The sequence below is a fragment of the Rhamphochromis longiceps genome, linkage group LG5, assembly GCF_057381845.1.
Source record: "Rhamphochromis longiceps isolate RC_006_pf linkage group LG5, R_longiceps_female_GT1.1, whole genome shotgun sequence".
In the NCBI taxonomy this organism is placed as follows: Eukaryota; Metazoa; Chordata; class Actinopteri; order Cichliformes; family Cichlidae; genus Rhamphochromis; species Rhamphochromis longiceps.
In genome coordinates this window covers 9279291-9423469 of record NC_140561.1, presented here as the reverse complement: position 1 = coordinate 9423469, position 144179 = coordinate 9279291, and the positions used below count along the sequence as shown (strand labels likewise).

The 144179-nt window shown below is 41.1% G+C and overlaps 1 protein-coding gene across 11 annotated transcripts; it reads left to right on the top strand.

Annotated features, from left to right (window-relative positions):
• The first annotated feature begins 65258 nt into the window (after nucleotides 1–65258).
• Nucleotides 65259–142624, top strand: chl1b (cell adhesion molecule L1-like b). 11 transcript variants are annotated; one of them, XM_085405664.1, is made up of 31 exons: nucleotides 65259–65657; nucleotides 110493–110674; nucleotides 113293–113310; nucleotides 114877–114985; nucleotides 115164–115354; nucleotides 115974–116096; nucleotides 117165–117335; nucleotides 117659–117682; nucleotides 117787–117898; nucleotides 118242–118423; nucleotides 119209–119340; nucleotides 121009–121149; nucleotides 122057–122168; nucleotides 122416–122582; nucleotides 122668–122833; nucleotides 122945–123069; nucleotides 123416–123517; nucleotides 123844–124041; nucleotides 124266–124336; nucleotides 125111–125333; nucleotides 126487–126602; nucleotides 126867–127071; nucleotides 127268–127390; nucleotides 131681–131860; nucleotides 133065–133094; nucleotides 133883–133954; nucleotides 136241–136348; nucleotides 136508–136669; nucleotides 137050–137181; nucleotides 138287–138359; nucleotides 140771–142624. In XM_085405664.1, exons 2-31 carry the CDS (start codon nucleotides 110575–110577, stop codon nucleotides 140973–140975), a joined length of 3873 nt encoding a protein of 1290 aa, XP_085261790.1. In that variant the 5' UTR covers nucleotides 65259–65657; nucleotides 110493–110574; the 3' UTR covers nucleotides 140976–142624. The 11 variants fall into 11 exon arrangements, with proteins under 11 accessions (XP_085261790.1, XP_085261784.1, XP_085261785.1 ...); XM_085405653.1 differs by lacking the exon at nucleotides 136241–136348 and having other exon boundaries at nucleotides 65260–65657; XM_085405654.1 differs by lacking the exons at nucleotides 65259–65657; nucleotides 136241–136348 and adding an exon at nucleotides 101299–101525.
• The last annotated feature ends 1555 nt before the right edge of the window (nucleotides 142625–144179 follow it).

The following is a 144179-nucleotide window of genomic DNA, read 5'->3' as shown; positions in this document are numbered from 1 at the left end:
GCCTTTGGAATTACCCCCACACAGTTCTAATAAAGTAGTTTATGGTGTTTTTAAGTGTTCGACTCTTGACACAGTAAATATAACCCGACATATCCCCCCTTACCTTTAACTTACTGTTGCTTACTTGGGCTTAAATATTTAATGTTACTGAGAAAAGCCAAACTTTAAAACCAAGTTTTCAGTGGATTTGAGATCTATATTGAGGGCATATTTGGAGGGTTTTCTGCTTAAAGTAACAGCGTCATTATAATCATCTGTTGCACCTGCTCCCTGCCTGAGCTTCACCCACAGTTCGAGCCACTACACATTATTGTATTTCTCGATTCAGCAACTGACAAGATCCTGGCGAGTAGAAACCCAGCTGCAGACTTTAAACATTCCCTCGTGCGCTCATTTTTTCCTGCTTCACATTGATGGTTCATTGGTGTATGGACTAAACAACTGCAAAAATGTCAGAATACAATAGGTTACTGCATTCTAATAAAGCTGATTTATGATTCACTGGTTCATTCCTATGTTTCTCTTTGCATGATTTTCCAGTGTTACTGGAGGTTATTCTATTAAAATGTAATCAACATTCACTTTTTTGTTGGAAGTGTGGCCACAGGTTCCCATGCGATAGGCACTTTGGCAGGGAACTGATGCAAATGTGCAAAAATTGAGTTCTCAGTGTGCCAATAGACTGAGGCTGGATGCAAAAGGATATGAAGACAGAGCCAGACGTATTGACTTCACAGTGTTGTAGTCCACAGCCCTCTGTCCAAAAAACAGATAAAGTCTCACTCATTGCTGTAACACATGACAGATGATGAGATACTTACGATAATTTACTGGCGTTTTGTTATCAGATCATTCTCCCACTCAGTGTATTACTAATCTCAGTGATGGACGACAACATGCTGCAAAAATGCCTAAAAAACAACAGAGAAAAGATAGAATAGCGCAGGCTGTTTCACAAAAGGTAGGATTATATCTGGTCTTTCATTGTACTTGAAATCGCCTATGTAAGTGTGCATGTAAGTGCTCCATGTTGGACAACAGTGTGTAGGAGGTGCTGTGATCTTGTCTTGAGTCATCACATTTTTGGGACACAATTCAACATTTGCCCACTACCTGCTATTCTTCAATTATTTCTGCTGTCTCTTATATTCATATGCTGGTTGGAGAAGGAGCAATTAATTATTATAAAATAAATGCAACAGTCAAGGATGTAACTTAAAACCCCTCTGACAAAAGGCATGAGAGGGAACAAATGGCAATTATCAGGCCCAATGATTTGTAGCAGACTTTGAACATTTTCAGAACTGAAAAGGAGAGATCAGGCAATATTACAACTCCAAGGTGAAGCAACACTGAAATAATCCCCTCCCCTGTCAGCACAAAGTTCAATTACATCCAAAATTAACATATTTATGTTGTCCTGCTGCTGTCAGTATAAGTCATGTTAAGATGGGTTGAGAGCAACCGAGCAAACCTCATGCTATAAACCACTATAACCTTATCTTATCATCAATGAATGACTATCCTATAATTAATTAACATCTAAATTTGAATTCATTGGACTCCCTCCCATTAGTCCCATTAATCATTGCACTCAGTGTACCAATCACTCTCCTGGCAGTGTTAATTGTTGAACAGTAATGAAGCTACAGTAGTCTTATGAGAATAACAGTGAGATGTGATTGATTAACAGTTAAAGGATCATTGATTTACTGGTCTCCGGGTGCTGAATAAGCACCATCGATAAGCACTGTGAGACAGCATTTCCTGTCTCCAGCTCTGAGGCCTTGAACACAGCGGCGCTATAGAATTTAGCCTCCTCCTGGAATTTAAATATATATTTATAGACGTAGAATCCGGCTTCCATGCACTGGCTTTCTAATCTGTGTCTGCGTTTACAGTGTAAGTATGCTATATATTCTACAGTACGTGTGTGTGTGTGTACATGTGTCTAAATACTGAAAGCTTGAATTCTAATATGCAACAGAAATCTAATCCAATAAACATTTTCCATGGTCAGAAGGAGTTAATCTCATACTAGACAGTTTTTAATAGCTTTAATCGAAGGAGACATTTGCACCCTTACATTTATTTCATTCATTTAGAATCTTCTTTTTGCCAAATCTACGTGCAATATTAACTCTTCTTTTGACAGATTTATGTGATTATTCAATACGGTGTTTCTTTACATAATAGTCACAGTCACTTAAATGCCCTTTCAACATTACTTACTCGTTAGTAATGTTTCCTTTTTTTTCTTTCCCATTACCTGTTTGAATCCATCTCTTACATTACTGCCAACTTTATGCCAAATTTAGCCAGCTGCTTTTGTAACACAACACCAGATTTTTGTTAATTATTTCTGTTAATTAAATTGTATTTTTTGTTATTATATTAATATATTATAATATCCTTTTTAAAATTAAGTTGTAGGCCTTTGTTTGTAACCTCAAAACCTTTTTACTTTGACACATGGACAGGAGAACAAATTCTACCACACACTCTAGCACCTGAGCTACAGCCGGGTTAGTAGTGAGGTGTTTTCATAGTGTGTTGTTCGAAAAACTGTCAATCAGCAACAAAGGAGCGCAGAAAGGTCAAGACGTCCATGCAGAGTGACGCATATATAAGAGAATAAAAGCACAAAATCACAAAACGGTATGATTTAATAAGGTTCAGTTAATCTTGTTACTTTTTTCTTCTTTTTTGAATCTCCGCTTGCCTTTCTGTGAAAGTGCCCACACACTGTTATAAATGAATTTGAATGACACCTTCTGTGGCTTGTGTTAAATCATCTTAATTTTTAAATCCAGATGTCTCAGCACTTGACAAATTAATTATTTAGTCACTGGGATTGATCCGCAATCCTGCAGAGTCAACACTGAAAGGAACAGTGCAGGCGATGGAGCAGTCTAAATGTATTATTCCAGCCTTGTGGCGAAAAGATCAAATGAATGCTTCGAGAATACAACAGCTGCTATATTGTCTTTGGCATTTTATGGTGTTTAACTATAAATATGCCACATATTGCCAAAAACAAACGAAATGTTAAAAGGTGACACAGCATGGATTGCTGGATTTAACTGTACTCCCAGAATCGAATCTTCTGGGCTCAACTCCAAGTTTTCACTGGCTGCATGCTGGGAGAGACCCATGCATCACGCAACACTGTAGTGGAAAATGGACTGGAGAGTATACTGGATGTTACACTTGCATTGCTAATAGCAAATTTGTCTCCAAATATGTGAATCGACCAACTGAGGAGGTCATTGACGAGAAAATATGATACAGTGCCGCAGCTCAATAGCTCCATCTGATGCAGATACACCGCCTTTTCAGAGATGTAAATGGATGTTTGGGTTCAGTTTTGCAAAGCAGTTTATTTTAGAGTTGTTGCAGGTTTGCGTTTGTCGAATTTGTTGTCTCGATGGGTTGCTGTTCTTTTGACAGAAGAAGCCCTCAACTATTCAGCCCTATGGCATACTGTCAGGTGAACACAACCACAGTATCAATCAATATCATATTTCACTTTGAGACATAAAGTGTTTTGTTGTACACTGTCACGCAATGCTTCTGTGGAACCTTTTGTATAATAAATTAGCCTTGCCTGACAACAGAAACCGAGCGCAAAACCAGCAAAATAAATATTTTACCTGTTATATGACAGTGTGCAATGCAACAAATTCTCCTATGCACCCAAAGGATAATAAGTCAGGAGAGAATTCTTAACAAGCGATGGGGTGGAGGAAGCAAGAGGGGGCTGGGAGTGCTGGGTAATGTTCATCTGGCATCACAGTCAGTGGCCACATGAGTTGGGGCACTAGCCAAATCTCCAAGCACAAACGTGGGATGTCTGGGACATTAAGCTCTCTGCATGTGCAAACCTAATTGATGAGCATAATAGGCTTTTCTCACAGCAGACATTTTGACTTGTCAAAGGAAAAGCACAGGTAATGTTATAAAATATTACCCACCTCCTTTAAGTGTCCCAGTAAGCCAGAGTAGCCAGAATGAACGACACAGTGCATCTGAAGTCAGGTCCCTTGTTCACTAATTTCTAGTCTATGAATGCTCCACACAGGTTGTACATAAAAGATGGGCATAGCCTGTTGGTTAGTGAAGACTCCATATCTTGGTGTTTTGAAATTGGATGTCACAAGTGAGTGGGGACACTACGAAGGAACCGAGAGACTCGGCTTGCTGTCAATCCCAAGCTTAGACCTCGTTTTACTCACTTTTTTTTTTTATTCTAATGGATGTTATACTCAAAAGGACTTGGAAGATACGATTAAGACCATAAAGTCATCAAACAAGTGCTAAGTGGACAAGTGGATCAAAAAAGATGGTGCTGTTTTTCGAAGACTTACTTCGATACTTTTGTGCAGTTAGATGAATTGCAGCCTGATGGCCCTTACAATTAATGTACATTTCAGTTTCCTCTTGTCTCATTGCTATGTGGGATTGCTAGAAGAAAGTAGTGTCCATGCCACTGACATGGACCTTTTATAGCTCCACTGTGACATCTGTGAATACTAAATGTGGTTAGTTTGCACAGATGCAGTATTTATCCTTCCCTCCACCCTTGTCAACAAACAAATAAAAGGAAAAAATTCCAGTTGATCAAAACTCACTTACCTTTCAAAATAATCCGCAATCTTCCTCTTCTGTTCTCCCTTTCTTAAATCTGAATTTTATCACAATCTTTTTTGAACCTGCAAAAAGTAAGCTGATGTAACTTTGTGTCAAAAACTGTACAAAACCTGCTCGTTGAGATCTTTGAAATGTTACATTCAGAATGACCTTTTATTATTACATAACAGTGTTCACAGATTTAATTCATTTAAATTAAGATCAACAATTCACATTGTTACAGTCTAATATAATTCTAGGAAATTACAGTAAAAACACAGACAAATCTAACACTTAAAAATTGTACTTTTTTGTATTCTACTGTACTACATTTTCCTGTATTGTACCTTTTCGTACTGTACTTTTAAAAAATATTATCTGCCTAGAGTTTAGCAGACTGTTAAAAAAATAACTAGTATTAGCTATTTAAGTTTCTTAGCTAGTTCCAGCTTAATGAAATGACTAGGTTTTAATTCTGAGAACATTTAAAATTAGAAGTCTGCAAAATAAATTATTATGCACTCGATTGCTGCTTCCATCCATCCACACCTCGTACTTATCCAGGTCAGGGTTGCAGGGGGCTTGAGCCTTTCCCAGCTACCACAGGGTGAAAGGCTGATGACTACTTCTGCGATATTTCCCACCCAGCTACTGAAAGAAAGCAGCTGTCACATTCTTTCCAGACAAGCAAGGCAAGCAGTGTTTGACCAGTGAAATCTAAAAGTAGATATCAGTTAAACGCAAACAGCATTTGTCACAAAACTTGTAAACCATCTGCAGCCATACTTTACATTATTGCCATCTTGTTGTCACAATTAGCCACAGGAACCATGCTGCTCAAAGCTTAACCTGCTGCTTTGCTAATATGTCATTTTTTTATTCATATTTTTAATCCCCCTGTAGATCAATACAGTTCAAAGCTTTAATTTCAGGTGTGATTTATCTATTATTGTTATTATTATTATCATTAACTCATTCACTGCCAGCCATTTTCAAATGGCTGGCAGTGAAACACAACAAGACTTGCACCACATTTTTGTCTCACTGCGCAATCCCTTACGTGCGCAAACCCTGCACCTCCTTGCAGGTCTACTTTTACTGCTGGTGGGCTTCAGTTCAACTTACGTTGACTGCCATTGACGTCTATAGACGTCAATGGCAGTGAATGAGTTAAAAATGTAATTATTAGTGATTGTTGTTGTTGTTGTTGTTATTGTTGGTTGTGCTCAGTTATTAACTAAGAGTGACAGGCAAGGATAAAATCAGCAGATTTTAAAATAAATAAATCCTGACAGTTACCCGACATTGCGCAAATCAAAACAAAGCGATGTCACTTAAAAAAAAAAAATGTAATTATTAAATGATCAATTAGTTGGTCCTGACAGGACAGCCACAGTACAAACACATGATTTGACAGAATATGATGCATTACCGAGTACTGAGCAGAATATAAAGTAAATGAGATCAAGCTTAACCATTATACAGTAATGACATTTCTATTTTTTCAGCAGAATAAGTACTTTTACTTTTGTTACTTTGCATGCAATTTTCCAGTTGTATATGCAGTGAGGTGTTTTCATAGTTTTTATTGTTTGAAAATGACTCCACCACCCCTCAATTTCAGGAAGAAAATGGAAGGATGGCATTATAGTAAATATTTATTTAACCACTGAAGTAATAATATGTTAGAATTCTTCAGGAAGGAAGGAGCGTAGAATGGTGAAGGCATCCAGAAAGTCTGCTGCAAGCTGCAGGGGGCTGTCAGCATATATAAAAGGAATGAAAGACAGGCAGCGTAAAATAGTATGTTTTTGATCTGATCCAATTTATCTTGGTAAACAGTGGACAAAGTGGAGGTGTGGGACTGGGGAGTGTCATCATCTGCTTGTCTTTCTATGAACATCACCACACACCACAGCAGCAGTATACTACTAACTAGCAGTGTTATTTTAAAAAAGCTGTATGTACACTGATAGTTAATAATGCTCCCTTTAGCAAATCAGTCTGTCACTATTGTAGGCTTGGCGTTAATTGGGGAGTGTAGTATTTTGAGCATACATTAGAGTTGATAAATACACTGTTTAATCAATTTCTTACCTTGATTCTTGCATATGTTAAAAAAATGAATTATATAACCTGAAATAAACCTGTGTTATGAAGGTTATGAAGGTTTTTAATTAGAACTGGGACTGATGTTAACCTTACTGATAAAGGGCGAGTTGAAACTCCAACAGAACTGCCTTTAAAATGCAAATGTAAATTTTTGTTTTGTGTCTTTGCTCCTTCTATCACACATATTTCACAAGTCCTGAGGCCCAGAGTCTATGTATAAATGGTATCATTTATCACAGTCTGTAATTGTGTGTGTATGTGTGTGCAGGTTGGGAGGGTGGGGGTTAATTAAGGAGAACTCCGTGTGTTGCAATCTGTGCATTGAGATGACCTGCTGCTCATTTTCACATCACACCCTGAATCAAGCTGTCACTAATCTTGATTTAGCCTCCAGGCACAGGTGCAGTTGCTGTAAGAGCTGGGAGCGTGTGGTTATTAACGCACAAAATCTCGCACAGTCTCACCTTATAAAAGTTGTGAAGTTCATGCATACTCATTTATTTATTCACACCCAGTTGCCCAGATGGTTTGCCTCAGATTTCAATTGCATCAAAGTTAAAGGATTGTTACTAACAACAACAAAAAAAACCTTAATCATGACTTAATGGTGTTCTCTGATGAAGGAATGAGGCGCTCTCAAAATATTACACTTCACCTTCTGCACAGCTTATTGAGCAGAAGGTTATTTATGAATCATATTTGCACATACACATTTGTCAGAGAATGTGGGGGTGGTTTCAAAAACACAATATCAAAATGGCGTGCAAACAAAAATATATTTTATTGAGAAAGGAAGTTTCATATATTTCAATTAAAACTGCAAACTTGGGTTGGGGGGCTTAACAACTGCAGCCATGTTTTAGACAGTAAGGCCAGCTTTGCACAGTAAGTTTACCAGTTTTTCAAATTTTACTGCAGAAACAAACCTTATGTTAGCTAACTAATTACCTTATTAACTACTTGTTATAACTGACCAGTTTGCCTAGTAAAATACACTGCTCAAAAAAAATCAGAAACACTTTTTAATCAGAAAATAAATCAAAGTCAAATTAAACTTCTAAAATATTTGGTCAGTTAACTAGCTGAAGGGGTTTTTAATCAGTTTTAGCTGCTTTTGGTGTTAATGACATCAACAATAGGTCTACTAGCAACAGTGTTGGGAAGGTTACTTTTAAAATGTATTCCATTACAGAATACAGAATACATGCCCCAAAATGTATTCTGTAACGTATTCCGTTACGTTACTCAATGACAGTAACGTATTCTGAATACTTTGGATTACTTAATATATTATCATGCTTTTTACAACAACGTGAATGTACTATTGCTGTGATTTATTACTAATGTAAATGACCTCTGACTAATACGGCGGGGTCCCTGTCGGCTCGTAGCCAAAAAATAGCTTTGCTTTGTTGTGTGGGTCAACTTTTCTTGCGAGAGACAGAGAGAGGCGTTGAAAGGCTGCTCCAACGGAACTTATTGTTTTCGGAGGAAAACACGAACACGGTGTACAGTCGAGTCTTAATAGCTTACTTACAACTGGGCTCGTCAGGCACTCTTCTTGGCTGAAGTGGTTATTATTATGTTTACATGCTTCCAGCTCCCGTTTTTCCTCGATGACAACTCGTACCTTTCCACTCCCCTTTTTCTCCCTCCTCGCTCACAGACCCATAAGGTGTATGGCAGTCCATTCTCCCTGCAGCACGGACTACACTGCCCATGATGCTACATTCTTTAGAGCTATGCTTGTAGCATTCTGCCTGTTAGCTTAGCACAACAACAACAACAACGAAAAGGCGCTTTCTCACCCAGGAAACACACAGTCGCAGAAAGAGAGAGAGAGAGCGTCACCCTGTAACCATGGCAACCGTAACGCTGCCGCCTGGAACAACAGAACGTAGCTGTCAAACAAAACCCAAACAGTCCTGACCCGCGACTATATGAAACAGGAAAGTACCGCAGTGTAATCCATTTATTTCAACAAAGTAACTGTATTCTAAATACCACCTTTTTAAACGGTAACTGTAACGGAATACAGTTACTCATATTTTGTATTTTAAATACGTAACGGCGGTACATGTATTCCGTTACTCCCCAACACTGACTAGCAACCATAGCAACAATGAGACAACCCCCAAAACGGGAACAGACATTTTTTTTCCTTCTCATCTTTTCTGACTTATTTGGCTGGAGTCAGTGTCACTACTGGTACTCTGAGGTGATACCTGGACCCTACAGAGGTTTCACAAGTATTCTTTTTCTGTCTCCCAGCAAAGTCTCGAGAGCATGTAAGAGAGGAGACAAACAGCTGTTCTATGACAGCTGGACCAGGATGTAGAATATCCTTAACCCATCAGCAGGACCGGTATCTGCTCCTTTGTGTAAGGAGGAACAGGATGAGCACTGCCAGAGTTACAAAATGACCTCCAGCATGCAACTAGTCTGAATGTCTCTGACCAAGCAATCAGAAACAGACTTCATGAGGGCCTGATTGGCATTTGGCATAGAATACTAGAACTGGCTCCCTGTGCTTTTCACAGATTAAAGCAGGTTCACCCTGAACAAAAACAACAGATATGAGAGAGTCTAGAGAAGCCGTGGCGAACATGATGCTACCTGTATCATTCAGCATGATTGGTTTGGTTGTGAGCCAGTAATGGTCTATGTAAGTAAATCCATAGAGGGATGCCCAGACCTCTAAAGGCAACGGCACCTTGATTGTTGTTGGGTATCAGGATGAAACTCTTGGATCTAGTGTTTGATAATCAACCCAAAGCAAATGACTTTGGGTTGATTATCATTTGTCCATAATGGAGAAAAACACTATTAGAAATATGTTCAGGACCAAAAACAAGAACTTCAGTTTTATGTATTAAGGTCATGAAGTTATCCATTACCTCTTTGAGTGACAGGTAGGCAATTAGCTGAGTATTTAGCACTTACCCGTCTTGGCTGATTACTATGATTCCTGGCTGCAGATAGCACCAATTCTGAGGCCATTAAGCTAAAATAAAGGCCTCAGAATGGGACTTCACAAACAACACATTTGCTACCTATATTTTGAATATACAGACTATGCTACACACCTGTAACAACATTATAGTGTTGATAAAATCTCCCTACAGACATCCGGGCTGACAGCCAGACAGTTGTTCCTGCTATGGTAGGTGAGTCCCTCCAGGACCCCATTTTGTCATTAAGACATGTGCACACACTCACAAGGTGAAAACAATATATGTGTCTGCTTTAATCATTGCAGTATTTTCACTGTTTCTTTGCTAGGAGCTGAGACTTCCTTCTGGAACAAACATTATTGATGCACTTGCTCGCACAAGCCACACAGCATGCTCGCAGTCTGCATCTACACGCAGCCTGACACTAACCAACGCCACCCACCTGATGCTTCACCGTGACAAGTCATTCTCAAGAAGGTTTCATGACTCCTGTAGAGGTGTTTTTTGTTGATACAGTAGGACTTTAATTAACACACCCTTCTGTGTTATTTACTGCTTGAACAATGAAGATGTTGGTTTAAAATACATGTGATATAGATCATACATTATGCAGTAGTAACTGGATCCCTACAGCTGTTTGACTTCACCCTGGACACTGACACTGTCACCAAATTAATATGAAATCTTCCCTCCATTATGAATGAGGGCCAGGTGTGCCTCATTAAATCTGGGCCCTCTGTTGCCAACACACACACACACCGAGCATGTTGGACACAGTGTGAAGTGTGTGCTGCCCTTGACTGGTTGGTGACAGGTACTGAGAGCAGCAGGGAGAGGACTCGCTGGAATTCCTAACATCAGGACTGTCACTCTACTCTCTCACTATTAAAACGTCAAGATGAAGTTTCATTTAGGGACATTAATTATTGCTGTTCTCTAACTGCACACTTTAAGAGGCCAGTTTGGTCCCGGCGAGGCTGCAGTGAGGAAACATTGTCAAATAAATTATGCTGTTCAGCTGACACCTTACAGTAAAGTAATTACAGTGCATTAGATGCCAAGAAAGTTAAGGGACAACGCTCACCACACCACACTCCTCCTGCCTCATTTTATGGCAGGCTCCAGTCTGTCACGTGGAGTGCAATGGGACATATTGTGCATTGTCTGTCGCTCCATCTGGAAGAGCAAGTTTTGATTTCACTGGTGGGACCGGCAGCGACAGAAGCCAGATGATTTGGGATGAATCAAAGCCCAGTTGGTTGATTCCACTGGAGCGACTGACTGAGTCGGGGGAACACGGCTGCCGCCTGCATAGCCCTCCATCTGCCGTCCTGGAGGGACCACTTCAGAGAGCTGGCTTAGGCCCAGTGCCCTGCCCGGTCCGTCCCTCGCGCCCCAGGGCCTCATCTGAAGTTGTAAGGCCGACCTCTCCGTGGCATGACGCCAGCCCTGCTTCTGGGATCAGAGCTGAAAATAGCCCACCAATTCATCACAGTTGCTTGCCAGCAGTGCTTTTGCTGCATAGGCACTTCTCTTAATTTTGAAATCTGTTTCAGAGTGACCCAAAGAGACCACTGACAGCTTCAGTAATGCCGTTATTCGAGGCCACGCTTAAAAGCAGCAGCATCAGTAGATGCTGGTGGTTGTAATTAACAGATAAATCACTGCAGCCTCGGTGATGGGTTGTACCTGAGCGGGGTCAGAGCTTAAGTTCAAGGTCTGGCTCTAAGAATTGCTCAGCCAGAAACAAAACAGCCCAACTTTTCAGACCTCTCAGACTGCAGCTTGACCCCAGTCTGCAGCTGTTGCTCCTTCTGCTCCACTTAGTCTGAGACTGCCTGCATCATCAGTAACTCATCAGGATTTTTTGGTACTCTGATTAGGGCCCTTCCGAGACCTCACTTCACAAAGCTCCCATTGTAGCACAGAGATAATCAGGCTCACAGAGACGGTGCCTGTTGTTCTGTTTCTTTTTTCACCCTGAGAATAAATAAGTCAGGAGTTGTGACAAACAACAGTAATACAGAAAAAAGACAGAAATAACTTTTTTTTATGTCATTCAAGTTGATGATTCACATAGCCTAAAACGATGTTTGTCATACAGCCAGCTGTTGCGAATAAAAAAAAGTAGTTCTAAGGAAGCTCTGGAGAAACAGGTCAATGATTTCAAATTTTCAAGAAATAAAGTTCTGATTAAAGCGATTTAATGAGAGACAAACTCATGGATGTAATATTTTAGCGCTCAGTCACTCTACTCAGAACAGATTGGAACGGGGGGCGGGGGGGTTGACCTCTGCTTTTTCACCCATTTCCCAATCCTTTCCCAATACGGTCACAACACTGGCACATCTTGTCCAGTAATCTTATTGGTAGCAAAGTGCTTGTTAATCCTTTTTCCCTGGAAATAACTAAAGCAATTGAGTCATTTAAGAGATAATTTTGGAAAGATAAACATGTCAAATCTAGTAGCTGACATGTAATGGTATAGCTGCTTCTTTTATTTATGCATGTACTTGTCATGGATTTCTATACATATTTAAGTATATGTTATTAATTGACTACTCTATTACACATGATTAACACTGAGTAAGATATTGTATTTTTCTTGCAATTGATATGGATTATTTTTTTAGTACCATTCATTTTTCAGTGCATGGGTTTGTATATATTCAAGTGAACTGTTTTTCCCCCTCAGGCATAAAAGCCTGATGGGCTATCGTTGTTGATCCGTCAAGCTGAGCGGGCGGTGTAGACACCCAGGATTGTGTATATGATAACTCGACAATGAGGCGACGTAGGAGTTTTCAAATTTATACCATAGGTGCATCTACTAGGACGCTCAGGGGTAGCACTGGCATCCATCAGTATTTTTGATTCTGATATGATATTTCACTGGTGCTGATTATCAGTGAAAGTCATACCTAACCTGATTAATTAATGATTGTCATCATTACATCCACATTTACATTAGAATAATGCTGAGGGAAGCCTCAGGCAGCAACATGTTCTTTCTGCCACAGTGTAATATTTGATACATAAGGATTATATACACTCAACAAAAATATAAACGCAACACCTTTGTTACTGCTCCCATTCCCCATGGGATGGACATAGAGACCTAAAATTCATTCCAGATACACAATATAACCATCCCTCCCAAACAGTGGTCACAAATCAGTCCAAATGTGTGGTAGTGGGCACATCTGCTATATTGAGATAATCCATCCCACCTCACAGGTGTGCCACATCAGGATGCTGATCTGACATCATGAGTAGTGCACAGGTGTACCTTATACTGCCCACAACAAAAGGCCACCCTGGAATGTGCAGTTTTGTCTCACAGCAAAATGCCACAGATGCCACAAGCAATGAGGGAGCGTGCAATTGGCATGCTGACAGCAGGAATGTCAACCAGATCTGTCGCCCGTGCATTGAATGTTCATTTCTCAACCATAAGCCGTCTCCACAGGCGTTTCAGAGAATATGGCAGAACATACAACCGGCCTCACAACCGCAGACCTCGTGTAACCACACCAGCCCAGGACCTCCACATCCAGCAGGTTCACCTCCAAGATCGTCTGAGACCAGCCACCCAGACAGCTGCTGGAACAATTGGTTTGCACAACCAAACAATTTCTGCACAAACTGTCAGAAACCGTCTCAGGGACGCTCAACTGCATGCCCGTCGTCCTCATCGGGGTCTTGACCTGACTCCAGCTCGTCGCCGTAACAGACTTGTGTGGGCAAGTGCTCACATTCGATGGCGTCTAGCACGTTGGAGAGGTGTGCGCTTCACGGATGAATCATGGTTCACATTGTTCAGGGTAGATGGCAGCTGAGAATGTCCCAGTTCTTGCATGGCCAGCATACTCACCGGACATGTCACCCATTGAGCATGTTCGGGATGTGCTTGACCGGCGTATACGACAGCGTGTACCAGTTCCCACGAATATCCAACAACCTCGCACAGCCATTGAAGTGGAGTGGACCAACATTCCACAGGCCACAATTGACAATCTGATAGACTCCATGCGACGATGTGTTGCACTGCATGAGGCAAATGGTGGTCACACCAGATACTGACCGGTTCTGGGTCCCCAGACCCCCAATAGCGCAAAAAACTGCACATTCCAGGGTGGCCTTTTGTTGTGGGCAGTCTGAGGTACACCTGTGCACTACTCATGATGTCAGATCAGCATCCTGATGTGGCACACCTGTGAGGTGGGATGGATTATCTCAATATAGCAGATGTGCCCACTACCACACATTTGGACTGATTTGTGACCACTGTTTGGGAGGGATGGTTATATTGTGTATCTGGAATGAATTTTAGGTCTCTACGTCCATCCCATGGGGAATGGGAGCAGTAACAAAGGTGTTGCATTTATATTTTTGTTGAGTGTACATAACTTTCAGTACTGACAGTCTCTGTTACACCACCTCGCGAGCAGGACAGGGTAACACAACAACTCCAGGCAGCCTGCAGACACGTAACAGTCGCCTTAATACATTTTGGAGTTTCCAGTGTGTCTATACCCATTAGATCGTTGAAGCCTTTTTGAGTGAAGCATGACTGCTATTTTGTTTAAATGGCAAATAGAAAACAGAGAAATATCAGAGACAAATGACCCCTGATGTTGCAGCTGAATGTAGCACAATTTGTAACGGTTACGTTTCATTAATATGTGCTTATTTGTATAAACACATATTCAATTATGTATTTAAGAAGCTGTTGCAGTTAAACATTTTCCAGAGCTTCCACTAAACCCAAGTTTTTCATTATCACAGTTCTGTCAAGTGCATTCAGTTTTAATAAAGGTCGAGTACAAAGCAAGCATGGACAGTTTGTTGGAATTTGATGGTTACTGAAAAATTACTACTTGCAAAAAACAGCAAAGGTTCATAGCCTTCATAAAGTTCATATGTACACACACACATTTTTTTTTTAAATAGCGGGTTTGATTTTGTTTGACGAGACACTTACGACTCATCGAGTAATGCCATTGACCAGCCAAACGTGTGTGCAGTCTGATAACGTCACATTTTAGTACTTGCTCGGGTTGCTTGGAACCCCAGCCAAGCAGGTACTATGGCACCAGGTACTATGACCTAATGGAAAACTCTGAAAACCATGGTGAACCGTGGCAAACCATGGCGACTCGATCCAAGCAGGTACTAATGGAAAAGGGGCTTTAGGTCCAGTGAAAGTAGTTCTTAATGCTACTGCATACCAAGAGAGTTTGGACAATTTTATTCTGTTAACTTTGTGAGAACAGTTTGCAGATGACCTCTTCCGGTTTCTGCATGACTTTACCAGTGCACAACGCAAGATGTGTAAAGATGTGTATGAGCGAGTTTGGTGTGGAAGAAGCTGACTGGCCTGCACAGAGTCCTGGATTCCACCTGAGAGAGCATCTTTGGGATGAATTAGAGTAGGGATGAGAACCAGGCTTTCTCATCCAACTTCAGTGTCTAGCCTCACAAATGCACTTTTGGAAGAATGATCAAAATTCCCGTAAACACTCTCCTAAACCTTGTGGAAAGTCTTCCCAGCTGTTATAGCTGCAAAGGGTGGGCCGACATAGTAAACCCTAGGGATTAAGAATGGGATGCCAATCAAGTTCATATCCGTGTGAATATTTTTTGTAATATAGTGTATGTTGACTGATATTTGTTGTGTCACATTAATTCTGTGCTGGCTATAAATATGCAAAGATAGTCTGATGAAAAGCTGAAAGACTTCAAAACAAGTCAGTTATTTTTAATGAAGGTCTGTTATTTTTATTTATTTGTTTGTTTCAGTGGAATAGAAGAAGTCCTGCAACCTGTCCTGGGTCTTACCCTGTTTTTCACCGTAGGACAGCTGTGATAGGCTACAGCCACACACATCCCTGAATAGTGATTCAGACAAATGGATCGACAAATGGATCAATCGATGGTTGTGTTGATAGGTCGATCGTCAGAGGGATCAAGGGGTATTAAATAACAAAAACTTAATAAAGACATTGAAAAAAGTTTCAGCTATCAACCCTTTTTTTAAAGACATAAGCACTCACCAAGAATTCTGCAATCAGTACATTTTTACTCTATACATTGCATTTCCTGATACTAGCACTACTACAGTACCTTTTATTTGAGACAGGTGTTGTGCTGTTATCCTCCGTCAGTCCTGTGAACAGACAGGATCCTGCCCCGACACTTCACTCATCTTGATGAGCTGTCTCTCTTGAAACAGCAGCTGTTCTACTGAGGTAACCTGTATCTGCAAAGGGGAAGCAGATGATAGAGAACAGCTCCTTGCTCTCTCAGTCCAGTGCTGTATTCCTGTGTTCGTGCACTTGTGTTGAGGCAGCTTTAAAACTGCACTATTCATAATATTCATAAGTGACAATCCTAGTAAATGATACACAGAAAAATGTTCCCAAATTCAGTGAAAAGCCTGAGACTGATGCACAGAGTGTCTTCATTATTTGTACTGCAGTTTGATGTTACATGACTTTTAAAATCTTTATTTTAAATTAGACCCTCCTTATGCTTAATTAGATCAATTTAGATTGTGATTAAAGGCAACATGCTCATAAATTCTTACTTAAAAGATGAGCATGATGGAAAATTAAGGCGTGGGAATAAAAAGAAATCCTGCATTATGTGAATCATATGATAAAAATCAGTGTGTGCCCATCCTTTCATTTTACTTGTGCATGCAGGCAAAATGATTATTTAAAACAATAAAAATTCTGGTAGCCAGCATTTCTGCTTCATTATACAGCTGACATTGTACTAAGACACTGAGTTAAACGCAGTAAAAGATAAGAATAGTCGTTGCAGTCACAAAGAAAATCCATTCATTTAATGAGAACAAAGCATAATTCTCCACTTTCTGTTTGCAAAATAAAATAATCACAATTATTGTTCTTGTTTTCTGATAAGAATTAGTTAGAATGTATATTTTTGATTTGTTTTAACTTAACAAGCCACATTGCTACAATCTACCTTGCAGTTCTCATAAATCCCATTTGCCCCGTGTTTTGCCTGCTCGTACACATAACTACTGCTAATTACATAATATTAGCAAATCAGTGCAATGCATGCACAAGTGTTATGGTCATCGTTTTTTTATATTTGCTGTTGCCATTAAATGTAGAATAAGGAGTGCAGTAACTCTCAAAGAAATTATGCTTGTTCCTGTTTGATATATACATCGGGTCTTAGGTATTGGAGAGTATTTTATATGCATGTGTCTAAGGAAATCTGTCCCAGAGTGCATTAATGATGCATAGAATGGCCTAAAGCTTTTGGTTATGACTGAATGTTGTTTGATGTGTTAATACATCCTACACATTTTAATTAAGCAGTGCATGACTATTTCACTACACATTAATGTTGCCTGCACTTGCTAATCGGTTAAAACTATTATTTGCATTTTATTAATGTGCACTATGAGTTACTGATCCAAAGATGTTACAATACCACTGACAGAGAGCTGTACCCTCATCCTCTCGTCCTCTGTGAATGGAAATTGTAAACGAGTGGGGAGTAAACAGCTGACAGCCGAGCAAACTAGCACTGTTGTGCAGCACTTCTATATTTAAACAAGACAGATAGAGAATGAGAGCAGCTGAATCTTGACTTTGTCAGAAAAGGCTGGATTATAATGGAGCAACCAAAGCTAGCTGTAGTGTTCCGCACTAGTGTGTGGATGCTAGCATGGAAACAATGCTACTGCTGCTGTCACTGCTAAGGTTAGCCAAATTCTGCTAAACTAAGCTAATCCCACATTGTTTGTGTTTGCAATGTTTTATGCAGTCTAAATTTCACTGACATTTAAAAAATGATTTGACCAGCGAGGAATGTGACAAAAAAGTTTCACATCGCTAATTAATAATACATTAAATATTTGTTTGGCTACAATGCTTAGCTTCACCCATTTATAGTGTGCTCAGTTTTAAATGATTTCTGAGGGGTTTCCGTCTTTTAGTTTAGTCAGCTAGTTTAAGGCTTTGCTTCTATTAAAAAGGCAAATGAGTCACCAACAGCATCTCCCATTTGAATTTGGCCTTTTTAAACAAGGCCATGCAGTGTTGATTGTCCAACATATCCACAGACTAAATTGAAATATGGAGCCAGTCAGGGGCGATTCTAGGATCAGAGCTTTGGGGGTGCTGAGCACCCAGAGAGCTGCCCAGCCAGGCAAGATAAACTTTACTCGTCACGATGAGACTTCTTCCCTGTCTCTGTCAGTCCAGGCATCCTTAAATGTCTCCAGTTGTCCTGAGTGCTCTCTGACTGTCTCCTTGGTGCATTTAAACCCCTGTTCCTCTCTGTCCTCGTCTTCTGTTGTCTTCATCTCCGTTATCAGTCATCATAATTTTACCATCTCTGTGCAAGTCTGTAAATTTCTTTATTAAATGATAAGATTCTTAAATTCATCAAGTCTCTCTGTGCCTGGGTCCTCGTCACAAAACATGACATCACTGTTTTCTACATTTTAACACAATTGAATCCCCACATTTGTAAAAGAAAAGCAAAACGTTTTTTTAAAGTCTTTAACAAAACCATCAAATCAGATAAAGGTTATTTAAATGCTGAAAATGAAGAATGGATTGGAATAAAAAAAAATACATACCCTAACCTTAATTACTGGGGGAAAATGATGCTCGTAGTAAATGAGAAGTAAACTGAGTGCATTTTTTGGACAGAGGTTCACTTTTAATGTGTATGTATAATACAATACAGATATATAAAAATACACTCCAAAAATAGAGTCCTTGAAATGTACAAATGTACAAAATATTGATAAAAAAATTATAAAAATGGAGGCAACTTTGCCTATGGTACAATGTATACAATATATGAAAAGATCTTTACTGCAGATACTACTATGGCTCTGCAGATTTTTTTCTTTTATTTTAACTTATGTGGCCTCACCTTGAGGTTGGCAAATCTGTCTATCACTTTTGGTGGTCAACTCTCTCAAGCAGTTTAACCGTTTCTGTTGTGCCTGTCACTGTTCCCTGTCTGTTTTCTTACCTGGTTCTTCCTGACCTTGTACTTTCTCCTCACGTCCCCCTCTTTCCTCTCTCTCCCTCTTTGGACTGACAATCATACACAAATAGATTGTATTCAATTAGATTAAAAAAATTACATTAATATGAAAAAAATATATTATTAAGATCACTAATAAAAAAGTCCTCTCTCAGTGTACTTTCAACCAAAAGGCAAATAACCAAACCACATGTACATCTAATAAAATATATAAATACTGAAACACTGATCCAACATTATTCTTGATTGACGGATCATTTGTTCTTACACTTTTACCTGAATGTGGCTCCTGGTTTTAATATCGGCACATATGACAAAATAAGCAGCTTCTCTCATTCCATTTCAAACAGGACAGGCAACAACAGTAGGCTAAAACAATTTTAAGTTTTAGATTTTAAATAGGCTGTATAAATTTCAATGGGAGCAACAGGCCGGTCAGATGTCGCTGATTTTACTACAGAGCAGGATGGATTATAGGGTAGCAAATATCGTCGGAAAACACATGTTTAACACTGCAGGTTACCTGGTGTAATGCTTTTCAGTTAAATAGAAACATGGTCTGACTCCTACCTAACTATATAAAGAGTAACTGAAGGTTAAATGCAGCTAATATGTCCTGTTTTAAGCAGAGCACTTACACCTCCGCTCGGCTGAGCCACCATCGCTCTGGCAGCAAGAGCGCTAGAGCCAGAGTAGGGGAGAGCCGAGCTGGAACAAACCATTTTGGGAGGGGGGGATATCTATACTTTTGTTGTTAAAATGTTACGTCTCAACCAAGTACTGTGTGCTTTTTATATTTTTAGTAGTGTGTCACACAAACAGCAAATATTGTCAGAAAAGTAAGAAATCTTTGGGGGTGCTTTGATTCATTTTGGGGGTGCTGAAGCAAAATGGATCAAAACGCCCCTGGAGCCAGTGTAGTCAACTGAGAACTCCAAGAAAGTTTTTTTCAGAGAAGAGAGTTAGCTCTGCTAATCAGGAAGCTCTGTGAAAGATGATATTTCCTTGTTACCCCGTAGCAAACATTTTTATATACATAACTGAAAATTTGAGTTATGGATAGCTCACCTTTGCCTCACATTTGCTCCTCCAACATAACTGTGTTTAGTGTAACCAAGAAACAAAATGTTTGTCTCGTCTGACGTGCATTTTTTGAAGAGGTCAACTGCCAATTTTAGTCAAGCTCAAAGACTTCTTAGCAAACTTATCTTTCTCATGTTGGCCACCTTTTGAGAGTAGTCAGTGACACCAATGTTACAGCAGCTTCCAGTTCATAGCAGGTCTGTGTCTGGGTGGTTTCTTTGTTGTTTTTGGCCATCTGAACATCATCTGTCTTTCATCTGCTGGTGACAGCTTGGGTATTTTTGAAAAGGCGACTTCACTCTGCAATAACTTACACAGTTGTTTGAGCTGATTATATTGAAATATGCATTTCTCTAGAAATACTCCGAGATTGAGTCTTGTGTAAATCTGTGATCTCATTCTCAAATCTCTCCTTAGCCCTCTGGACACTTTTCATTTTACTGTGTGCTGGTCATGTTGGCTCAGAGAAGCTATCAGCTGTAGTCATTCATGATCACTAAATGAAGGTGAAGAGGTCCTACAGTACCTTAAATGTAAAATTCAAACATTCAGCTCCACCAGATTATTAATCTATTAGTCTACATTAATATTAATTTATATAGTCAGGGGTAAAAACACAGTACACCCTGTTTGATTTTTAAAGTTTTACATATGAGGACATCATAAAAATTCACCAGCTTTAAAATTACTTAAATAGAATCACAAATGAGTGTGCAAAAGAAGATGTTTCAAAGGTTTGTAAAACCACGTTTAGCAGCAATAACTTAAAGTAATTGTTTTTTGTATGACTCAGGAAAAATCTGGTCTACTCTTCTTTACAACATTTATTCACAGACCTCTTTAAGGTCCTGCCACAGCATTTCAATCAGGTTGAGGTCCGGACTTTGATTGAGCTATTTCAGATTTCCTGCTGTACTTTGGATCACTAGCTTGTTGCATGATGGTAGAGCTTCAGCTGTCTGACAGATGGCCTCACAATTTACTCTAGAATACCTTAGTATACAAAGGATTTCATGGTCAAGTCAACAACAGCAAGATGCCTAAATCCTATGGCTGAGAGACAAGTTCCACACAGTGCTTGGTGATTTTTATGAGGTGTTTGGCTCCACCTTTGACAAAAACCAAAGACACCATATCATCAAGATATGTCCACTTTGGTCTCATCTATCCAAAGGATATTATTACAGAAGTCTCGTATGTTGTTCAGCTCCAACTTTGCAAACTAAAGTCAGGCTACCATGTTCTTCTTCAAGAGAAGATACTTTCTTCCTGGGAATCATTCCAAACAAGCTATTTATTATTCAGTTTTTCTTTTCTAATAACATGAACTTTAATATTTAACATGCTAACAAAGGCCTGTAGAGTCATGTTTACACTTTCTCTGAGCATTGCATGGTCGGACTTTGGGGTGAATTTGTCATGCTCCTGGGCCGTTGTTGGCCCAGCATTCTTAGTTTTCTTGTATTTTTGTATTTTGTTCCTTATTTATGCTGTGGTTCCTGTTAGGGATGTTCCTTATTTGGTTACCCTCTGTGTGCCCCTCTGTATCTGTGAACCCTCGTCTCCCCTCCTTGTGTTTTATTCCATCTTTCCCCAGCCCGCTATGCCTGTGCTCTCCCCGTGCTCTCCTGTCTCTCTCTCTCCTCCTGTCTGCACCTCTGTACTTCCTGTTTTACTTTGACAGTCTCCCGTCAGTGTCGTGTTTCTCCTGCCGTGTCTCGTTACAATTACCTGTGTCAGCTGTGTTCCCCGTGTGCTCCCACTTCCCTCGTTAACCCTCTGTGTATTTATGTGCATGTCTCCCTCAGTTCAGTGTCACGTCGTCAATGTTGCCTCCCCGAACCTGTGTGTCTTTCTGTGCTCCCTCGGTCTTCTGTTAGTATTCCCAGTTTAGTTGTGTTTCGTTGTAAGGCGTGCAATAAAGCAGTGATTTTGAGTTCAGTTCCTGTCTCCGTGAGTTTTGCGTTTAGGTCCTCATCTGCCTCCACACAGCCAGTTCATGACAGAATTTGTTTCCACTTCTGGCTACTGTCTTCAATGTTTTCCACTTACGAATAGTCATTCTCACTGCAGAATGAAGGACTTCAGAATGTTTAGAAATTGCTTTAAAATGCTCCCCACATTGATGATTAGCAGCAGTTGTGCTACTTTTAGGAATTTCTTTCAGCTACTAACTTATTTACAAGAACCACTTCACCATAGAACCACTTTTTAGTTATTTAATAAAATAAATATTGTGCATTCAGTCCATGAAAAAAGACTCTGACTGTATGTAAACTTTTAACCGAACTATCTTTTTTCAAGCAAAGATTTCTGGAATTGAAACTTTGGAGAAATGCTTAGTCTGGAAAAAATAATCAACTGCAATCTCCACAAACACTTTCAAATATAATAATTATTGCCATTTATGCATGTTTGGCGTGACGGGTGTTGATCCTGCAGATGCTATACTGGTAGGGGAGCGAATCATTTTAAACCTGACCAGTTTGGTTAATTGCCTGGCCTTTGTTCATCTGAAAAAGGCGAGACAGTGATGCTGTTGTTCACTTGTACATTAAAACGGGAAATTAATAAATCGTTTTAGAAATGATAAGCAGGGTTGTTTTGTTACTGCGCTTTGTCAGACAACAATAATATCGGGCTGTATATTGCCTGATTGCGCTGGACCTTTCAACATGAATTTGAGTGCGGGCAATTTTCATGACAAAAGAAATAAAAGTAACAGCTCCAATAATAAAAGCAAGAATAGTTTTTGTCCTTTTAATTACGGTGGATAATATACAAACAACAAATGAGGCAGTGGTACGAATTCAACAATTCCATCACTGAAACTTTAACAATAACCTCACGCCAGTCTGAATCTGAACTTGATTTTACAAATGTTTAATCATGTGTGAATGTAAATGGTATTTATCCATTACAATTAGATCTTCTACATCATATGGCTTTTCTTTGCATTCAAAACTTGGGTTTTTAGTGATTCAAAAGGTGAATATTTACCATGTTACTTTATTAAGTCTATTAGTCATGATGTAAAAAAAAAAAGAAAGAAAGAAAATAAGAAAAAACAGCAGAACAGATTCAAAACAGTATGCACTGAGTGTTAAATAGCTTTTGCTTTTCATGATTTGTATAAAGATGTGGCACATTCACTGTCTGGTTGTTTTGCATTGACTTCTAGCTGCTGTGTTGACCTCAGTAAGTACTGATTGTAACTTTTATTTGAGAAAAAAAATTGACAATGTCACAGCAAAGAGCATTTGCTTTAAAAATTAGACATCAAAAATGTAAAGCAAATGTCAAGCCTTTTGTTGACTAATAAAGAGACATTTAAAATGTAAATTTGCTCCAAGGTCCATTAAGTGTATGGCCAGAAGAGTTCAAAATTAAGTGTAAAAGCTTGTAGCTTTTTTTTCTTTCCAAGGTTAAGAATGAGCTTTCAACTTTACTCCAGTGATAAAAGCACACAGAAGAAAATGAATTCTGTTATGAAATTACTAACAAAAACAAATATTTTAGACTAAACTAAATGTTCTAAGTCTTTAAATTAACAGTTTTAAAATTTTGGTTTCTACTTGCACATTTCAGCAGCAGCATTTCGCTTTTTGAAATAGACATAACAGCAAAACCCTGCTCATCCTTTTTGCCTCTAATCGGGACCCTTATTTTTTTAAATGATCATAAAAGGTTAGATTAGTTAAGACTTGAAACCAATAATAAGATTAAAAAAAATGTCAGGGAATTGTTTCTGTGGTCCTAGATCAGGTAAGCTAAAGGGTTGTTTCATCATGGACTTCTATGCACTCCGGTGTCTCTCTACAACGAGAAAATTGTCCACCAATAGGCATTAGACTGGTTGCAGGAAGTTGTTGATTGGAATTAGTGAAAGTTTGCCTTCTAAATAAGTTGTGTTGATGGTGAATAGTGTTTGTTTCTGGTTTGCATCAAACTCTTTCATGATCACTCAGTTGCCAAGTGTTTGCAGACAAGTCTCTAGTTTCCATAGAAGATTATGGGCAACCACCACAATCTGCTAGTAAGCAAACATTTAAAAGAAGGTTTTTGGTGCAGCAATCTGTTTGTGACCGATTTTACCTAGTTGACACTCAGCAACCTCCCGCAATCACTCACCAACACATTTTTGCCTAGCAACCAGTGGTTACCATGGAGTCGCTTGACTGCTCTCAAGGCCTTCAAGACTGGGTATTAGGACTGGATTTCACCTCCACTGGATCCACTCACAACTGGTTGGGGTATACCCATTTTCATAATGGGGCTTCACTCTTGAGATCTACAAATACAAAGTGTATGAATAAACCACATCCATATTTTAACAGAAGCTTCACATTTAAACACACACAGACATATGCACCTAACCAGATTACAGAAAACTCCCTTTGATCTTGGGCGTGGCAGATACTAATCATAGAAGGAATTGTAATTTTATATATCTATTCGTTCTGTATGCCTATGTCAAAACAGTCCAATTGTTTTCCTGCCTAGAGACAGAAACACCTTGCACATTATGACATAGGCACTGGACCAAAGCACTGTGTGGTCAGGTGTGTGGAGCCCAGATGATACATTCTGCACTGCCAGGGAAAGGTCATCCAGCCTTTATTAAGATGTCATCCAGACTTTATCAGGATAGAGAGCACTGAAGGCAGGCACATAGAAAAGATTGAGTTCATTGGTGGGGAGGCCATCAGTGGGCGAGCTGAGTGAAAAATTGCACAATAGATTCATCTTGTGAAAAGAATAGGTCTAGGGAAACCTGTTCTAAGGACCTTCCATTTGATGTTGGTAATAAAAATGAGACAATAATCAGGGCTAGATTATGACATAACATTCATTTATGGAACATTTGCCTGACTTCACAGCATACATGGTAGCCTTACATAGGACATTTAATGCATCTCAGTATCCTTGGAGCCTCAATCTAGGACAGACACTGTCTCAAGATGCGGAGCTGAAATAGTTCTGCTGAAAAGGATGGCAGCTGTTATTATTCTCTGTAAACGTGACACATTACAAAAGTTAATAGGTAGCAGAGAATTTTTCATCTATAATATGAAGCCTTGATTTGAGAATAAATAGGGAGAAAGTGACAGAACTGTTTGTTCTGGCAGTAAAACAAACAAAAGCGAAACTTAACAACCTCTCATGAGCTTTGCCAGAAACTTACGTATTTCATTACATCATAGTAAGTCAGCATGAGAGCCTAATTACAGTAGCTTTAGTTGTGGAGCCAACAGGATTCATATCAGTGCACTATGACTGTGGATGCCTCTTTGTTGTTCCTTAGGAATGGCTCAAGCCCCTACGGTGACCACAGATTTATTAATCTTCTAGGACACTTTGTAATGCAATGTTTAAAACTCTGTAGATGTAAACACAGAATATGCCTTTTGTGATAACAGAAGACACAGCAGTGACACTCCCTTTTAATCCCTGTCATTTTCTTCTAAAAGATATTGTCATAAAACCTCAAAAAAAAAAAGAAGAAGAAGGAAATCTTTTCAGATCAGGATCTTTCCCCTAATCATGAAAAAGAGAGTACAGTACTTTCATGTTATTGTATTCTCATTACTAAGACAAAAGTATTTCATCATCAAAGAAATATGTCGTGTTTAAAAATCACAACTTTTGATGGCTTTCTCTTGATAACAGCATGTTGTTGTCAAAGCAAGAAAGTTAAATATATGTTTTATGCATAAAGGTGACAGTAAAGTTGTCATTTGAAAAATAAAATCTGGGTTTAAACTTTGGTGTAGGTTGTAGAAATGTTTAAATATAAATTTTTCAGCCATTTCTGATATGTGTAAAAATGATATTTAATACTTTTTTGAGTACTTTTGCGCTATAAACCACCAACCTGCATGTCAGATAGATAGATAGGTAGGTAGATAGACGAAAATAAAAAGAATAGTTAAAAAGAACTAAATTAATGGCCTAATGACAAATAAAGTTGCCAGTTTTAATAAAATGTATATTGTTATTGTTTTTAATGTTTTTTGATTTAAAAAAAGATCATTTTTGTCATAATAAATGGATATTCCACTGCTGTAGTCTACAATGTGATCACAGGGCTCAACCAGGAGAAACCTTTTTATATCACATATGTAACACATGCTCTCTGGAGCTTTCACGCTTTAAAATCAAGCATGTGCTCAGACATGAGGGAAATATAGCAATCAGACATGTTCCTTTTTATTTAAAAAGTGCACTACTTGTAATGGAGCCTAGTACACATTCTTAATGATAGAAAACAAGGTCTGAGCTTTTATTCTGTGCATTAAAGTTGTAATATTTAGCGTGAATCACATTAAATCTGTAAGCTCTTTGCCCAAATCTTGAAGCAGCTGTGGCTGCGGCACCAGAACACCGAGGATACATGATAGATAATGTCTTTTGCAACCTTTACATGATTACAGTATGCATTACCCATAACAGCCTGTTAACCCTCATAAACCACAGTTTCTACAAACGCTGGTTTTATAAATGCCATTTACTGATAGTGTGTAGGCTGTACGCTGAAACACTATCTATTCAAGCTTAGTTAGGGAGGCACTAAGCTACCAAGCACAAAGCTCTAAAAGAGAAATGATGTGACCTTATGGCTCGGCATTGATCTGCGGTAAAAGGATTTTTATGGTGATCTCAAATTTGACTGAGTCAGGCATCAGCGCTGTCAGGATCATATTTTCAAAATGACATTGCTGTGCTTCGTGTTAATACATATTCTGTTGCTGGTTTATATCATTATTTCAACACTATATTGACTGGCTGATATTTAAAGCTTGTGAGTAGCTGAGCCATCGGCATATCCCAAGAAAGGACTCAATCACAGATTTCAGGGGAATATCAGGTTTGTCTCCAGTCGTTTTCCTTCTCGTCTATAATGTCATCAGACTGTCTGTGTCAAAATGTCCCCTTTTACTTGTTTTCAGTTTGAACAATGGCAGAAGGTTGCAATAATTCACTGAATCGACTAAAAAAAGGATAAGACAAGTTTTTTTTTTTCACTGCTGGATTTTCTCATATCAAGCCAGAAATTCATTGCACCACAAAGTAAACATGTGACATGTTGATGCTCTCTGTATCACACTCAGGCAGGTCTTGGGAGTATTTTATAACCATGCTAAAGGAATGTAGCTTTACCATAAATCAAATGTGCTGGCCCGTAATTATTGCCTCTGCTCTCTCAGGGATCGAGGGATTTCACTTGTGCACTTCCTTTCATTGCACATTGGAGCACTAGCCCTTGTGTGTTGTGAAAGACAAGTGAGCAGAAAAGCGAATGTCAGTATAATTGGTGCGTTTGCAGCTCCCGCCGCACACCCCTCACCAACTGCAAATTACTTCCATGTTGCAACTCAAGGACAAAGGGCTTGACACATTGATATGTGCACACAACCATGATAAGTTGCTGTGTGAGCAAAGTCTGAGGAACGTCGAGTGCTGCTGTTAAAGGGAATCGCTGGCTGATGATATTCTGTTGGGATAATACACTTCTAATGATCCTGAGGTGCATGTGTTTTCCATTTCAGTGTGACTTTGCTATATGTGCATTGTTCATTATAGCTCTCCTTTTACCCTGTGGGTTTGTAACATAGGAGGCTAATAATTCTGTTTACATCAAAAGGAAATTAGGAGACCCACGGCAAGGGCACGGTAAGATGCTTATATTGCTCCAGAGCAACATCTCTGCAGTAAGTCTCATACCTCAGTCTCTTTGTTCATGCTAGTGCAGTGCCATGATGTAGGTGCACTTTCACACTCAAAACTTTCCTTCTACAGAAATGGCTGAAAAACTTGGTTCAAACATCAATGGGCAGCATCAAGTCTCCAGGAACCCTCCTATCTTTGCCTATTCTCTTTGGGTTTCCTGGGCCGGTGAAACACAGGAAGGGGCTGCCGGACAAGGACAGACTGTGAAACCAAGAGCACACTTCCACTAGACTTCTAAAAGAAATCCTCTTTCACCAAATGTGTCAGGATGCATTGTGATTCTGCAGACACAAATCTTTCTTCTTCTTCTTTTTTTAACTTCTTTTCTCATTAATTTATGGTTATTCCTATTACAAGTGCATATATATTCTTTAACTGCTGTACCAGCATAAAGTAGGAACACACCAGAGGTTCAAGTGTTGTGGCTTTCAAGAATATGTGAGACGCGCCAGAATATCAGCTAACATGGCAACGAGGACTGCAGCGAGTACCTAAGGTTTCAACGAGGGTCAGTTTCCTGATGTATAGTAAATGTTTTTTCCAACACTGGATGGGAAGTCCTCTCTCTCACATGACTTTAAATCCCTCACATGCTCAGTGTGTATGGTTTTCGTATGTTAAAATACAACTGGCGTGTTAATTTGATTTGTCTAGGAACTTGAACCTGAAAGCTAGATGCCCTTATCATATCAGTCATATCATATATCCTAACATGTTTTCTATTAAATTAGCACAAAGAAATGTGGTAAATCTAATAGAAGATGGTAATCTAGCTTTGATACAGCCCATGTCACAATTTCCTGTACCTCTGACTTTCAGTGTACAGTATTAGCCAAAACATGCTTCATAGGTAAGTGGGGCACCTCCACACGCTAAATCTAATTTTCTAACCCTTAAACATGCTTCACAATAAATAAATATTTATATATATTACAGACTTCCACATGGCCACCAAGGTAGTCATCACTCAGCTGGGGTTGTTTGTTTTGTTTTTATTATTATTATTATGAACAAAACAGGACAGCAGCTGAATGAGATATAATCAGGTCAAGGACATGGAAGACTTAAATAACAACGCAGACAGGAAAACAGTCATTAGAATAGGGGGATAGTAGGGATATAAGAATTGATGTAGTGAGCATAATGTGCAAAGAACTGCCACATAAGTAGTTTCAAGCATATTCCCTCAATGATCCAATAAAGGATGGGACAAAATAAATGCTAATAGTAACGATAGTCAATAAACTTGATGCAATAATTCTGAGTAAAATGCAGTTGAAATGTACAACTTCAAACTAGTGCTGTCAGCGTTAATCTCGTTAAAATTAGGTTAGCGCCATAACCACATTAACGCAGCAAATCTCCGTTAGCAAGGTAACGCGGATCGGCCCGTGCGAGGGCTGCACGGTTAAACGCGGTTATCTCGTTAACGTGTTAACGCCATCCAGCCCCACACACAGGGCAAGCCGCGTTAACTTGCTATTGGAGATTTGCTGCGTTAATGTGGTTATGGCGCTGCCCTAATTTTAATGAGATTAACGCTGACAGCACTACTTCAAACATTTTATTTAAACAAGTAATCATAAAGGTAATTTGATTAGTATAAATTTAATGTATAGTAACCAAGTAAAATTAATTTGAACAGGTTTCATTAAATGTAACATTTCAAATTGTTCTATGTAACAAAGGTACACTGAAGTTTGCATTGTGGGCAGATTTATTTTGAGTGCATGTATTCAGGTTTCTTTTGATATAGTCTGCTTTACTTTGGTTTTTTGGATTTGGTGATTCCCCAGAGTCTGTCCAGTCGCACCCAGGGAAACGTTGCTCTGTTTTCCCTGGATATCAGAAATGAAGTCTGGACTAATATGCATTTTATGGCAATGCTGATGAACATGTTGTGGAATCAAAAGTAGTTCTCATAGATTACCTCACATTACTGACATAAGTTTTAATCAAGTGTTTGAAATTTTGTCTCAGTGCCAACTGAAGAGTAAATTACTGAAAGTCACAGTCAATACTTAAAGACGTGGAAGTGGAACCGAAAGGCTAAACAGTATAGACATTCATAAAACTTTACTGTAGTACATTTACTTATATTCCACGTCTTAAAGCCTGCAGAAAGCTCCTACTTTGATTTAAATGACAGTGAAATGACAATATCACTTCAGATATATTTAATCCATTGCTTTATGCTGTCAAAGAGGCCACTTTCAGGAGTAAATTGCAGAGTGGGACTAATACGTTTTCAAAGACAGAGAGTTCATATGTAGCAAACATTTACTATCCATTTGATTTCAATAAAAGCAAAAGTTGCTGCAAATTTAGACGATGAATTTCTGTTGGCTTTTATTTTTTAGTAGAAGCGACTGCTTTCACATTACATAGCCATTTCATCCATTTTAAATGAAAAGAAATATTGATTAGCACAACTTTACAGATATTTATATGTTCTGACAAATTTAGCTGTCCGCAGCTCTAATGCATTAGCACAAAGACCCATAACTCAAAGTCTATTACATGAACCACTTAGCCGAAAACACACCACACATCGCCCCCTTCCTATTTCCATCTTCATTCATGGGGAACTTGATCCATATAAATACGCCTTTTTACTGTTTCTTGAATATCTTTTTTATTTCATAAGCCTGGTTTACATGGCGTTATGGACAACACAACGACAGCATTCATCAAGTAAGCCGCGGAGCCTCTGCGAGGTTTATAGTCATGTTTATGCCGTGCTATACTTCATCTGGAGTTTTGTGAACACCACTACATCACTGCCTGTGGAGCTGCGAGGAGGCCGTGGAAAGCAGTTTGCAGTAACTGCCACGCTGCCTGCGCCTGTTGCCCTGTGCTGATAATTGCACTTTGCATTGCATTTACTTTGGCCCCAGTTCCCATCGGCAAGTGACACGAGCTGTTTTTCAGGCTGCTTCTCGGGACCGAGCAGGGCTGTAAATAGTGCAATGTTTCTTTCTCCAGGGACTGCTGAAGCATTGTAGTATTCACTCTTACAATCTGGGAGCATCACAACACTATTTGTCACATGTAGTATTAAAAAAAAAGGAAAAAGAAATTCCTGGTTTTTGTTGCTTCACAGTGCTTTTATCTTGCAACAGGTTATTCACTGGCGATGTGTCTTCTCTCAGGTAGAGCTGCATTCATTTGTTTTCCTGCAGTTAAACTGAGGATATTAGGAAGGCATGGCTGATTCCAACCCATTTTATTGCGATAAATAAGTACCCAGGTGCTGCTTTCACCACCCCGTCTGCTCCTCTGGATATGCCCTACTCCCATCGCAGCCGTTCGGGGACAGCCGAAATGTTATTGCTCTGTCAGTTTTATTTGACATTACCTGAGTTGCAGGATGTCACCAGTGGTGCAGATTCTCAACCCAGTTCAGGGACACTGGAACCAGGCCAGAGTGTTACAGAACAGATGCTAACTGCTCCTTTGTTCAGACACATTCACTTCTTTCTTTTTTTCTTTTCGTTTGTTTCAGTCTGCATTGCAGAACGAATAAATACTTGCGGGATCTGCACTATGCAGTGGAAAAGACAGGCTTTGACGAATATAAAAAAGCGTTCTTCGAGCCAAAGACAGAGGGGTGTTTGAGCAATAAAAAAAAAGAGGTTAGGATGTGAAAATTTTATATGGACACAAATGCTAATGCATGTGAATCTGTGCCAAAGAGCATTTTAAGACTAACATCAGATATTAGACACCACTACAGAGCGAGTTCTCGATGGCCGGACCATGAGCTCCAGCCTGCAGGCTGTGGGAGGATAATTAATGTCAAAACAGTGCTTTGGTACAAATATACCCTCGGCCTGACATGACTACAACGCACCAGCAGGCTTCAGAGCCCTTCCAGTGTTTTGATGGAAGCACATTCCAGCAGACTGCACTGCAACACGCCGCCTCTGACTAGTCCTCTAATGAGGTTGGGGACTGTCAACAGCCTTCCTCGGTGCTTCTTCAGCCTGCCGGGGTGCTTGCTCCCAACCCACGGCCCTGCTCCCTGTGGGTCTGCCACACACTTTACACTGGCTGCACCGATTAATCTAATAAGACCTTCTGCTGCTCACTTTTGCATTTTTTTTTTTAAAAAGATTGCGGCCCTTGAGAAGTGCGCTTGACACAGTAATAATTGGGAACTCTGCTGACTTTATTAGCAAGGCTAAACTAGGATGGTGATTGTGTTTCCGCGCTGTAATTAAATATTTGCAGCAGCAGCAGTGCTCGTGCACGCTTTTTAATGATTTATTGAACTATCTGCAGCATCTATGAGTGCTCCACGCTGCCTTTTTTAAGTTTTTTTTTTTTATTGGATTTTAATGTTTGCTCCAATATGAAGAGAGCACCCAAAAAACAACTTCTACTGTAGGCATGCTGAGTAAATAGATTTGAATAGATTCCTACAAAGCAGTCCTTTGACTTAAAATGATCCCTAAAGACTAAAATAAGTTCGTATTTAGTCGACTTCTCTGGGAGGATGCATTAAATCGCTTCCATGTGTGCCTAAAGCACTAAGCGAGTAACAAACTGTTCAGTTTTTCAAATAATTTCGAGAATGCGGTTACAGCAGAAGCAGCGTTTTAGCTGCCAATCACCACAGATTTTACAAGTAACCTTCCAGCCAAACAACCTGTTTTCAATTAGTCCAAACGAGCAGATGCTCTATTTCACACACCGCCTGGGCAGCAAGTTAAGTCACTCTTGTAAAGATTAAATATCACAGGCTTGCATTTCCACAAATAATGACTGATTTCACACAATTATGCTTCAGTCTAGTTCATTAAAAAAGTTCTCCATGTGCCTTTTCTAACACCTGGAGTGTTTGTGGTTTTCTTTGCAGTTTATTTTTTAACTGGCACCGTGGAGAAAACACAAATTAAAAAAGGAAGATATTACAGCACAAACTGCATTTCCATCCTTTATTATCAAATGAGCGATAATTGCTCTGTACCTGCAGGATGGGTTTTTTAAAGATGATGATAATATGTCAACTCTGGAGCTCTTTCTACGTAATCCACAACCTAATCTCTTTCCTTCAGAAAGGATTAAAATAAATGTCCTTGTTTGTAGATATATCTTCAAGTATTCACTAGCCATTCAATCCCAGAAACTGTGAGCTAGTTTACTGGAAAAACAGACTACAAAAGACTAGAAAAACCACTATATTATCAATATTATTATTATTTGGAGCCTGTTCCATTTCATTTCTAGCCAATTCAACTTTTATAATACTTTGAAGACAGGATCATTTTTTAAACATTATTTTTGGCAGTGGTATATGTTGTACTGAGCATTCCTCTGACAGCCAATAGCCGTAGCCATTATCTGTCTATAGCATGTTGTTTCGTTTGCTGTTTTTGTATATCAATAAAACATCCTGCATGATGTCTGAGCCCCAAGAATTAAAGAAAGCTTCAAATTTAATTTCTGCACATATTGTACATTTTTTATGTTATACTGTGTATATGGTGATTACTGCTGGCCTTTCTTTTAGCGTCGATGTGGAGCGGTACTCCAATTACATTGTGCTTTTGTACAAATTAGGACTGTGCAGTGGCAATAAAAAGTTAATGAGTTAAAAGCCATCATATTTATTATTCAAAACAAACAAACAAAAACAAAGTTGTAGGATCAAGCTTCTGGCTGCACTGATCCAAAGAAAGGCAGCACGGCCAAGCAAACTGGACATCACAGCCATCTGCACTCCAGAGATATTTACGCCCAAAATGCTGACTTTGAGTCATTTGATTACATGTTCATTTTTCAGGTCATTTTGTTACATGAGCACAGTTTAAAATATTCAATTTAATTGAATCTGGTCAAATAAAACTTTCCTCGTGCTCACTCGTTGCATATATAAGACGAACCTAGCCACTACGACTACATGAATCGTTCTGTGGACTCTAGATTTGGAGCCTTTTGGAATTGAGCATGTTGAGCATTGAGATGTGACAAGGAAGGGGTGCATCTGACCAACAAGGACTATACAACTCATGCGATATGAAATTGTCAGTTACAAATTAATCACTCCCTAAATCACACCCTGCTTTATTGTCTTCTTCATCTTTTGGCTGCTCTTTTAAAGAGTGTCCATAGAAGATCAGCCCATCCTTAGTGACCACGTCTATCACACCAGCGCTCGGCATGTTCTTCATAAAAAAATCTCAGGTCTTCCTTTCTCTCTTTTTTCTGTCTCCAAACATGCCTTTCCCTCTCCTCCTGTTCCGTCTTAAGCCAACATTAGCACAGTTTCCACAAGAGCCCTGCTAGTCAACAGTGCCAGTGGCAGTCAATCTAATATGGAAATCTTCTTGATGATCCACAAAGGTTTTACAATGCCCTTCCTCACATTGCAACCCAAAGAGTCGCCCCCTGGTGGTCTCTGAATAGAATGCAGATTCACTTCCATGTTGGCTTGACTTTTCAGGCCCCGGGGGCTCTAAGAACTCAGATCATTAATGCAGCAGCTCATAGGGCATTGTATGGCTTCTTTTTTATTTGGAGGCCATACTTTCAAAAATATATCAGGCTGACAGTTAGACTGGGTTTAAAAAACTAGAAAATACCAGCGAGGCAAAGTATAACATTCGCACTAAAAGCGCAGTACCAATGACTATTCAAGCAAGTGTTAGATAGTTCACAAACACAGTGCGAGAGCGAGGACAGCATGGTCTGGTAGACTGTTCAAAGCACTTTTGCAACAAGGGGTGTAAAGAGTGACACAGTCTGTGGAGCTGATAGTGAAGCCAGTGTGATTCTTCATTTTGAGGAGGCACAAAGAGGGGGGAGGGGAAAAAAGGAGCAAAGAAATCTGCAAAAAGCTGCTTAAAAAGGCAAGCACTACAAGCATTACAACCGCCATTCTACACAGTCAAAATGGACACACACTGGTTTTATGAAATGTTTATCAGTGGAGCGCCAGTTTTGAGTTCGGCTGGAAGCAGAGCTGTCTGTGTCTTGGTTGAAAAGCTCCGTGCTCCAGCCAGCATCTGTAAAAGTGGTCAATATGTGCAGAGGCGTGAATTGCATGTTCGCCCTCTCCCCGCTGAGCAGCGGATGCCAAATTGGGAGGCTGGTGGCAGATGGTGTGGGGTGTGAGATTAGACTAGGCATTGACACATGGCAGGAGGTTGCGCTGGTGTGAAGCTGCTGTGGGTGAGAGTGGAAGTCAGAGATCTTCTCCGTGGGAATTGGCTCTGGTGTTGAGGAGGAGTAGATTTACATACGTGTGTGCATCTCCAGCTCGGCTTCAGACGGAGAGTTCCTCCAGCACCTCGGGGGAAGAATCTTAAATGCAACTTTTTTTTTTCCCTCTTAAAATAATCCAAACAGTCAGCAGAGAGCTGTGTGTGCTTTTTATGCTCCGTTTTTTCCCTCTGGACTATGTGCCAGAAGTTTATATATAACAGGATGAATTACTAAGTAATCACTGACCAGCCCTACTTTGCATATGGCTGTGCTGGGAAAAATAGACTTCTTTATGTTATTGCTACCATAAAGTGGGATGTTAATGCTGCTGGAGTTTATTAATAACAATTCAAGCCCATAACTCTTTAAAAATATGATGCATTTTACACATACTGGAGCACATTGGAACAAGTGTATTTTTGTAATTAAGGACAAGAACCTTGCTCAAGGGCATAAATACAAGTGGCTCTTTGGATTCATCGCCGCGGTGTTAAATCACCAGGCTATTGACCCTGTGTAATACCCACTGCTGACACAGTAGAAAAAGGGGCTTTAATTATATATTCAAGAGAAAATGGTGGGCGAAATAATGGGATACCCCAGTGGCAAGGGGAGCTCAAAGTCAAGAGGAGCTTGAAAAGAATATTGAATTATAGAAAATAAAAAAAAATCACGTCTCCTTGATGGGTCCCCTGATTTCCCTCTGCGGCAAGTGTTAATAAATCATGATGCTTGATCATTTTCAGCCGTTTGACCACACCGACACAAGGAAGCACCATGTCGCTCCAGGAGGTCTGTGTGTTAAAGGAGTACTATAACAAAAAAAAGTCTGTTCAACACTGTAACACTGTGAGGACATGTGAAATAAAATGTGCCAAAACACACTTAAAGGTCGCTGCATATAGAGGGGGGGCAGAAGTGAAGTGTGCAGGAGCAAACACAGCCAGAAGAGGGCGACAGAGACAACAAGCTTTTATACAAAACTAGTACTTCTCTTCTGCCAACAGAGGGAGCCAGAGGACTGTTTTTAAAAGCAGGCTTATGGACTTGGGGGAGAAATGAGAATGCATTCTGAGTATTAATTTGGTCATTAACGATATAAGAAGACATCCCTCAAACCATCAGTATCTTTTAAGGATTAAGATGCTGCCACCTAACAATATTCCCATACTACTTATCAATGTCATAAGGTGTGACACAAATATTAACTTCTGGCAAATGTGAATGCACTGACTAGGACAGCTAAGCAGTCCTTCAACCTACAAAGTAAAGGCTGTAAAATGATCAAAGTGTCTTTTCAGTGACACCTGCAAAGGAAGCCGGAAGTTTATTTTGAAGAAAATAAGTGTGTGTGTGTCAATGAGTTGTCTAAAATGTATTAAATAATAAGTAGTCACAAGAATTCTGCACCTGCCCTTTTGTTTGATTTACTGTTAGTGCTTAATTTTTTTTAATTACTTCCCCACCTCACCCACTGTCTGTTGAGCATGTCCAGAGTTTTATAATGTAACGCTTCATAACAGTAATTCTAAAGCTTCCCCCATTAAGACATATGACGACCTCCCCTCTACTCATTAATGATGAGTTTTGACACCTAGTATTATGTCAATAAAGATGTGGTTTGATAGCCGTTAGTTTCTTGGTTTTTCCAAGAGTCGATGCAGAGACCACCCCCAGAAAGTCCTGATGCACATCCAGTCATTTTGTTCTATAAGCAGGCCTGAAATATGAGGGAAAGTTACTTGGGTTACCTAGTAGGCTTTCAAGAGGGGACAATGACTACAGATCACCTCACCAACCCTTAAAGTTTTGTTTTGTTTTTCTTTATCAGTATGAAAACATTTTTTTGTATCCTGAAGTCCCAACTTTAAGGAAAAAAAAGGGAAAAAGAAAGAAAGCGCTGAGTGTAAATGTCTGCTATGCCAAGAAGAATACGTGTCTGTTAATAATTGGCTGTTAGCATCAACAAACACACGGTGGATTTTATGAAAGCTGTGGGCAGTTATGAAATCAATATATAAACATCAGATTTAAGGTCAGGCAGCTTGCACTGATACTGCACATGAATGGCTATTTAATGACTGAATGTTTGACAAGCTCTGTGTTTACAAGTGCTTTGAGTTTCAGTGTGGGGCTCAGTCTTCTATCTGACAGCGCTTATGGTAGCTGCTAATATTACGCTCGCTCACCTGACATTTTGGACTGTTTCCATTTAAAAGGATGAACAAAACTGACACTCAAGGGCTGATGGGGTGTAAGGTGGAGGCAGCACAAACACACAACTTTGAAGTGGGTAACTATGTAAATGCTTAATACTTTGGTTTAGACTCAAACTCTGGTTAGCTTATGCAACTGCTTAGCTAATGCTAGGAAACAGCATGATTAGGGGTTTTACTACATTACAGAAACACTTCCATGTATCAGTCTAGGTTTACTGCACACACTCTACTTACAATTTACTTACAGGTTACAGAAAAATTTACCTGGACATTTTCTGAGGAAGGACCGTCTCTTCCTTTAGCACATTGCTAAGCTAAATATCCCAGTGTGTACCACAGACATTGAGCTCAGGGTTAGCATAATAAAACTATGTAGAAATATCTCAAATTTTAAATTTAGCTGACCAAGATGTGGACAGCTCTATAATAGCTTATAATTTATAATGTGTTTGTCTTTACTGATAGAAAAAATTATATTCAGTAAAGACTTGGAAAGCTTTTTTAATCCTATTATCAAACTCTCACTAAAACGTCTCTGCCACAGCTGTAACAGAGCCATCCTTGAAGGCTGATGTTAGATCAAATTATAAATTGTTACACTGGGGGACATTAAAGAATAGATTTATTTTCTGTAAATCTCAAAATAAATTTGTGACAGCCCATCAGTACATTAAATGTTCACCGATCAAATATTGAAACGATTAAATGGTCATAAACTGTGGCAAAAAAAAGTTGTTGTTTTTTATTTGAGGACAGAGCTCTCTCTTGATATCTTGGTAAACAATCAATATGACAGCTCCATCAGTGAACTGCGTCTTGTCTGCTTCTGCATATTTTTATCTCTAGATTCTGTCACTTACATGTTGGTGCTGTCAGGTTACAGCTGAATGATTAGATGTATCAAATCAAATGTAAAATTAGGGTTCCAGCTTCATCTAATGAAAGTTCAGGTTGGGTACATGATAACGCCCATTAATTAAAACAACCCTTTTCTCTTAACCAGCTAGGTCCCAAAGGGCTTTCTGAGCTTCCTGCTTGAAAATGACATGTCCAAAATAAATGGAGTATTTCTCTGCAATTACAAACTCTGTGTAAACAATCTTGGTATCAAAATAAAGCAAACACCTGTGAGATTTCATCAGAGGTGTAAATATTGCAGCAGATGTTACTGTGACTAAGTTACTGAGGCTGGGACACAGAAAAAGTAAGTAGATTTCTTCCTCGCCTAATTTTTTTATTTTTTAGCATATAACCCTTTTAAAAATATGCTTTAGTTCACCCTTTAATCCAGAAATTCAGTAATCAACATATAAACATAATCGATGCTGAGATTTATGCTTCTAAAGTAAAACAGTGAGAAAATACAGCACTTTTAATAAATAAATATTCAGGCATTTCTAGCTCTGTCCAGTTTTGGCACACATTGAACATCATATGTAAGTTGAATTTTTAGGTATTAAACAGCAGAAATGATTTAAGGACATGGTGGCACTGGGGCTTAACTGGATACCTGCTTTTGACGATAAACATCATGCTCCTAGATCCACTGGATTAAAAGGAATTTGCATGTTTCCATGGTGAATCCTGGTATCAGAGCTCCATTAATGATGGCTTTCTTTCTCCAGGTGAACATATTTAGAGTTTTTGGAGCAAACTTGGATCAGCTGTTCTGGAAAGCTCAGAGTGGCCGATCTCAGACTCCAGCAAAGAGTTTATTGCTAATGTTTGTTGAACATGCTGGGGCTGACTGGCTTTACCAGCTGTGGGATCTGAATGCTCATGAGGGAGGAGATGATGTGCTGATATAAAGAGGCCATGCACTGAAACCAACAGTGAATGAAATAAGTATATTCTCAACTCATTTTAAAAAATAAAAAACAATCATGCTGTTAGAGTGAAAACCGTTCCGCTGACTGCTAAGTTTGGGGATAAATATTCATTATGTCTAGTGAAGAGGGAAATAAGTAGACTCAAACATGGTTAGGGGAGGCGGTATTCTATAAGGGGAAGGGGACGGGGTTTTGCGGAGGGGTGACTTCATCAAAGCTTCATCTGAACACAAAGAGGCGAGACAGAAACTCGATTACTAGGAAATGGAAGTCTGCTGTCGTGTGACTGTGACAGTACAGTGGGGGTGGTGGGTGTTGCGGGGCGGGGTTACGACTCAGACACGATACCATCAAAGTCCTCCTTTATTTTGCTTGATGAGGAAGAGATGCCACATCCCCAGAGCTGCCTGAGGGCACGCTGATGTCATCTGCCTGTCACACACGATGACAGGAAGCCTGCTGCTGCCGGTGCATGTAAATGAGTGAGTGAATGAATGAATAGAGTCTACTAGCAGATTCATCAGGTCCTGGAATGAAGCTGGTCAAGCCAGTGATAAAGGACAGAGACTGCATTAGCATTTTTTCCCGCATGCTAGTGATCTGATATATGCTACATATGATCCTGCTGATGATGAGCTGTCTTTAATGAATTCTGCTTTTTATTCGTGCTGCGTGATGATTCTTGGGATTCACTGCAACCGGGAGCTCCTCGGTACATCCATGGGAAGGTGGTGCTGTTTGCCGCTCGCGCTCCGCCTTTGATCCTCAGAGGCACAATTGAGCTGCAAAACACAGAAAAGCAAGATATTTCTTCAGAGTATTTTTAAAGGCTCATGCAAATCATTGCAGGCTAACTGTGCTACTATGTGTGTGCGTGTGCGTCTTTTAGGACTTGCACAGGCGGATTTATCAGCAGGGCCTCTTCTGTGACCGTCCCCAGCCTCTTACACCTTTGCCTCCAGCACAGGGGAGACAAACACATGTTGTCTTTCCAGATTATACCTCATTCAAGACCTACAATGGACCACATTAGAGCATTTAAATGGAGCCCTGACTCTTCAACCGTCACAGCGGTGACAGGCCACATATGCACGGATTGTTACTGACCACTGGCTGTCGAGGCAGGAGGGGGGATAAGACACCCATGAATGTTTATAAGACTAAACGTCCCAGATAAAACATAAATCCTCAACCACTCGCTGCTGCCAGATCCCATTTAATGAGATGCAGCCAGATTGCTAATTGACTTCCTGAATTCCACGTAGCCCCTTTCTCCATGGCAACTAAACCAGTCACCTCCTTCCACGTTGGTAGTAAAAAGAACAAAGTTTTTTAAAGCCTCCATTCACTTCTGTTCTGTTGTCTTTTATGAATAATACATCAGTGATTACATTTCAACTCTGCTCTCAAACTGTTAACCGCTAATGTTATTAAAGGAATAATGAGGTCTAATCAAGGGCAACACATGATTACACAGATTATATCTGTTAGGAGGAGCATAAATATTAATGAGTCAGATGTACTAGGCAGGATTGGGGAGGAAAGGCAGTGTGAGGAGAGGCCATTAAAAGAGACACTGTAGTGGGGGGAGAAGGAGGAGGGGCTGGGCTTGTCGGAGTGTCTGACTCCCCACTGACACCAACATGGCCCTCACTGTTCTCTGTCAAAGTGACATAAACCAGTCCTGAATCACTACCACCGGCCTCCTCTGTGAATCCGTTTCCCTTCCTGACACACTGACCCCTCCCGCACATAGATCAGATCGTGTGTCCAAAATCAGACGGGTAACGAGATCCAGAATGTCTCATCCTGCTACAGGGACACAGGAAGTGAGCCACACAGAAACATGCAGCAAATTGTGCAAGAACGTGCAACGGACACCGGCTCCTCCAAACAAACTCTTGATTTTGTTTGGATCTCTCTAAGCTCGGTTGTGTAGATGTGCACCTTATTTCCTCTGCTCACGTCCGTGTTGTCGACATCAACATAATTATATTTCATACAGAGTTTCGGTTCCTAAGCCCGACCTCACTCAGAGTGGACGAGGAAGCAGCTGGACTTGTTGCAGATCCATATGTTAATCGTTTTTATATTAACCAGACCCACTGGCAGTTTACTGCTTTACTCTGATGTTGTTGTGACAGATAAAATCAAGAACACATGACATTAAAGAAGGAGTCAAGTCCTGTCTTAACTCCAACTGGTCACAGCAGATGCTGCTCCTCTCTGAGCCTGGTTCTGCTGGAGGTTTCTCCCTGTTAAGGGAGTTTTTCCTTCCCACTGTCGCAAAGTGCTGTTTTAATTTGGTGCTATATAAGTAAAATTGAATTGAAATATATTTAAATTCAGTCTTCTTTTTTCCTTTCCTGTGAATTTTTAACTTGAAGATGTCAAACTACAGTATGTTTGTACATTTGGTTAAAAACCTCACCAGGTTTATAAGAAACAGCTAACTGCTGCATTTTCCCTTCACAGCGGAGAGGTTTGCCAGACTAGAATTTGGGGCAAAATGGAGCATTATTTGCAGCACCAGCACCAGTAAACTCTATTTATTTAACATAGTTTTGAGAGATATTGCAGACAGTGATGTTAAGATAGCAAACATTAGAAACTTGGAAATTCAGATTGCTGATTTCATCATTTGTTGACACAGCTTGAATTCCCGGTCTGTTGCCTTTAGCTGCTTTTTTATGTGCTGCACAGTTGGCAAATTAATACAATTAAGTGTCAACAACAAATAATTAGAAAATATAAAAAGATCACGATAGAAAAATATTATTATTAAAAGTTGTATTTAGCAGTCTCTACTGTTAGAGAATGCCACATTATATGCCCATGTTGGAAAAGAACATGACTCAGAATTATGTTACTTGACATTAGATAACAGTGACAACAGTGATATAAAAGCTGGAACATAGGCATGTGTGATTCTGCCAATAAAGAACCATCCTGATGAGAACTATGAATGAAGAGCTTACTTAGATGGCTATCTGCTAATATGATTACAGTGATAGTGGAAATGAGAAGAAAACAAAAATGGCTGACAGCTACATAAATAGATGTATGGTAAGGGTAAAAGTCTAAGGTGTCACTACGATATATGTAAGCAAAAAGGAAAATGACTATTTCATAATACTCAGCTGACATGGAACTGTAATGCACAAATGATAAAGAACAGCACTTGCAACCACACTAGCTGTACACATACTCAAAGCACTGAGGCTTGTCGTGAAAGTGATACGTGCATATATTAGACTCAAATGTAGCAGTTCGAAACTAAACTGAAATGTCTCTAAAACTAATAGTTATGTGACTAAAATGATGAAAGAGCAAAACAAAAACATAATAAAGTGACAAAATGAACAGCCGGGGGCCTCTCCTGAGAGCACAGGCGATCATTAAGCAGGTTCACCATCACCATTTAAATAAAAAAGAAAGTACTGGCACGCTGTGCTCTTTGTTTTTTTGCTGTTTTGTTTTTTACAAACCTGAGAAAGCCTAATAGTGTGTCATCTAACTGTTAAATTCAGCTGCTGAAAATGTCACGTTAAAATGTAATTGCAACACAGGGAACGCTATGTTGTGAATGTCTCATACATGCAGCTGCTTCTGACTAAAATTAAAAATACTTTAGCAGACATTAAGTGTATCATTATATACTTTTTCTAACTTTTTTGTTATTACATTAACAGATAATAGGAGAGCGCATGATTGTTTATCTGGTGATGTGCTTTGGATATTAAGGGAAAAGTCTGAAGATCGATTTCCATTGTTTCTTCTTAATTAGCCCCAGGGCTTAAGACTTGATTAGATGAGGTTCTGGATCTAAAGTTATTGATTTTTTTTTCTTTTCTTTCTTTCTCTTTTTTTTGCTAGATTCCTTTAAAGCCTCTCTGCTGGTTATTACCAATTCCTCCTGCTCCCATGTGTATAGGCTTTGGCCTGCTACCAAACATGTAGTTGCCCCCTTGGATGGCTCCCCGAGACATTTAATTGAAACAGACAAAATAACACCCCTGTTATCCCAGAGGCCCAATTCTATTAGCTTCTTAGGCACCTCCCCTGAGGGAGTTGTGCGGCCACAGAGCGAATGTACCACCGGCACATCATCCACACCTTCAAATCTCATCCCAGAACGATCACGCTGCCTGCAGAGCTGGTCAGGAGCCCGAGATGTTTACCTAATAAAGCTGCTGTATGACATCTTCCTTATCAGAGTGCAGACGATGTTTATCCACAGCATCCATTCATGCAATAATGAATTAATATACAAACATCAAATGTGAAAATGTGAGCTCCCGCTTTCCTGGAGATCAGATATGGCCGTGCCTGTTGATCCGTCTGCCTGAGTACAAGAGGAAAGGCAATTATTTGCATGGTCACACAGGCATTGTGTTGCATCCAACCAGAGTGAAATTTAATTATCTAATGATAAATACGTTCACAGGAGAAGAGTAGCGATTGGGCCCGTCTTTGCTGGCTGTAGCGATTCACCTTTCTTCACTGCACAGCATAGTCTCGTGAATGAAGATAATCACTTCCACACATGCAACCTGGGCTGAAAAATCACCTTTTAAGTTAATACGTGCTAAGTGTGCTGACTTGCCTTTTGATTGATTTTTTTTAAAGATAATCCATTTGATTAAAAAAAAAATCCAGGCGTTTGGATCCTTGACTATAGTGGAATCAATTGCATCACCTAAGTAGCCACTAAAATGCTGAGCTGCAACACACAGCCACAGTCATGCATGCTCTTAAAAAACCCCACACGTGCTCACATCTAATGATAACACTCCATCTTTATCTGGGGACCCATCAGTTATATTACTGTAGGGAGAGAGGGGAAACTCATTCCCCATTTCCTCCTTTGTTAAATGATTGACGGCTGTTTGGCACCAGCCTCCCATTTTGGTTCAGATTTCATAGGAGCAATATTTGGATTGCTATGGTAACAGCTTTTATACTGCGAGCACAACACCTCACCCTCCCCTCCCGTTTTCATCCAGACACCACGGTATCTCCCAGCCGTTATTGGGGTGAGAGGATGCTCCTTGTCGCTCTCATAAAGAGCAAAAGATTCCACGAAGGCAGATGAAGCAGGTCTACTAGCAGAGCAACGCGTAGTCTCTGGGGAAAGCGCCTATGTGCAAAGCAATCTGCCACAGGAAAACACCCTCTCCCAACATGCTGCTGATATTAATTACGAACCGCAAGCTACGACTGTGCCTCCAGCGCTTCCTGTGCAGAGATGGGAGGGGCTACGAGGAGCCGTGGGGGGAAACTACAGATGTTATTCACGCATTCTTATAGTAAAAACTGGGAGAGGCTCCTGCTTTATTCACATCTCTTTGCTGCAGGTGCTTTGGTAAGAGCCGGGTGTCTGAGCAGGAGCAGAAAATTCTCACACAATAGCAGCTGCCCTTGATGGTAATACAGCATGTGCTCAGCCAGAGATTCTTGTGTGCTGACTCCCTTGATGTATCCCTCCAATATTGCCTGTAGCATATAGTAAATAATAATTTTTTCCTTTTTTTTTCTTTTTTACTAGAAACCTTGTCGATTGCCTGTCCAGTTCTTGTAGGAAGCTCTTTATATTTGCAACAGCACTATTTTATGCAACAGTCAAATTCATACAAGGTTGGAAATGATACACTCATACAGTCATAAATAAAACACTATGTTTGCAAGATTATTCGCCAAGTCTCTGCAGTCTGTATTCTGAAACAGCTCCTGTGCTCTGAGCCACACGAAGACAGAAATGAACATCTTGGAAAATGTCGACATAAGTTTTACGGCATTCGCACTTAGCCTATCTTAGCATAAAGAGAGAAAGACTTTACCATCTTTAACAGCTCAACAACCTATTTTAAAAGTGAGCAATTAACAAAATTACACATGAAACATCAGCTTGTGGTCTGGTCCAGATTATTCCAGCATGGTTTTGCCAGAGGCAGTCATGGATATGATGCAGAACCTGCTAACCTCACTGTGACTGTGAAGCCACCGCACACAGCAGTGTGGGATATAAACACATTTCCAGGCATGACTGTCATGAAGTCATTTTTTTTTTGTTTTATGCAACTCAATTTATTTTTTTTTTAAAAATCTACCATAGAGAAATGGTTCTTCAGAGATATTCCACTAGTAAATAGCAGGTCTGTGGCAATACAGATAGCCTTCTAACAGGCTTTGGTTTTGTGTAAATGACTGTAAACAAGAATGTAACATGTTATGTAACACGTAACATGAAAAACTGCAGTTGACAGAATGGCCACTTGAAGCTTAAGGTTCCAAATGTAAGCCAGTGCCAATAACTTCCAGGTTAAACACCCACGAAACATGTTTATCTTTAACTGCTGTAGCAAAAAGCTGTCTGCTCCATCTCATCCCTGTCAGTTTGAGACTAAACTGGACCGCTCTGCCATGTTTGTGCTGTTGTCCCTTTGGAGGAAGTGTGATACAAAAGTTTGTATATCACGTGTGGTGAGTAAAATTGTAGAATTCTGCTTCTCTCCACAATTTTGTTGTTTTGTTGGACAATTACAGTAAAGGACTATTCTATTTTATTCTATTCTATTCTATTCTATTCTATTTGAATCTGTTCTATTCCTTACCACTAATAAGGAGGTATGTGTGTCTTTGTATTTAAAAGTTTACAGTTTGCAGAAGCAGTTTGCTGATCAAGCTAGTTAGCATTAACTGATATCTTACTGTAGCGCTCCACCTACTCATCCAGATGTGGTTTGACACTGACTCCAAAAATCCAGCAGACTGGTGGCCAAAACACTGATGTTGAGGCTTCAAAATGCTGAGTTCAGAACCAACCAAACTAAGGTTATTATAGTTCATTTAAACTAAAGAGAAATATTTAAAATAAAATGGCCTGTATTTGTAGAGCGCTTTTCTAGTCCCTATGGACCCCAAAGCGCTTTACACATTCAGTCATCCACACATTCACACACTGGTGATGGCAAGCTACATTGTAGCCACAGCCGCCCTGGGGCGCACTGACAGGGGCGAGGCTGCCAGACACTGGCGCCACCGGACCCTCTGACCACCACCAGTAGGCAATGGGTGAAGTGTCTTGCCCAAGGACACAACGGCCAAGACTGTCCAAGTCGGGGCTCGAACTGGCAACCTTCCGATTACAAGGCGAATTCCCAACTCTTGAGCCACAATCGCCCGAAAATAAAAAATATAGGGTAAATATCTGGTTTTAATAGTTTTCTATTTAACAGGTAATGTCATCACAACTAATACTTTGACATGTGTGTTTATTGAGACTGTGAGTATGTCTAGAAAAATTGTGAGACAAAATCAAATAAATATAACAAATAATTAACCCCCCCCCCAAAAAAAAAAAATAAATAAATAAATAAAAAAAAATCTATAATAACTCTGCCAATAGAGATTGACAGACCACGTGACTTTCGCACATTGCATGCCGGGAACTCGTGGCAAAACAATCCAAGTACCGCATCAAATGCAAGCATTTGCAGCACCGCAAAACGTTCATTCTTCGGTTCCAATAAATTCTTGCTTTTTCTTTGCCCCCCAAAAAGGTATGTACAAAACGAAGGAGAACAATGCCGGTCCGTACAAAGACAGACTTGATGAAAAGACAAAGAAAAGATACGAGGAAAAAATCAAAGTGAAAAGGTCAGACCCTTACGAGCACACAGAGTGGACCAAAGACGTTAGCGTGCTGCCCAACTTTCCCCACGCTCAGATTTATAATTATACGCTTCTTGGAGTGAGTGCATACACTCATGAAGTTTAGTAACTTCCTGAGTGAGTTCCCAGAATTCTTTGCGGTTTTACCCCTGAGTGACGTCACATTTTCAATCTCTATAGCTGCATGGATGCTATCCATGTCCATCTTTTATATACAGTCTATGGGTGTGATACCATTTTCGCTAGTGTGACAATGGGAAGCATAAACTCGGTGTTGTTTAGACATGGTAAGATGTCTTATTATTAGGAAAAGTGACAGCTGTCATCCACTATAACTGTCACGGTCCTGGGTCTCCTGACCCAGCGTTTTTAGTTCTTTGTGATTTTTGTATTATTGTACTTGTGTGTGATTTATTCTATGGCTTCTAGTTTTGATCCCTTGCCCTTCATGTCTCTCTGTGTCCCCTCTGTTCTGTGTAATTGTGTGTCTTTGCATGTTTGAGTTTCTTGTTTTCTGTCACTCTGCATTGTGCATTATGTTCTCATGGTTGGTTTTTTGTTACTCTCTCTAGTCTAGTCTCTTGTGTTCCCAGCTGAGTATTTCCCTGTGTATTTTGGTTCTTAGACCTCTGCCTTATGGTTTATGTCTCTGTATTTCTTAGTTGCTGTCTCCACTGTGTCAAGTTCGCGTCTCTGTGTGATACTTCCTGTTTTACTTTGATGGTCCGTGTCTCATGTGAATGCGTCCTGCTTTGCTTGTCTCGTCAGTCCTGATTTCTCCCAGCTGTGCCCTCCTTCTGTGTCTCATTCCCCTCGTTACTTCCCAGTGTATTTAAACCCTGTGTTTCTCTGAGTCAGTGTCGCGTCGTCCCTCATGCTGTGTGTGGATCTCCCTGTGAGTTCTTAGTTTATGGTTTCCCAGTTTAGTCTAATTTTGTATGTTTGTTCTACCAGCAAATAAAGCTGTGTTTTGAGTTCACCTCCCCGAGTCTGTGAGTCCTGCATTTTGGGTCCAACTCCTGCCTGCCGCACAGCGATTCATGACAGTACGACGCGACCAGACATGGACCCAGCAGGCTCCTCCCGGGAAAGCGATTTGGCCCGCATCTTCAGCCTGTGGGAGCGAGTTTCCCATGCCTCGGACATTAAAGCAATGTCCATTGGGATAAACGCCATCGAGGCAATTCTCAAGGGGAATCCCCATCTTCGCGAGCTCTCAGGATTTTCGGGCCTACTGTCCAATCTGCAGAAAGCCAAGGAGACAGTACAAGCTCGCGAGCTCATCATACCGCAACAGCGACCGCCACAATCGGGAAACGTTTCCACGCCGCTGCCACTGGACTCCTCTCCATCCACCCTCCACTCTGACTGTCACTCACCCGCTGCTTTTCTCGCAGCAATGTGGTCGGAGGATGAGGAGCCGGCCGTGATCTCTCCGTCGTTGCCAGTTTCCTCCATCACCGTACCTCCGGCTTCCCGAAGAAAACGGCATTCACGCCGCCGACACCCACCGCCACAGCCAGACCCCGAGACGTCTGAGTTGCCAGCTGTGGTGAGTGGAAGGGACAATCAAGAGTTTCCTGACTTTGGGACTGTTTATTCCGGGGCTGTGTTTTTTTCACTTAGCTGCCCAGCCAGAAGCGCTAGCTCCATCTCCTGTGTCCCCGCTAGCACAGCCATTAACTCCACCACACGCTCCATTTTCACCTCTACCATCGCTTCAGTCATCAGTTCGGTCTGCCACTCAGTCGCCCTTAGTTCCGTCATCCACACTACCACCTGTTTCCCTTCCACCACCACCATCACTACACTCAGCCATTCAGGCTGCTACTCAGTCAGACATTCAACCCATAGCCCTGCCGTTAATATGCTCTATAGCTGAGCCACTAGCCGCCCGACCCGCAGCCACTTCAGCCACTCCTCCACCCGTCACACCTCCACTACAACCATCACTGCAATCCCCAGTGCAGCCTCCTGCAGCCCTGCTTTCCCCAGTGCAGCCTCCTGCAGCCCTGCTTTCCCCAGTGCAGCCTCCTGCAGCCCTGCTTTCCCCAGTGCAGCCTCCTGCAGCCCTGCTTTCCCCAGTGCAGCCTCCTGCAGCCCTGCTTTCCCCAGTGCAGCCTCCTGCAGCCCTGCTTTCCCCAGTGCAGCCTCCTGCAGCCCTGCTTTCCCCAGTGCAGCCTCCTGCAGCCCTGCTTTCCCCAGTGCAGCCTCCTGCAGCCCTGCTTTCCCCAGTGCAGCCTCCTGCAGCCCTGCTTTCCCCAGTGCAGCCTCCTGCAGCCCTGCTTTCCCCAGTGCAGCCTCCTGCAGCCCTGCTTTCCCCAGTGCAGCCTCCTGCAGCCCTGCTTTCCCCAGTGCAGCCTCCTGCAGCCCTGCTTTCCCCAGTGCAGCCTCCAGTGTCCCCAGTGCAGTCTCCAGTGTCCCCAGTGCAGCATCCCTTAGCACAGTCATCCACTCAATCACCAGCTCCACTTTCCCCTCAACTATCACTACCACCTCTAGCTCAGTCTCCTGTGCACTCACCTCTGGTTCATTCTCCTGTGAAGTCATCAACTCCCCTGCCTACTCCGCTCTCACCACCTCCGTTACAACAGACATCAGTTCAGTCCCCTGTGCCAGTGCAGACGCCCTCAGTTCAGTCTCCCGTGCAGTTATCTACTTCACCACCATCAGTAGCTCAGCTCCCACTCTCACCCGTGTCGCCAGTAGCTCAGCTCCCACTCTCACCCGTGTCGCCAGTAGCTCAGTTAGCTGCCCAGCAGCCTCTCTCTGCTCAGTCTCCTGTGTCGCCAGTTTTGCTCATTCACTCCATGCAGAGAGGTAACTTGATTTCTACTCAGGGTACTTTTCATGGTTTAGCTGCCGTTGGCACAGTTGGCCACTCCAGGGCTTCCCCAGAGGCTAGGTCTCAGTCCCCAGCTGATTCTGGACCCCTGAAGTTTAAGCAGCCCCCTAAGAACTGCACCATGTTCGCATTGCCTGGGCAGAGTCAGTGCTCAGTGCAGCGCCAGTTGTCCTCATGTCCGCCAGAGGACTTCATGCCTGTTGGCTTTGTTTTAGCCTCCGCTGGAGGGTCCGAGGGGCCCGTTCAGCCGCCCGCCTCGTCCGCTGGAGGGTCCGAGGGGCCCGTTCAGCCGCCCGCCTCGTCCGCTGGAGGGTCCGAGGGGCCCGTTCAGCCGCCCGCCTCGTCAGCTGGAGGGTCCGAGGGGCCCGTTCAGCCGCCCGCCTCGTCAGCTGGAGGGTCCGAGGGGCCCGTTCAGCCTCCTGTCTCCGCTGGAGGGTCCGAGGGGCCCGTTCAGCCTCCTGTCTCCGCTGGAGGGTCCGAGGGGCCCGTTCAGCCTCCTGTCTCCGCTGGAGGGTCCGAGGGGCCCGTTCAGCCTCCTGTCTCCGCTGGAGGGTCCGAGGGGCCCGTTCAGCCTCACGCCGCATCAGCTGGAGGGCCCGAGGAGCCTGTCCAGCCGCCACCTGCGACCGCCTCGTCGTCGCCTGGTCCGGCCGCATCTGCCTGTGCTTCTGCTACGCCTGGTCCGGCCTCAGCCTCTGCGGCTCCGCCTGGTCCGGCCTCAGCCTCTGCGGCTCCGCCTGGTCCGGCCTCGGCCTCCGAGTCTTCGTCCTCGTCTGGCCCGGCCTCCGAGTCTTCGTCCTCGTCTGGCCCGGCCTCCGAGTCTTCGTCCTCGTCTGGCCCGGCCTCCGAGTCTTCGTCCTCGTCTGGCCCGGCCTCCGAGTCTTTGGCTTCTGTTTCGCTTGCTGCAGCCCCGTCGTCGCCTGGTCCGGCCCCGTCGTCGCCTGGTCCTGTGCCCACCGGGCCATGGCCAGCACGCCTAACACTGGAGAGCCGCCGCTGCCTTCCGCGCGGTCTGCCTCCTGAACTGCTCCGTTGTCTCCTTCGCCGCCGCCGTTGCCTTGCGCACAGCCGGCCTCCTGAACTGTTTCCACGTCGCCGCCGTTGCCTTGCGCACGGCCGGCCCCCTGAACTGCTCTGTGTTTGGGTTGTTTTCTTGGGCTCCGGTGTTTGCTGTGCTCTTCTTTTGTTTTCTGTTCCGAGCCCTCCGTCCTGGGCCCCCGCCGCCCGCCCTGGGTTGTTTTCTGTTTGGTTTTGTTTTTCTGTGTTTGGGCTGTCTGGAGCCAGCCCTTGGGGGGGGGGGGGGTACTGTCACGGTCCTGGGTCTCCTGACCCAGCGTTTTTAGTTCTTTGTGATTTTTGTATTATTGTACTTGTGTGTGATTTATTCTATGGCTTCTAGTTTTGATCCCTTGCCCTTCATGTCTCTCTGTGTCCCCTCTGTTCTGTGTAATTGTGTGTCTTTGCATGTTTGAGTTTCTTGTTTTCTGTCACTCTGCATTGTGCATTATGTTCTCATGGTTGGTTTTTTGTTACTCTCTCTAGTCTAGTCTCTTGTGTTCCCAGCTGAGTATTTCCCTGTGTATTTTGGTTCTTAGACCTCTGCCTTATGGTTTATGTCTCTGTATTTCTTAGTTGCTGTCTCCACTGTGTCAAGTTCGCGTCTCTGTGTGATACTTCCTGTTTTACTTTGATGGTCCGTGTCTCATGTGAATGCGTCCTGCTTTGCTTGTCTCGTCAGTCCTGATTTCTCCCAGCTGTGCCCTCCTGTGTCTCATTCCCCTTGTTACTTCCCAGTGTATTTAAACCCTGTGTTTCTCTGGGTCAGTGTCGCGTCATCCCTCATGCTGTGTGTGGATCTCCCTGTGAGTTCTTAGTTTATGGTTTCCCAGTTTAGTCTAGTTTTGTATGTTTGTTCTACCAGCAAATAAAGCTGTGTTTTGAGTTCACCTCCCCGAGTCTGTGAGTCCTGCATTTTGGGTCCAACTCCTGCCTGCCGCATAGCGATTCATGACAATAACACACTATACGAGATAAAATCACTCACTGCTGAAGTGATGCCTTACAGCATCCAATTTGTAGCATATTCAGACTTACAGATATTATATAATTTAATATTTTTACATTTAAACACATTGAGGATAGTTCTGACGTTAGTTTGTCAGAGTAAAATGAATATTCTCGTCCGTACAAAAGAGTCACAGCAGACAGTTTGACTGAGAAATGACTACTGCTAATAACATTAACAATAGCTCTATTATATTCAAGTCCTTGACAGAGTGACAGTGAGTCAGCATGCATGAGGATCCTGAAGCAGCTAAATGGTATTCAGCATGGACTATTCAGGTTTTGTATTTGAAACACAAAAGCCTAGGCATGAGGCACCTTTTCCTTCCTAAAAATAACAAATTTCCATCCAATGAAGTAAAAGAAAGCAAAAAAAAAAACAACCTGAATGAATCTCTGTAAACCTGACAGAGGCTGAGCAAAATCACATCTTCTAATTAACCTTTTTGAAAACCTTAATCTTTGTGTGGTTTGCTTGTGGATTGAAGAGTTGAATTTGCTGCAGTGATAGGTTAGTATTTGTGGAAGCAGCGGCTGAGGCTGAACAACTTGCAGCTCCCAGAACATGCATTTGATAACACGCTCATTCAAAAGGAGATTTTCTCTCTGGTTTTTCGCAGCTGACACTTTAATCCATCCCGACAACAAACTGTTTGTCAACATATTCAGTGTGTGAGTTTTACCCTGGACCATATTGTTCCGTTTTTCATTTTTATGGAAGAAGCAAAGAATTTATTGCATGTTTAAGTGAGATGAACTCGCAGAGCATCTTAACTCTTGATGATATTCATGAGTATTCCAAGTCTGGACTCTTGAGTTACATTTACTGCATATTTACCCGGCATGCCCTACAATATAAGAAGAAACTGTAGATCTAACTGACTTGAAACATGAGGGAGAGAGAAGGAGGGAGTGAGGGAGAGGGCGGAGTAGCTAAAGGGGTTGGGGGACCACCATTGCTACACAATGTTCAGTACCCTTCTTCCCCCACTGTGGTAAAACACACATGTTAACTATTTATTTATGTAAGTGTGAAATGACATTTAGCATTTTGAAACACCGCCATCATATTCACTTAAAATAAATGTCCTCAAAAAGGATAAAGCATGCAAAGAAAATATCCCAAATTGGATTGAAGGACCGTGTTAAATCCTGTAAAATGGCCTTTGAATTCCACGTTAGATAAATAAAACACTGCACAGCATTGTTATGGGTTTTTGGCAACACAATCCATCTTCATTTTTGATGAAAGCCTATGGGCTGTCTGGTATAGAGCAGCAAAGCAGCACACAGCCTGCATATTTACTTCCAGCTCATTTATTCTCATTATGCAGTCCTGCAGACGTCAATGAGGGGATTTCTGCCCCACAGTGATGCTCTGTGATACAGAAGCAGAGAGAGAGAGAGAGAGATGGGGGGACACATCAGGAAAAACAAGGCGGAAGCAAGGCGATGGGGGGGTGCATTCATTCCCGCTCTGAACTTTGACACCTTTGACAGAGGTACCCTCTGTTTTCAGAGCCTACGTTGACGGCACCAGCTCATTCTTTTGGCCTCGCTCAGTCTCCATTGGAAATTTCACATTCGCTGTCACATAATAATGCCCAGCCCTGTCTAGCTGGGGAGGAGCTATAATTTTATATCTTGGGTTTGCTTCCCTTTAGTAATTATGGTTAATAATGCCAGCCAAATGCCACTTGAGAAATGGTGCAGTCTCAACATATTATTTCTGAGTGTAGGAGCATATTCTGAGTGATAATCATTACCGTGGTTACAATGATCAGATTTTTGTCTGGGTTGAAAAAATAATTGGTGTTTTGATTAAATTATTTTGCTTTTCTGAGAATTTCATTTCACATTTTTAATTGTCCTTAATGTTTAAATCCTGACTAATTTGTAGTTAGAGTGGGTACTTTTGTCAAAAGATTGTTATTTCCATCTGCAGTAATTTACATGTCTGCATGGCTCTATGTGAGAGACCTCCCCGTTCTTCCATATGCATACATGAACAAGAGCAAGCCCCTCTTAAAGAGCGCAATGACAACAGAGGTTGATTGATACTGATAATACAGCATCGAGAAGGAGCTGGGAGGTGGGTTCCAAAGGGGCTTGGATGTATGCAAAACATGTGGCAGGCTGAAACAGCCTAAATAGTGTGCCCTAGATGTGATATGTGAAAGGCATCAGCTGACCCACCCACTAATGTTGGTTAGCATGAAGATTGCCGGATCTGCTAGGATTATAGCTAGCTACTAGGTAGCTGCCTCAAGGCACTAACACCATGAAATGTAGTTGAATGTAGTAGTATGAAATTAATATTACAGTAAACGCTCTTATTAACAGCTACATTATATGACCAAAAGTACTGAGCCACCACACCTACAGAATATGCTCGCCCACAGTGTGAAGCTCCCTGCACACAGTTTTTATGCTGATGTTAATATCAGAACAGGTTTTTGGTGGCATCCTATTACAGCACCACACATGATTTCAGTGAGCTCTTTCAAACAACCCATTCTTTCACAGATGTTTCTATGGTGCTATATTTTATTCACTTGTGGCAATGGGACTGAAAACACCTGAATTTAAAGACTAAGGCTACGTTCACGCAGGTCTTAATACTCAATTCGGATTTTTTGATTAAATCCGATTTTTTTTGTCTAGTTGTTCACACTAAAAATAAAATGTGACAGCAAACACGCTCTAGTGTGAACAGTTCACAGCCCTCAAAGCGGCCCGCATGCACAAAAGAAGACGTCACACAAAACGTGCTCTGTTTACGGAAGTAAAAATGCCGGCTACAGAGCTAGTAGGTGTTATTACAGCAGTCTATCAATTTCTCCCCATATGCTAATCAAGTCCAAAACCTCAGTTCCTGTCCACTGACTCGCTCCGTCTCCATATTCCGTCGCCATCCTTTCTCGTTTGTCTTCTCCGGCGCTGATAATGGCATCTGTCTTGTGTCAGTGACATAAAAGATTTCATTTAATGACCATTCAAACAGTAGTCCCTTTCTAAAACATCAGATATGTATCGGATTCAGTACCACATACGAAAGTGACCCAGATCGGATTTGAAAATATGGGATTTGTGCTGTTCACACTGTCATAGCATGATTGGATATGGGTCGCAGAGGGTCAAAAAAGTCAGATTTGATGCGCTTTCGCTTGCAGTGTGAACATAGCCTAAGAGATGTTGACCAATATATTTGTCTATATACTCTTCTTTATGAATGACTGTTGCATCTTGTTACAGTGTCAGATAAAGTCAATTAAGAACTCCTTAAGAAGTTCAGTCTTTTAACTCTAACTTTTAACATGTCCTTTTCCACATAGACATGTTCATTTTTACTCTAGCGTGAGTTAAACAATCCCCTAACAAAATACTGGTAAAATGCATTTAAGATAAATACCTACAGTCACTGCTAACCGCTGTGAGAAATACCTTGTGTTTCCTGTGACTGCTTCAGAAAAAAATCCACTCTTTGTTTCCAGATGAATGGTTTTAATATGAAACAGTTGACCATAGGTTGTTTTAGCTATATTACACTTCTAGACTGGGTGTAGAGACTTAATGCTAAACAGTGAGACCAAATAACACCAGACTGCCTGCATTCCTGGCTTCCTGTTAATCTTACATGTGATGGAAGCAATTTAAAACCACTGCGGGAATGGCAGACTGCACAGTTTATACTGGTCCTTATTATATACAGAGGTAATTGCAGGATGTAAATATATTTTAATGTTATTGGTGAAAATGTCAAACATAAATAGTGTGTGTTCTAAAGAGCTTTTTCTGTTTTCTGTCATATATCTTCATGCTGTTACAGTGATGCATGTTCATTCTAAACATGGCCAAAGTTTCAAATAATGAGGTCAGGCTGTGTACAAATAATTGCTGTGAGCCAAAAACCCAGGCTTCAGACTGCTGTAAACATCAGTGAGTGTGGATATCTTCCTTAATATGGTCATCAAAGCTCAACCTTTGAGGCAACCAATCAGGAAAAAAGGGAGGGGAAGGAGGCTAAAACTTGTTTCAGGCAGAAAACTGAAAGGTAGGCAACAAGGGACAGAAAAACTTAAACAGAGGATAAATAGACATTAATAGAAGTATAGAGATGAAAAAAGCACAATAGGTCCACGTATAACTTCACAGTTTTTCACTGTATTTGATCAAACAACACAAACAAATGTAAATTTAGGTGAGCATCTGTTTATAGGAGCTCGTGAAGTCAGTGTTTGGAGTCCAGTTACAGACAGAAATCATTCATGTGACAGAACTAAAACCACATGGTTCATAATGAGAAGCTGAAAATAGATGTTTTAGGGAGAAAAAAGTAGGATCTGAAAACATAGAAGCACATTCATAACATAATACAGCACAATTCCGGCTTTCAAACTGGACCTCCTATAGGTCAGGTGAGAACTGGGCCTCTACTACTGTAAGAGATTTACCACTTATAGATGTCTCGGCAACTCTTGCTGAAAAAGTAGGAAGCAGATGTTCCCACCAAATCTAATTTGATTTAATAAGAGCACTCACTGTAACACGGAGCACCTCACAAAGGTATCTTGTTACATTTATTGCTCAGTCAAGCCATTGTGTAATCCATTCACTGCGATTGTGATACCCTAAATCAGGTTATTTGGATTCAAGTCAATCTGTTCATTTCCCTCCTTTGTGTAACAGAGAGGTCTCAGTCCTGCTTCTTTGGTGCCAGTTGGATGAAGATGAATGCATTGTGAAAAAGGATATTGAGATGACCTGGCTTGGATGACTGCAATCACCTGTAGCCCTATTGTGACCAATCCCTGTTCAAGTGTTGCCATATCGTTAGCTTCATAGCATAAGTGCCTAAGTCATTGACTTAGTCAAATGACTTAGGCAATTATGCTATGAAGCTAACGATATGTGAAGTAGTTTTCCACAGAAAAGTCCCTGTTCCAGTGTTCACTTTCACTTTATACCCTGTAATAACTCCATGGAAAACCGGTCCACATTTTAATGCTTTTCAGCATACTTTTATTCACTACGGTTGCTGTTACACACTCAACTTGGCTAAAGCCCTGCAGCTCACTGCTGGACACATACCACCACCAACAACAACACAGACAAATCTCTCTATTTTGTCTCCTTGTCTCCTTTTCTGTCTTCAGCTATTCATTTGTACTATTTGTATTTATATGTTCTATTTCTATTGTATATATTAGTCGGCATCTGTGGGTGGACAGCAAAGAAAGAATTTCATTGCACAAAGAAATGCCTTTTCTCTTGTGACACGTGACAATAAACACATGCTGGTGAGGCGTGATTGCCGATGCCGTGCAGGTGCGTCCACCTCCCCTGCAGCGGCACCGCAGACCACGCCCCACTACATAACCCGAGAGTCCAGTGTCACTGCAGAAGTCTTTAGTGCAGGGGTGTCAAACATAAGGGCTGGGGTTCAAAACCATCCTGGGAAAGACTCAAAACTGTCCCAATGGACATCTTTGAAAAATACAAAAGAGAGCATAAATGTTGGGCTATTAACTGTATTTTTTACACATTTTACAGTTCGTCCTGTTTATAAAGATCTTCCCTACACCCATTCATACTACAGTAGTGACGTAATAGATAAACAATTAAATGACAGCACTGTTCCTGTTTTTTCACTATTTCACCTCTATAAAAATGTCAAGTTTTTAAGGTAAATGTGGAATATATGCGGCTATGATGTAAAATAACTTTTCTGCTTTAAAGTATCCTGAAAATGCTTTTTTGGATTTCAATGTGATCAGAATAATTGTGACAACTTTACTGAAATAGAGCTTGAGTATCGATGTGGACCTGCCAAAAGTCCCAGTGACAGAAAAGAGTAAAACAGACCATAATAGCCAAATAAACCTGCCAGCCATATGGCCCGTAACCTACATCTGTTGTTTGCTTCTACCATGCGAAACAAGTATTTTCACACAAAATGACATGTAGTGACTGTTTATTCCCAGGAGGTTGAAGGTGCCACATGCACATACAGCTTTTAGAGACTGGAGTTCAGCTTTCACATTGGGCCACTTCTAAGTTCTGTTTTCACTTACTGTTTTTCGTTTTCACTGGCAGTTAAGCATTTAAGGAAGAAAACAGCTTGATGCTTATGGTAGGAAAAGGTTACAGTTTATGGTTTAAGGGCTCCATCTTTTAAGAGTTTCACTCCAAACGATGGTGATGAAACCAGCTCAAATTTGACATGCACGTTTTCACACAGTCACCAGGTGTTGCTTAACTTTAAATTGCAATTATAGGTTTTTATACCAGCTTGTGCAAACACCAACATGCGGGTGCTTGCTATGAGCCAAGTCCCACAAACCACAGCGTACTCTGGAGACTCTGAACAGCAGGAAAAATCTGGACAGGGTTTGTATGTTTGCTATATACAACAATTCATCACAGAGCACGTGACAGGCTGACATTCATAGGAGTGCAGAAGATGGATGTGAAGAAGGAGAAAGGAGACACTCCCTAGAGGTCAATGAAACAATATAGGCTGGTTCTATTTGAGTCCCACTTCCTTGTTTCTGTCATTAAAAGGGGGGAAAAAAACCTTTTTTGTTTTTTTTAAACAACTCATACCATCTGGAAACGAACTGGTCTACATTACTGACCAACCCATATGGTCAGATGTGGCCAAAAGTGAGCTCCGACACATTACCAGCAATGGAATGAGGCTCCTCCCACTTTGTCATTTACAGGTTAGGAATCTGCTCCATTTCTGTCTGCGGGTCTGAGGTTATTGGATAAATTGATTTCTAGCTGACCTTTGCTAGCTGCTCCGCTGATGCAAAGAGTTCTTAATGATCTTGTGCTGTCAAAGGTGCTGAAATCCCAGATCCCTGCAGACACCATTAGTCTCCAGTACACTGGCTGACATTATGATGAAAGCAGTGAAGGCAGTTGATATGCACCAGGTTGATACAACAATATGAACACCTGTTACTGCAACGCAATCCAATACAAAAGCCATGCTCTGAATACTCCAGAGACTTCACAGGAGTGCTGATTCAACCTTGTGCTAGCTCCATGTGTGTGTGTGTGTGTGTGTGTGTGTGTGTGTGTGTGTGTGTGTGTGTGTGTGTGTGTGTGTGTGTGTGTGTGTGTGTGTGTGTGTGAAGTTTTGAATTCTGATAAACCTTTGCAGGGGTGTAGAGTGGGGTCATGTTAATGATCCATAAACATTTGCCTTACATCCACAAAGGTCTTCAAGGTCGACTTAATGATTTATTGATTGAAAATTGACAAAAAGCCTTATAACATAAAAACTATGATCCTTACAAGTGTGGTATGTATCGTCAACATACAGAAAATACCATAGGATTTAAAATATCATGTAGCATTTGACCTCTAACCTCTTCTTTAAGGTTAATAAATTGATCTGAAAGTCAAAGTGATATTAATGCTACAAAGAGCTATTTGAAATAACAGAAGGTTTTCAGACTGACGAGTACATGTTGCCATGTACATGCTGGACACATTTTGAGTATAGTTGATTTCTTTTATTGTGACTTTTTCATGCACATTACAGTAACAGACTATAACTATTTAAATAAATAACAAATTCTATACATGCACAATGTTACTGAAGAAGGTTTTTCTTTTGGAAAGCAAGATAAACTTGTGATCAAAAACGTTTTGAACTTACTAAACATTTAAACTGTTTTTCTAAATAATTGAATGAATGTTACACATGTACTACATATACATAAACAATAAATAAATGATACTCAATTATACTCAAGTATATAAAAATGGGCTTTAATAAGGTAAATAACTAAAGCCTGCACTTGTTTTTACTGCCCTGCAAACTTCTGAAAGTATGTTTAAAAAGAACAAAGATACCAAAATCACTAAAATAGAAAATGCAATACTAAGTAAGCTTTCTTGTTTGGGGGTTTGCACCCGCAGTGTTTCGTGAGCCTACGTTGAAATAGCAGCACCCTGAAATATCAGATATTTTTACACTAAAAACAACAAAAAAAGATTCTTCACCCTCAATAAACATGAAGCCATAACTCTGAGTAAAATGCAACTGAATATATAACACTGAAGGTTTATTTATTGAAAAATAAAACTTCAGTGGGGCGATCGTGGCTCAAGAGTTGGGAGTTCGCCTTGTAATCGGAAGGTTGCCGGTTCGAGCAAACAGTCTCGGTCGTTGTGTCCTTGGGCAAGACACTTCACCTACCGCCTACTGGTGTTGGCCAGAGGGGCCGATGGCGCGATATGGCAGCCTCGCTTCTGTCAGTCTGCCCCAGGGCAGCTGTGGCTACAACTGTAGCTTGCCTCCACCAGTGTGTGTCTGGGTGGATGACTGGGTGTGTAAAGCGCTTTGGGGTCCCTAGGGGGGACTAGTAAAAAGCGCTATACAAATACAGGCCATTTAGTCAAAGGAGCTTGCAAAGAAAAGCGTCTGGACTTCTTTAAGTTGCTTGAAGACGTTTCACCTCTCATCCAAGAAGCTTCTTCAGTTCTAAGGTCAAATGGTGGAGAGTCCCAGATATAAACCTAGTGGGAGTAACCCCCCACAGAGGGACAAAAGGACCCCCTGATGATCCTCTAATCGCCTGAGCCAAGGTGTGAAACTGGGTGTGGGTCCCAATCAGCCAGAGTTTCGGGTGTGTTCATTGTGAAACCTGGCCCCACCTTATCATGTGAATTCCTGAGGTCAGATGGCCCAGGATGTGAGTGGGCGTTAAGGCTTCTGGGAAGGGATCTCAAAACTGGATTATCGATGGCAGACAGTTGGTGTCGTAAACCACCGCCTCTGTTCAAAGATGGTCACTCACAGTGGACATAGATGGCTTCTTTCACTCCTCTTTCAAACCATCTGTCCTCTCTGTCCAAAATGTGAACATTGGCATCCTCGAAAGAGTGTCCTTTATCCTTAAGATGCAGATGGACTGCTGAGTCTTGTCCTGTGGAGGTGGCTCTTCTATGTTGTGCCATGCGCTTGTGAAGTGGCTGTTTGGTCTCTCTAATGTAGAGGTCTGAGCATTCCTCGCTGCACTGTACAGCATACACCACATTGTTAAGTCTGTTTTTGACTTAACATTTGACCTTAGAACTGAAGAAGCTTCTCGGATGAGAGGTGAAACGTCTTCAAGCAACTTAAAGAAGTCCAGACGCTTTTCTTTGCAAGCTCCTTTGACTACGATGACCTGGATGACTGAGAACCTTCACAGGCCATTTACCATTTCAATTAAGTACATTTCATTTGACCAGATTCCCTTAGATGGAGTTAAAATATTTTACATTATATTTATGTAATAAAATTACATTTTGGGAAAATCTACATGTTAAAATAAGTTAAACTCCATAATATGGGTAGAATTGTCATTATTGAAATATTTTTTTCTGTTTTTGTCACACTTGATTTGATTCTTCTGTTGTATTTGTTTTGTTTTTATTGATATTAACACCATTAGGATAGGATAAAAATATACTTTAAGTGCAAAAACACAAAAAATTTAAACTGAAATAAACAAACTGACAAAATTTACATCTCAGAGATTCTTTAACTATTCGGATACTGTTGACAGCCTCGGTACTCAAGTATTCTTCAGACTATAATTGAATCGATGCATAGACCCAGACCCCTGCCTGGATGGCTCAATGAAGTCACGAATAATACACAACAAGGCTCTAGCCAAGACTGAACCTGGCTGGGGAGGATTTGTGGGAAATAAGAATGAATGAGAAATGAGAACTATACCCCCTGTTATTGCTGTATTATTTAGGTGCCCTTGAGTGAGGCGGTGAACATCTAACTGGAAACAGAAAATGGTTGAATGGCTAAAGGGCTGCTTCAAGAAGCCAGCGGCCATACTCGTGCATTTCTTTTTCTAATTAGTGAAGCGTAACAAACAGCAGGTAATGAAACTGGAATAACCATGACACTGAATGTTCCTCTCACTCAAACAGAGAGAGAGAAGGGCCGACATTGTGTTTCTCACAGTGTGGGTAATTAGAATGGATACACATTCACTGTAATTTCTCTCTGCGTGTTACTGTTATAGTATTGTAAGTGTGTACTGTTCTGCTGATGCAGGGTTATGTTATGCTAATTATTCAGGCTGCTAGTTAAATGGAGTAACTGCATCATAGCTAATAGTATCGTCTGCTGTTATCAGAATCAGAATCAGAAAGGGTTTTTATTGCCAAATGTTGAGCAGGTTTACAACATTAGGAAATTGCTGCGGTGCTTCAGTGCAAACATACTGTCATAAAAATATAAAAATAAGAATAAGAATTAAAAGTGCTAAGTGGATAGATATATACATGATATATACATGAGTGCAGGTGGTGATCAGTGCCAAACATGGAATGATGCAGTGAACACAGCGTAGGGTCATGTGTTAGTGGTGGGAACAGTCATACGGTTATTGTTCATGTGTCCGACAGCAGAGGGGAAGAAACTGTTCTTATGGCGAGAGGTTCTGGTGCGAATGGACCGGAGCCTCCTGCCTGAGGGGAGCAGGTCAAACAGACTGTGTCCAGGGTGAGAAGGGTCAGCTCGGATCTCAGCACGCCGCAGTGTCCTGGAGGTTATAGGCTACGTCCACACGTACACGGGTATTTTTGAAAACGGAGATTTTCCGTTTCCGTTTTAAAAAATAATCCCGTCCATACGTAAACGCAGAAATGAAGGAAAACGCTGCTAGGAACATGCCAAAGCAGCAGGTGGCGATATATTCCTAACCGTGCAGAAATGTTGGCCAATCAGAAGTCTAGAAGCCTCGGTGGGAAAAATTAAACAAAGCTGGGGCATAGAAGCAGAACCGAGTGGTATGTGTGGAGGGACAGTAACGGTGTGTGTATATGTAAGCATTTAAACACTGCAGAGAGCACAATTAACAGTAACAGTATTGTAGAAATTCATTTCACCGAAACAATAACGTGGCGCACAGTGTGACGTCAAAAAATGCGCACACCTTTGACGCTGCATTTTCTCCGTTTTTCTCGTCCACACGTAAATGCAAAAACTGAGTTTTCAAAAATATCCACCCTGGCCGGAGTTTTTAAAAATCTCCGTTTTCAGTGACCAAAAACGCCATTTACGTGTGGACGAAAGGTGCAAACGCATAGAAAAATCTGCGTTTTTAAAGATACCTGGGTACGTGTGAACGTAGCCATAATTTTACCTGCATGTTTACATTTTATAGGCCTTATTCATTTAAGGTATGTTGATGAGTAAAGAAATGAAAGTTATCAATAAATATAGTGGAAAAAATGCATTACGCCTTAATTTAAATAAGATGGCTTGACATTCTCCACATGTGCTTTATTTTTAAAGCTGAGCAAAAAAACACTCCTCTTTTACTTATCTGTGCTAACATGGAAATAACCAGCTATGCTGTTTCACTAATCTGACATGAAGCTACATAAAACACAATATGAGAAAACTGTAAACACAGTAGAACAAATATAACTCAGATCTTCTGCACGCCACTGTGAGCTGTTCCAACAAATATAAACTTTGGGGCTGCAAACCCAGAACTTCTTTGACATGCCCCTTTGGAGTCATGCAAGACAATATGAATCATGTACACTGCTCAAGAAAATGAAAGGAACACTTGTTAATCAGAGTACTGCATCAAGTCAGTGAAACAGCTCAGGTATTGATTTGGTCAGTTAAGTAGCAAAGGGGGGTTGTTAATCAGTTTCAGCTGCTTTGGTGTTAATAAAATGAACAACAACCTTTAATTAATTTTGTTCTTTTGTAAGGTGACCTTGGGTTTTTGAAAAGGCACCCTCAAAGAAAATTTATTATTATTATTATTATTATTATTATTATTATTATTATTATTATTATTATTATTATTATTATTATTAACAACAGGTGCACTACAAGGGCAACCCCCAAAACCTCTGACATTTTCCCTGATTGACATCTTTTCTGATTGTGTTTTCACTGGATTTGAATTTGACTAGGATCAGTGTCAGTACTAACACGAGGTGATGTCTGGACCCCACAGTGGTTGTGGAGGTACTCCAGCTCCTCCTGGATGGCACATCAATACATGCCATAGCCAGAAGGTTTGCTGTGTCTCCCGGCACAGTTTCAAGGGCGTGGGGGAGATTTCAGAAGGCAGACAGTTACTCTAGGAGAGCTGGCTGTAGAAGGTCCTTAACCCATCAACAGGACCAGTATCTGCCCCTTTGTGCAAGGAGGAACAGGATGAGCACTGCCAGAGCTACAAAAAGACCTCCAGCAGGAGACTGGTGTGAATGTCTCTGACCAAACAATTAGAAACAGGCTTCATGAGTATGGGCCCATCGTCCGTTAGTGGGCACTGTGCTCACTGCCTAGCACTGTGGAGACTGAGGTCCATTACTGGCACCCTTTGCTTTTTACAAATGAGAGCAGGTTCACCCTGAGCACATGTAACAGATGTGAAAAGGTCTGGAGAAGCCATGGAGATCCTTGGAGGGACACATAGACCTCCATGTATAGGCAATGGCACCACGACTGCCATTATTTATTAGGAGGAAATCCTTGGACCCATTGTCAGACCCTTCTCTGGTGCAGTGGGTCCTGGGTTCTTCCTGGTGCATGGTAATGCCTGGCCTCAGGCATTACCTGCCTGGATGAAGGAATTGAAACCATTGACTGAACCCCATGCGCGCCTCACATAAGTCCAATAGGATGTACATACAAGCATATGGAGGCCATACAAACTACTCTGTTGCTGCAATAAAATTTTGACAAAATAAATCGCATCATTGTTCCACTTTTTCTTTAAATTCCACCCTGATAGTTTTTATTTTCATCAAACAGTGTGGTATCCTTTTGTTCCTAACACAATTAGCCTGTCCTTATCAGTATATGTATATCAGTATATCTGTCTCTCCTGTGCTGGGTCTGGAAGACAGGTTTTTGATAGATAGTGGTGGGGATGGGCTCTAGTCTCAGTAGTATTAGGATGACCAGGTGTCCCACTATATATGGGACTACAGAGCATTTCAATTCCTCATTTCTTCTTCCACATACTGAGGCAATGTAATCAATTTTTAATTTTTTTTTTTACCTGTGTGGCTATGCAGGTTAACTGATCACCACTTTGTGCTGTCCCAAATATTGCAAGGCACCACAAAATCATAAAGCATGCAGATTTTAGCAGAACTGCACAGATGCGACTACGAGGAAAATGAAACCAAGCTACAACAAAGATGACTTATGACCGGGCGAAGTCAGTGGAAGATGATTTTCAGACCTTTTCCCTTTTTACCCAGAGTTATTTTTCAATTTCACACAGGCACAGTATAACAGAGCACAGCTGAGTCTCACATATTACGTTATAGGTATTAAAATTTCAGACTTCCTCTTAGCATAGGTGATGTATCATATAGTCAGAACTCAGTTTGATGGTATTTTTTTCCAGGGAAAAAAAATCTATATTTTAATTGTAATTACTATTATTTTCAGTATTTGATATCATAAAAATTATAATGTTATTAAAATGCGATGTACTTTTTTCAAATAAATTAAAATAAAAACAATTCAAATTATTGCAATTTTGTAAATCTCGTGTGTTTAGACCATTCAGGCTCAGCAAGACAAACAGAATTCCTGTGAAATTACAAAAGTACATTTTCAAATAAATAACACCTGCAAGGAACTCCATAAACAGGACAGGCACAAACAGGGATTTACATCCAATGAAGGACAATTTAAATGTTTCCCTCTCATTCATATTTGAACAGCATCCCCACCAGAAGAGTTCAGTGTCCCTCTCTCCTCCTCCTCCTCCTTCTCCCATTATAAAACCTGCTCACTCCGAGTCTTGGGAATAAAGTCTGTCACCGTTTGGGGGGCTGGGGAGAGCTTTAACCCGGTCACAACGTGGGGAAGTTGCGCACGGGTTCTTCTGCGTTGCCATGGGTTTTTTGTGAAACCTATTGACTACGATAGGGTCCCTTCTTTTCTTTGAGTCTGTCATTGTGGAGGTGGAGGAGAAGGAGGAGGAAACCGCTATTACTTTTTTACCCTTTTTACAGAGGCGCAGAGAGGAGGAGGAGGAAGAAGAGGAGAGGGGAGCAATAGTAGCATCCAAAGGAGGAGGACGAGGAAGAGGAGAAGAGGAGGAGGAGGGGTGGTACTCCGCTACACACCAACTGCGAGGCACGGCGGCAGCGTTACGTTGACAGTTAACACTCCCTCTGCCTTCTTCCTCCAGCGGTGGACACAATTCAACTTTGTGAACGGCTGTCTGGACATGAGTAGCACCTGAAGGTGAGTTCTTTTTAAAAAAAAATTCTTCTTTTTTCACTTTGCTTCGAAAAGCAAATCGCGTTTTTCCCCTCCTTTGACTTTTTAGTTGTGACACTTGTTAGAAATGTTTGCTAGCTTGCGCACGCGGAGCTCCCCGGTTGTTATAGTGATATACAGCAGATACCTGCACGGGCTCTATATGGCAGGTGCTTGGAAATGCCAGTTTAAAGAAGAAGAAGAAGTAGAGGACGGAAATAAAGAAAGAAGGCAAATGTAGGAAAAGATGGATTTGGGATGGAATTGGGAAGTGTTGTCACGACTGCTTTGGGAGAATGTTTCATGAGTGGAATAATAACTACAGGTGCAGTTTAGAGTAATAGAAATGGTGTTGCTAGCTACCTTTGCTTCAGCCCCTTTTTAAATCACGTCCGTTGTATGCCGAGAGAGAGAGTTACTGCTTGTGAATTAATGCCTTTCTTATTTGTATGACAGCCTGAGGTAAAAAAAAAAAATTCACTGGAGATCACACACACACACACACACACACACACACACACACACACACACACACACACACCATCCTTCTTATTTACCACTACACTGGCCATAACACAGGGCTGATCTGAGCCTGCATATCACTGGCTTGCATGCTGAGTGCTGAACTGCAGAAGGGAATCACACCTTGTCACCCAGCATGGTGAATCTCATTCTTAGAGGGCAAAAAAGTGCTTTTGCATGTGATATGAGAGTCATTTGCCTGGTATGTGGAGTAGGAATAAAGGTGCATGTGCTCTGAAGTGTAGACTTGAATGCAGAGGACCTGTACAGAAGGTTAACTGGTGTCACATTGGACATTCAAACTCTGTAAAAGGCTGTAGAAAACGAAATAAAATAAAACACCCTAGGTTTCTCTAATCTCGTTCTGCTCTTACGGGAAGTGGCTCCTCATTACGTGCGTTAGATATGTGATGCGTGATTGGCATAACTGATTAGACTTTAATCTGTGCGATTAAAATCACATTACAGTCACATTTTAAACCAAGGGCAGTCGTTGCTTGTGTGCCTCATTGTGTTTGCTGCACGTATGAACCGACTGTGTCTCACGTGGCGGGTATGAGGATTCCCTTAGTGTGAATATTTACGAGGTATGCAAATGTACTAAACTCCTGTGTGGAAGTGCAGCGATTTCAAATGTAGTGTTGTTTTCTGGGTCCCCCCCACCCTTGTAGATGATGCCTTTGAGGGAATCCCAGGAAACAGAACTGTTCCGTAGCTTACCCATAATTTGATATTTTTAATTCCTTTTGATCGTTGTCTTGTATTGTTCGCAGAACAGTCGATGCAACCCATATTGTCTGCACATTTGTAATGAAAAAAGGAAAAAAACAACAACCATGCACACTAAACACTGCCACTTTTGTTTGTTTTCGGGGTGCTGCTACTTCTTATCCTGGTCCCGTTGCTTAGTGTTCAACGCAAAGACCTTGTGAAGGTCAAACTGCCATTAGTGAGTTTAATCAAATCCAGCTGCAGATCCTATTCATGCTGCCCACCCCCCTTCATCCCAGCACATAGCTTCTCCGGTGTTCTCACACATCAGGTAAGTTGTCTAAATTTCATTTCTAGGCCAAAGACAAGAGGCTCTAATGGCACTTGTCATCACACGTGGTTTCCCCCCTCAGCTTCTCTGTATTCAGGGCAGTGGTGCTTTGTGTCCAGAAGTAGGTCGAATGCTTCTCACCAAACAATTTGAACGATCGCCAGTAATTGGACAAGCAAAGTGTCGACCATCTCCCAGCCGGTCCATGTCAGCCAGCGCCCCCCACCAGCCCCTGCCATCCTGTCTCCGCACCACTTAATATTCAGCTCCAACCTGGCACATTTCATGGAGCTTTTTCATCCTTTTAATCATTTTGATTGCTAAATGCAGCAAACAGAACATCCTTTGTGGCCGCAGACGGGCTCATTCTTAAAACGGCCTTGCAAGCTCAGCTGACTGAGTGTTTACAATGCAGTTTCCGCAAAACTGTTTAAATAAAACTTCCACCTGCACATCAGTGCTTGGTATTGCACAGGAACACCTGAGCTTCCAACTTTGTTGTGTTTGTCATCGGATTTTGCTCAAACTGGCAGTGCCATTAAAGGCAGGAAGTGCATTGAAAACATGAAAGACAAGAGACAAGCTATGATTTTTGTCTTTACCTGTTCATACAGGTGTGTGTTTGCCTTGGAGCTGAAATGTTTGCACTGATGGCATGTGTGTGTCTGTGTGTATGCATGTTGTATCGTCCTGTGTACAGCGGGAGGGAAATGAGGGGGCTGAGAGTTAAAAGGGGAAAGAAACAGAGAGCCCTTTCTTTTGTACCCAGGCCGTATTCACCTGGCCTTTATAGAGCAGACTGAAACAAGCCGAGATGCTGTGTGTGACTGAGGCGAATCAGCCTTTATTTCAAATATTTGATCCAAAAAGAGTTTTGACTCTGACACATTCTTTCACATAATCTTTGCTTTTTAAGCACTCTGAAGTGTTTACCTGTGTCTCATCCATGCAGTCTGCAGTAGATGCATTTCACCAGCATCAGAGCTGTAATTTTGGGCTGTAATTCAGTCCTGTCGGATGGAATCTGGAGTATCAGATGGCTGTAAGAGATTAGTGAAAGCAGCCTGACAGCAGCGAGCAGGAGTGAATAGCTGTATCAGACTAATTGTCCATTTTAGCTGCCCTTTTATCACCCTATCTAGAATGTGTTGCTAGTCGAGATGCAAAACAAAAAAAGTGCCTGTTGGAACAAGTACGATGCAAAGGGAAAACCCAAAGTCTGATAACAACAAGCATTACAATGATATACCTGGCGGCGTTAAGATGTTCAAATATGTTTTCCCGGAAGAGGCTGGCAGACGTGTAGAGAAGGTGTGGAGCCTAGCAAGTACCCAGGCCCTAATTGAGGTTCAGCTCAGGCTCCACCACTACAAGCAATTACACTGACGACTTGTGCTCCCTGTGCTTCAGGCAGAGTTGAGAGTGCTGCAGCATAGCCGTACCTGAGCCCTGCTCTTTCATGTTTGTCACCGATGACAGCCAGAAAGGCACATTCCAGCCAGTAAGTTCTGGAAATGTGTCTGGTTACATGAAATATTCATTTCCTTTTCCTGCTCTCCAGCAATGTGCGTATTTATTTACCAGATTTTCTTTTTTATGATTCCCACGATTGGCTCAGAGAGGAGATGTAGGGGGGAGGAGGGCTTGAATTCTTATTATTTTTCCCCCTCCATGCAGCCTCCGATGGGGGATGAAGGTGAAAAGATAAGAGGTGCTGATCATCAGAATCAAGGTTTATTTCTTATTTAACAGGCCACTGCATCATCAGGACCAGTGGGCGAACATGATCAATGCCTTCTCGCACTGCACGGACAATTAATCAGGAAACACTGAAGGACAAACCCGTAGAGAGGTCAATGTTATCTTGAATGTTCAGTTCTACTTTTTTCTTTTTTGTGTGCAAAAGAAGCGAATAAGAGGGCGGGAGCAGGCGATGTGCTTCAGGCTCATCCCTGTCTGGAGGTTCAGTTTGGCCCGTCATTGCTCCTTTTTTCTGTGCTGCCGAGGCTGTTTTCTCACAAATGGAACATTTTACCCAGACATTGTTATTTGCTGCCAGCCCCAGAGCTTGCAGTGCTTTCATATCTTTCATAGTGTTTTCTGTTTACATGCCATAATTCAGAAAAAATGTCCCATCATTGTTATGTACAAGCGTTTACACGCATCTTTCATTTGTATTGTTATTATCCTCACCTCCAGGCTGTTTGTCAGTGTGCTTTTCATGGGAATTTCTTTTCCTTCTCTGCTGGAATCAGAGCAAAGACAGCGTCATGTAGTGTTCTTCTGTGTCGTCTGGCTTCACAATTGTAATTTTTATGTTGAATTAATCAACTTAGATTAGGCTCACATGAAAACCATGGCCAGTAATGAGAACCAGTAAAGAGGATGTTTTACGAGAGGAATTCTAATCCTAATGTGCATTGCTGTCAGCTCTAAACTAATTTTTCCAATCTCATTGTCCTGTTTTTTTTTTTTTGCATGCCTGCTCAGAATTTTAGTGTCGCCTCTGGATCATGGGGTACATATCCATGCAAATTCAATGTTTATGTTAAAAACCTTGGCGAAAAGGGCAACACAACCATAAGATTCCCCAAGGAACAACGAACATGACAGATATGCCTCAAATAGCAAGAAGTTATTGCCCTTAAGTCAGTGAGAGTCAGGGATGATTTCCATTTCAATTGCAGTCTCAATTTGGGATAAGTCATGCATACAGAGGTAAGACGAACAAAGAGCTTAGGAATAAAAGTGACAAATGAAGAGAATGGAACAGAAGAGCCTGGTATCATTGGCTTTGTGTCCCATGAAGGGTATTGTGTGGATAAGGTTACAAGGGGACCCTTGGGACATGAAAGTGAAGGGCACCAACGATGAGGAAGGACACGTTTGACAAGCAGGGGACACAGAGGGCATACTGGGCTCGATATGAAACACACCTCAGACTATGATTCTGTGACTCGTGTCAGTAAATTTGTTGGGGTTATCTCTCAAAATTGCTTGTGTTGTCTAAAGAAAAGTCCCCAGAACTTTATTCGGTTTATAGTCATATAAACCAAAGCAACAGATCCTCACGTTTTGATACGCTGACAGTAAAAATCCATAATAAATCTATGATGAAGGATTATGAAAACAAAAACCCTACAGTATTATATGAATCATGCAATCCGATTGTTCAGTCTGACGTCACTAGCCGTGTCTGGACCTAAACTCCGCTGCAGGTCCACATATCAAACGATCACTGTGGCATTACTGAGAGTTGAAAAACTGTCTAAAGTCTTTCATCTTTAATAAAATGATCAGCGTTCTGCTCTACCAGGTGTAACAATTGAGTTTAACATCCAGGCATCCATGAAAACGGAATTTATGACATTTAACGGAGTTAGAAGTTAGCAGGAAGTTAGCTCGCTAGCTTCTATCTAAATACAATATAGCATGTCCTGACTGCGGGGTTTTGGAAACAAATTAAAACGTACAGCTCTGTTATCACTTCCAACATAAATGAAGACAGAAAACTAAACAGCAGTGACGTTTGTAGGGTTACTGAAGTTTGGCTAGCTGGTATATAATGATGTGCTACGTGACCGCTAGCGACACAGCTATGTTAGCATAATATAAACAAGCTAACTTTTTTTCCACTCGATAAAAGTTACCGTGAGTGTTCTCGGTGGTCAGGAACAAATGTAATCGCATGGCAGGATGCTGTAAAAGGACCAAACTTCAGCCAGGAGAACAACTGAGATAATCCATCCACAATACGAGGTTAGTCATTCATATACTGCTGCATGGGCTGGGCTGTAGCTACATACTAAGGTTTTAAAAACTGAGCTTAAATAAATGATTAGTGGTAATAAAAGCCGAGGGAGGTCAACAGGGATCACTGACTGTTTTAGGAGCTTTTTGAGATCAAATAGAAGAAAATACATAATATTAAACATGTTAACAACACAAAAGCCATATTAAACGCAGACTACTTTAGACCTGGAAGTAGGATTCGTCACGTCATCACTGAACAACCGGATTAAGACGAATATTACTTTCATATTTTTCTCCATCACAATACTGAAGCATCCTCCCCATGTAATCCTTCGATAACACTTATGTTCTATTTAGTGAGATTTCGATTTTTTCTACTTCCTTTGTGTTGTATCCAATGTTTTGTCTACTGTTGCAGCTTTTCTCTATTCGCCTGTGTTTTCTTCAGTACATTTGACCTTTCAAGATCACCATATGCTAATACATCTGGGGTTAGGGTAGGTTGAGGATTTGGCTAATGCCCACACATTTTCACCTATTTGGAAAACATTTTAGAGAAAAATATGAATGGCAATCAAAGTCATTCAGCACAGCCTAGTTTGCTTTGTTAAATTAAGCCGTATCTTTAAACAAATAGAGGGTCAGTTTCTTTTGCTGTGCCCCAAATTCTGTCTGCATATTCAGGAAAAATCCAATATTTCATGTAGTACTGTAGAAATTGTAAAGGAGGTCTCTTTAAAAGTATGTGTTTGTTTGACAGGGTGTACTGTGAGGGCAGCAGTGCTGTATTTCCAGATGCTTCCCCTGGGACCTCATTACATTGTGTGGGGCTCTGTTGGGTACTGTAAGTGGACTGTTGGGAGTCCCAAGCCGGTGCAGCCCCATGTATGATGATTTGGTGTGAACATACAATACAGTGTCTGCTCTGCATATTAAGAGCCTATTTACTGGCCCATTGGGGCCTGGAGTCAAGCACAGTAGCATCATCCAAATGGAAGATTAGAGAGCAGATCAGGCACGATTAGAATCGTGGAATAAAGAGGCAGGGCTGCGTGGTCAATTTTCTAAGTGGGCTAACACACGAGCAAAGACTTTAATCCTTTTCTGTTTTCTGTTGCACCATTTAATTTGGTCTATTTTTCCAAATTGCTATTTGGGTCGGTTCAAAGGTGGGGAATGTCCCAGCTGTTTCATACTGACATGGATACAATATTTCATATATATTTTCACGTTTTAAAAATCTGATGAGGCATATGCTGTGGTGGTTCTTTTTGTGTTGACTTCTTAATACTAATTCATGTTTTCTGCAGTTTTTGAAGGTTGTGATATTTCTAAAAGTCTTTGCAGTTGCCCTTCAGGGTGTTCCACAGAGAGCCAAAACTCAGCATGTCTATTTCTTAATGCACTCTCCCCACAGATAGAGCAAATGATGAGTGAAAGAATCTTGCCAAGCTGGTACGGGTCCAAATTAATTCATCAGCTTGGGGGAGCTCCGAACTCCATTTTTACAAGTGTGACCCACAGACCTCAAGCTACGAACTGCAGACCTCCTTGACCTCATTATTTTTAAAGCTCCAGATTGTTGAGGGTAGAAACCAAATGTGCTTCTTACAGAGCACATTTTTATGGCCGCGTATTGGATTGCAAACGATCTCACTTTATAACGTTTTCTGTAGCTTACAGTGGAGTTCTAACGAGTATCAAGGGGAGGTTTTTTGCTGATAAAGTAAGACCAGTCACTGGGACTCATTCTGTTTAGGTGTAGCTATTAGAATGTTTAGACATAAAGAAAATAGCTTGGTGCTAAATTACTAAACATTTTAGTCACAAATTGACTCATTTGGAGACATAAGAGGGCAGTGGTAGGGGTAAGTACAGTTTAATTGCATTAGCTAATCAGTGTTATGCAGACTTTCCTAAACACAGCTACAAGAGTGTAGCGCTCATTATGAAATGCCAACCAGATTAGCAGCCACTATAATTGGAAGTGTTTTCTTTTTAGAAAATGGTATGCAAACACTTTAATGTTGAAGTTGGGATCTCTTTGTAGACAGTAGAGGTGGTAGATAAGACTATTGGGTAACTTTAGGATCAGAGTGAATTTTTAGGGAATGTTGGACATTGTTTATTTGAACCTTTATTTCTTATTTGTGCCATAGTTGAAAATATTCACAAATATTACATTTTCCACAGTTAGTTGTATCCAAAACGCTCCATACAAGGCTTTCAGGTCTTTTTCTTCAAATAGCATCCATGGTTCATAGAAATGCAGCTGCAGGATCTATCCTTTGTGCACTGGCTGTTGTTCGAACTGCACTTTTTCAAACACAGAAAGGCAAACATAAAATATTGGTATGGAACTTTTACATTAAAAGCAAAATGCACAACAGAAGAAGGAAAATTCGAATTACATCCTTCTGTCACAGAGGAAATACATGATTAACAGCCACATGGTAATTCACAGTGATGAACTGCAGATGTATTTGAAAAGGAAGCAGATGTTTGCCTCAGATTAATGCTGATGTTGAGAGGAACAAATACTTTACAGATAAAAACATTGCCCTGCAGTTAGAGCTGGGCGATATGAGATTTTTTCATATCACGATATGTTTTTTTCATTTCAGGCGATAACGATATCTATCACGATATAAGCCAAATAACTATATTTGTAAGATTTAAATGTGCCGTTGCTCACAAGTAAAATGTGAAATAGTCAGCAGCTTGTTTTTATTTAAATATTTATTTCCCATAATAAGTTCAACAGGGTAGATGTACTTAAGGAACATGAGACTTTTTCAGATAAATAAAGGCAAATATTGCAAACTACACAAAAGGCAGCCACTAAAGCGTTTAAGTTTCAAAATAGAACAAACAAAACAGACTAAATTGTCAATTCCACTTAGAAACAAAATATTAATTCTAAAAATAAATCTTAGTTTGTTTTACAGAAGAACAGACAAAACTGACTAACTTTTGTCAATATCAAATAAACTGAGAACTAAAAGGAAATTCTCAATCTCTCCTTGTTGTATAGCTTAGCTTTTCAAACAGTTTTAACAGTTACTTTAGTCTGACAAAAGCCGAATGACGAATTAGCGCTTCCAGTCAGAGACTGAGGCTACGTCCACACGTACACGGGTATTTTTGAAAACGGAGATTTTCCGTTTCCGTTTTAAAAAATAATCCCGTCTACACATAAAGGCAGAAATGAAGGAAAACGCTGCTATGAACATGCCAAAGCAGCAGGTAGCGCTAGATTCCTAACTGTGCAGAAATATTGGCCAATCAGAAGTCTAGAAGCCTCGGTGGGAAAAAGTCAACAAAGCTGGGGCATAGAAGCAGAACCGAGTCGTATGTGTGGAGGGACAGTAACTGTGTGTATATGTAAGCATTTAAACACTGCAGAGAGTAGAATTAACAGTATTGTAGAAATTCATTTCACCGAAACAATAACGTGGCGCACAGTGTGACGCATGCACCAGTTCATTGTATTTCCAGACTTGCTTTCGGCACAATTTACAGTGCACGCTACTCTGTTTTTTGTCAGACTTGAAATAGCCGAAATACCTTCACACTACGGAACTTCTATGGCTCTTCCGTTCGACAATCTCTCCGGCATTGGAACCGTCATCTGTTTTCTCTTCGGTCACGCTCGGTTGATTTTTCTAGTCGGCGCACTCATTTCCTCGATTACGCGCTGCTTCCCAAACAAACACACTTGCGGCTTGGCACTTGTGCTGTACGTAACAAGTCACGCGACGTGACGCTGCGGCTGTGATTGGTTCGGCTCTGCGCTACTTAATTTGGATTGGCTGACCTTTTTTTTTTTTTTTTTTTTTTTTTTAAGAGGACAAGAGCGGCGAGGTCTATCGCGATAGCTTAATTTCTCTATCGAGTAAAAGTTATATCGCGATACATATCGTTATCGTTCTATCGCCCAGCTCTACCTGCAGTCTAGTAATTAGCTCTTATTGCTTGCCTGCCTACATTCATCAGTGCAGAATCCCTTATCTAGGGTTGCACTTGTATCACTCTACCTACCAAATAGTTATAGGTAGACTTTAATCCTAACCTTGATTAGAAGAGATTGAAAAGAGGTGACAAAAATGTCAGTGCAACACTAGCAATCTGGGCAAAATCTGCTTAGTTTTTATTGCCTTCTCTCAGGTTTTTCAGCTCTATCAAAATTCTGTGTATAAGCAAACCGCATGTCTTTTCACTGTGAGTGCTTTGCCAATTTGAAATGGCTTAAAGGCTTGAAAGATTGGCTTAGAGAAACAAAAACAGATCAATAGAGGTGATCCTCGAGAAACCTTGCTTTGATATCCTTGGCTTCAGCCTGGAAATGCTCCCATCAGTCTTCATGCGACATGCAACACAGGTTTTTCTTTTTTTGTCTTTCCTCCGGCTTTCAGCTGACCCTTTTGCTTTGTAGCCGCAGGCAGCATGTCAGCTTTGCCGGTGAGAACATCTGGGTGGTCTTCAGTTGTAAGATTCACCACCACCACCACCACCACAACTCCTTAAGGCACACTACTGCTGGCACTTTGTTGTCTTAAACATTAACATTTGCATTTAAATTGACTTCATGCCGCCGTGATTTATTTCCTTGAGAGAGTGACAGAGTTTTGCCGACGGCTTTGCCTCTAATTCTCTCGCATCTGCCAAAAGCATGATAACTGAGGTGGGATTATTATTGAAAGGAATTGCGGTCATAACTTTGTTTCGTAGTGTAGCATAGCCACACACCAGCCACAGACCACTTGCATCTCACAAATTCTTTTAAAACTGCAGATTAAATTCTAGCCAGCCATGCTTGACGGTTTTTCTCATGAATTAATTGTAGTGAAGAAAAAAACATTTCTTCACATTGCTGTGAAAATTGAACTTGGAACGTTCCTATGAATTTGTTAGATCTCTAAAAGTAATGTAAAACTCTGTTGGATAGAGCTTTGCAACTATACAGGTCTTGCTTGGCTCAACTTAGCAGAATGACAGGATGTTCGTGCCGATATTTTGCATGCGTGTCTGTGCTAAAATGTTTTTTTATCCCCTGTTATTACCGCTGTCACTAAAGGGGAATAACACCTGTTTAGCACGTCCCGCCTTAAAAAAACATTTTATGACTCTCAAGCTCTTTCAAAGCATGTTGTCACCTCTATGATTCATCCACCTTGTAAAAATACTCCAACAAGAAATTGCCAGCTCTGCAGGGGTCATGATAATTCACAGGCCCACGTTGCTCACAGAGTGACAGCTTGACACAAGAAAGCGAGTATAATTGACACTATTAGCCTTGAGGTCTGTCAGTTTTTTGACAGTTGATGAGTCCACATGCGTCTTTCCTTCCACTATCCAGAGCAAATTAATAGCTCCTGTTCTTAAACCATTTTACACCTCAGTAATCCCTTTCTAAAAGCTGCTTTGCCCAGCTGAGCCACAGTTTGTGCCCCGTGTCACGGATTTGCGATTATCCTTTTCCAAAGTGTGAATCATAGGTGCAAACACACCCTGGTGAAAGAGGATCCACGAGTCAGATTCTCCCAAGGTGCGTGTTCATGTCTTCTTGTTGAACCAGTGCTATATAAGGCCCCTGGGTTCTCCTGCGTGGTGTTACTCACCTGCCGTTGGAACATTTGGATCATGTCCCTGGGCAATGAGCAGCCCTCAGTCTCCCATTTGCAGCCAAACCAAAGTTACAGATGGCTGCGCTGCTTCCTGTGGTTCGCCAGTGGCTGAGGTGTGGAGAATTTGAAGGTTGCAGTCAGGTCTTTCTCTGCTGTTCAAATGTCATTACTGACACACTGAGGTCTCTTTAAAACTTGAGCCGCTCTTTTCCTCCACCACCTGCAGTGAGATGGGGTTTTAGCAGGGGTCCAAAGTGTGCCAGAAGCACTGCTATTAACCCTGTGTATTGTGTCTTTCTATGAAGGGCAGTCTACTGGCAGACTCTTCCCCTCATCATAATAGAACAGACTTCACTCCTTCTGGTGAGGATGGACATAGTTTGCTGGCTTTCAAAGAACCTTCAGGCAGATTTTCGAACAGTGGACGCTCTTTTCTTCCCATTTGCACAATATTTGTTTTTGGACAATGTTTAGGCTGACGCTGCTCGTCCTTGAGATTGGTTCAGCTATCTCCATCATGAAGTAAACAAGCTCTCTCCCCTCATTCACTAGACAACCAGACTGTAAAGAGCTATTCAAGAAAAGAGAGAAAAAAAAACAATGAGTCTTCCCCAGTGTGTGTGGGAGTGTGTCTTAACATCACAAAGAAAGAGTGAGTCTCTAACTTCAGAGGCGTGTTAACATAAAAGCGAAGAGAAGAGGATTTTTTAGTAATCACAGTGGTGCTGTTTTGTTCCTAGAGATGTGAAGTAGCAGTATGGTGAATCTGATGATGATATCAACACGTTTTGAGGAATTCACCATTATTCAAACCTATTTTTTTTCTTATTTTCTCTTAGATATAAAATGGTACAGTGGTGGATGTTTAAAGCTCGGGCTTCAGACTGATGTAAAAGTTTGGTTTCAGACAGCTTTTATACTCTCTCTGGCTCTGTGTGGCTGTCTCAGGCACATAGCTCTGATCACAGGAACCCCACCCACCTTTTGTTCATATCTTTTGTTTGTTACAAATGTATCTTCTTCTTCACTTGTGCTTAATTACTTATTACAATATTTGTCTGCACATTGTACACACTTAATGTTGCTGGCATTGGAGGTAATTTAAATTCTCAATGTGGTACTATAACACAGATGGCAGAACAGCTGCGATTGAATGAATTAGTTAAAAAAAGTAGATAAAATAATTGCCCGGGCCTGGACTGCATCATTTTGTGACTGCATGCTTAGTAGCCCAGAGAGGAAAAACTCTGAATATGTGGTGTGAGTAATGGATATGCATCTAGTGTGTGGTGATTCATATTATATGTAGGTGGAAGAGCATACATTACTGGAAGTGTGACTGTTGCCAGTAATATCGTGTCTTTCTGCCGTCTTGTTTTTCCTTTTTTCTTGTAAATTGTTAAATGGTGTCCAGTCCAGCTGTAGGTGGGGGGGATTCCATTACTGTGCTCTGACCCCACACTGGCTTTGAAAGAAAGCCGAGAGGGGAGGGGGGTTGTTTGTGGTGAAAATGGTTCAAAATGCTTTTCCCCTGCACAGTAGTTGATTTATAAGACTGCATGTCTCCCGTTTCCTGCTGCTTTGTTAAAGCAGAACGTCGGACTATTAAACTGATGGTCTAACATTGCTTTGTCACTGTCAATATTAAGGATGAGGGCTGGGGTTGGTCATGGAGACCCTTCTTTGGGTTTCTTTTTTATTTTTTTTATTTTTTTTATTTTTTATTGGCATATTGAGTAACTGATATTCTAATATTGTGTGACCTTGTAAATATAGTATTTCGTTTTCTATTAATTGATTTTATTTTTCACTTTTCTTCCTTTTTTTTTTTTTTTTTTTTTTTTCTTTTTTTTTTTGGCCTGTCCCGTTTGGCTCCTTTGCCATCAGAATTGTTGTCTAAAGGCAAAGAAAGATGCCCAACGGATTTACTTTACCAAACTGACCATCCCAGCCTTGCCGTAATGGTCCATTTGATTCACCTTTTATTGTTTATTTTATTTTCACTTACTGAATACGGGACAGACTTGACTGGGGGAAAGAAGGGGAGAAAGAAAGAGGGAAAGAGAAACAGCTGAGAAGAAGGACGGGGGAGAAGGGCAAAAGACAAAAACCAACAGAACGGGCAGAGAAAAAAAAATGCATATATCAATCACCTGGATCACCTGCTGAGAAAGAAAAAAGAAAGCAAGCAGAAGAGAACAAGAGTAATAGAATAAACAACATCACAATGATATATGGGAATATGACAGTAAATACTAAATGTTAAACATTATTGTGCAGCACATAAGATCAACAGAACACAGTGTGCTTTGAGGTAGGAGCCAAAAAGGGTGTAGTTTGTGGGTGTGATCACCCGTGTGTACACCTGTGAGCATGGACGCGCTTGTTTTTTGTTTTTTAAAAGGTTCCTTCATGTAATAATCTGCTAGAGGGTGTGGGGGGGCCACAGCCCCGTCCTCCAGGGCGTGAAGCAGGTGTGGAGGAGATCAAAACTCCAGACATCCAGAGGCCCCCAGAACACAAGAGACCAAGGAAGACCAACAGAGGGGCAGCTGCGCCACTGTCCCGGAAAGAGCTGAGGAGAGTCCCAGATGAGGGCTCACTCAGCAGCCGCGGAGCAGAAGCCAGGGGGAGTTGCAGTGACGCGCCCGTGAGCTCCGCCGGCAGCCAGCTGCGCCTGAGTGACCGAGCCCCAGGCCGAGAGGCCGGGGGCACCCCACCTCCGAAGTGGCCCGAGCGAGCCCCAGGCTCCAGGCCCCGATAAGCGGCCGCCAAGGAGTGAGCCGGTGTGTACCTGGACGCCCATCCCCGGACACAAAGAACCACCAACGCACCGATGTCTGAGGGGGTCCGCCACTGGCAGGGGAAGTGGTGGTAGGGGGAGATAGGCCTCCAAACCTTGGAGGGCCTGAGATGTCCCCAGAGAGGTGGCGCCTGACACCCAACCTGACATATAGACACAGACATACAGGCACACACAGATACAAACATCCATTCCCACCCTCATGCTCTCATATGCACTTACTCCATACTCAACCAACGTGGAGACAGACATAAAGAGACGTTGTACACACGATCACACTCCCCAAGCGTACTCTACAAACCGGGTCTAGGTGCCCCCGCCCCTGGAGGGGGGAACTGCACCCAGACCCAGGTGGTGTTTCCCTTTTCCCTGCGGTGGGGGGAGGCAGACCGCCCCGACTCCGCAGCAGCAGGAAGGCTCCACACTCCAGACCGCAGTCGGACGGCCAACTCCTCCTCCTAGTCCTAGCCCCCCTGCTCCAGCAGGTCGCAGAGAATGGGGGTGAGAGAAGACTCCAAACCTCCCTCCACCCGCTCATTGTAATGTTGATGCATGTGTGTTCTAAGGTGCATTTAAAACCCAGGAGGGCTTGGAGCTACCTGCCAGAGAGCAGCAGGTAAGCGCATGGTCCCTCCTGCTAGCCCTCAATGTCTACGTGTATTTAAAATTGAGAGGTGGGCAACGATGCCAGGGGTGGGGTGTACACCCTGATGGTACTTTGGACTCCGTGTATCGTGCCCACCCCCAAGATCCTATATGTATGTGTAATGAGAGTGTGAGTAATGTGAATGTCTAAGTTGTGGGATAAAATTGAGGCAGAGGCAGCCAGAAGGGGACAGAGGGGGGGGGGGGGGGGTAGCCTCCTCTGCACCCTGGTGACATACCCCTACTCCAAGGCCCTGCATGTGTGGGTGGTTGTGGTGGAGCGGGAAGAGGGAGGCAGCTGGAGATGGGGAGGGAAGGAAGGGAGGGGCAAGTGACCCCTCCCTGGGGCCAGCTCCCCCGCTGACCCCAGTAGGCACCCCCATACTCCGCGACCCGCCAGGGAAAGGGCACCCTAAGCCTGTCCCTACCCCCACACCAATCACAACAGTGAAGGCGGGACCAAACTATGACCCCCCCACCCCCACTAGGTGATGGAGCTGATCAAAGGAGCCCAGAGCAATTGATCTGATGTGGTGGCAGAGGCTGTATCAAGACTAATGTAATCTAATAGATAATTTCTATATTGGTTAGAATTAAGATTATTTTTATTTTTCCAGTTCATGAGGACAGTTTTCTTGGCTATGCATAGGGCAGTGAAAACCATATGGGCGATATTCTTTTCTGAAGTGACATTATCTAAGCTGCCCAACAAACACACTAAGGGGGAAGTTGGAATGTTACATTTCAGACACTTCGATAAGTCTTCACATATCTCGCGCCAAAACTTCTGAACTGGTGGACAGAACCAAAGAGCGTGGATATAATTGTCCGGTGAATTGGTTTGGCAGTGTGAGCAGTTGTTGTTTCTTCATTTCTACATGTGTGTTTACCTTTATAAAAGGAGCTCTTTGCATTTGAATGAAGAGAAAGATGAACAATAAAAATGGTTTGATCAAAGGTGTATGTACTTAGGCGGACCATAAAGGTTTTGTCCTGAGCCATGTCCTGTCTTGATCCACCTACTACATACACAAGAGCACGTTGGGGGTATTCCTTTCCATTCTGATCAGAGGTAGGAGCTCTGGTGCCCAGAATGCAGAGCACAGCAAGTCCACAGCCATCATCATTAGAGCTACACTGCTGCGGACACTAATGGCTGTCTCCATTCTGCTGCCTCTGCACATTCACGGGGCTCTTCTGAGACTTGAGGGTGTGAACACATGAATTATTTTCCCAGGGAGGAATTCACCATTCCTGTTCCCACTTTAAAGTCTAAGATGTAGAAACCTTAATATAGCCAAGAGCCACCATGAGTGCATTAGTGGTGACGTCCTCTTTCTGCCACCCTTGAATCATCAAAGGGGGCTAATTGGGGAGTTTGTCCTCATTTATATTCATCCAAAGGCTGGAAAAGATGGTGCTGTTTACTTGTTTCAATATTGAGAAGAGGGGGAGCGGAGAGGAGGGACAAACAGTGTTGGCAGTGTTAAACTGGGGGATGGGGCTGGTAAAACTGATGTGCTGTGAATTTCTTGTCCCTGGACTCGTGATTGAGGTTTAAGATTTAAATGAACAAAATCTGCATCTTTAAATGGAAAGTGAAGGTGACGTATGCATGTTTCAGTGGAATGAAGATTTATTACCTTTATTTCTCAAAGCGTTAAATGCAATATTTGAGAATCAATACAGGGTCATGACAAGGCACATTCATCAGTTTTGTTTATTTCTTCAGTCAAAAGCTTCACGTGGGTATCTTTTTCCAATTACATGCAAAGGCGGGCGGAGGCAGCCGAACCCCCTCTTTCTGCTGCGACCGTATAGATCGCGACCGTATAGATTTTCAGCCATCTGAATGGACTCTTTAGTGCCTGCGGTCATTGTGTTGAGCCAGTTTCCTGATTTTTGGCACAATTGTTCCCTCCTCCTGATCGACACTTTATAAATCAATAGGCTTTCATAGTAATTTACCTTTGTGAGGCCCTGAGAGCTTGTGGTAAATTCACTGTAAACCATAGAATTGGTGCAGTTCTCTGATGTCCTCACCACTTAAAGCTTTGTGAATCAATGGGTGTGTTTAGTTAGAGACTTACATACTTATTTGTTTTCTCTTCAGCTAAATAAACTGCAGATTGATGGTGTGGGATTGATCACTATTCCCCTGCAAATAGTTCATGATTTATGCTTTGAACTCTAAATCCAATGTGATTCTGGAAAATAGGGCATTACTGATTCTGATTAGCTCATTGGCTACACTCTGTCCCTACCTGATGGTAATCAATACTCATAGTGTGGGAGATCAATTCCCTTATATGGTGCACAGGCTGGGGACCCCATTGCTGCTATGGAACCCATCCACAAACCACTGAGGCCAATTTTAATAATGATTTTCAGGATAAAACTATATCAGCTGAATCATCAGTTGTCAGAGTAGTCACAGTGGCAGAATGAGTGTGTTTTACAGCTGAACAATAATCTTAGTGTTCTTTTCTGTAATATGCTGATCTGCCATCTAACACACTTTGATATCAATCTGTCTTTGTTACAAAATCCGCCACTAATGTCAGCCTGTCTCTATTTTTTTTAAAAAATTATATTATTTTGATTACTGACCAAGAACGGAAGTCTAATTAGTCTTATCCAGATATATCTGGGCTTTGAATTGGAAAAACAAAAACACACGATTGAGCCTGATTGATTGGCTGCAGTCAGTTGTCCGATATGTAATTTTACAAATCCTGTACTCCTTAGTTTTTCACTCATATTTTTAAGGTACTGTAAGAAAGACTAAAGGAGCCCAAGCCTAGACAGCTAGCAAGTTGTTAGACATATATCAGTTTTAAATCTTTTTCTTAAATGTAATAAAATGTCACAGGTTCAGTCCAATGCAGCAGGGAAACTCCAAAGCTAAATGCATCAATAGTATTACTGCTGCCTCTTTCAGAGGTTTACTGTATCTAGTTCACTTGCATTTTGATCAATCACGTTTTTCAATAACCTCATTCTGGATTAGCAGCTGAGCGCTCAGGCACAGCAGACAACAGGCCATAGAGAATCAAAGCTGTCGACCGAGAAGTGCGCTCATGTTGCTAAGATGCAGTGTACCGACCATTGTTCATCATCAGACACAGCTGAGGAATATGCATTATGGATGAGATAGTCATTCCACATGTAAGATATCAACTGTTGAAGGTTTGAAGATGAAAGCTTGAATGCCAGACAGTGAAAAGTCTGCCTGACACTGACCAGAGATCCTGCTGTGACCACAGCATGAGGTTGAATCAGAGATCAATCAAAGCCTTTCGTTAATGTGGAGACGAATTCTGCTCAGCCTATTGCCAGCTTCCTTAAACGCAACATGGTGGAAGCCATTAAGCACTCTTAAAGACATCTTACATCTATAGGCATGTGGAAAAAATGGAGTGCCAGCTGAGGTATAAATATTAACTTTTTGGCATCTGTTGAAGATGTGCATGGGGGTTGTTTTATCCTCAAGGTTCATAAATGAACCACATTTTATCCATTTTAAGTTTTTCTGTTTCACCTAAAGCCCCTTCAGTCACTGGTAGTAGGACAAACAAAAGAGCAGCAGTGATTCATCAAACTTTGGTAGATTTAAAAGACAAGTGTGAAAATGTTTATTATGCAATTTAGTTTTCAGTTGTTATACACAAATAATTACAAAGGAGAAATACTAACAAACAAAACGTTTTCTAGGAAATCTACTGTCAAATGTTCCCTCCATGCTGTCCCAACTTCAGTACCAAAACACAGCAATTCCTAAACCTCCTTTTAATAGAGTCTTTCAGGGAGGCACAGGAAGAGGAACAAATGCCTCTATTCAGTGGTGTCCAAAATGCTAATGCCTCCAGCTCTTAACACGTTTATAAGGGTTCCCATGTCACGACATGGCATGGTCCATCCCTAATGGTGGCTGTGGCTGGGGACTGCATGAAAAAGACAGACGCACTGCAGAATCGCGAGAAATATGACAACAAGACTGCTGGTTTCCTGGGAAACGGGAGGCTTGAACCCCATGTTTTGCTCATGAACAAAAATGCACAACAGCATGTTATGTCACACTGAGCTTTCTCTTGTCCACACAGTCACTGAAACCTCTGTGTGAAGCACAGACCATGACATTTAATGTATCTATAAAAAGCAACTATGTTTTTGTTATGTAACAACTTTGCTGGCTGTTTTAAAGGAGAAAACGAGGGGGGGAAAGGCACTCGATTGATAGTGCAGGTGCTCTCATTGAACAGTTGGCTTTTTCACTGGATTATATCGAATTATGGTAACTATGTCCTTTTGTGTGCAAATGATGGCAGCTCAAGTTTCTCAATAGGGGAAACTTTCTGCAAGCAAATAAATGAGGGGTAGGCAGGGTTTAGTGATTGCTTGGGAAAGTAATTACCTCTTATCAGTATGGCTTCTGGAAAGAAGTCTGAAGAGCCTTGCACCAGCCTACAGGTTTTTTCAATTGATATTATGTCATCTGCTCAAACCGTGTTTCTCGAGCGACATTCCTGTCAACCTGTCGAGCAGGTCCAATGCCGTATCGACCGGTTGAAACGATCGGACAACTCAGTGCATCAAACTACTCTCTCGCCTCCTAATTCCATTTTCAGTATGCCGTTTTACAAACCAAAGAAAACACCTGTTTCAAACAGACAACATAAGCAGCAGACTGAAATAATTGAACTGAGGTGAAATCTCGTAAGACTTCACTCCAAGTGGTGCTATTGATGTTTAGATAGCACGGACATGATATACTCTTGTGTACACTGCTAGTGAGGTGGTAGACTGAGCAGTGCTCAGATTAATAACCTGCCATTAATTTCAAACAGGACTCAATTACTCCTTGTGGGGGAGCCGGTCTTCTTACTTTGCTGTAGTGTGATTTTTGTTAAGCCCTTATTAACATCGTTTGAGGTTTTTCCTGTGTAAAAAAATCTGATTTTAAAATGGATTGCACTTCACTGTTTAATGTTTGTTCTTATTTAATTTAGCCCTCTATGGTCAGAGTGTTTTGGTGATGAAAGTAAAAAGAAAAATGGTGAACGAAAATGCTTCCTTATTGTTTTGGATCATTTTACCTGCTAAATAGATATTGATTAGGGATGTGATGATTCTCTTAATTCGTACTGCCCCGATGTTGGTTCTTATGTCTTTTTTCAGACCTGATCACTTGATCAGCAGTAGGTCACACACAGAAAATAAACAACATTCATTTGTTGTTTTTTCAATATACACAATCTTTAAATATCAGACCTTTCACCAGACTGCCTTGCTTTTCTTTAACTTCATTATAGTAATGTAATGAGAGCTCACTGGCATGAGACAGAGAATGTATCTATATAATGTCTATATTTTATAAAATTAAGAATGAAGTGCTTCAAGTTGTGAATATAAGTCAGCACCCTGACCCTTTAGACTGGCTCTCACCCAGTCTAAAGGCAGCCAATCAGTTTACCTTTGGTCAGTCAAATATTTGCTCACTCTACTGGGAGCATTGAGACTGTGTACACCGTGACAAAAAAGTCACGTTTACCTTTCTATTATTTAGTCAGTGATGCATCCTTTCCAGATGAACTACCTCTGTTTTCATTGGCTCTCTTTTCTCTCTCTGCTGCCATTCCATCATTGATGCTGCTTTTAATTTGTTGACATTACTAAAGGCATCAAAGGAAATACTGAGCCTGAGTTCACTGGTACCTTTCAATCAACAAGAGCGCTCTTATGTTGTTTGTCTTTGGATGGTGTGTCACGGAGCTCACAATGCTTTGTGTTCAATCACCTGATTATCCAGCCACCACATGGAGCTACCGGGAGATCAGCTCAGTGCCCAGCTCTCCGTCGGTCAACCTGTTACTGGGAAGTTTTCCAAGCCACCAAACAAATCTATAATGCGCCAGTGTTTGCAGCAGCTTGTGTGATTATAATACACCTCTTGTTTCTATGACTGAGTCTATGGATACAGATGGCATGCCAGCACTAATGATTTTTATCTTCATTTCCTTCCCTTCCCTTGCCTTGTTGTTGGTTCGATTTTAAGATTAAGCAAATTGGATTTTATCCCCCTCAGTGCAGACCACAGCATAGCAGCTAAATGATGCTGCTCCTTCAGCTTTTGGACATACATTAACAGTCTGAGAAAGCCAGGCTCCTTTTGCTCTAACCACTAGATGCCTCTTGAGACCTCAATGAACTCTCTGTTTGCTCATTTGAAATGTAGAGCTTTTTTACTGCCTTACCTCTCAGCCTCCCAACTCTTTAAACCCTTTACATGTGTCAATGAAAACTAAATGCATATTTTGAATTGTGTAAATGGTTAATAATTTCCTCCTATACATGTATAAAAGGAAATTATTGTTATTTCCTTCATATACATGTATAAATAAAAAGATATTTAGAAGATCTCTCAATAGATATATATATATATATATAAGTAATTTTTTTTACTCCCTAGAAATCTATATCAGCACTTGTCCCAAATAATCAGCAGCAGCAATTAATTAGAGAAGAACAATTCCACATGAAGTCATAGTAATGCAACCTCTGCAAAAGCAGTATAAGAAACACTATAAGATGATCAATCTCTGACATTGTTCTGGAGGACTTTAAGCCCACTTGTCTTTATAATGTTCTTTACAGGCTCACACTTGACTCTAGAATACTTTTGTATGCAGAAGAGTTTACTGTTGACTCAGTGAGTGCAGTTGTCCAGTTCCTGTGGTTGCAACTAGAGATTGCACGATACCACTTTTTTTTATGTCCGATACCGATATCATAAATTTGGATATCTGCCGATACCGATATGAATCCGATATAGTGAGTTTTTTAATCAATAAAACGTTTGTTTTTTTTAAATATCTTGCTGCTTTTTGTATAAGTTCATACTCAAGTTAAAAAAAACAACAAAAAACACTAAAGCTATTCTGTTATACCTGTATGCAAAAAATACACTGCACCTAAAATATTTCATAGTTCAGCAATACTGATTAATTTAATAAACTTAAACCTACTCCATCCTCCCTATTCTGGTATTTTAAAGAGTAAGCAACCTAACTACATACAGTTCTAACTACAACTAATACAGTTCTTACACACACACTGGACTTTCTGGACTTTGGTTTTGCACAACACTGGTCACTATATTCTTCATTTCCGGTTAATACTTGTACAGCTGCTGTTATTGTGCATATATTTATTTATATTTAGATTTCTTCATACATTCTTATATAGTTCTATATTGTGTATTTTGTTGTACAGTTATTTTATTTTCAACTTTAATTTATATATTTATCTTTATCTTATTCTTCCCAGTTAAATTTACCCTTCATTCTAATTTGTGTTGTACAGTTATTTCATTTTTAACCTTAATTTATATTCTATTCCTTCCTAGTTAAATTTACCCTTTTTAATTTTTCATATTTATTTCCTATCTTATTCATAGCCTTTTCCTTTTTTTGTTTTCTTTAGGTCACGAGCAGTTGTCCAAGCATTTCACTACATATCGTACTGTGTATGACTGTGTACGTGACAAATAAAATTTGAATTTGAAAACTAATAAGGTTCTAAAACTCCTAGCAAAATAAAAAAAAATAGGGAACCACCCACCCTCCACCTCGTGATGCTTAATTGACGTAATCAACTTTAATTTGATGCAGTGTGAAAAAAATGCACAGAAATAAATTATTTTTCAAGAATAATTAAATAGATTCAACATCTTTCTTCAACAGAATTGCAGACTGCACACATCGTCCCTTCCCAAAGGAAAAAGTACTATCCGGTCTTAAGTCTGACGTCACTAGCTGTGTCTGGACCTAAACTCCGCTGCAGGTCCATATATCAAACGATCACTGTGGCATTACTGAGAGTTGAAAAACTGTCTAAAGTCTTTCATCTTTAATAAAATGATCAGCGTTCTGCTCTACCAGGTGTAACAATTGAGTTTAACATCCAGGCATCCATGAAAACGGAATTTATGACATTTAACGGAGTTAGAAGTTAGCAGGGAGTTAGCTCGCTAACTTCTATCTAAATACAATATAGCATGTCCTGACTGCGGGGTTTTGGAAACAAATTAAAACGTACAGCTCTGTTATCACTTCCAACATAAATGAAGACAGAAAACTAAACAGCAGTGACGTTTGTAGGGTTACTGAAGTTTGGCTAGCTGGTATATAATGATGTGCTACGTGACCACTAGCGACACAGCTATGTTAGCATAATATAAACAAGCTAACTTTTTTTCCACTCGATAAAAGTTACCGTGAGTGTTCTCAGTGGTCAGGAACAAATGTAATCGCATGGCAGGATGCTGTAAAAGGACCAAACTTCAGCCAGGAGAACAACTGAGATAATCCATCCACAATACGAGGTTAGTCATTCATATACTGCTGCATGGGCTGGGCTGTAGTTACATCCTAAGGTTTTAAAAACTGAGCTTAAATAAATGATTAGCAGTAATAAAAGCCGAGGGAGGTCAACAGTGATCACTGACTGTTTTAGGAGCTTTTTGAGATTAAATAGAAGAAAATACATAACATTAAACATGTTAACAACACAAAAGCCATATTAAACACTAGTGATGGGATTTCCGGCTCTTTTTAGAGATCCGGCTCTTTCGGTTCGGCTCACTAAAAAGAGCCGGCTCTTTCGGCTCCGAACCGGCTCTTCAGGTTGTTTTGTTGCTTTAATTAATTTATTATTAACAATAATATAAAATTATGCACAAAAGGAATTACTAACGTAAAAACAAGTGGTTTTATTTATATATGTTTATATATAAATATATGCGGTGGCCCCTAGAGACAAAACACGTACAAACTCCAAAACACATTTCTAGCATGAACTGAACTTCCAAAGCAGAGCTACTAGATCACTTAAATTACACAATTGAAAGCATGTGTGTATTGTTTGTATATTTATACACAGGCACTCATATATATATTCAAATAATTTAAAAAAAAGTTCATTTACCTGTTATTACCACACACCAAATCCGGTCGTTGGTACTTGCTGGCTTGTGTAGCCACAAGATAACAAAGGCTCAACACTGCGCCCAGCATCCTGGAGCACTTCTGTTGTCTTTTGTACGTGTTTTGAGTTTTTATGTGCTTCTGAGTTTTTATATGCTTCTGAGTTTTTACGTGCTTCGGAGTTTGTACGTGTTTTTACGTGTTTTTGGAGTTTTTACGTGTTTTGGAGTTTGTACGTGTTTTTACGTGTTTTGGAGTTTGTACATGCTTCAGAGTTCGTACGTGATTTGAAGTTTGTATGTGCTTTGTCTCTAGGGGCCACCGTAAATATACTTTTATTTATTCACTCCACATAAAATGTAATAAATAAATCATATAATACAAAAATCAACTATTCACATTTCAACTTTTAACTATTTAAATTTTCAGCTTTTTCCTTTCACAAATTTAAAGTGAAAAGAACACAAAACACTGCAAACCACAACACAATTAAATATAAATTATAATATGAAAACTAAAAGAACATGCATATTCTCTGTCATATGGACCTGCATGAATAAACTTTCTCAATCCTTTATCATCTGCAACCGAAAATAGTTGTGGATGATTACTATACCTTTCTAATGTTGTTGTCCCTGCCTCTCTTTCTCTCTCTCTGGCTCTGTTCCTGTGCTACTGAGTGTAACTACCGCCCCTCCCCCCTCTGCCCAGCGTAAAGCACAAGGCTGGTGTGCAGAGTGAAGCGGAAAAAAAGTGCGAGAGAGAGGCTGAGAGAAAGAAAAAAAAAAAAAACCCCACGTGACGGCTCGCGATAAGGAGCCGGCTCGCGTCGTTCACTTCAAAGAGCCGGCTCTAAGAGCCATTTCGTTCGCGAACGACCCATCACTATTAAACACAGACTACTTTAGGCCCGGAAGTAGGATTCGTCACGTCATCACTTAACGACCGGATAGCTTACTAGGGTATATTAGACTTAATAGTCACTATATACAGTAATGGACTTCTATACATTTTACATCAGATTAAAACTTTGGGTGTAAGATTCAGATAATTATTTATTAAAAGCTAGACATTTTAAATGAGAATAAGAAAGAAAAGTATGTCTTTGTGCCCCCTTTTCCCTGTTAATGCCCTATCGGCCCCCCTGGCTAAACTTGCTAGATCCGCCCCTGCACAGTTACCAGCCGTCAGCTACGTAGAAAAGGATCCTGGTGTAGAATGTAAATAAATTCTAACAACAGCTTATCAAGCTTAAACGTGCTGCTGTTGTTCAGCCGCTGGTTTCCTCTTTCTGGTGCGAAGTGGGCGATAAACAAACAAAAGAGACGGACTGGCGACAGAAAAGCCGATCAGCTGATCATTGGTCAGTTTCATGATTGAAGTAGCAGCAGGAGAGGGAGGGGGAGAGAAGAGGCAGTAGCTCCATATATCTGTTGTTAAGCTTAACGCGGGAATGCTTTACAAACATTCAGAGATGAACTTACACACTTGCTTTACTTCTCTCTGGGATCACTTCCTCGGAGATGAAATGCTGGTTTGGTAGCGAGGCTACAAATACACACAGCCGCTCTATCACTTGATGCATACTGCTCCGACGTGCTACGGTTATGAGCCGACTTACGCCGTGTCGCAAGTTTTGTGAGGTGCTTTTTTTGATATTTAATGGATCGGATTACATTTTTTATTTCTCTCTGATATCCGAGCCAGTAATTTAAGTCAGAATCGGACCGATACCGATACGTAATCACTAGGGGTGCAACGATATTCGTATCGATATTGAACCGTTCGATACAGTGCTTTCGGTTCGGTACGCATATGTATCGAACAATACAACATTTGTAATTTATTTTATCAATTTTCCTTCTGACGATGCTGTCTGTGTTGAGCGCTCAGTGAATCTGTGTTCGACTACTCCGCCTAGGCTGCACTGTCGAGCGCAGATCCACTGAGCGCTCAACACAGACAGCATAGTCAGAAGGAAGAGCGCAGGGCAAGCTAGCGAGACAGAAGTTAAGCTCTCCTTGCAACAGGCAAATTGAACGTCATTCAGATCTGGCGTTTGGAATTATTTTGGTTTTCATGTGACGTATGACCCTGAAGGTAAGCGAGTCATGGACTAAAGTAAAACAGTATGTTGGATGTGCCATGCAACGCTCAATTACATTGGTGTGAACTAGTGTGTTAGCGCAGTTAGCTCGTTAACGTGTTGGCCGTCTAGCCCCATGCACGGAGCGATCGGCGGTAGCTCGTTAACGGAGATTTGCCGTGTTGTGGCGTTAAGGTCATTTCAACGAGATTAACCTGAAAGCACTAGTGGGAACACAACGAATATGACTGCACATTTACGCCGACATCATCCTAGTGCAAAGACAAGTGGAAGCAGACAAAAAAAAGCAAGCATGCTACTAACTTTAGCCGAGTCATTTAGACAGCTGTTAGCTAGAGCTGGGCGATAGAACGATAACGATATGTATCGTGATATAACTTTTACTCGATAGAGAAATTAAGCTATCGCGATAGACCTCGCCGCTCTTGTCCTCAAAAGAAAAAAAAAAAAAAAAAAAAGGTCAGCCAATCCAAATTAAGTAGCGCAGAGCCGAACCAATCACAGCCGCAGCGTCACGTCGCGTGACTTGTTAGGTACAGCACAAGTGCCAAGCCGCACGTGTGTTTGTTTGGGAAGCAGCCAGCGGGTAATGGAGCCAGCGCGTAATGGAGGAAATGAGTGTGCCGACTAGAAAAATCAACCGAGCGTGACCGAAGAGAAAACAGACGATAGTTCCAATGCCGGAGAGATTGTCAAACGGAAGAGCCATAGAAGTTCCGTAGTGTGAAGGTATTTCGGCTATTTCAAGTCTGACAAAAAACAGAGTAGCGTGCACTGTAAATTGTGCCGAAAGCAAGTCTGGAAATACAATAAACTGGTGCATGCGTCACACTGTGCGCCACGTTATTGTTTCGGTGAAATGAATTTCTACAATACTGTTACTGTTAATTCTACTCTCTGCAGTGTTTAAATGCTTACATATACACACAGTTACTGTCCGTCCACACATACGACTCGGTTCTGCTTCTATGCCCCAGCTTTGTTTACTTTTTCCCACCGAGGCTTCTAGACTTCTGATTGGCCAACATTTCGGCACGGTTAGGAATCTAGCGCCTTTATGTGTGGACGGGATTATTTTTTAAAACGAAAACGGAAAATCTCAGTTTTCAAAAATACCCGTGTACGTGTGGACGTAGCCTCAGTCTCTGACTGGAAGCGCTAATTCGTCATTCGGCTTTTGTCAGACTAAAGTAACTGTTAAAACTGTTTGAAAAGCTAAGCTATACAACAAGGAGAGATTGAGAATTTCCTTTTAGTTCTCAGTTTATTTGATATTGACAAAAGTTAGTCAGTTTTGTCTGTTCTTCTGTAAAACAAACTAAGATTTATTTTTAGAATTAATATTTTGTTTCTAAGTGGAATTGACAATTTAGTCTGTTTTGTTTGTTCTATTTTGAAACTTAAACGCTTTAGTGGCTGCCTTTTGTGTAGTTTGCAATATTTGCCTTTATTTATCTGAAAAAGTCTCATGTTCCTTAAGTACATCTACCCTGTTGAACTTATTATGGGAAATAAATATTTAAATAAAAACAAGCTGCTGACTATTTCACATTTTACTTGTGAGCAACGGCACATTTAAATCTTACAAATATAGTTATTTGGCTTATATCGTGATATATATCGTTATCGCCTGAAATGAAAAAAAAAACATATCGTGATATGAAAAAATCTCATATCGCCCAGCTCTACTGTTAGCACATGATTCTCCTTATGCTGCTGAGAATATAGCCCAGAAGAAGCGGATAGTATAGCTTTTATTTTGGAAAGAGCCATTTCTCTGTAATAAACTCTCTTTTCCAAAGATGAGTGATTCCTCAATCAGATACAGGGCTTGCAATATCGCTAGCCCGACGTCCCGGAGCTAGCGATTTTTTCAGTCGGGCTACCAAAATCTATCTCTTCCCTGCCCGTCGGGCTATTGTAGGAAAAATATATGTCAATGCTTTTGCATTCTTTCGGAAATGTAGCTGGGTAATTATGTCATTGGCATCGGTGAGCCACTGTCAATATGTGACATATTGAAATCGCGTTTGAATTTGCGCTTGTGTTTTTGCTTTCACTTTGCAATCGTGCGAACTGTGTATAGAGAGCGACAGCACTGATCTGTGAGTGATGATAATTTGTGCACCAATTCCTCTGACATCGTCTTATTAATCGTTAGCTTACTATGCAAACATGACAAGTGAAATCTCCCGCAGCTTAAACATGTGAGAGGTTGATCGCGCAGAGAATCGCTGAGCTTATGTGAGTGAGTGTGTAAAAGCATTTCAGTTCTGCTGAGCCAAATAAGACAGGTCAGGGTGAAGAAGTGACAGCCAAAGAAAAGCTTACCACAAAACGGAGAAGTTATGACAAATCAGACTATGAGGCAAAAAGAAAGTGCAGCTTTATGGTTTCATGGACAAAAGAATTTCTGTGGCTGCAATATGACGAGCTAAATAACCAGGGCTGCACATAAGTGGTCCGCAGGTGCGCATTCGCTGTCAAAATAAAAAACACGCACAAGGGTTAGGGTTAAATTTAAAAACTGTACTTTTGAGTTAAAATATATATTTATAATTTTAATAAATGACAAATTAAAAATGCATGAACATTTTTTGTATCGAAAAAATATCGAACCGTGACACCAAAGTATCGAACCGAACCGAACCGTGAATTTTGTGTATCGTTGCACCCCTAGTAATCACGGATCGGTCCATCTCTAGTTGCAACACAAGCCCAAATCATCATCCCACCACCACCATGCATGATAGTTTGTATGAGGTGTTTGTGCTAATATGCTGTGTGTGGGTTTCATGGTGCTGCTCATTATGGCTGGAGCTTATCCCAGCTAACATAGAGAGACAGGCGGGGTACACCCTGGGCAGTCGCCAGTGATTGACAATCACTTTCACACATCTGGGCAATATAGAGTCACTAATTTACCTAACCCCACTAACTACACACAGAAAAGGCCAGTTGGTGGCCAGGACCTTCTTGCTGTGAGACAGCAGTGCTAACCATGTACTTGTCCATACTTTTTCAGTCTTTTTCTAACTGTTGTGTGATGAACTTTAACTTGAATAATAATAATAATAATAATAATGGATTGGATTTATATAGCGCTTTTCAAGGCACCCAAAGCGCTTTACTCTGTAAAAAAACAGCAAAAAATAAACGAAACCAAAACACTGAGAAAATGGATGTGTCCTTATTTTCTATTGGCTAAACAGTTTAAAAAAATCAGTATCAGTGTTTTAGAATACATACAGGTTTTTGCCTTTATATGACATACAGTAAAAAAGTTATATTACAGTTTAACTTAAGAAAATGTAATTACATGGACAATTCTGTGTAATAGTGAGTAAACAGTGTTTTTTTTTATTCAGCAAAAATAAAGTTTTTTTTTATTAATTATATAAAAAAACAGGTGGCACCATCTGATTTACTTACAGATGTGCGAGTAAATCAAACCAGCAATCTTTATTTTGCCATTCTGGTGGAAAATTTCAATTTTTATAACTGTAGAGTTAAAAATTGGCCTAATATTACAACACGTTAAAGGCCTGTGCAGAAAAAAACAAAACAAAAAACAGCACAGTCTCCTCTGTATGACTTTTAATACAACAAACAGAAGACCTCCACCCACATGCGCAAAAACACAAAAGGATATTCTGTCTTCAGGCATAGCTTTTGATGTTAGCCTGACAAAGGCACCAATTCCAAAAGCGCCTTTCACTGGATTTTTTAAATGCCCCGTGTGTCCTTTCAAGTTGTGAAAAGATAACTTTCTGGGTGTGCCTCATGTTTCAGTTTGAAACAGGCATTTGTTTCATTTGTTCAAGCATCCTTTTCATGTGGCAGCAGCTCTTAGAACTACTGAGAGCTTTAAGCTCTTGATTTGGAGACACACTCTATATCTGTCATGGCTGTTTGATGTCTGGTAGATATTGCTGCGTACACACATTGTGCTATGGTTCCAGTTCCTATTCTATGGGTTTCTCCACAGTGATGTCATTCCACTTTACCAGCGGTGCACTTAAATGGTAACACAAGAACCCAAACCTGATATTTTTATTGGCCGTGGATTTATTTATTGTGCTGTGCTCGATATGCCTGGAACACATAAAGCATAAAAAAGTATAACTAGACACTGATAAGAACAATTTATCAAATGGAGCCAGCGGGGATATTTGCATGGTAATACTGTTTCTGGTGTACTTTGTAGAATTGTGCCCGTGGGCTACTACACCTGACGTTGGCTAATTGGCTATCAGGAGAGGCTCTGAGAAGAATGGGCATGCTAGTTTCCCACCACTGTAGGCTTCCTGCGGTCTAAAACGTTTGAAAAAAGAAAGAAAAAGCTAAGAAATATGTGGTCTTTTGGGTGACATATCTCGAATAAATATCCAAGGATTTCCTGCTGTTGCTAAGGCAAATAACATCTAGACAATACTGTCAGCCCACACACACACTGAAGTGGTGCTCCTTATTCTCCTCTGTGAATGGCCGCGAGGATGAGGCTTGAAATGTTGTGCAGACGGCCTATTGACGAGCATGTCTGTCCAACAACACACACGGATGAGGCCTCGCCCTTTAAACCCCATCAGCCCTCACAGACACATCTTTAATTCGTTTCAAATATTGGTCCTGCCTCCTCGTCTCTCTCTCGCTGCGCGTCCATGCGAGACGGAGCCCACCGACATTTTCCACTGCGGGATTAGCTGTGTAGCGTGACGGGTCGCTCTGCCTCAGCAGTCCTGAAGGGCTGACCCCGAGGTGTGTGTATGAAGAGGAGACCAGCAGGACACTCCTTAAAGGGCTATTAGATCCTTGCTGCTTATTATGAAGGGGCATGTGACTAAGTTATCTGCCCCCTTTCTCTTGTCATAGGACTATAGGCGGAAAAAAGCCTGTTTTCTGGAAATAATTAATCCTACTTGTTGGCATAATAATTTTGAGGAGTAGACATTGCCGGTGCTTTGAGTGTTTCTGCTGACAGGTGGGCTGCTGGTGATGGAGATGATCATCTTCTCATTTAACTTCCTGGCTGCAGGATCTTTCCATTAAATTACAGCTTATCCACCCTCTCTTGGGAGGAGGATTTGATTCAGGCTAGTCTGTGCACTTGTGTAATTTTGTGCACGGTGTGTGTGTGTGTGTGTGTGTGTGTGCTGATACCTTCAAGTGTTTGGAAGGCTCTATGTCCAGGGTGTATCTCAAAGCAGATCCAAGCCTGGTTACCATGCCTACACATTTCACTGAGAGACACCGCGTTTATCTTAATGAATTCATTTTCAGGCTTCTGTTTGCCGCTGCATTCTCTGTCAGCTGTGTACACACTCTACATAGTTGTGGCACAGAGGCCTTCTCCATTGCTAAATGTGACCTGGGGAGGAAATAGCTTATTGATTCTGTGGGGGGAAACATGATTAAATTGAGTTCCAAGTGGGCGCTTCATCTGAACTTGTCTACAGGAGAGAAGATAGGAATCTAGAAGAGACTGGCTGCTTTTGTCCAGAGTTCGGTCTGCTTTTGTTGTGCTTGAATTAATTATAGGTTTCACTTTACAAATGTGTCTTTTTACAGGCAATTTCCTCAACATTTTCATATAGACTATTTAAAATAACAGATGGATGGGTGGATAATTACATGGTCTATTAAAAAATCCATAAATAAATGTGGATAAAAAAAGATTTGGATGTAAGGGACATGGGGTCATGTAGTAGGATGATAGGCCCAGACTTTTGGGTGTTTTTGACCATAAAGCTTGTCACACCGTGTAACTGCTCACTGCCTCAGCTGCAGGATGTCTGCGGGTGCAGACACAACAGCAAGCTTGACTTGGATGATATCTGCAGGGTAAGCGATGGGGAGCCTACAGCAAACAAACATTTTGGTTTCCAACACCTTGGTTGCACATCACTGAAGAGAAGCGCAGAGCCAGAGCTGTTAACGATCTCTCACTCAGTCACCTACTGAAACCTTTGACTTCTTTTAGATAGATCTTGTTGAATAAAGGTTCTCCTTTCATCATCGTGGCTCCAGCCGAATTATATTTTGGGCTTTTTGGGAGGAGCAAAAGTGCACTGCTGTAAAGAAGGGCGTACCAAACAAGTGCTTTGCAACAGAAAAGAATGAATCATTTTATGTCTGTTATCTTGTTTTCATAATTGCTGGAAGCCAAATTTGTAACTGAAATTAAAATGCAATTAACCACCCAGCCCCAATATAATAAGCTCAACAGTTAATTTGGGGCTACCTACTGTATTATTAGTTAAACATGTTGATTGTTATGACTTTGAAATACACACTGTTGGTATCAACATTGGCTGATAACAGACAAATGTTTTCTTTGCATAGTTACTTTTAGTCTTCTGGTGAATCAAATAAATCTTTCTTATCAAAAACTGACATAACACAATAGATAAATATCAGCCTCTGGCATCAGGAATGTTTTTATTTGCTATAATGCCAATATTGGATTGATAATACAGATACAGTAGATAATAATCTACCTGTGCAACTCCAATAAATATTTATGGTTATTTTCAGGCGCTGTCAAAAGGTGTGGGTTCACCGGAATGAAGTTGTTCTGCAAATACTAATGACTGTTCAATTAATTATTTGAATTAATTGAAACTGTTCGATATTCTTGAAACATAATGTTCAAGAATATTGAACATTATGTTTTGCACTGTTTGTTGTGCTTCCTTCCTTACTGTCTCATGCAGCTAGAGATGGAACAGACGTTGTGCACATTGTGTTCAGTAGGTGTGCTAATCAGGAATAGAGATCCCCTGATCACTGCCATAATCGCAGAGCGCACCATCTGTGATGCTCTGATGGCCGGCAGTCTGGCTGAGAGAGCTGGATAACAGTGTGGTACTGCCCCTCTCTCTCCTGTCCTCTCTGGCCTGCTCTCTGCTCTGCCTTAAATCTCCTGCTGTATGACTTTTCTGTTTTACTTAACTGGAATGACCTGGAACCACTTATCACTGGCTTGCAGACACTTCTTAAGCTATTACAATATAAAAAATGTAGTGCAATTAAAAAAACAACAAAAGTCACAGTATAAGTGAGGCCCCACCTCTGCTATTTAAAAAAAAAAAAAAGAAAAAAAAAAAGAAGATATTTCTTGATCAGTGTCTCTGTAGTGCACCGCTCCAAATAAATCCGCTGTCACCACAGATCTGGAAATAATTGAGTGGGGCCTATTAAAGTGCCACAGATAATGTGGAATAATAAATAAATGTGGGTAATTTCATTGCTGGAATTTTGTCTGTTTTCCATTTGCAGTCACAGGTCGTAAACAGTACCAGTCACATCTTTGGCAATAATGCACGGCGTCTTGCTGAGTTCAAATAGAGTCGCAACTTGTTTGTGACGCCATTCCCAGACTGTGACCTGAGATAAGCACAGAGGCATGTAACCTGCTGCAGTAAGCCGCTACACAATGCATCAACCCAGGAAAACTTTCAATGCATAAGTGATCAGTATGAAGATAGGGGCACCCGTTGCCATGACAACCTATACGAAAACCCATACAAAAAGATGCGCTGGCTGTCACATTGATTCAGAGAATCTGCCGAGAATACAGAAGTTGGTATCAGCCAAAGGCAGGCTGGCCTGCGTCTATCTGGGAGTGCCAGGTTAGAGGCTTATTGACCGTTTTTGACAGACTGACTAACAGACGAGTTTTTGGTAAAATGGGCTGTGGGCCCAAAGTTCAATTAAAAGTCCCGCTCCGTGTGACGCAAGCACATTTGCCAAATGGTGAGAAAAGTGCAAATCGGTCTTCGTGCTTTCTCAGCAATCTGCTTGTCCTTCAGGGATATTGATGTCTCTGCCTTAACTCATTTTTTTCAAAACTCCATTTAGCGCTTCAGCATTTATCATATCCAGTCAGTTGGAAGGTAATTTCTAGGTACCAATAAGCACCTGCTTTGCAAACCCATAGCTATATTTTGAGGTTTTAGTGGGGCTATGAACGGTAAGTGTAACCACCTGCATTTTTCTCCTGCTCTCAGAGCAGCTGATGGAGGAGCGATGTGGTTCTGGTTTTAAATGTTCCTGCTTTCCTCTCTTTCAACCTTGCTCATCAGGCAGCATGTAAAGAGAGCTGCATTTTAAATCTGGAGACATGACACGGCTGTAGTCTTCCATCATGTACTGGTCAGATAGCATTTAGCGATTGCTGTTTGAAGCAGATAAGAGATGAGTCATAGATTAAAGCAGTGGTAAACGCTAACTGCTAGAAAACAGCGGATTATCTAATTTTAAATTCAATTTGTGAATGAGTCCCTCCCTTGTGAAGTGAGAGCGACTGACAAGCGACACATCAGCACGGTGAAGGCAGAAAATAAGCCAGCTATATTTATGAGAGTTTACTGAGTGACTGATGTGCTTACACTTTCTCCTCGGCTTGGTTCACAATGTGAATAAATGTTTGCCTTCTTGCCTCCGTCCAAATCAGTGAATCAACTGAGCTCAAAGTGTGAATGAGCGGCAGAGAGAAAGGGGAAAAGGCTTTCCCCGGGGCAGTGCCCGGGACAATGTCAGGTTTGTCTGGCCCGAGTGCATGAACACTAAGCTTTTCGGAACTGGCAGCTCGCCCCGGTACCTACCCATCTCACACAGCTTCCAGAGCTGCCCAGCCCCGGAGCACTAAGCATTTGTGCAAAGTTCATAAGGCTTCCCTCTGTTTGTGTGGCCATAATGGCAGCTCCATCCTGTTGTAGCTCAAAGAGTGTTAAGGGGCTCTGAGGGCCTGGAGCTGGCGTTGCAAAGGCGTGTGAGTGTTCTCAGTTACTGACTTTGGCTGGCTGCACTCATTATGAAAAGACTAGTGTCCCCCTGTAACCCCCCTCCAAGTGGTAGTTCTGAATCTCAAGCTCCAGCATAAGCATTTCCTTCATCAGGTTTGCATTTTAAAAGCAGTTTGCTGAATAAAGACCTCAAACTAGTTTTAAAAAAACCAAACAACCAAACAAAAAATACCTCTGCCACCTCTGCCACAAAGCAAAGAATGCTCTGGACTAAAATATTCAGTAACTAATGGATGTAAGTGAATGGTAAATGGACTGGTTCTATTCTATTCACTCTACACAACATGTCTCATTCACCCATGCATTTCTTTCTGTGTCCAAGTACTTTATGTATAACATTCATTTAACATGTGCGTAATTTATTTCTTATTTATTTATGTCTTTTTTAAATTGCAACAGGCCAATAAGATACATTAGCTAGTTTCTAGCTTTCCTGTACAAAAAAAATCCCCTGGCCTTAAAGTCTGGTTGGTGGGTCAGCGCAGGCCACTGGACTAGTAATACACATGCACAACCCCTGCTGTATCTGCTCCACCTTATACTTGTATACAATCCTCACGAGTGATAACAACCTTGTCATTAGCGTCATCAAGTTCTGTCAAGCAGCAATGCCTTTACCGTGGTTACGACCTGCATCAGCATAATTCAAGCATGACCCTCCTCCCCCCTTTCATTTTCAAGTCTTTGACTAAGGTCCACACCATACATCATCCAGACTGGGAGTCCTCCCTTCCCCCTTCATGTGTTATGAGAGAGAGAGAGAATGGTTTGGTGGAGGACTCTTATCAACAGTCTCAGCACTCTCTGCACACTATGATTTCCCCAGACGTGTCACCCACCCTCCACTCAAGTCTATCTGTATGGCCGTGAAGTTCCTGTTCACCAGTGAAACAATCAGGTCCACTTGAATTAAAGACAAATTTAAAAAAAAAGAAACCAGTGGCTTTTCTTACTGTGGGGAGATAAGCCATGGGAGCGTGCTTTAAAAGCTCCAACAATGGCTAATGCTGGGCGACAATCTTCAGCAGCATTAACAATTAAGTAGATTGTCGTTGGCTGACAGAAGAAGATTGGAGCAAGAGCAAAGCTCAACAGATTTTCACACAGCGGGTGATCGGCACTCCCACCCTGCTTACTGTTCATATTTTGTTCTTCAGCTGGCCATTGCAAATTAACACATTTTATCGAGCCTTCAGGTGCACACGTCTCTGCTCATGCTGAAGGGAGGTGGAGGGGCGAGATGGAACTTGCATTCCTCAACTCTCCTCTGAATAGCCTTTAGATCAGGCTTTGTGGGAATGATTGTCAGTGGCTTAATGAGTGCATTTGCCAAGCTGGAGGCTTTGGCAACATGTATGACTGCGGCGGCTCTGTGCGTGTTCACCACTGGCTTCTGTGACACAACAGTGGACTGGGCTCAGCACCCTCTGTGTTTTCGTTCTTCTTTTTCTGCCAGACTCAGAGTTTTCCTGTCATGCTTTCTTTTTATTGGGAATGTTATTACCTATAACGGAGTTGTTACCCTTCCCATGGGCACCGGTGCCGAAAATCAAGTGAAAGCTTGTAAGTACCCTAGATAATATAAGGATGTCAGTAAAGCTGTTGCAGCACTTTCAGGTTCATATTCTGGCCTTTCAGTGTGCAGGCTTCTACAAAAGCAAAGGCCATAAAGAAAAAACAACTGCTTTTTAATTCACGTTTTAAAATATTTAAAGGATAAAACAGACGCTGGTGCCTTTGGTTGCCTTCTTGCGTTTTCTAAATATAATACACTGTAGAATTTAGAATCTAATTTAATTTAATTTTAGAATTTAAAATCTCGCCCTATGACAGCTGGGATAGGCTCCAGCGCCCCCCGCGACCCTGAAAAGGATAAGCGGAAGCGAATGGATGGATGGATGAATACACTGTAGATAAAGAGCAGGCGATGTATCGTATGGAGGAAAACCAATCATTACAGTTACTTTTCATTTCAATTCAGTTCTATTTATATAGCACCAATTCACCAAACAGTCGCCTAAAGGTGCTTTATATTGTATAGTAAAATCCCTGCAATAATAAGTCACAATCATTTACTTCCAAAAGATTTTCCCTTGTTTTTTATGCAATAGATTTTGAAATACTAAACCAATGCCAAATCTTCTCTGTGACTAATTACGTTGTGCTACAACTGTCACAAGAAAAATGAAATGTTAAAGAGTAAGTAATTGTTCCTTCTGGTCTCATTTAGTCAGATGTCTAATACATTAATGATTATTATCATAATTATTATGGAACTAAGTGCCCATAGTTTAAGTAATTGGAGACATATTACGTGACAAATTAAAAGTATTGTCTAGATATGTGTGAATTTGGCATTTTATGTCTTTGTAAGGATTGTGTAACAATGTTTCTGTGTAGTTTTTACTATAAATCTAACTTGATCTTATGTTGACTAAATGAAACAACAAAATAGGACTGTGAGACTCGACATAAAAAGTAAAAATAAAAATAATGTGGAATAAAACAGTCATTTTACCCCACTGAATGAATCAAGGCGATTAGGATGACTTTCCTTAAAGGTCATGTTTTTCTGGTGTTCACAGTTCATAGAAGAATGCTCAGGATTTACTCTGCTGACTGGAACAACAAAGATATTGATATATTTGATTCTGTTAAATAGAAGATGTAAGAAATAACCATATCCGTATTTACTCAATGTTTGGATGCTTAAATTGACTTTAGAAGAGTACATCTCCCTCTTTTCTCTCACACACACTCACAAATTAGTGTGCAAACACATACTGTCGTTCCAGATCCTCGCTAAGTGTGTTTAGTCTGACTCACAGTTGGAAACTAGATTGCATTTTGACAGTCTGGATCTACTCTGCAGTGATGAGAAGAGGCAGAGAGACATCATCATGATTTGGCATGAACTGGGACTTTATTTTGTCTCTTGGAGCAGCGTGGATGGTACATTTGGATCACCGTTAAACTGAATCCTGGGCCGGTCTCAGTGTTTGACTGATTTCAGTAAATTAACTGTCACTCCTTGTTGTGGTCATGAAGACCACAGTGGCTAACAAGTCCATGTTCTTAAGGTGGAAGGCTCACCTACATATAGGTGTTTTCACAGTGGTAGCGGCTTAATATGTTTACAACAGACAATCCTTCTGTCAGTGCTCATCTATCCCTGTTTTTAAGCAGCCGTTTTATGACTTGTTATAATTAATGTTTTCTCAGTGGCTTTGAAATAAACTCCAAATGGGCATTTACATCATTCTTGAACTTATAACAGGTGTATGGGGTACATACACTGCACAGCACCACTGACAGCGTAATTAGGCTATTGCCATTTTTCTTTGACATTTCTCTCCGACGTATGGATTTAAAGCAGCAGCATGCAGTGGCAGTACACTCTGTCAGGATAATTTCCAAGGAACTCGCTAAACAAATCCAGACTCTATCCACATTCGTTCTTCTTCCTGTCCTTTGCTTCTTGCCAAGATAAATTTACATCAAACTTGCACGAAGCAATTAAGGTGTTGACTTTTCAGCTGACCTCAAGGTGCATCACTGCAGACCTCACATTAGTTTTATGTACTCATCCACTCATCTACTCAAAGATAGCGTTCTTGGAAGCATCTCGATTTCATCGGTCAAGTGGTTTAAAAGAAGTGTGCCAAAAGCAGGCTGTAATGAAACTGCACTGAATGCTTGGAACTGTTCCCTTTAAAGAAGAAGCTTCCTGTGTCTTGCTTCATGTCTAGATGTTTTGAGGTTGTTGAATTTGTACATTGAGTAAAAAAAAACCTGGAAGCATTTCTTTAAACAACTGGAAACATGTTTTAGCCAATCCCTCATGTAGCTGTTTGAAAGTTGCTGTTGACAGCTGACAGATTAGATTACTTTTTGATTTGCATTTGTAGCTGGAGAGCAGCTAATATAAACACTGAGATTTTGCCTTGTTGAGTTTAAACACTGTAAATCTTTAGACTGCAGTTTTCACCGTTCCATTTGTCACAAGATAAACTCTGTTCGACCCTAATAAGCGACAGAGGGGTGAGGGAGTGGGGCCACACATCCGACAGATGTGTCAAAAAGCTTAGCCAGGGTAACACTGTCCAGATGCTCAGCTCTAGCACGAAACAGGAAATTCAAATGAGGAATTTCAGCAAGCAGAGAGCCTCTCATTTCACAGGCTGAAATGATCACTTGGACTGCATGTGTATGAGACACCTGAAGGGATTAAAAATGGACCGAGTGCAAAAAGATATTTCTGGAAAAAACAGGTTTTCCCAACACCTGTAGGGACATCCGAATTTCTTGGTTGTTGGCAGAAATAAATTGCGCGCAGGGTCTGATGGAGGTAAGGATTTGGGATATGAGAGCCATCGATCATGTCCTGCTGTGGCACAGTTTCATCTGGGGAAATTGCCAGCATCAGTCAGACTACATGAATGAATGTGGAGTGGAGCACAAAATAATACTCCAGTGCCCGCAGTCCAACTTGTGAATTTCATCTCTTTGCCGGGCTACTCAGTGAGGATCACACGCTAATGTGATTATTGTCCTGGGCAAGGGCCACTCCTGTGGGACTTCAAAGAGAGCAGATCAGAGAGAAAATGAAAAAAGCTGTAAGCTGTGATGCAGACAGGTGCAGTGCAAACCTTCCTTTAGCTTTAAACACATTAACAGGTTCAGAGTGAGGACTCTGAAAGCATGGCACATACATCCTGGATGATTTATTACCATGTCATGTGACATACTTTGGCGATCCATCCAAGTGTTTTCATTAGGCATATGAATTATGCAACAGACGATAATTAAAACTCATAATTCAGAGAAGAAATAAGAGTTAGTGGCTACCATATATGACGAGGGTTTGTCTGTACATGTTTCAGTCCTGTTTCTTAATATTACACGTAGACTTGACTGAGACACACTGCTGAAGGGAAAGATGTTGTGTGCTTGTATTTATAAAGAATAGAGCAGAGACATTACTGACAAGATGACAACTTCTAGTGATTGAAGAGCTCTTCAGTTGTTTATGCTCTCTTTTGTTTAATGAACTACAACATACATGCTCATACTTCCAGCTGGTCTCATGATCGTCTTGCTGCAGTTGCAGATTCACTGCAGTGTGTAGTATATCTGCCTCTCTCAGGTAGTGAGAGTTCATGCAGGGTTACGAAGGCCTTTCCTCATTAGTTCATACACAACACAGAGGTCACAAACCCCTCAGCTCATCCGTACACCCACTCTATTTCCTTTACACCTGAGGATCTCTTCTCATTTCTCATCCACAGCCTCTTCCATCCTCATCCTGTCACCACAGCGCTCCCAGTGCTCGCAGCATCCGAAGGCTAGAGATCCCTGAAATATTAATGGTGTGGTAATTGAACAGTCTTGCTTTCTGAAGTGCTGTAAAGCCAGATCTCAATTAGTCAGGCATGTTATCGCTTATTGCTTCCTATACCCATTTATCATCTTGTTTCTGTTTTCTTTTTTCTAATATTTTAATATCAGATGAATTGCATGGTCAAGCTTGTAGAAAACTACTGATAAGGATTATAATTGCCAAAAGGTTAGAATCCTATCTAAATTCAGAGGAGTAAATGGGAAAGACAAAATGTCTAAACACAGGAAAATTAATTTTGACATTAAAAAAAAACTGTTTTATTTTTCCACCCTGATCCAGGCAGCGTGTGTGAAACGGATGCCAAATGAGCAACTGATTGGAGAAAAGAGGAACAAAATGGCTGAAAAACAACTCATTAAACACATCAGAAGCAAAGCAAGTCAATTGCAGCTTAGTGTTAATCAGCTGGTCCATTGTTTTAATTGTTCTTGAATGATCAAATGGGAATCAGAGTGGAGGCATTATCAAGACCATGAGAGGGGCGTGCGGAGCTGCTGTCTTCCCATCGCAGGACTTTAGCATGCAGGATATTTTAATCCAGTCTGACAAGACGAGGATCTGCTTAATCCTATTACAGGCTTGCACATTAGACTACAGTAGACCCACACTTCTCTGCCTGTTGTCTTTGTGTGTGAAAGGAGCAGATGGTGCCAGCTCAAGGGCCTACTGTAGTGAACTTTGTATGGCCCTGCTTGGACCCCACCCTGTTACCAAACAACGTGTTCGCAAGTGTGAAGAATGCTCCCGAAACAACTTGCTAGTGTGGTATTTTTCCTTGAAATACTTCCTTACATTGTCTGATCCTTTTATATGATCTGTTAGTACATGTTTATGGCTTAAAGTTTGGGTGTTAAGCTAGAGCAGATGGCTAAACTATAGGAGTCAAGAAACCGATAGACAGATCCTGCCAGTTGTACTGTGAAGGCGTGCCAGAATTGTTTCCTTAAGTAAAAAGGCTGCGTAGTGATACAGTAAACAGTACAAGAGTGTGAAGAAAAGCAGTAAAGCTCTTGGAATCAACGCCAAGAAGTTAAAAGGCACTGAATTTATTCATGTAAAAATAAGGCCTTAATTTGAACTGACAGTTAATTTGTAAGTCAGTCTTTCAAATGTCTTAAAAATGCTAAAACGTGGGCAGTAGGATTTTAGGATTTTATTAGACATAGCGATTCAGAATTGTAAAATCTTTTTTCATTATGATTTCTTCAGTAATGATGGCAAATAGCAGTTAAATCCCTGCCTGCTCCACTCTGCATTTTGAAGGTACTTAGCCTTAAACTGCTGCTTAAGAGCCTGTTGGTATCTTTGAATGTGATGAAAATGATGTGCATTTATTTTAGCTGAGAACACGTGCTGTGGGTGTACTCACAATGACGTGAAGAAGCACAAATTCAATCAAGGTGTTTATGAAGTATGCTGTATTTTGTGTGAAGTGTAAAATTGGGTACAGTGGAAAATATCGCAGTCCCCACATGTGAACACATTTTTACATGAAAGCCTATATCAGCAAAATTAAATTAGCTCACGAACAAGGATACATGTGTTGTTAGAGTATGTAAAATCTCCCCACTAGATGTCAATAGTCAACTGCATAATCCTGTAGGACAAATAACTCTGGCTGCCGTTCATCTTCAGCTGTTACCTCAGTTTGTGTTCACACCTATTTACTCTGGACAAGGCTGTAAAACCTTTTGAAAGGAGCCTGATACAAACCAGTGAAGCTCACTGTCGTGTGATGAAAGCTATACTGAGGTGAGTCGTTGAGGAACATTTCTGTCAGTAAGCGCTGCTTCTGTTAGCTGCTGTTAACTGGCGTTAGTGTAAGTGTGTTTGATCTAACATTGTTGTACTGACACTTAGTTAATAGTGTCAGTTAATATATTCCATTACAATGTGATGGTGTAATCAAACTTTTTATCAGAGAGAGTATATGATTTTTAGGACACTCAAGCCTACAATTAGCTGGCACGATGTTAATATTAGCACATGTCTAATCTGCATACAATAACCGCCGTATTATTTGGAATAAATAAGCACATTTATGCATGTGTGTTAGAGCCTTTACTGGGAGATGACACTTGAGATGAGGAAGATGAATATTTTTTATTTTTTTCTATTAAATAACTGCAAAAGTGACTGACAACACCTTTAAAACTCAAGCATCAACTAGCTCAACAAATGCAAATGGGTGAACCTAACACAGAATAAATGATGGAGTTTTTGTTTTCTGTTTTTGTTGTTGTGAAGTTGGTCTTACATTTAATTCTGAGAGGCATTAAAAAAGAAGGAACACAGCACATTAGAGCATATAACAGAAAAGCACATCTCTAAAAAAATCTATTTCTCTTTTCACAGTATGAGCTGATAGAACACTTCCCTCAAAACAACAAAGGTTTAATCAACCGACAGAACACACGTCCTTGTAGTCAAAGAGAAAGGAGAGACGAGAGCTTTTTGCAGAGTCTCTCAGGTTCACGGTTACCTTAAGTGTAAAGGACTGTCTGGGAGAAATAAGGTAAATAAGGTGTCTGGGATAAAACGGATGAAGCTACTGTGGCTATTTATGGCCCGGTTTGCATGCTCAGTGAATCAGACTGTTTAAAAATGGGGCTTACAAAGACAGGAACCTAAATTTATAACCTGGAACATTACCACCAAGCACTGCACAGAGAGACAAAGCACAGTCCCAGGCACCAGCAATTAGACTCGCAGGGTTTGGCTGTGGACAGTTGTTCAGGAATTTGTAGACTTTATTTTAGACTCTTACAAGTTGATGGTTGATTGCTGTGTTGTACATCACAATATAAATCAAGAATATAATTAGTAGATCACTTCGAAGTCACAGGCCTTATCCCCACTTTTCTTTGCTAATAAAAAAGGCTGATTTATTTTTAATTGATTAATGTTCCAGTTATACTTTGATTTATTTTTGTAGTCGATGTAATGTCAACAGATAGTAGAAAATTTAAGGAGAGAGCCTTAAAGTTTCACAGGCAGATTCCACTTGGCCCATTTCCCTCCATTTGCCCCCCCTCCACAGCGGAGCTTCTGTCTCGTCTGAGCCTTGGCCGAGGAAGGTTAGGGTTCATACTGGCCTTCCCACAGCGAGCAGCTTTTAACCTTCTGCCAGCTTCATCAATCTCTGGCTGGTGTGATTGCTCTTGAAAGAGGCGGGGATTAAGAGCAGCCCACGGTCTGTAAATCAGACGAGAGAGTGGTGCCCTCTCTCCTGTGCATCATATAGTTCCAATAGGCACCATACCCTGTGAGTTCAATGCAGACTTCATCACTCGCAGCAGTTAAGCTCTTAGCGGACCTCCCTCAGCCAGATGGCCAAGTGAGTTCTCAATAAATGTTTAACGAGGGGGGAACAAATTAAATCAGAAGGCAAATGATCAGGCACAGTTTGAACCAAGTGTAATCCATTGAAGGTGTTGTTAGGTTGGTAAAGGATTTTGGCCGGCACAATAAGACAATGAAAGCACATTCTCGATTGTAACCTTGGCCCTCGCTCCTTAACCAGGTGGGGCTAACCAACAATGCACAAGGTAATTAGCACAAAACCCCTAGCTTTTAATTTGGATCTGTTTGATTATCATAAAACACCATGTGTGGGAAGGCTAAAATAAAGAAAAGCCTGAGGCAGTTTCCTGGATGAGTTTGACACACAAATCTTCAGTTGGAAATATAGCCAATAGACATAAATTGTGATCGAGTGGGTTGATGTATGTGACATACAGCACCTAGCACCTTGTTGGTGATGCTGTTTGTGGGTGGGGCATAGCACAAATTGGTTCAGGCAGACTTAATACCATTACCATGAGGTATGGTTGAAGAGTTCAGAGTGCACATCCATCTGACAGCACGCCTGCATCCAATGAATGAAATCGACTCTTTTTTCCCCTCCTCTGGTCAATTATTCAATTACACTCCTTGAACAGGCGTTTGACCTCAGTGTTGCCTATTGAACTGGAGAAAGCAGCCAGAAGATTAAGAAAAGAGTGAGCTGGATTTGAGCGCTGTTGTAAAGAGGAAGCTCTTTTAAAGATACTGCTCAGTTGGTTGAGTGGTAGTTACTGTGCCGCTCATATACTCAGATACTTTCCTTGACATTAATTGGTTTGCTTAGCAACATTAATAATACAGTAATTGCAATTACTGGATTTTATCCTTTGTGATGCTCTTTACTACATTTCAGTTTTACACGAATGTCACGAGTTCTCTGTAGGCCAGCAGCTTTAAGATTTCTCTAAAACTCTAATGTTTCTGTATTAGTCTTCTGTTTTGTTGTTAGCTGCTGAGCTAATTACTCCAGCATGACCTGCTGAGCTGGGTCACAGCCAACATGGGGACGACTAATGAAGTGACACCCCAGAGGTTTCTTATAGTACTGCTCCAAGACATTAGAATTCCCATACATTGCTCTGGACCGATCATGCGCTCATTATGGTCCAGACTCTCGTCTATTGGATGGAAAATTATCCAGCACTCTGTCCTCTTGCAGCTCTGTCGGTGTGCAAGTGCAGACAGCTTACTCAGTCTGACTGTTAACTATGCATGCTTTTTATGTCTCCCACCCCTCAGGCAACAGTATTTGCTGCAATAAAAGATAAAATGGTCCGCATTCGTAATCTCTTTGAGTCATTGTTATCAGAAACATGCAGGCACAGATCAAAACAGCACGATGATTAAATCGGCCAAACTTTGATGGTAATTTTGATGCTGATTTCAATCTTGGCTTTTTCCAAAAGTAATGCTGAACATCTGCCACGCATTAATAAATCCACAGGCTCCCTCATTTGTTTATTTCTTTCCATTGTCGCTTGAGAAATATGCTTTGTGCCGCACACTTCCGCAGACTACAAAACAATTGAGCCCCATGGGGAAATAGGATGATAGGAGGCTTTAATGTGAATATTTCTTCTCTTTGTCACACCAAAATATGAACTAGTTCAGAACTGAGTCCCCGTTGATGGGAATGAAAATGTGTGCCTGGTTATGCCTGGCTGAGCAGAGAGCAGTCGGGCTTGGAGTCACGGGGGATTTGTTTTGTTTGGAGTTTTTTGCCTTTCTGTCTGCCAGCGCGTGGGTGGATTCATGGGGTCTTCTACATCTGTGCTACCTTACAGGTACTGCATCTTCACCATAGTCATGAACTGAAAACAAAGTGGAGAGCGTTAATTTCCTGTGACTGTCCGAGATCTCGACACTATGAGGTTGCTGAGGAGCCCCAGACTGGCCACCGTGCTGTTGGTGGTTATCTGTATTTGTGCCTTTCATACGACCTCAGCCATTGACATCCCGCTGGAAGGTAAGTCATGACTCTTTCACAAGTCACACATTCACAACAAAGGATGCAGGATGATTTAGGAGGGGCTTCAGTGGGATGACAAAAGAAATAGAAAAGAGTTTTCATAGAGCCTTTTCTTTTGTATCAAAGAAAACCTCCTCTACTGAAAAAACCATGACATCATGTGGATTATCCAGATAAAAAGATACATTATGTCTAACAACATAACTCTGCTTTCAAGTTGGAATGTAATTTTTGTATTCTGTTAACACCACAAAAGAAGAAGACAAAATCCCCTAAAAACCTCATTTCCACTGTGGGTTTTTTTTTGGGAATTACAGGAATTATCAGAGAAATGCATACCGGAAATTTGGCAAATAAAACCAAACGTCTAAGAATAAAAGACTCTATTAAAGCAGCTATGCTCTTGTCAAAATAATAATGTGAAAACAAATGCTTTAACTAAATTCTTAGCTGCCCAGGTATGCATCACTGTTTTTCTCTTCATTTGCAGGAAGTAGCTGTTTTCAGAAATTTAAAATCTAACAATACAACACATGCTCAGTGCAAGGATAGTGAAGGATTAGCAGCGAAAGAAGACAGAGTGCATATGCATCAACCAGACATTTTATTAGGTATATCTTGCTCGCACTGGGTTGGATCCACTTTTTGGTCCATATTCACATATCCCTCAATTGCTGCAGATTTGTCTGCTGCACATCCATGTAGTGACTCTCATTCCACCACATTGCAAAGGTGCTCTATTAGATTGACATGTGGTGACTGTGGAGGCCATTTGAGTACAGTGAATTCAGTGTCATGTTCAAGGGACCAGTTTGAGAAGATTTGAGCTTTGTGACAAGGTGTGTTATCCTGCTGGAAGCAGCCATCTGAAGATGGGTACATTCTGGTCATAAAGGGATGAACGTGGTGGGCAACAACACTCAGGTGGGCTGTGTTGTTTAAATGATGCTCAGTTGCCTCAAGTTGTGCCAAGAAAACCGCATTATTACACCAGCAGCAGAAGCCTGAACTGTGTCTGATCCTACCATCCACGTATTGTAGCAGAAATAGGGATATTTTCTCTCTTTTGGACCATTCTCTTTAAACCCTAGAGATAGTAGTGCAGAAAAATCCCAGTAGATCAGCAGTTTCTGAAGTACTCAGACCACTCCATCTGGCAGCTACCCTACCTTCAAAGTAACTTAAATCACCTTCCTCCTCCATCCTGATGCTCAGGCTGATCTTCAGCAGGTCGACTTGACCATGACTACATGCCTAAATGCACAGAGTGGCTGCCATCTGACTGTAGCAGCTGACAAAGTGGCTGATGAGTGTTTAAAGATGAATGCAGCCTCCAGGTCTGAAAAGGGAAACTAGGGCTGAAGTGTCTTAAACCTGCCCTCTGTCTGATGGCCTGCAGGGGGTGAACCCTGTAGTTGCAAGTAGAAGTTAGAGTGTACTTTGAGGAAGTACAGTCTAACTTATGATTTAATGCTTAGGTGAAATCTTTCCTGATGACTTTATTGTCTCAGTCACTAGTTTCAAGCTCAAAACATCTGGTTTAATAAAAACAATGTAGTTTCCAAACTCCAGCTTTAGTTCAGGCACACCACAAAAGTGAGCTCAGCTCTAATTCCAGATCAGATAACTTCTGCCAGTCTACATCAGATGATTGCTCTGCTGATTCATTTCTTCACAATCATTTGGCGTCTGCAAGCCACTTAACAACCCATGCCCACCCCTTTTATGTTATGTCTGGCTTAATCAGTGTCACATTGATATCTGCTCTGTTCTGTCTGGGGGTCTTGCTGCTGCTCTCTGCTCCACCACTTGCTTGCTTTCGAAGTATGTGAGTGGAAGCGCAGGACAGTCCCAGAAGAGATGATGACTGAAATAACAATCTTCTTTTAATGATAAAAAAATCTGCAAGAGGTAATTCACGTGTAAATTCATCTGTAAACAAATAAATCATAAAAGTTATGGTGGGGTTTCCAAATTTCTCTGTGATGAGTTACAGTTCTGCACAAATTGGTTGAATTCTGACAACAGACTGACAGACTGGCACATAAACACACATTCAGAGCTACTCCAAGAAAACGATTCATGAATGAAAGAAAGGTTAAATGTATAAAGGGCTGTTTTGTTGTTTGTGCTCATCCACAGAGAGCACTTCTCCTTGAAGTGCTTTTTATCAGAAAAAGAAAGGCGCTGAATAATTTAGAGGGGAATACATCACACTGTAGAGAACTGTTACAATCGTCAAGCATTTTGTGAATTGAATATATTTACAGTTATTATCTTGTTTGAATCAGGTTTTTCTTTCATTTTGTGTTAGCTGTATGCGTGTATCCCAGTTTCCTTGGTAACGCGCATCAACCCTCTTCCTCTAAATTATTCAGTTAAAAAATATCTCTTAAGGCCTTGATAAAGAACAGTTCAAACAGGTTTTGTGAAAAAGGCGGCTGCATTTTGGGGCTCATTGTCAGAGAAGTCTTTTTAATTCTAGCTTGTGTTTTCCATAACACGGGTGTATGTTACAAAGGGCTTGTGTTTAGAGAATACTTGACAAGAAAGGATTATTCCCACACTGCTGACTGTTTCTGGTTTATTTCCCCCTGCTGCCATGGATTATATAGTTTTAGGTCACATAAACAGTAAGTTTACCCTGCCATACTGTAGCTAGTATTAGTGAAGTCTTCTGCTCTTTCCTTTTCATCTCCTGGCTTTCAATTAAGCTTAGCACTAGCTTTACTTACAGCCATATGTGTTGGATCTGAATACCATGTGTCATCAGTCATGACTCCATAATACTGGTATTTACACTTCTAGCACTTCTAGGACTAGGCATGTGCTTTTCCATCCACACCACATGTCACTGCTTTATCATCAAGGCCATCAGGGACTAAATGAAGAGCTTTTATTGTGATTCATTGCATTAGCACACTGTCATCTTAATAGATACATTTGTTTTCTTTGTTTTTGGACATGTAATTGTCATAGTAGTGCAGTGGTTCCCAACCAAGCAGCAATGAAGCTAAGTTGAAAGTGCCAAAACTGCAGTTCCTCAGTTAGCCATTTGAAGGTTGCTACAGAAATGAGTTAAACCCATACATTTCCATTCTACAGTGCCCAATGTTTGATCATTAACCCTCTGAGGTCTAATTTGTAAGTGGTGAAAACCAAAACCCTAACCCGAAATCCCAACCCGAGGCAACTAAAATATGCAATAATGTTTTAAATACTTTGTTTGCAATCAGGAAGAGACCTAAATCATTCTTAATAAGGGGTCTTGGGAGCCGCAAGGAGTAAAACTATTGTGGGCCCTACATGAACTAGCCTACATGGGTCCCACGTGGGTTTTTTTTGGGCAAGCCAACTATGGGTTTGCTAATAAAACCCATAGAAGGTCCCCAAAGGGAAAACCTGCTGTGGGCTCTGTGTGGGCACACCCGCTTATGACCAGTGTGGGATAAGTTTGTGTTTGCCCACAACCCCCACAGTTCACCCACACACCTTCCCACTGTGGGCACATCTACTGGGTTAGACCGCAGAGGGTTAAAGACCATGTTTGGAGCCTTGTACACAAAAATGGTTTGGGCCTCTACTGATAGCCTCAATCTTTATATTAACAGTTACAGCAGTCACACCCCTGATCAGTGTCTGCTTGGCATCCACTAAATAAAGTCATTGAACTGGACCATGTTGTAACATGTTTAAGGTGTTGGTGCCTTTTGCAGCATTTTAATCCCATTATTTGACAAATGTTATGACCTCCTGTGAGGTACAGACCAGCCAATTTTGCTGAGTAGAATTCTAGTATTATATGATTTGATATTATGAATATGTTACATGCACTAATTAGCAAGTATCTGTGACTGTGTATTACATCCATTCAGCTTATGGATGCTAAGTAAACTTGCTAGAATTAGCCTGTAACTGACTGATAGCACTTGTTGAAATATGGTCATTTTTGTCTTCCAAAATACAACAAGATGGCACTTTTCCATGCCAGACCTCTTAAAACCTCAAAAGCAGACTATATTGAAGATGTGTTGAGCTAAGTCAAAAGCATATTCCTCAGGAAATTGGCATTCACAAATCTAAAATGTTGGGAACCACTGTCCTAGTATCATGATGAGTATGACACATTTCTTAATAGCTTTCTTGAAGCCTGTGTTGTTTCTTTAATTTTCATGCTTGCCTGTCTGTTTGTTGCCCAGTTGAGCAGCTGCCCACCATCACAGCTCAGTCGCCCAGCACTCTCATCGCCTTTCCCTTTGACGAAAGCTTCCCCGTGATTTGTGAAGCCAAAGGGAATCCCGAGCCAGAGTGAGTACTTCAAAGGACGGGAGCTTGTTATTAGCAGTCAAACAGACACTAAATACCAAACAACACTTTAGCATCAACATGTTGCACTTCGATGCTTTGATTTGTAACTTTCGGTACTGAGTGTTCTACGGTCTCAGCTTTAAGACTTGACATTTTAACACTGGCTTTCTTTATGTAGATTCAGATGGACAAAGAATGACCAGGAATTCGACCCCTTTCAAGACCCCCGCCTGATGAAAGAAGAGAATTCTGGGACCTTTGTGATACCCAATAATGGGAACCTTACAGAGTACCAGGGAACCTATCGCTGTTACGCCTCAAACAAACTAGGCATCGCCATATCGAAGGAGATTGAGTTCATTGTGCCCAGTGAGTAACCTGCATCTTTGAGTGTGCGTGCAGATGTGTGTGTGTGAGGTGCTCTGTTACAGAGCTTTCAAAGTGATTCAGGGCCAGCAGCTCCCTGTAATGACTGCACCTCTCTGTTGTGAGCTTTTCATTGTATTGGACGTGGCAGAAAGTCATTGAGGTTCCCGAGCGCTCCACCCCTCGCAGCGTCTCATCTGTAGGTCTGCACCAGAAAAAGCATCGGGTGTGATCTAGCCTCTCCATCATTTCCTTTGCCTCATTTTTCATTTTGTTCCCAAGAACACTACATAAATTCTCCAAGAAAATCCACTCCACAGGGGACTTTGACTAAATTTGGCTGGGCTTCAACTGCTCAGCACTGGTGACAGGGCCATGAACAATAGCGGTAGGGATGTCTGTTTTGTTTCTGAGGGCCAGAACTGAAGATAATAAATAAATATATAAATAAATAAACAGAGCACACTAGGATTCAATCTATTGAATGATTCGCAGCACAGGTAAAACTGACACGTGCTACACGTAGAATTCAAGAATGATATTACTGCCACCTTCTGTTGAAAAGAAAAACTGCACCACACTATTTATTATTTTTTTCAACTCTAGTTTATCTTGTTTTCAGATGTTCCTAAATTCCCTAAAGAGACACTCGATCCTGTCGTGGTAGAAGAAGGCCAGCCATTTACTTTAAAATGTGACCCACCTAACGGTATACCTCCACTGCAGATCTACTGGATGACTATTAGTAAGTAATATCTCATGTTGTGATGAGTGCACAGTTTGGTGTTGACTTTCTTTTTTTTCTTTCTTTTGTGTCCCGTTTGGATCTTTAGCCATCAGAATTGTTGTCTTAAGGCCAAGAAAGATGCCAAGCGGATTTATTTTACCAAGTGGATCATCATGGCCTTGCCATATTGGTCCTTTATGATTGACCTTTATTATAATTATGAATTTATTTTGTTTTCAGTTGTGTTGACTTTCTAACTTGGTTAATTAAAAATAGTTTAGACGGTAAATTTCATAAGATATATTAGGCTTATAAAAATGTGTTTTGAATCACATGCTAATCAGAAGGAAAGTCACTGCAGACTCTCTTTTCAAAGCCACAGAACTTCTTTATATTCACGTTCCCACATACATGAAATATATCAGGTAAAATGTTTGTTATGTTTAGCTTTACTGAAGAGTTGGAAGAAGCCAGTAGTAAAATTATGGTATGGAGTGTTTTTGAACAGTTTAAAAGATTTTTTTTCCATGTATAAAGACACTTCACAGCCGTGGTGGCAGAAGTGTTATAGAAGTGTTATCCATTATATCAGTGCAGAAATGACTGCTTCAGCTGGTGGGGTTATTAGAGTGATGAGCTTTCTCTGCTTCGTAGGCAGTTTGGAAGTTTATACCAGAGATAAATAAGGTACAGAAGACCAAAATAAAGACTATTCTTCTAGGTCTTTGTAAAACAGTGAAACATTCATTCTCGTTGTGCCACAGTTATTTAAAAATGAGAGGGGAATTCATTATTGTGTGCAGCTGTGTTTATGAAACATATAACAAGTGATCCAAATTAGATGATGGTAGTTGATTTTTACTATTCCCAAGCCATAAAATTTCAATCAATGTCAATCTGTAAATAGATATTTTTTTGTGAAGGTCTTAGTAACTGTCTCAGTGAAGTATTAGGAAAATTACTTCATTATGTTCCAATGTCGTTTAGCTGGGTTAAGCTGAAGTACATGGATTTAAATCAGCAGTTGTTCAATTAAAGATTGTTTACATCTACATGGAATCATTGCCACCGTCTTCCTGTGCTCAGATCTCCAGCACATTGAGCAGGATCAGAGGGTGTCCGTGGGCCTGAACGGAGACCTTTACTTCTCCCACGCAGTGGAGAAGGACAGCGGGAGAGACTACTGCTGCTTCGCCTCCTTCCCCAGAATACGAACGATCGTTCAGAAGACCGCCATGTCTGTCATTGTCAAGACAAGTAGGTGTCTCGTTGTTTTCTTTGTCTCCACTCGATTATTGTTTGCCTCTCAAACCAGCGTGACGTGTACTTTGATTTTGGAGCACTGTTCATTTACCAGCACATTCGCCGATACCGTTGTTGAAAGGAAACACTTCAAAAGCCATCCCAGTGTCACACTGTTTTGTTTGTGCGCGTCTTTTTGTTTCTATGATTTTATGATGTGACTCAGATGTTGGTGATGTGCATCATCCACATTTTTCACATGTTCATTGTGTGTGTGTGTTTTTTTTTCTTGTTTGTTTGTGTGTTTGTTTTTTTGGTCTCATCCGTCATGATTTTAGGAAAAAGTGACAGTTCTGAAAATGGTAAGTTATATTAGTGTATTTCTGCATGTGTATGAACTGCTTTATGCACAAGAAAGATGTGTGAATACGCTGTTCTGTCTTACTGTGTATTCTGTTCTTTTCAGCTAATGCAATTCTGGAGAGAAAACCCTCTCTTCTGACGCCCCCTGGTGGCAAATCAGAGATACAGCTGGTCAAAGGAGAGGACCTGAACCTGGAGTGTATTGCTGAAGGATTGTGAGTAATAATTTACCTTAATGTTTTAGAGTTACTATATTAGCAGTTATATTGCTATGTTAGAGTAGCATGGTGGTGTGGATGTGTTTGCATGGATTCTCTTCAGGTATTCTGGCTTCCTCGCACAGTCCAAAGACACTTAATTAGTTTGGTTGGTTGTAGGTGTGAATGGTTGTCTGTGTTTTCCCTGTGACAGACAGGTGACCAGTCCAGGGTCTAGCTATCTTTCTTGCCCTATGACTGCTGGGATAAGCTCTAGCCCTTCCAGGACCTTTAATTTTAGCCATGTAAAGGCAGTATGTCACTATTTTTAGGCTCACCATTTGTTCCCATTTTCTGTCAGTCCAACTCCACAGGTTGAATGGATGAAAATGGGCCACAAATTTCCTAGTAAAGTGAGATTTGAGAATCATGGAAAATTGGTGATTGTGCCAAGAGCTGAGCTGGAAGACAGTGGGAAGTACATGTGCAAGGCAAAGAATCCACTGGGAGAAGTTCAACATACCTTCACCGTGACAGTCGAAGGTAAAAACAGTGTACAGTGCAACACACTGCAATGTTGTCACATCTGGTTTGTCTACATTGATTTCATTATTTCTGTTTGACAAATTCGTCTAATCATTGATAAAAAGGGGTTTAAAGACCAGCTGCTGTGACGATACATTGTGTTAAAATCCTCACAAGTAAAAGTTCTGCTTTAAGAAAAAGTATGATTCTTCTGTTATTGTATATCAAATTATCACCTAACTCTAATGCTTTAATCTGTAAGTAAGATTCTATGATTAGTGGAAATGGAGCTAGTTTTTATTTAGTTAATATACTCTGTTCCCACTTTACGGATTGTGGATCTGCCAAATGGTTATCAGGTACAGGAAAGATTAAGAAAAGGCTCTGATGGCTGATACAGTTTTATTCTTATTTTCCTCAAATAAGCCTCAAATGGAAAAAAAAAAGCTTTAAATATCATTGAAAGATGAAGATCTGATTGCATAAACATGCATTTTCACTGTCAGCTTCCTTTGTTTTGATTGCTATGTTAAACATGGTTGTGTGTGTGAAAGACGGTGTTAAGAATAATTCCAAGTAATGCATAATAGTATAATCTCTATATCATGGTGGCAGGTGGTGAGGCTGAAGGCAGCGGAAGAGCCTTTTGTGGGTCCATTTCTGTGTGTAATCGGTAGTAAATGTAGCATTCATTTTTACTGAATAATACATATTGCGTAACTATTCCTGTGATTGTGTTCTCCTCTGTAAGTGCTCAGTGTCTTCTTTATACTGATAACATCACGCTGACTGTGTGTTCTCAGAGCCTCCAGAGTGGGTGTTTGAGCCTGAGAGTCAGCTCAGTATGATCGGCTCAGACGTGCACATCAAGTGCTCTGCCAGTGGGATTCCTCAGCCGACGACTACATGGAGGGTGAACGGTGGACCTCTGCAGGGTCAGTCCCACAGCAGTCTCACTTAAAGCTCACTTCACTTCTTTGTACTGCGAGCTCCTTGTGATTGCTAGACATGTTGAACCCCACAGAAAGGCTAAAGTTTGATGCTGTTTTGTTCAGTGTTACAACGTAGAACATGAGGAGGAAGTATCCAGAAGTGGGAAAGTACTCCAAGGATGATGAATGTGAACATAATTGTTTAGTATCTGTTGAGACACAACCATAGAATCTAAGAAAAGACAAACAGAGACAAGTAAAACACTGACGTGAATGCTATTAATTAGGTTTGTACATTAAAGGTAATGTGCACTGCATGTTTGAGAATATGAGGGATATAAGACCTTCTATGGCTTCAAAAACCAAAATATGAAGTCACTTAAATCCCTGACAGCTGGGGAAAGTTTATTATAACAAATCTAGTTAGGGCTACGTTAGCTGCAGTGTTAACTGTTAGTGTGAAGCCTCTAGGCTATGTTCACATTGTGCACAGGTACTTTAAACATTGCAATACAACCCCCCTAAAAACCATCCAAAAAAGCAAACAACCAATAAAACCAATTGTAGTACCCAGTTAGTTCACTGGGATTTAGTGTGAAAGGCCCCTGGTGGGGGCGTCAAGGTACTGCATGGACGCGTAGCAAAGTATTTTTCAATGAAATTATAAAATGATTTAAGTTTGTCATTTAAAATTGAAAATAGAGAGAACATATATTTATGATTAAATATTTATATATACTACAAGGATGATGAATGTGATCTGTTGAGATCTGTTTTGATTAAAGATTAATTAGCTTAAGAAGAGGAGTGAAAGAAGCCATCTATGTCCACTGTGAGCGACCATCTTTGAACAGAGCCGGTGGTTTACGACACCAACTCTCTGCCATCTATAATCCAGTTTTGAGATCCCTTCCCAGACGCCTTAACGCCCACTCACATCCTGGGCCATCTGATCTCAGGAATTCACATGATAAGGTGGGGCCAGGTTTCACAATGAACACACCCGAAACTCTGGCTGATTGGGACCCACACCCAGTTTCACACCTTGGCTCAGGCGATTAGAGGATCATCAGGGGGTCCTTTTGTCCCTCTGTGGGGGGTTACTCCCACTAGGTTTATATCTGGGACTCTCCACCATTTGACCTTAGAACTGAAGAAGCTTCTCGGATGAGAGGTGAAACGTCTTCAAGCAACTTAAAGAAGTCCAGACGCTTTTCTTTCCAAGCTCCTTTGACTACGATGACCTGGATGACTGAGAACCTTCACAGACATATAGCTTAAGAACCCAAAAAATTCCTGTTTTTTCTCACTTTTTCTGTAACGCACTAAAGATACCACACCTCAACTCCAACATCTGAGTTTGTATGATTGCATGTGCCCGATTTCCAGGGTAAAACTGGTTGAAACAGAAGTTTACGTTGGTTTGCTGCTCCATCTTTTGGTACAGATTGGTAGTACACCAAAGTGTGGCCAGGTCCTAGGTCAACTTCAGCCGACATCACTTTAACACAGCAAACACACAGATGTTTTAGACTTAAAATCAAAGTGATTGTTGCTTCACATTCTTTTGATGTTAGTTAATTTGGGAATTTCAGCTTAGCATATAGATTTTTTTTAATTGTGCTGGTTTAAAACTTTGTGTTCACTGAGTGTACCTTTGTATTATTCCAGAGTCCCCAGCACGAAACAGGAGGGTAATTGGTGACACCATAGTTATACATAATGCCCAAGTTTCTGACAGTGCTGTCTATCAGTGTGAGGCCTCCAATAGACACGGAACCATTCTGTCCAATGCAAACATCATGATCATGAGTAAGTATATCAGCGAGCCACAGTTTTATTAAATTCTGCTTCACCATCCGAGGTCTATGAAAATACCATCCATACAAAGTATTTGTGTCGCAGCGTACATGAATAAGGTTCAGACTTCCTTGTGAGACACAGAGAGATCGCTGACTGATGTGTCAAGCTCGAGAGCTGCCGCTGATGCTGGCATATGCCCATAAAACAGTGAGGAGCCCAGGGAAGGAGAGCTGTCCTTCATTCAGGATGGCCGTTCTCCCTGTGGAGCAACAAGCCCTGTTCCCTACCATTTATATGCTAACAAGTCCCTTCTCAATTCCATACCAATTCGAGTGCCACAAGACAAACATGTGCTGCTTTACAAGAGCAGATTAAAAAAAAAAATCTGTTGTGCAGCTCAAATGTGGGGAGTTGCTTCTTGGTGACACAGGAGTTAATAAAGCTGGACAGTCTCTCAATGCTGAGTCCCAGTTGCTGCCTTTGTAAACAATTAGTAGAGACAGAGCGTTTTAATGGGAGGCTTTGGCTACAACTGATAAGGTGCACACACTCAGCGAACTCATTATTCCATTGTTTTCAGCTTTGATTTCTTTCTCACATTTGCTCATTTCTGACAACCTGTCAGCTGAATCGTTTTTTTTTATTTTCTTCTTTTTTTTTTCCTTTTTAAAAACACAACAAGCTCATAGTTAATGCACAAGTAAAGCAACACTGTTGTCACCTCATTTAACCTGCAGTTATCTGCCTATTTCCATTCCTGTTTTATCAGCTTTTAAAACCTAATCTAGCTGTGTGGGTTTTTTTTTTTTTTTTTTTTTTGTCGAAGCCATTTCCTCCACGGTGAAAAAAATATATTGTGCTTTTCTAACAGCACTGTTACGATGTTATGATGAGCGTCTCCTGCTGGTTTTTGCAGATTTGCAGCCCATGATTTTAACAAGTGAGGGGGAGGAATACTCTGTTGTGGAGAGGAAGGGAGTGACGATGCACTGCAAGGTCTTCAGCTCTCCTCCTTCTACAATCACTTGGTAAGTGTAGCTTTTTTTACCAGCAGAGGGCAGTAGATCTCAGCTGGTCGATGCGTGCACTCCCTCAGTATACTGGCTGTTTCATTACCCACGACCTGCTATTTCTTCAAATCAAGCTGAAGTAGCCCTGTCACTCAGCTCTGATGTCCTGCTTTTATCGCTTCACTGCTGCCATAGTGTAGTAGTGTAGACCACCTGTATTTGCATTTATTTTTCTCCCCTCTGACAACTTTTGCATGTTCTCCAGGAGCAAAGACGACTCCCCTGAATCTGTTCATGGACCCAGGTTTACTGTTCATGAAAACGGGTCACTGAAGATCTACAATGTGGAGAGGGGTGACACAGGACAGTACACGTGTTTGGCCAAAAACACAGAGGGATCATCTGCTATCAATGCCATGCTTTATGTAAAAGGTAAACAGTTTTAGTCATTTAAAAGAATTGTGTTAAGCCTCACACGGGCCTCAAAATGTAAGTAACTTGGTCCTTCCTTTGGAAGATCCCACTCGAATAGTAGTGGCCCCGGAGGACCAGCGGATCCTAATAGGTACCACGGCCCAGCTCTCATGCCTGGCGGAGTACGACAAGTCTTTCAGCAATGACTTTGAGCTCCTGTGGGAAAAAGATGATATGGAGATAGCCCTCAACTACACTGAGAATTCAAGGTAGAATTTTTATTTATTTATTTGGTGAAACAGCACTGCAGACCTAATCCCAGCTGAAAAGCCCTTTTCCTTTGGTAAATCAATACCCCGTCTCCATGTTTCTACCGACAGATACTTTGTGGAGAACGGTGTTTTTCACATCATGAATGTGAGCCACAGCGACCAGGGTGTGTACACATGTGTGGCAAAAACTCCAGCGGACCAAGACGTGGCCTCAGCCCTCCTCATGGTGTTAGGTGAGCTTACGTGTGAGCGCTGCTTCGGGGGTCAAAAGTTCAGAGCACCCTGGTGCTACATTAATGCGCAGCAAATTCGAGAAGGCCACAAAATGTCAGGAAGCCAAGCGCAGAGCATGAAGGTGCAGACCGTGGCTTTATTAGCACAGCTTCTTTGAAGATGTTGTCGACATGTTAAAGTCTAAAGAAAACAGTGACGGGCAGCACAGCGATGCAGCTGGTTCCACATCCTCTGACTCCTGGGAACGATTGAACGTTTGCTCCCCGGGTCTTTTTCTTGCTGCAGAGATCTTGTGTCCCTGTGATTTTCTTTTTCTAAAAGCCGTGCCGTTACAATGATTTTCAGATGTCCCCGATGCGCCGGAGAACTTGGTACTGTCTGACCGCAAGGGCAGAAATGTGACGCTGAAATGGGTCCCCGGGGACGACCACAACAGCTCAACCACAGGTAAAAAGGAGCATCCATGTGTGCAGGTGTCAGGACATACAGCGCAGAGAGGATCAGTGCATCTCGTAGCGAATGCCATTAATATGACAGACACATTCCTGAGCAGCATCCTGCATGTAAATAGATTTGTTTGATACCATCTTGTACAATATGAATCCATTATTGGTTCATCCAAGCATGAATCATGATTAGTCTCCCTGAGGAATGTACAAGCCCAGAGCAGGGTTTGAGGCGTTTTCTGCACAGCTGGTGGTTAGATAAGTAATCCTTTGGCAGGATTCATAGCGGTGAGGGAGACCTCTGATTGTCTCTATGCCTGTCAACAGAGTTTATTATCGAGTACGAGGAGAGCCACTGGGAACCAAGCAACTGGAAGGAGCTACTCCGAGTACCTGGGAACCGCAACTCTGCTGAGCTCAAGCTCAACGGCAATGTCGACTATTGCTTCCGAGTGTCCGCCGTGAACGCTGTGGGAACCGGGCGTCCTAGCGAGGCCACAGAGAGATACAAAACTCCTCCAGAAGGTCTGAGTTTCCTCCTTTCATCGCTCAGTATTTACCAGTAGTACCTTTTGTTAGGGTCTTCCAGCCCACTTGATACGCTGCTGCTCTGTGAACTTTAAAACACTCAGACCTGCTACATAATTGATTCCATTCTTGTTGAAACTCTGCTTTCTCGCGTGCCTCGTTCACTGGAGATTTCTTCCACTTGCAATGCTGACAAAATCTATACTCCTTTTCCTCCACAGCCCCTGACAGGAACCCTGAAAATATCAGAATCGAAGGTCATTTGCCACATGAAATGGATATCAAATGGGAGGTAAGAAATAGACTTTGGTCTTTTTTATTATCTTCTTTCTGCAAGTTCTGCGACGTGGCCTACCTTTACGTAGCACATTATTCCTATCGTTATAGTTTTGAGCAGTCAAAGAATTTCTGAGAACAGAGATAAAGTTTTATCAATGTTTCATAGGCTATTACCAATAGGAATTAAAGAAACAGAAATGGCCCATTTATGATATTTCACTCTAGAGATCTTTAAAGAAGCCCTTTTCTGGAATGTCCATGAATGAGTTCCTCATTCAAGGCTGCTCTCTGTCTTTGATTAGAAAGAGAAAGGAAAGCTATGAAGATAAAAAAAATTCTTTTTAACACTCACAGTCATATATTGGCCTTTATTGTAGAAAGATGAATCTCTCCTTCACTTATTATCCGGTTGCCCCGTCATGGTAATGTAGCCCCTGAATCCTGGATTCATGAGCTCTCCTACTGTTAATGATTTGCTTTTGTGGATAATGGTATCTCATTCTATTTCTCACGGTCTGACTTCTGTGACGAGATGAATCTTTTCATCTATAAAGTCTCAGCAAGCACTATATCAAAGAAAAGCCTTGCTGCTAGACCAGGTCAATTGTTCCATTGTTTTATTAGATGGTGGGATAAAGCATTGTTCCAAGCAATGTTCACCGGACAAGTCATTTTTTTCCCCTATGGAAGGAGTGACATAGCGTGGTGAAATATAACAAGTATCTTACGCAACTGTGAAAGTCTCAGTGAAACCCACTCCATTCTTTCTTTTCCTGCTACGATACAGCCCCTGTTACCAATTGAGCACAATGGTCCCGGCTTGGAGTACAAGGTGAGTTACAGACGACAAGATGTGGAAGAAGACTGGAAGGAGAACACAGTGAAGAGACACTCATTCGTGGTGAAGAACACCCCAACTTTTGTTCCCTACGAAATAAAGATCCAAGCCAAGAATCGTCAGGGCTTTGGACCTGAGCCCAAGTTAGTGACTGGCTATTCAGGAGAGGACTGTGAGTATAAGTTAATTTTTTTTTCAGTATTCCCAATAAAATGAGAATATGTTATGGGAAAGGGGAGTTTGAAGTTACTTCCTAGCAAATAAATATTACTGCAGCCGTCCTCCTCTCTGCGGAGCAGTTTTTTTTAAAGTTATTGTTTTGGCAAATACAAAACACATGGCATGGCTAAAAATGCCCTTCTAAAAAGAAAAGTTGGGGAAAATAAGCTGGCTTTTGCTGCAGTTTGTTCAAAGCTAAACAGAAAAGAAAAAATGAACATGTTTAAATGTTCTAAACCTCAGAACATTTAAACATTTTTTTCATTTTGCTTGTGCCCACATGACCTTTGGCAAAAACTTTCACTTTTTTGGCCTTTGTTAGCTTTATGCTAAACATGGAAAGAATTTTTGCTAGGTTGTCTAGCCACCTAACCAGGCCGAGGGTCAGACCCAGGCTTGCCACTCTCAGCCATGCAGCATGTGAGCGCATGCTGAACGCATTGAGCTAAACTGGCATCTTTAAATGAGTAAAATTGAAAAGTTGTTTTGAGTGCCCTTACTCTTGAAATAAGAGAAAAATAATCTTATTCTCTTTCTGGAATTTCAGCCAAACCATTGTCATATCCTGTAACTGAAAGCTCAAGATGAGCTGAAATATCTTAAGAAAACGTTGGACATATTTTCTTAGAATGAGTTTAATTTTGTGCAGTTGTGCAAAACTTGCTTGTTAAGAATGTTTTCTTTTTAGACAAAAAATAAGAAAACATGTTCATAAACAAGGTTTTTTTATTTTCTTGAAAATCATTTTTGCAGTGTGCTAGAAGAAGAAAGCACCATGTACCGTACTTTTTACTCTTTTTCTTTTGTTTAGCTTTCTTTTGGATTTGTCCTCAGGAGGTCACCTCAGGTCATGACACTTTCTCACTGCTGTGTCCTGAGTAAAATGGGATTTTAGGAAATGTAGCACTTGTTTTTGTTTTTTGTTTGTTTTTTCATTTTTTTGTGACTCCAAGTAGAGTTCCCTCCTCGTAGGTGTTCCAGTAAATCAGTGATCCCTAAATGTAAGCAAGCCGAGTAGTACTTTGTATTTTTGTGTTGTTTGGGTTTGTTTTTCCTTCCCTCACTTGCAGCCTATTGTAGATTATAATGTGTGTTTGCCTTTGCAGTTCCCTCTGCTGCACCTGATGATGTAGCTGTGGAGGTGATGAACAGCTCCGTGGTCAAGGTTAGCTGGACACGAGTACACAAGGACAAGTTACATGGACATCTGGGAGGCTACAGGGTAATACCTCAAAACCAGACCTTTGCTTTTAGACACAGTTTAAAAGGAATGGCACTGACCTTGCTCTAAACATTTGCTTCTCTCACCTCACTCTGTCTCCTTTACTGGTGTCCAGCTCAATGTTTTCTTGCTTACAGCACCAGAAAAAAAATCACACTAACTCAGTCAGCATTCCTTCACACATGTACATATGTATGATGTTCAAAGTTTGATATCTTGTAGGCACTGCTGAGGATGTCTCTGTGTGCCTCCTTCCTGATGTAGATAAGTTGGTGGCGTCTGCGCAGTCTGGTGGACTCAAAGAAAAGTCCCGGAGATAAACACACGCTGGCAGTCCCCGGGGATAAGAACCACGCCACGGTACCAATTCTGACGCCCTTCTCCGAGTACAGCCTCATCGTCATGACCTTCAACGGGCGGGGCAACGGCCCAGGCAGTCATCCCGTCAACTTCAAAACCCCAGAGGGAGGTAAGATTGTGGAAAAACAGCATGGAGTGTATTGATTCACAACTACTGAAGGGAAAATCTAATAATAGCCAAGTAAACTGGGTTGCAGAATTTGACTGCTTTCTGTGTGTGTGTGTGTGTGTGTGTGTGTGTGTGTGTGTGTGTGTGTGTGTGTGTGTGTGTGTGTGTGTGTGTGTGTGTGTGCACGCCTTTGCAGTCCCAGAGAAAAATCATGATTTCAGGGTCACAGATGTACAGAGGCACACTGTCTCTTTGGCCTGGGAGCCGCCGTTGGAGCCTAATGGGATTCTCATTGGCTACCTCCTTAAGTACCATCTCAGTACGTATCCCTATTCCTCATCCTTACACTTAATCAACACACATATAATGGTGATGTTTCTGTATTGCTGTGAGAAGATGATGTGTTTTTCATCTTGTGTTTAATAGAGTTTACCCTCAGCTTGTACTCTGTAAAGAAAACAAACAGGCCATCTATTGCTCTGACTGCATATCGGCTTAACTGTTTCAAACCTTATCCTCTACACAATACTGCACTGCAGACAAGTATGTGCAGTACCTGAACAGTTTCTTGGGAAAAGAAGTGGTGATTGTCTAACCCATGATCCTTTACACAGAAAGAAGAATTGCTGCTCTGCTCTAATAAGGCTGGGGTCAGAGTGTGTGTATAGGAACCATGTCAGGGTGGTGTCTACTGGCCTGTGTCATGATCGCGGCTCGGCTAGTGCTGAACAAGGCCTCTGAGTCACAGTCTGTTAAGGTCCGGTTTTACTGACCCCATCCTGTCTGCAGGAAACGTCCTCAGCGTAGCTCTGTCCCAGGGGACATCATCCCTGAACACATCCCACATGTGCACACACTGTGCTGTCCTTAAATAAAAGTCATAACGAAGCTAATGACTAACTTCCAACAACGTCTTAGTGCTGCATTTCCCGGCTAATTGAGTTTGATTTGGCGGCAGCACAAAAAAAGGACCCAGCGTCACGCAGTATTTCAGGAGAGGACGTTTTCATTGTGCCACAGCAATAAAGCTGATGGACTCTTTGAAGTGTGACTTTTTTCTTTTTTTGAAGTCCCCTTGAAGGAAGTCATGTGTGAAACGTTGAGGATAATGCAGCCAGCTGTCAGTGTATCATCAGTGACACAAGTCATCTCAAGCTACGGCGCAGCTGTTTAAGACTATGCTCGTCTTCACAGCAGCCTTTAATAGCTTCACATTTCACCGGTTTCACAAGAGGCCCCGTTGTAACACACTGTTTAACGCAAGCCGGATCGACGCTGGGTTTAAAACACTTAAACTAACCTGCTTTGAAATAACACGTTTTTAGGATAAAGCCTTTCGATGGTGATATCAGCTCGTGACTTTATCTTTAACTAGTGCAGTTCCCCTTTAGAGGGAGAGTAACCCAAATTTACAGATGTCCCTTAAATCTTTCCCTTAAATCATGAACCTGCTGATTTGAAAAGAGGAGAGCCTGAAGGATACACTCACTGAATGTGTCCGTGTGTGTGTACCTGTTCACTATGTGGCCGCAGGTGTGTCTATGTGTGTGCGTGATCCCCTCCCCCCCCCCCCTCACAGATTGGACATCTGCCACTCTAGGGGAAACACTGATAACAATTTTTTGTTAAAATACCCAATCTGAAAACTGCACAGCCAAACAACCTCAAACTCTGCTCTGCACTTTCTTGGATCCACTGCAGTACCACTGGCAAATTTGAAATGGAAAAAATAAACTGTCGGCAGGGGAAAAACATAAGATCTAGTTGTGTGGGACACACACCAGGAGATGTGGAAATCATAAACATTTTCCCTCTACCTGCAGTCAGTAACAAGTTTTTATCAAGTTCTTTTCTGAATCACTTAAAGCTTGTATGAATGTAAAGACTGAGTAAAGTCACCCTCATAACTTGAGTGGGTGGCATATAGTCACATTGCCTTAAAGAGCTGTTAACCCGCTCTAAAGCCCGGGGCATCATATGTCAGTACAGGCTAAACACCCGTCTGACTGTCTCTCAGGGAGCTTGACAAGGCAAAGATAAGATTGTCATAAAAGTACAGATGGGCGCTCATACTCAACCTGTTTTGTCATATTGAAGTCTTTAATCCTGAGTACACAGATCATTTCACTGTTATGCACTGAAAATCCACTCAAGGCTTCATAAAATATCCACTTTATTTCCAATTATATGTGATGCAGATTGAGATAGGCACATATTTTTGAGCACTTAAGACCGTTCCAGTGAAGTTTGTACTGCGTTGAACTGCTATATCGACACGAGTGGGAGTTAAAAATGACCTTGGCTATAAAACTGTCTGTTTTTCTCCCATTTGAGCTAAACTCACACTTGCTGTCAGGTCACATTTCAGTGCTGGAGAGTCTTGGTTTGCTTCACGCTCCTCAAGGCCAACTGTGTTTGGCCCGCTAGGATGAAGAATATTTGGAAATATTGTTATTTGTCATTAGTGGAAGCGCCAAAGTCTGAAGCCTTCAGCCAGTTCACTCCATAAGATCATACGGACCAGCTGTCAGGTCCGAGTTTTGCCGTAAAAGTGAGAAAGTAATGCCACCGCAGGGTGGAAACATGATGCTTGTGGCCTCTTTTTTTGTACCAGAGTTGATTGCATAATATACTAAAATTCGAGTGGTTTTGTCCCTGGAAATAAAACTGAGCAAAAAAACCAAAAAACTAAAGCAAATCAGGATGTCTGATAACAGCGGGTGGCATCCAGGCAAATAAGAGAAGCAGACCAATACATTCTTGTCATTGTTTCTGTTGCCTTCTACCTGAGAGACGTGGCACCTCTTTCACAGCAAAGGTCACCTCAACACCTGCTGTGTTTGTTTTTGTCACAAAGAACATGAATGCCACCTCCCTACCTACTGGGCTGCTTTACGTAGTGAAAAATGAGATCCCATCACAATGTAGGCAGAGAGCACACACCAAAAACTCAAACAAATTGCAACCATAAATTAGTGGAGCACAATTTTCTTTTTTGTTTTGTTTCAGGGTTGTTGTTTTTTTGTTAATGGAGACATTATAGAGAGATTAATCCTGAAAAAGCAAAGAACAAGTTGCCTCTTTTTTTTTAAAGCCCAAACAGGAAATGTACAAACCAAAATGACAAGTGACATTTGCTTTTTCTTTTCTTTTTTTGGCAGAGCTGAAATGTCCTGTGATTGTCAGTTGGAAGTATTTTGAAAGGCCAGTAGAGAGTTCCCCAAAAACAAGGCACAGTCAAACATTTCACTGTGTGTCAAAATACTGGAGTCATTCAGTCAAAAGTTAAAAAATAAAATAAAATAGAAGAACAAAAAGGCATTGGGTACAAGGAAGAGCAGAGTATGGGATAAGAGGGTAACGACATTATGATATCAATCATATCAAAATTAAAGAAATCAAAATTCTATATGTATGGATAAACTATCATGACCAGAATTATTTTGGTATAGACATTATATTTTAAGAAAAGCTGGAAAGAATGGTTTTCTAATGTGGAGGCTTAGATGCATGTTCATGTGTGGTCACATCAGTAGATCAGAAAAGTAAAGCAGTTAAACAAATATGTTGTCACTAAGACACAAACTTCTTTGAGTTTCATCAGGCTGTATACAGCGTGCACAAGTACTTCCAGCAGAACTAATTGCTGACACCTTTTGGAGATGGGAAAAAACAATGTGGGAGTGTAGTACTAATATAAAGTATGCTGCCTGTCAGGCAAAAACACCTCTTCAAATGTAAAAACAAACTAGGTAAGGAAGCTGTGTTTTCAAGGGACTGAAATCTGTGAAACAAGTGTTCTTACTATGGTACATGTATCGAATATGAAGACTCTGCATAGTTACATTGTATGATCCTTACTGTGTATGAATTTAAAATGAGTGAGAAAATTCCTCTCGCGACCACAAGCTGTATATTAAAGGTGGATGAACCAGATGCAATGAGCAGCATACAGGAAGAACGTGCTGTGTTTTGGACTATTGGAGAACATGGAGAATTTACGTTTCTGTCACGACTAGTTGCTAGCCTGTACTGACCTTTGTACATCTGTGCTGCATTTCCGAATATAAAGCGTGGATAGCTATGGCAAGTTTTTTACCTTGAACCTGCAATGTACTCCTGGTAATTGGGTCGGATTGAGGTCAGATCACAGTCACGTCATAAACAAACTGCTCTGGACCAACCCGTCCAAAGTGTCTTGATTACTGTGTTCACGTCTGCACAAATGAACCACACCAAGGTGTAAAACGAACCAGAATCCAAGTTAAATGAACTTGAACACCACAGGTGTGAAAATACCCTAAAATAACTACCACAGGAGCGGTTTCTCGTTGAGAATATCCACATGATCATCAGCAGCAAGACACAGCAATGTGAGGCTTCACAACAGGACTTCTCTAGCCAGTGGGTGAAGTCACAGTGGCTAAGTCTGTATGTTATATAGAGGCTATGCTTAATACACTGTAGGTGCAGACAATCCTGATATTTTACAGTGTATGTAATGCAGTGTAAGTATAAGAGTTTTCCCTTGTTGTTCCTTTGCCTTCTGTTAGGTGACTGTGACAAAATACTTACATTTACGTATTTTTTTTCCTTGCCTTACTTCTAGTCAATGACACAGAAGAAGTGGGACCACTGCAGACAGTAGATATTAGCAAACCTGAGACCACCACGTGGATCCTGCGTGACTTGGAGCCTTTGAGTAAATACAAGTTCTACCTGTGCTCCTGTACCACGGTGGGCTGCGGGCCTGACGTCAGCGACGAGTGCACCACCACCCTGGAAACAAGTGAGTGCTTGAAGGTCCAGAAAGCCGAGCCGATCGGGCTTTATGTGTGCGGATAAGCTTGCGTGGGCGTGGGGCTGGTTGAGCGTGGCGCTTTCTCAGTGGGGGAACATTGGGAATGCGGAGGAGCTCTGAGGAGCACAATTTGCTCTGGTGAACCGCGGCTAAGCAAAGCAGGTGACAGAGTCATTTTACCATTTCGATGTGGCATTGAACTAGTGCAATATGATATAAGCCTGAGCAGCCAAGCTTTTCATATCTCCATGTAAGTAATTTTTGTGGATAAACAATTTCATATGGCTGCAGTGGAGGTTTTCATTTGTCACTGTCATGAGAGAGCAAGTGCTTATTGATTGGACAGAGAGCGTGAGCTATGAAACAATCAGCTGAGAAAGAAAATTGCTTTGAGCAGAAAGGAAACTGAAGCTTTTATTACTGAATTGTGCAATCATGAAAGAGTTGCCGGGTAAGTCATCATAATAAGCCAGCTTGTAACATGTAATCTTTGCCTTTTAATTACATATCATTAGTCGAGGTCCACACACCATACTTCATCTGGCTCAAACTCAAGCCAAGCTCCTGTGATTGTGGTCGGTGGTACGAGTGATTGAAGCAGGAAGCTTTTTGCAAGTATCACTAAATGCGCTGTAGTCATAAGAAATAAGCAGGTGGCTCTTTCAATACAAATGGACAAGAAAATGAATGTAGTATGTCACTCAGGCTGTGTTATGTAAAAGCAGAACTCTCAACTTTGAAGTGCAGCACAGGTGCTTAATATGCAAGCGATTACTTATTGTTTACTGTAAGAATCCTCACAATCACAGAAAGACACTTAATTGGCTCTTAGGGGTTGTTTATTTGCATGGTGGGGAAAAAAAACGCCGGAGAGATGATTACAGGAGGAATGGCTCATTTTATATGTATTGAGTTTTGTCAGACTATTACATGTGCGGGGGAGAGGTTCAAGGTCTGCGCATGAAAGCTATTTGTGGTAACACCTCCATCACTGTGTGCATACGTGTGTGTGTGAGGGTTTGTCTTAATGGTCCTCTGCTTGCTTTCACATATGCCACTAAAATAGTGCATTGCTTTGAGATGTAGCTTTGATCATGCAGTGTGTATTATAAATGTGCCTGTGAATGTGGACGTCTGCTTAGCCATGCAATGCTTGTCCCTTCTGTCTTTTTTCTTTTTTTCTTTTCTGCAGCTTCCATTTTGGCTCCTGCTGTTGGCCTCAGTATGTAGATCTGTTTATGCAGCAACTGTGGCATGTCATATGTACACATATAGAGAGCGTCAAACTGCTCTGAAATAGTGATAGAATAACTTTCATGTTAGTATGACATGCTCACCATTTTGTTTTTTAGTAGTGCTCGCATGCTTTTAGGTTTAGAAATATGGATGTGTGTAGCTGCTGTAGGGCTGAATAAATCATTGGGACTTGACTGTCAAACATTTGGACACTTTTTATTTGTCCTATGCAGAAGTTAGCAGCCCTAAACACTCAGCCTCTCTGCACATAATTGACCTTGTCTGCTGTTTGCCCTTGCCATCAGCAGAGAGCACTCTGATGCCTCCTTTCATTAGAAAACCGTCAACTTCTTCTTAGATAAAGTTTTGCAGCTTCCTCTCTAATAACAATTGGTAATGAGTAACCTAATTATAAATTCATATTAATCTTGGCTCATTAGCAGCTGTAAACGAATATTGACTTTTCTCCTAGCAACGGCAGGCTCGGTGCAACAAGCTGGGGTAATAAATGATGCCTTAAGAGCCAACCGCAGTAAGAGCATCAGACACGCCACGAGCTCGTCCCTTTTTCTTTCTTTTTTTGGACTGGAGTAAAAATGAAAAGGCACATCTCAGAAGTGTGAAATACAGTTTTGAAACTCTAGATCGTGTTTCAGATTGCATAGTCACTAATTTTAGAGTGTACTTAACAACAGCATGCATGCTAACAGTAGACGATAGCACCTCAAGCCCTTGCCCCAATTGATAACCACAAGGTCTGTCTTTTCTTTTCAGGCAAGTCAGCTTCCCCCTCACCTCCAAGCACTCCAAAGTTCCCTGTGACCAAACCCACTCGTTCCACCATAGGTAGAGCCACAGCACTTTCTGACACAGCAAAGCCTTAACCGTACAGCATCGACAGCAAAGGCTGAGGGATAAATGCAGAGGAGCATTGACTATTATAATGTGATAGCATCTTCAGGAATTTTTTTTCAACTAGTTTGTAATGTAAAATGGTAGCCATATTGTACTGTAAGCTTTCATTTCTCTGCTACACCACCGGGAAATCTAGCATACTAGATCTATATCCCGATCCCACAGTGTGGCAGTGGAGTGCAGTCACTTGAACAGGACAGATATGTCTAATTGTAAGTGATTGATTTGTTGGGCCCCATTCAGCCCTCTGTGTGGCAGTGTATTGACCCAGCAGTCACCTGACATTTCCATGTAATCTTCAACTGGGTAAACAGCAACACACCTCTGGGACAAGAAGAGGTCCGGGGACAGAGAGAAAACAGCAAGGAGAAACATCCTCCTGAGCCATGCAGAGAAGTATGAGCTCATACTGGGAGGGTGATATTTACAGGACACTGAGATAAGTGGAAGCTGTTGAAAGCTCCTGTATCAGAATATTTTCTGGTCTCTCCTTATTAAAAAAAAAGATTTCTGACTTTGAAGGGGTATCTTCCAGGGCATTCGTTCCCTGCTGGGTGAGCAGCTGCTTTCTGCAGAAGGTAATAGCAAGCTGAGGAACATGGTGACAAAACACGGCAGCAAGCCTCTGGATATTTTTAACTCAGATTGTCTATGTCAGTCGAAGTCATCACACACTTGCAATGACTAGAATTGCTATAGCTGGTGACTAATCCATCAACATTAGTCAGAGAGTGTCATTTGCAGTTGTTGGGATGGACAGCCCAGACACAGGTGTTCTTGTGAACTGAATTATCACCTGAGCAAATAAAGCACCCGAGCTTGAGGCACAGATGAAGATTTGCATGTTTGCTGTGGTGAAATGAAGTGGATTGTGCTTTGTTGACTAGCTTAGACAGCTGCTGTCAAAGCACACGTTTCCCATACTAATCATGCTCATCAATTACTGTTTTTCCCTCTTTCTCTGTTTGAGGATAAGAAGGATAAAATCACCTTGATAGGTATGTCTGAGGTAGATGAAGCTAGAACACACAAAATATTTTCACGGACCAGCCTTTAAGGTGTCGCGGATAATTACAACAAAATAAAATGATACGACCAAGACAAAAACTGTGATATTTTGTAAATATAATAATAAACGCAAATTCACTGTGTGTAACTTTATTAGCAGCGTCCTCCTGAAATGTGCCAACAACACTGAGAGTTGGCACATTTCAGGAGGAGCATTTCCTCTCTGCGCCTTAATGCTCTCTGGTCACTATGGTAATGCGTAAACATTTCTTTCAAAATAAGACACACAACTACAACGCGGGAAAAGACCCAGACTCGGAAACTGAGTTAATGATAAAAACCCTGAAAATTTCACACCCGAGCCTCAGCTTTCAGCCCGGTACCAAACGACTCACGGACCGGGCGTTGGGGACCACTGCTCTATGTGCACACACTTGGCGACTGTGGAGAGGAAGAACTCCCCTTTAACAGGAAGAGAGCAATAAAAACTGGATTTGTTTAAGCTAATTATTAATCTGAAAACTTTGTGAATTAATTCACTAAATTGAATTAAACACTGAAATATTTTTTTCATTCAACATTAAAGCTGAAAAAGCTTTTCTGCTTGTTGAGTTTCTAATAATTTGCACTTTACCTTGAGTTACCTTGAAAAATGCCCAACATTGTCTGGCTTCAGCTGCTGGGATTACATTTTTTTTGTTTGTTCATTGATGAAATACAGAAAGGCAGTGACACCGGTTTGGCCAAAAACTGTTTTTAACACTTTAAAACTTCCAGGACTGTGAAATAACCATAATAAATCTCAGGGGGAAAAGTGTCTTATTAACATGTTATAGGGGTAACTTGACTTCATTCCCATGTTTCATTCATTTCTGCTTGTGTGAAATGTCCATCATGCAGCAGTCTTTGGTGTTAAATCGCTCTTCAGGTTTTAGTAGATTGCCATTCAGCTTTGCAGGCTCCACCTGTGGTTCCATTTCCCTATCCACATTACTCTTGTCCTGTTGTGAGAGTGACCCAACGTCCCCTTCTGTCAGACATAATTGATGCCTAGTGTTAGGAAGGAGCACGCTTGCCTCTTCCTTAGAAAGCATCCTTTATCCTGTAAACACACACGATTGCTAACACTTTGATCTGCTTTGTCCTCTACTAACCCTTCTCTGCCATTTCTCCATTTCTTTTCCTCATCTCGTCTTATCCCCCCGTCAGTCCCGACCCTGTTTAATGTTAGCTCTGCTGTTAGCGACAGCTCTGCAAATATCAGCTGGAGATCTGGAGGAGAGCATGCTGAGTTTTATATCACATATATGAACAACCGTAAGCTCAATCTCTGTTGGTTTATGAGTAGAGTAGAATGAAACAGTAGGTGACACATCTGCACCTTTGTGTCTTTTCAACCATTTCTACATTAGATAAAGGTGGTTGTGTGTTTTCATGTGTACTGACACACTGTTGATTATTCACTCCTCTGCACAGGTGAGGGTCACTGGAAGATAACAGAGGCCTTAAACACCTCTAAAACTTTCCACATCATTGACGGCCTTGAACCTGAGACTGAGTACACTGTGCGCCTTATTCCTAACAGCCGGGTTTATAATTCTAGTATATTTGAAGATGTTATCACTACAGGTCCAACAGGTGAGGAAGGGGACAAAAAAATGGCTTAAAGTATGAAAAAAGCAGAGCTAATTTACCTCCCTTTTAAAGAAAAAAAGAACAGGTGCAACTCGCGTGTCCTTGAACGGTGACTCAGGCTGCGATGTGTGGTCGTTTACGGTGTCACGAGGATTTAATTTGGCTCACTAAGAAGGAATTACATTTGTACAGCGTTCCTTACTTGATTAATTAGACAAGCAGGATTAGCTGTTTAATATTAATATTGGAGCGTTTCCATCAGCGGCGCGCCCTGCTGCCTGCTGCCTTTGCATCAGATATGCTCCGTCGATGTAAACATTCAATCAAGTGTCCTGATGAAAAGGCCAAGGCGAGTCAAAGTCACCCAATATTGTTCTCCTCAGGTCTGGCCAGCATTCACGGAGGAATATCTACCAAGGGCTGGTTTATCGGGCTGATGTGCGCCATTGCTCTCCTCACACTCATTGTGTTGATCGCCTGCTTTGTCAACAGAAATAAAGGAGGGAAGTATTCCGGTAGGTCCTCACTTTACAAGCACACACGCTCATCACCTTCCTTGAATACTAATTGCTGCTCAGAGCATCATTATAGTTCCATTTTGTTGTTTGTTGACATGAAAAAAATGATCAATCATCCCAGAAGCCATTACCGGAATATGTATGATGATAGTTTTCCCCTTTTTTTTTGTTTCCCCGGCCATTATAATGCAAATTTATACATAAAATAGGCTGCTGAATTGAAAGAAAAATAAGCATTTGTACTGTATGACCAGCATTTGAATTTTGCATTATTTTTCCAGCCAACAATCTAAACAAAGTGCAGAGCCCACAGCGAGACAAAATGCAAATGCTGCACATGAACAGGCTGCATAGTGAATAGTGACAGAAGCTCTGGGGTATCTCAGCACTAGTCCTCCTACTGGGGACACGAGAGTCCTTATCAGCTTTATTATTCACGGCTAATGGCCTTCAGGTTTGTCGTCTGGCCAGCGATCGTTTCACTCGTCAGCAGAAATAAAGAGCGAGATGCAGCTCTGTCCTTTGTTTCCTCATTAAGTTCTCATTAGCGACAACCTTTTCTTTCATTTGCCTGAGCCATGTGCTTTTTTCCCTTCTCCCTTCCTTCGCAAAAGGAAAACATTTAGATTTAAAAACATAAACCAAGGCTTCATTTTTTCCTCTTTAAGGAAAAAAAGACCCCAATAAATATAGAAATTTATACACACACACACACACACACACACACACACACACACACACACACACACACACACACACACACACTATATATATATATATATATATATATGTATATATATGTGTGTGTGTGTATATATATATATATATATATGTGTGTGTATATATGTGTGTGTATGTATATATATATATATATATATATATATATATGTGTATGTGTGTGTATATGTGTGTATATATATATATATATATAAGCAAAATTTTATCTAAAGCTTGCATTGATCATTGGTGAGTAAGTGTGGGGAATTAGGGACTGACACTCAAACTTATTCAGATAATGTTAACAGTCGGGGGACACAGTGATCTTCACTGCCAGTCATCTCTTGAGGAAATGGCTGATATCTCCTCTTTATTTTGTGAGCAGTAAAAGAAAAAGAAGACCTTCACCCAGACGTGGAGTCGCAGGGCATGAATGACGACACATTCTGTGAATACAGGTAAGTGTCACCCTCAGAGCGCCGTTTCATCACCTCGCTGCAATTCACGCGTAATTGCCAACGAATTTCTCCTGTATTAGCGGTCTTATCCATCTTCTCCTCTCAGTAATGTTTTTTTTGCGCTTTTCCTCTCACTGAAAAGACACCCCAGCACGCGTGAGGTTACCATGGAGCCTCACACTTCTTCAGCTGAAGAAATTTGATGGACTGAGTAACTGGAAAGTATGTGATAAACAGCAGTAAGCTGTTTACACGTCAATGTTGTCAGAGTAGTAGCATCCCTTCATAGGAGGTTGTGATCATAGATACGGTGTTGTGTTGGTGTGTTGTGACAGATTGCATCATAAAGGGAGCCACGGCACCGTTCACAAGTTGCCATTTTCTGTCCGGATGGAGTCAAACGCGAGCTGCCCGGCACACAGCAGGACACTAAAACCAATCAGTGTAATTGAAAGCAGTTCATCTCCAGGGCAGTAATATCGGGGCACGTTTCATTAATCCTTTAGTGGTCCAATTCATAACAGTCTAACGCAGTATGAGTCCCAGTGTAATTCTCCAATCAGTGGGATCTGCACAGCACAACAAATGCTGATATGATGAAGTCAAAAGTGGCTCAGTGTGACAGCATTTAGACTTTGTCATGTTCGCTTCAGGAGCTAGGTGGCCCGGCTTTTCACTGATTGGCTGTGTTTACTTAACTAGTCCAAAGAATAAACTAGAAATGTGCTAGTTTACTTTCTTGCAGGTACTTAGATGAGAAGATTAATACAACAGTTTGGAGTGAAAAATAAAGAAACTGTTAGCTTAGCACACAGTTTGAGTCAAAGCTGAAGCTGGTACTGCTCAGCTAAATTAAGTGCTAGTTAACCTTCAACCTCACAGTGACCACAAGACTACAGAAAGGCACTGGCCTCAGGCAGGAAATAATGAGGTCAGTAACCACAATATATAATCTCAGATGTGGGTGAGTGTTGATAATGAGATATTAATTTATTTCATTATGGAAAGATTGGTGCCGAACAGCAGTTTAAATGGAACGGGTACAAATGATTTAAAAAAAAATTTAAAAAATAACCCAACAAAACAAAACTCTATGAGTGAAGGAAACAAGGACACGAATGACACAGGTACAAACATTTGGTGGTTTGTGATTATTAATTTGTGATTTATGATAAATTCATTTTTAGAGTGCAGTGTGGCCCAGTGCGCTGGTTTAGCACAGAAGCGGTGAGAATCTTACAGATAAACAGTAACACGTCCGTATCATCTTTGATTACCCAACGTTTTCATGGAAGATGCAATGATGAAGACTATAAATAATAAAGGATAAAGAGGGACTCAAGTTGAGCATGTCTATAAGCAACGCTCCTGTAAAAGCATGTATTGGCAATGCCTGTTATGTGGACAGTTATTTTGGAGGTCCATCTAAATAAATGGAGAAAGAGCCCAAACTTGATTGATGAAGTAAACCTAACCTGGATCTGTTCAATGATAAAAAACAAACTTGGATGATAAAGATTAAATCTCCCTGGCACCACTGAACTGTACTTCAGCTGAGCGTATGCAACAGTGCAGCAGCATGACTCTAATGTTTCCCAGTTTGGCTGGTGATTGGCTCTTAGATGGCAGAGGCATTTTAGAATACTCCCATTGATTTCTACTCAAGTCACTGAGTGCCAAGTCTGCTCTCTGCTGTAAATCACGTCACTGTAATCTAGGACAGACAGAAAATGGCCCCAACCAAAGTTTCAAGTTTTTAATAAGGTGGCTGCTATTCACTTTACTGAGCTAAAAGTCATCAGTTTTTGTCTCGACATCTATATTTATCGAGCATATCTATCATTTTCTGCTCTCAGAAACTATTCACATCCTCTGCTAAATCTAATGCTCTGTCCTGTCCCAAAAATGTAATGGCTTCTTCATTTGGCCAATCACGTTTCATGAAGTTTGGTTAAAGTTTGGTCCATAATCTCCTTAGAATCAGGCTATGGTTGAATTCATGAAAAGCTAGCTGGTCCACCGTGCTCCTGTAGTTGATGTCAAAAGCTCTGTCAGCAGAATTCCCATGACAATATTACACAGTACATCCTTTGTAATCGTTTCACTGTTGTCTTGCATTACAAGACCACAGCATGTGTGTAGCCTCACCAGCACCAGTTTAATGCACCTCCTAATATCTCATTTGCTCTCCAGTTGGCACTTGATCAAATGAGGCGCGTATGCTCATGTTTTAATTTTGTTTCAACACGTGCGTCTTTGTGATTATAAACCATTGGTCAACCAGAGGTAAAGGATAATGTCAATCACAGAGGCTCACTGTAGAGGCAGCAGCCCCGTCCTCTCCAACAAGCTACAGAGTGAAGCCATGGGTGAAATGAGGTGCTTCTAAATCCACTGTGCTTCTCTCGCAGCGACAACGACGAGAAGCCACTGAAGGGCAGCCAACACTCGCTGAGCAGGGAGATCAAAGCAGTGGAAAGCGGGGACAGCCTGGTGGACTACGGCGATGAGGACGCGCAGTTCAACGAAGACGGCTCCTTTATCGGCGAGTACGCCGGGCGGAAGGAGAAGAGGGCGTCCGCTGAGATCAAAGCCACCATTCAGACCCCGGCATGAGGAGCAGAACGGGCCACCCAGTTTCCACGAAAGCTGTCGGAACAAAAAAAGAAAAACAGGAAACAGACATTATTCATGCGGAGCGCAAGTTCTGTGTCAAACGTAATGTGTCGTTGCCAAGTGCACACTGCCATTCTCATTTTATACAGCTCTGTTTTGTTAAGTTGCGACAGAATGACCATTACTAAATACGGTGTATATATAGTGTATATTGTATGTGTGGAGTGTCTTTTTTTTATAATTATTATTACTCAAAATTTTAGAGGGCTTTGTTTTTATTTCCTTTCCTTCAGCTGCAGTACTCTTTGTACTCCCCTCTCCGCTGTGCATCGTTATATGCAGCTTCGCCTCTGGTGTCACCTTGTAGCAGGCCACAGACAAAGTGGGGATATCAAGTTGATATTTTTTCAATTGGAACGTATATTACTGACCTTTTATATTTGAAATGGATTCATTGAATATGATGTAAGATGTGTATAAAGGTTTGCTTATTAACTTATTTTTTTCCAGTGGTTTTATACCTGACAGAATAATAAGACAGTTCACATATCATTGCATATTATAAAGACCACTTCCTGCTCCTGAATCTCCTTGTGATGTTAGGATATATTATTTAGTTGTACCTTGTTTAGAAACATTTGAGCTGTTAGTTTAAATCACACATTTACTGTAACAGCCAAGCGGTGCTTCAGCAGATTTGGGGTAAAAAGTTTCAGAAATGTAATCTATTACAGGTTGATATCATTAAATAACTATACGCATAACCCAGTCTTGATTAAATTGGATTTAACCACCAGTGTGTTGAGTTTTACAAACCAAGAATGAGCAGATCAATACAATTTATTGTCAGTTTGTTAAAAATAAAGCTGAGATAGGGGAAAGAAGTAGCCCTAGCATACAAAGAAAAACTTAGGAATGCAATATGGTACAAACATGAAGGATGTGTTGATCTTTTCATTAGTGAGGGCCTGTTCCTTTTTACATTGCTACTTTATTAAATTAGTAATACAATGTCAATTATTTTTTAGAGATGATGAAAAAATATCAACAAAAGCTAAGGTTTTTATTTTATTTTTTTTATTTGTATCCTGCAAATGGAAGCTGTGGCATCGCTATGTCACTGTCAGAAGTACCTGCAATGGATTACAGGCTTCTTTTTGTCAATCAGATTACTCAGTCTGGTTTTAATATTTGCCATCCACCTGCACCGGTAATTCAGTGTGCTATAGTAAAGTGTTATATTGGTTTTGTTAAGCCCTACTTTGAGTATGCTGCCACTCCAAAACAGAATCACTTCTGTTGTTCATTAACATTAGCAACCTGATCGGGAAAACTGCAGTGTTTTGTAAAAGTTCACTCATTGCATTGCATGTTATAAATGTTAATTGGTGTTTTTCAATGTTATTAAATTGCTTTACTTTCCTACATCTGGGTAATAGTCTGACTGTCTGTCTGGTCGCAGCCATCACTGGCAGGAGATTATTAATGTTTTCGCTACCCGCGGTACTATTTGTAGGTCCCTGCAGACGAATTCCTGACTGAAGTCTCTGCCTTTACCTCCAGCCATCAGTAAAATATGAGCTGAGAGAAAGAACTACCTTGTGAAATGTCCTCATTCAATCTGAATAAAGTAAAAGATGTCTGACAAATTGTTCCCATTTGTAGCATGACTTTAACAAATACCACACCAGGGTCAAGTCTCTGTCTGAGTCGAGCATCTTGTTAGATTACTTCGGCTGTAGGAGAGAATCTCGAGAAATCAAAGCAGTGGGCTCAGCCAGGCACTGGATCAAGAAGCGGGAGCTGTAATCATGTCTGATGGTTGATAGCAGGGAGTGGAGAGTGTCAGTGTGAGGACTCTCACTGTGTGGCTCGCATCTGCCTCAAATACTCTGTCATCACTCAGCCAGGTTTGCTTTAACTGCGGCGCTGAGCGGCTGCGGTTTTCACACGTGCAACCTTCAGGTGTTGGTAATGGACCCTTTGGTAGCCATCCCGAAGGTCCTCGACTCTGGAAACAATATGAACAGCTGGATATGTCTGTACACACGCAATCAATGTTGGGTGAGCTATTTACAGAGCTTAATTGTGCAACAGAAGAACACTGCTCTCTGGAGAGAAAGGCGAATTGCATCACAGCTAGTGAAAAACAGAAATTCCTATTAGAGACATTGCTTACCAAAACACTGTAGGCTACAAACACTTGGAATCTATCAGCTTGGTGCAACATTGAAGGTTTTTCACAAGTTTATGCGACACACAAATGCTAATTTCAATTGATATATTGAAAACACTGCCTAAGGGAAGCATGTACAATGTAAAGAGTAATGGAGCCAGCACAGAACCATGTGGAACTCCGTGACTAACGTTTGCGTTACTGAATTATTTCCTGTAGTTATTAGAAATTTGCATTGCAACATAACCTGAGATGCTTGCACATAATTGCTAGGCAACAGTATATGCGCACATACCAGCACAAATATGGGACACTTTATTTTTGTACTATTTATACTGTGTGGGAAACTGTAATTTTACATTACAATTTGTAGACACTTCTCACTTTCACCTGATTGGTCTGAATAAGTCTGCTCCGCCGTGTCCATGTGTGCTACAAGTCAGAGGTGGGACCAAGTCATTGTTTTGCAAGTCTCAAGTAAGTCTCAAGTCTTTATCCTCAAGTCTCAAGTCAAGTCTCAAGTAATGTCAGGCAAGTCAGAGTCGAGTCTCAAGTCACTGGTGTAAAAGTCCGAGTCAAGTCACAAGTCTTAAACTTTGAATTTCAAGTCCTTTCGAGTCTTTAAAAAAAAAAAATGAAAAAAATAATGTTGCAGTTATGCTAAATGTAAATATTAGACCATGTAATTTTTAAATCTGTGTTTTTCTCAACACATGACAAAATAGTGAACTTAGAAAATATACACAAATTGTGAAATTCCACCTCTTTAAAATGCAGCTCAATTAAACCTAGCTCCAAGAATAATTTTCACCGACAGTTCTGAGATAAGCTGCATGTTATTCTTGGATGCGGTTGTAGGACCAGCTTTAAAATCGCATGACAAAAATATCATACACAAAAAAAACTGCATCACCAACGTAGCCTGGACAACATTTGCTAGTTAGATGAAGTCAGCTATCTCATCGTAGCATATTTATAATTATACGGTTCTTGGAGTGAGCGCATACACTCATGAAGTTTAGTAACTT

Excerpts from the sequence above, each read along its gene's own strand:
- chl1b (XM_085405664.1), top strand. The coding sequence starts at position 110,575 with ATGAGGTTGCTGAGGAGCCCCAGACTGGCCACCGTGCTGTTGGTGGTT. Across the intron at positions 122,583-122,667 it reads TGCCATGCTTTATGTAAAAG|ATCCCACTCGAATAGTAGTG; the intron begins GTAAACAGTTTT and ends TTCCTTTGGAAG. Across the intron at positions 122,834-122,944 it reads AACTACACTGAGAATTCAAG|ATACTTTGTGGAGAACGGTG; the intron begins GTAGAATTTTTA and ends TTCTACCGACAG.